The sequence below is a fragment of the Barbus barbus genome (genome assembly GCF_936440315.1).
Source record: "Barbus barbus genome assembly, chromosome: 4".
Classification (NCBI taxonomy): domain Eukaryota; kingdom Metazoa; phylum Chordata; class Actinopteri; order Cypriniformes; family Cyprinidae; genus Barbus; species Barbus barbus.
In genome coordinates this window covers 1,805,490-1,949,668 of record NC_136732.1, presented here as the reverse complement: position 1 = coordinate 1,949,668, position 144,179 = coordinate 1,805,490, and the positions used below count along the sequence as shown (strand labels likewise).

Sequence of the window (144,179 nt, the reverse complement as noted above, 5' to 3'; positions counted from 1 at the left end):
GCCGTGGATGGAGTTTTGGAGGATACGGGGGCATTTGGAGTTGGGCAGGCGGTAGGAGCTCTTGGTGGGGTATGTGGAGGTTCTCGGCATGAGGTGAGACATTAAACTGCCACAGAGCTTAATTCCAAAGCTACATTAAGTACTTTAATATTGGTCAGTTCAGACAAAACAGAACAAAAGTTTAATTAAAATGACTGTTTCTTACCTTCTTGTCCATTTGCTCAATCGTTAAAAACACTGTGGAAACGAGATTTAAGTATCAGAGCCAGGTTTTGTTGAATCACATTCAGATTTGTGATTTAATTTACCTTGATTTGGTCACAAACAGATCATCATCTGAATGAGAGTTCAGTTCAATTTTATTTATATAGCACATTTAAAAACAACCATGGTTGACCAAAGTGCTTAACAATGTCAGGAAAAACTCACACACAAACAAGACTAATACAGTAAAAATGTCTCCGCTCAGCTCAAAATAAAAGCCAAGGAATACAGGTGTGTCTTAAGTAATGACTTAAAGGGGACAAACAAAACCATTGTTAGGTACGGTAGATAAAGATGACAGGAGAGGCAAGGATCCAAATGCAAATTTTACAAACTAAATAAACAAAGGATTGGGAACACCGAACACCAAGAGAACATTCAGCAACTGGCTAAATCAACAACTGACAAAGAACTGAAGAAGTAGTGATGTTACGCTCAAATCTGAAGCTCAGAAGATTGAATTAAAAAACAACACATTTCACATTGAAGCACTATATCGTAGGATTCATTTTGCCAAAAGCACATGACTTATGACGTCTGAGCCTTCATTCGCCTGAAAACCACGTGACTACTTCCTCGAATAGGTTGCTCGACTACTTCCTTGAGTAGGTTGACTCTGGCTAAAAAAAAAATTAATGAATGAATGATGCATTTATATAAAATAAAATCATATATAATTATTGTTACTGTATTGCTCCCAGGAATGCGAACGAGACAGGCAGGTATAGAAAACAATGATCTTTACTTGTTGAAACGTAAGGTGTAACATCAAACAATAGCAGACAAAATGGCAAGGGTGAACACAGGCTTAAATGCAAAACATAATCAAACGACAACAGGAACAGGTGAGGGGCTAATTAACTCATCAGGGAAACTGGGTCAACTGAAGACATAACTAAAACGTGACAATTATATTATATAAAATAAAAGAGATAATAAATGAAATACATACATTGAAGTTAAAAAGAATAAAAAATTATGTAAAAATAAATACTGAAAATACTAACACGTACAGTTTCCTTTTTTAAAGGGGTAGACCAGCCACTGTTTCTTGTGTATTTAAGTTTTATGTTGCATTTTTTTTTTTCTTGAATTGTATTAAATTTTGTTTGTGTTATTTTGATTTTCTGTGTGGTTTCCCTGCTCAATTTACTTGTTAAAGACTGTTTTGTACAGGGCCGGTCCTGCATCGACGCTTCTCTACATCTTCTCTTCTGGTGTAGGTGATCTTGGTGGTGTGGCACAGGCTGTGTGGTGTGTATCAGACGGTTGGCACTGTAGTGGTGAATACTAGATTTTTTGGGGGTTCCAGTGCATGCTGTGTGTTTTCTTTCTTTCCTCTCCCTTACAGGTGTTGTATGCAAGCAGGTCTGACCCTTTTTGAAGTCTTGAGGAGAGTTCTTTTATGGATTTTACCATCGACACAGATGTTTTAATTAGTGTTTTAATTTTGATGGTCCATGCTAGGACAATAAAGTTGTTATATTTTGCTAAATTTGAGTTTTATCTTTTTGTAACAAAGTATTGTGATTTGGGGAGGCTCCTCCTGCCTTTATTAGGAGGTGGCGTAGTCAACTTATACCGCCGTTACTATACATGTTACTACACACACACACACACATATATATATAAATATATATTTATACAGTGCCCTCCAAAAGTATTGGAACAGTGAAGACTGAAAATTGCTCTGTTGGCTGTGGAGTCAAGACATTTACAAATATGATTAAAAGATGAATATGAAACAAAACTACAGAATGTAACATTTTATTATTAGCCGTTTCAACACACAGATGTTTTACCAGCTAAGAAGTTCAGCACTTTTAGAGTTCATCCCTCTATCTGATGTGAGCAGAAGTATTGGAGCAGTTGCCTCACAGGTCTTTCTAAGTGATCAGCTGTGTCCTGTTGCATTAATTCTTCAGATATTAAAAGCAGGGAATGTGTCGTATCAGTTATATCCATTACTTCTGTATTCTGAATCTTGCATTCGATGATGACACACAAACCAGGATGAAGACGGGGAGCTGACTTTGAGAGAAACGCAAGCAATTTGGATGCTAAAAGAAAAGAGGAAGTCAGTTAGAGCTCTAGCAAAAACAAAGGGCATGGAGAAATCAAGAGTTTGGAAACCACCAGCAACCAACAACGACCTGATCGGCTGAGAAAACAACAGTAGTTGATGACAGACAAATCATAAAAGCTGTGAAAATGAACCCTAAAAGACGTGTCTGTAAAATCAGCAACAACTTCCAGAAAGCTGGGGTGATGCTCTGACAATCTACTGTCCTCAGGAGACTTTGACACAGAATTGCAGATGCTACACAGCAAGATGCAAACCTCTGACCAGCACCAAACATAGAAAGGCAAGATTAGAGTTTGCAAAAAAGCACAAAGGTGAGCCAGAAGAGTTTTGGAACTGTGTTTATGGACCGATGAGACAAAGATGAGCCTTTATCTAAGTGATGGGAAAGCAAAAATGTGGAGAAAAAAAGGGAACTGCAATGATCCCAAGCATACAGCCTCATCTGTAAAGCATGGTGGAGGTGGTGTCATGGCATGGGCATGCATGGCTGTCTCTGGAACAAACCCTCTCAACTTTACTGATGACTTAATGTATGATGACAAGAGCAGAATGAATTTGGAAGGGGACAAAACCATCTTGCCTACCAATATTCAAGAAAATGCCACCAGATTCATTGGGAAGTGCTTCATATTGCATCAGGACAATGACCCAAAACACCCTGCAGTTCAGTCAAGGAATTTATAAGAGCAAAGAAATGGAAAGTCTTAGATTGCCCAAGTCAATCTCCAGATTTAAATCTGATTGAACATGAATTTCAGCAGCTGAAGAGGAGAGTAAAGGCAGAAACTCCCCAAAACAAGCAACAATTGGGATTGTCTGCATTAAAGGCTGGGAAAAGTATTTGAAAGGATGAGAGCAAGAGTCTGGTGATGTCTATGGGTCACAGACTCACTGCTGTGATTGTGTGCAAGGGATCTGCAACTAAATAATAGCTTTTCATCTTTTATATCTGCCTTATGTTCAACTGTCCCAATACTAATGCTCACATCAATGAGTGGGATGAACTCTAAAAGTGCTGTTCTTTTTATTTGGTAAAACATCTATGTGTTGAAACAGCGAATAATAAAATGTGACATTCTGTAGTTTTGTCTCATATTCATCTTTTAATCATATTTGTAAATGTCTTGACTCCACAGCCAACAGAGCAATTTTGTCTTTACTGTTCCAATACTTATGGAGGGCACTGTATATTGTTGACTTTGTATATTATGTATGTTGTGTAATGTCTGTGTCAAGCAGACAGTGGTGGGCGGAGCTAAACAGTTTCCAAGTAGGGATAACTGAAGGCTGAAGCAATGGGCGTGCCAAAAGGTTTCTAATTGGTGAAAGCAGCTTCAGCATTGGCCAATCAGCAGTAACCGTAAGGAAAGAAAGAACATGGCAGCGGTAAGGCGTAGATATATAACAATAGGTGGTTTTATATATATATATATATATAACTTGTAAAGATGTAGTCATAATATATTATTTCCTATGCTGTGCATTTTTCATGAGACGAAACGATGATTGCATTTGCATCTAAGTTTGTATTGATGTCCGTTTTGTGCTACCAATGTTTTTAGACCACATGAAAGACACAAGATACTTGATCATTTGCAAAGCCACAGACTTCGCGCAGCTCTTCATGATGTAAGTATAAGTTCATTCGTGTTATCCACGTTAAGATAATTTAAGGTGATAAATAATAACGTAAACAGCGATGTTACATTTAAAATGTTAACATATGTATGTCAAACAGGTTGCTTTGTTTATATCACTATTTGAAATTGTGTCTGTTCTGCTGTTTTATAGATTCGTTTTTTTTTTGTTTTTGAAAATGTAACAATAATTGAAATATAGAAGACATGACAGAAAATAGAGAAAAACAAACAAACAAACAAACAACAACTACAACAAAAAGAAATATACTAAAACTAAAGAGAACTATATGAATACATATAGAATGTGTAATGCAAACATATTCCACGGCCTTTCAATATATATCAAAAATTACTCAGTTTACTCACCCTTACACAAGATTTTTAAGAAAAATTGTCAATGAAATTTACCCTATAATTTACTCACTCTCTTCTTTAGTCACAAGCTTAGTAATGTCATTGAATAGCACCCCAATTTTTGAAACTCCAAAAAGAGCGTCGATCATAAAAGAATCCATACAACTCCAGGGGTTAATACTTGTCTTAACATATTTACCTAGATGGGTTCCTATAATTAGACTGTGCATAGATTAGAGAGTAGCATCCGATGGGGCGGCACATCAGCTCCACATCAGTAATTATGAGTGAACACTGAATGAACAGCGGGAACATTATCAGAGAGGAGGGCTGTGTGCAGTATTTGGGGCCATTTCATTTAGAGATGTTTCCATTAGTCTGGTCCAAACCTCATTGTCATTTCATTTCATACGTAAATATGAATCAAAGGCACAGAATCTTTAAGTTTGAAACATTAATCTTAAAAACTGATGTAAAACTAAACCAAATACCTCCTGTGAACTGGCAGAATCATTATATGCCATTGATCTCTTCTACATTTTGCACAAGTCAATGTGTTTCATGTTAAGACACATTTAATCTGCCTTTGACAAAATCATTTATTGACCTGAACTTGCCTTTTGTTGTTGAGTAAGTCTCTAAGAGTCTGTTTGTCCAGCACACTACCTTTCCATCCCATTTCCATCCAATTTGCTTTCATTTGAATCGGCACCAGTGGTGGACAAAGTACACAAATCTAGTACTTGAGGAAAAGGGGAAAGGAAAGGGCAGTGGATTTGGGCTTCCAGGAACTGAGTTTGACGATCTAGAAGAAATGATTTGAACTAAAATCCACCGTCAGTGTAATCCTGTACAGTCACGGTCCTTTAATGACATTCACTTTAAACAAATAAAGCTGAAATTTGATTTCTGTTCTGGGGAGAAACTGACGTGGAATAAGATGAAAACATTGTCATAAGGATTCAGTTTCAGTTAATAAATTAAATGGTCAAATCTCTCTGAAACCACAAATTTTGTTTTGATCTACAAAATCTGCATAAGTTCTTTCCAGTGCTGTAATTTGGAGATCAGATAAGCTTTGGAATCCGTGTATCATTCGTCCTTTCCATTTTCAATTGATAAATGAAAATCAAAAAATTAAAATCTGATTGTTTTTTTTTGTTATTTGATTTTGAATCAGAAACGAAAAATGAAAATTGTCTTGTATTTCATATTTTAAAATCTCGTTTTGGATCAAAAATACAAAATTGAAAAGGGTCCACACAACAGGATCTGTTTTTAATATTTAATTGCTGGGTTGTGCGTCACCCGGAAATTTTTCTGCGAGCAAATAGGCGGGCTTGTGTACCCCCTGGCAGTTTTTCTGTTATTGTATTACGCTATAATTGTTAATAACTGAAATTTCCTGCACACTGAAGCAGATGAATATCGTAGACTGCTCGGAAAGAAGCGTCAGAAGATTTTGTGCTGGACACGACCTAAAGAGAAAACTATGGAAAGCCAAAGTATTCATAAACGCCTGCTCGGGCATCTGATTGCACAATGACACGTCAAAAGCGTGCGCTTTGACAGCAAACGCGTGTCGTAGACGCGTGAAAGTATTTAACGTGTTGTTGACGCGTTAAAATTCACGTGTTTTTGGCCCCAACGGCCTTCCATACGTGTTTTGATACACAAAACCGCATGTTTCCGACGCGTTTTGGGATTATGGCGAACGCGCGTCGGAAACGCGCGGTTTTGTGTATCAAAACGCGTATGGAAGGCCGTTGGGGCCAAAAACACGTGAATTTTAACGCGTCAACAACACGTTAAATACTTTCACGCGTAAACAACACGTATTTAACACGTGAAATGCGTATTGTTTACGCGTGAAAAATCAATGTGTGAAATACGCGTGAAATATGTGTTGTTTACGCGTGAAATACACGTATTTAACGTGTTGTTGACGCGTGAAAAATCAGTTTGAACGCGTCGGTGTCATTGGCTGCTGAAGACTTGGGTCAGTCTATTCATGTGAGCTTAAGGGGGTGTACCATTCATAAACTAGGCTACCACCATTTAACATGTCATATGTCTCTTTGTTCTTTTCTTTTTTGTATAGCCTATAGAAGTAATATTTAAATCGCAGTTTCATGAAAAATTTGATAAAAGATCAAATTGCTTCATTTTTCTTCACTCATGCCTTTTTGTAAATAAACACATTAGTGGACATTCATTTGTCGTGACGTATTGTCAAGTATGGTGACCCATACTCCAAATTGGTGCTCTGCGTTTAACCCATCCAAGTGCACACACACAGCAGTGAGTAGTGAACAAATGCACACACACACACACACACACCGTGAACACACACCTGGAGCAGTGGGCAGCCAGTGCTGCGGCGCCCGGGGAGCAGTTGGGGGTTCGGTGCCTTGCTCAAGGGCACCTCAGTCGTGGTATTGAGGGTGGAGAGAGCGCTGGACATTCGCTCCCCCCACCTACAATCCCTGCCGGCTGGGGACTCGAACCCGCAACCTTTTGATTACGAGTCCAATTCTCTAACCATTAGGCCACGACTTCCCCGTGGATTCTAGCTTTAACCGTGATCAAACTTAAGTTAGCATCAAATCATTAACATTTGTGTGAGGAAATCAGTTACAGTGGAGGTAAGCAATCAATGCACATTTAAGAAACAGACCATTGGAATCAATATCTGTCTTCGGAAGACAATATCTTTTGTAATCGACAGCTTTTACTGTGCTTACATTTACAGCTATCGCCAGCAGGTGGCGCTTATTGAAACCTATTTTTTGTTAAGAGATTATGCACTCGTCAGACAAACAGTAATTAGGTATGCAGGTCATTGGCGTTTCTCAATTCCAAGAACCCAGAGAAGAGACTTGTGTGGAGACCAGTCTTGCAAGGCTTTCTTGAAAGAGCGAACTCGGAAGGATGCAAGAACTCAGTACATCTCAGTTCTCACAAGGATGCTGCTCTGAGTTCATGCTTAACTGACTGCATAAGCTCAGCATAAGAAGCGGCCAATGAACAATGAATATAACATAAAAGACATAGGCTAACTTAAAATATTTCATACTATTATAGATTATTTTCGTATAATTGTATATCGTTTTATTTTACAGCATTATATATTTAACCCTCTACTGCATGCATTTTGATGGCACATGATAAATTATTCCACATCATTTTTTGGTTTATTTGGGAACATTTTATTGATACATTTTTTTTTACCACCCCTCACCCCCCCATCCCAAAATATTTATTCATTTGCCTCAGGGCAACATAGCGCAAAAATGGTACAGAATTACAGAGGAAATTCTCCATTCACATATAAGACAAAGTTCAGAGAGCAATTCAAAATCACAAATCTGTCAAAAAATGTTAAGAAACCATTAAATGAAAAGGGAAAAACACTTGAAAAACATTGACATATTGCATTTGATTCAGACGTAGGTTTGTGTCATGGTGCGAGGCTGGTAAACTCCAGTCCTGGAGGGCCACTGTCCTGCAGAGTTTAGCTCCAACCCTAATCAAACACACATGCCTGTAGCTTTCTAGTGATCTTAAAATACATTCATTAGCTTGCTCTGATGTGTTTGATTAGGGTTGGAGCTAAATCTGCAGGACTGTGGCCCTCCAGGACTGAAATTTCCCAGCCCTGATGTAGTGTGTCGTGTCATATCATGTACTTCATCGAATGAGATTTTACTCCGTGTTAAACTTCAAGAAGCACTTCTCTGCTGTGAAAGAGTTGCACATTACACATTTTGCACATCACTTTGAGTGTTCCTTTGCATCCAGGAACCTTGCATCTTCCCTTTTTGTCACACATAATGGGAAATCCTGCTTATGGATGGGAGCTGTGGACACCTGAATTTCTGAACATGCAAAATAAAAAATAAACAAAATCATAAAACCTGACAAAAGTCTTCTCTAGACCTTCATACACATTTATGTATAGTTCGTCATTTTAAATAAGATTACAAAAGCAAATAATCTTTCAAGATTCGGGAGACCATGGCGGATCTGGAGACTCGGGAGTCCATGGTGGATCCGGAGCCTTGGGAGGCCATGGCAGGACTGGAGATTCGGGAGTCCATGGTGGATCAGGAGATTCGGGAGGCCATGGCGGAACTGGAGACTCGGGAGACCATGGTGGATCTGGAGATTCGGGAGACCATGGTGGATCTGGAGATTCGGGAGACCATGGTGGATCGGGGTCTTTGGACTACCATGGCGGATCAGGGAGCTTCGTGGCCTTGGCCTTCGGCCCAGCCACACCGACCAGGGATATATAGCTCCCCCCAAAAAAAATATTTGGGAATGTTCCCCACTAGGGGCCAAACTGGAGCAGCAGGCTCGGTGGGGCGCTATGGAGGAGCGGACACCTGAGGGCGGGCGCTCTTGCAGCGTGGACACCTGAGTATCGGGAACGGCACTCCTGGCCGTCGTCAGAGAACTGGATTCTCGGGATTTGGGATCGGCACTTCTGGCCGTGGCTTGAGAACTGGATTCTCGGGGTTCGGGATCGGCTCTCCTGGCCGAGACTTGAGAACTGGATTCTCGGGCTTCGGGATCGGCACTCCTGGCCGTGGTTTGAGAACTGGATTCTCAGGGATCGGGATCGGCTCTCCTGGCCGTGGCTTGAGAACTAGATACTCGGGGGCGATCTTGCAGCACAGATTCTTGAGGGCGCTCTTTCAGCGCGGTGCTGGGCGGAACCAGCGGAGACGAAGGAGAGCTGGACGGGACCAGCGGAGATGAAGGTGGGCTGGACGGGACCAGCGGGAACTCAGGTGGGCACTTGCGAGGTGCAGGCACTAGAGGGCACTGGCGAGGAGCAGGCACTGGAGGGCACTGGCGAGGAGCAGGCACTGGAGTCCAAGACATCCCCTCATAAACTACCAGAATTCCCACTGGCACCTGAGCTTTCGGAAGGAGCCGAAGTAGGCGGCAGAACCATCTTCGCCGTGGACGGCGTAACGTTCATCGCCTCCTGCGGCGGTATCCTCTTCGCCGCGGGCGGAACATTCATCGCCGTGTACGGTGGGTCCCATCTCGCCGTGGGCGGAACATTCAACACCTGGCACGGCGGTATCCTCTTCGCCGCGGGCGGAACGTTCTTCGCCTTCTTCGGCGAGCTCCTCTTCGCCGCGGACGGAAACCAATTTGCCGCGGGCGGCGGCACTCTAGGGCTGGGCAGGCGGGAGGAGCCGTTGGCGAGGTATGTGGAGGATCCCGGCGGGGAATGAGCTGGGGAGACGCTGTGCGTTCCTGCTGGAGCGGAATGACAAGTTTGGGGAATCTCCTCAACTTCTTCGTCGAGTCCATTGAGGAAGAAGACTAGGTTAATAAGTTCGACCAAGGAAAAATCACCTGTGGGAAGCTCGCAGCGTATGACCTCGTCATTCAACCCCAGCAGGAAACGCGCACCCAGAGCTGCGTCGTGCCAGCTCACCCGGTTGGCAAGCTCGAGAAATTCCTCCACATATCGCGCCGCAACCTGCATAGCGCGACTTCGGCCGGAGTCATGGTGTCCGTGATCCCCGGCGTTAGTTTGGTTTTCTGTCTTGGTCGGATCTTCTGTCATGGTTGGTGGTTGTAGAAACGGCGCTCACAACAGAGAATAACAAAAAGGTACATTTATTAAGCATCAACCACTATAAACCAATATTAACTTAAGATCCGACAAATATACAGGCTGAACTGAGGACTTATAAAGGGTGAGGAACAAATGAGGAAACAAGATGATTAATCAGACACAGGTGATGATGATAACTAATTAACAGAACTAGAACAGAACTAAAACAGGAAGAACCAAATATGGAAGAGACAAAACAAAACCAAAACTGACATATTACAGTTACTGTACATTCTACAGGAAATTTTTAACAGTGTAGGTTTATTTGAACAGTGAGAGACAGAATACAACAACAACAACAAAAAAATCCAGAAAAACACATTTCAAAAAAGTTATAAATTGACTTAAAATCAACTTAATTTAAAATCAAAATAATTATTCTGGCACACTGTCAATATTAATTATACAATTTACTTTTAACTGATTATTTTATTTTACTTGTTAATGTGTTACACAAACTTTAGCATAGCTATGGAGTTCAAGCGAACCCTTAGACTTTGTCATTCCAAGCCCATAAGAAATTTGTTCATCATCAAAACACAAATGAAGATATTTTGAGTGAAAACTTAGAGATTTCTGTCCCTCTGCTGAAAATCTGTCCATCCTAAACTTTCAAACTTCAAAATTATTCAACATTGAAGTAGGACTCATAATATTGAATTCCAATATTGTGAAGTGATGTGAATGCTTTGTATGTGCTAAAAAGGTCTGACAAAATATTTTACTTCATTTAGATTTGCGTTTATTACAGGTTCATGACAAGAGAATTCACAATATTCCATAAACTTGGGATTAAACCTCTGGAGTCATGTGGATAGCTTTTTCTTTATGAATGTTTTGAAACTTGAAAGTTTAGAATGAACAGTTTTTCAATAGAAAGACTGAACGCTGTCAGGTTTCATTTAAATATCTTAATTTTTATTCTGATGATAAAGAAATTTCTAAATGGTTTTAAAATGTGTTGAGAGTGAGTAAATGACCATGTTCATTTGTAGGTGAACTAATCCTGTAAAGCTCTTTCTGTCGTCAATCATTGTAGACCCATGGAAATGGCTTTAATACAGTATGTTAAGATTCTTCATGTTTTATACTGCTGTTGACTTTTGCATAGTGATGCCTTGAGTTAGAGCATGTTTCTTTTTGTATGGAACTGCCCGTTGTGTATTTAAATATTTATTTTTGTGTATTACCAAATACATGTTCATTGAGCACATATCATGTTGTTCGTTTTTGTGTGTGTGTGTGTGTGTGTGTGTAAAATACTACTGTCAGAATCCACCAGAAACAAAAATGTTGAATGAATGAAAACATCCAAATGTTGACCCAAAGTCCTTACCTTTACAGTGCTTTTTGCAAAGTAGATCTCCCCAAATCAGCTATATTGGGGGAAAAACTAGAGGGTATTCCACAGGGTCTTAATTCTTTGTTCATCAGATGAATAGTGAGTTTTAATTTTGAAGGAGCTCATTATCTCTGTAAATCCATCTATTCTGTTTTCTTTATATTATATAATAAAAAAAACCCTTGCTACCTGTACTGCGTTAAGCTAACTGAGACTTGTTGTAGCACTTGCATATCATTGCTCTTTTGTTGATTTTGATTGCTTCCATTGTCCTCATTTGTAAGTCGCTTTGGATAAAAGTGTCTGCTAAATGACAATGTAAATGCACCTGGTGCTCATTCGTGACTGGGAACCAGAGCACCTTCACAAAAGCCTGTATTATCATTTCTGTTTAAATAAATCGCCCTCCAGGGATTTTTCTTTTAAACTCCATCTACTGTGTCCGTGTTCTCATTCACCCCACTACAATAAATATATTTCTGTCATGACAGCTCTCGGAGGGATTGGCATGGTAATGTACATGACAATGTTAATATATTTGGTCTTGGTGGAATAGATCTGCTACACTGCTGCGGCAGAGCAAGTAACACGATGTGAGCATGTAGGTAATACTGCTGCTGCACATATAGCATACATGAATCATCTCGTAGCAGATCTATACAGGTGGAGCTGGGGAAGGTGGAGGGTTTCTGAAGCACGCTGCGAAACTGCTACAACAAGCACAAGCAGTGGTGGACTGTAATGAAGTCATTTTGCTTTGTTACTGTACCTAAGTACATTTTTCAAGTATCTGTACTTTACTGAGTAGTTTTATTTTGAGTAACTTTTACTTCACTACATTCCAAAGCATACGATCTTACTTTTTACTTCACTTCATAAAACATATCGTTACTCCTTATAATATATCACGTGCTCCGAGACGCCGAAGCGGTGTCTGATTCGTGAACAAACTGATTCTTTTCAATGAACCTGTTAAATCAGTTCACAAATCAAAACAAACGATTCATTCGCGAAATGGAATGATCCGATTGCAGCGGTTCTTGAGTCGACAACTCAGATTCAAATGATCCGTTTAGAGCGAGTCTCCAGTGAACTGAACTCACAAGTAAGAACCGGGAGATCCTGTGAGCATGTGCTTGTCTGATGCTGCGAAATCTAAGTTAATCCAGTTCTCTATTATAGATCAGTGGTGTGAACTTTTAATGGATAACTATGATCACATAGACTTTATGGACACACGCACACATTGACCATAAAGTCCTCAAGACTTTCTTTAAAATAGCACTTTACCTCAAACGTCTCGTTTTCATAATCCTTGGAAGTCAAACTCAATGGAAAATAAAATTAGATTAAGCAGACCTAAAGTACAAGAGATCTCGCTTCTGGATTGCAAAATAACAAAAACACATCAGTGACGAATGTCTCTATCACAAGTACAAACATTTGGCAAGATACAGTTAGCTTGATAATATTTATGTACCAATAATAAATTGTAAGTGTATTTTTTTAATTTACCCAGTACCAAAAGTAGAACAGTTAACGTTGGAGCTTATCGATACTGTCTTTCATAATTTAGCCCCAGGGCTCGTTTAATACCGGGCTCAGGTAATATGACGGTATATCTTGCATCTGTTTCCAAAACACAGCTTAAAGGCACAATATATAAGATTTTTTGATTAAAATATTCAAAAATAACTAAAACTGTGATATTTTGCTGACTTGTGTACAAACCCGATTCCAAAAAAGTTGGGACACTGTACAAATTGTGAATAAAAACAGAATGCAATGATGTGGAAGTTTCAAATTTCAATATTTTATTCAGAATACAACATAGATGACATATCAAATGTTTAAACTGAGAAAATGTATCATTTTAAGGGAAAAATAAGTTTATTTGAAATTTCATGGCATCAACACATCTCAAAAAAGTTGGGACAAGGCCATGTTTACCACTGTGTGGCATCCCCTCTTCTTTTTATAACAGTCTGCAAACGTCTGGGGACTGAGGAGACAAGTTGCTCAAGTTTAGGAATAGGAATGTTGTCCCATTCTTGTCTAATACAGGCTTCTAGTTGCTCAACTGTCTTAGGTCTTCTTTGTTGCATCTTCCGCCAAATGTTTTCTATGGGTGAAAGATCTGGACTGCAGGCTGGCCATTTCAGTACCCAGATCCTCCTTCTACGCAGCCATGATGTTGTAATTGATGCAGTATGTGGTCTGGCATTGTCATGTTGGAAAATGCAAGGTCTTCCCTGAAAGAGACAACGTCTGGATGGGAGCATATGTTGTTCTAGAACTTGGATATACCTTTCAGCACTGATGGTGCCTTTCCAGATGTGTAAGCTGCCCATGCCACACGCACTCATGCAACCCCATACCATCAGAGATGCAGGCTTCTGAACTGAGCGCTGATAACAACTCGGGTTGTCCTTGTCCTCTTTAGTCCGGATGACATGGCGTCCCAGTTTTCCAAAAAGAACTTCAAATTTTGATTCGTCTGACCACAGAACAGTTTTCCACTTTGCCACAGTCCATTTTAAATAAGCCTTGGCCCAGAGAAAACGCCTGCGCTTCTGGATCATGTTTAGATATGGCTTCTTTTTTGACCTATAGAGTTTTAGCCGTCAACGGCGAATGGCACGGTGGATTGTGTTCACCGACAATGTTTTCTGGAAGTATTCCTGAGCCCATGTTGTGATTTCCATTACAGTAGCATTCCTGTATGTGATGCAGTGCCGTCTAATCTTTGGATGATATTATGCACTGTAGATGATGATAACTTCAAACTCTTTGCAATTTTTCTCTGAGAAACTCCTTTCTGATATTGCTCCACTATTTTTCGCCGCAGCATTGGGGGAATTGGTGATCCTCTTGCCATCTTGACTTCTGAGAGACACTGCCACACTGAGAGGCTCTTTTTATACCCAGTCATGTTGCCAATTGACCTAATAAGTTGCAAATTGGTCCTCCAGCTGTTCCTTACATGTACTTTCAACTTTTCCGGCCTCTTATTGCTACCTGTCCCAACTTTTTTGGAATGTGTAGCTCTCATGAAATCCAAAATGAGCCAATATTTGGCATGACATTTCAAAATGTCTCACTTTCAACATTTGATATGTTATCTATGTTCTATTGTGAATAAAATAAAAATATAAGTTTATGAGATTTGTAAATTATTGCATTCCTTTTTTATTCGTAATTTGTACAGTGTCCCAACTTGTTTGGAATCGGGTTTTGTACTTACATTATCCCAAATGTTTCGAAGAATTTTTAAATCCAGAGAAATAAGCAATTTTAACTAGTGAAACGGACCGTGTCCATAGTGTCCTTGCGTCGCCTGCCAATAACGTCATAGACCCTCGATTTTCCAGTTTTATTTTGTAGAAAACATGGAAACTCAATAAACACTTTAATATGTTATGCATTTTATTAGACAGGTGATGAACGCACAGAGCAGAAAACACAATAATGTCATTTATATTATTTTTCCAAAGCAAACTGATATACAAGTATAAAACTGTTTAACATTTTTCTTTGGGGAGGAACTCCATCTTTGAGTTGATCTGAATCTCACAGTTCAATCTGCTGATTTTGAAGACGAAGATGAACTTTAGTCGCTGTGAAAACTTTAGATAATGTTTCTTTGTCATGTCACTCTTAATGACTGGTTAGAACAGATTATACTCTATTGCTTAAAGCATTATTGTTCCACATTTGGTGAGAAGCAGCATCAGACCAGAAAATGCTGGATCTGAAGATGATCTGCTTAGGGCTCATCCACACGTAGCCAACACTTCCCCTATCTCATTGTTTTTTTTGTTCCTCGTTCTTCCGTAAACACGGCTTCATCTCAAGGAATATCTGCATATGCACGAAACCACTGAAACTGATTAAAAAGTATGTAGTATATATGCCAGACCAGTATGTGGCTCTGTAATTCTGCCAAAGAGATGCACTAAAAACAGAGAAGACGACTTGGAGCATGTTCATAAGCCTGTATACAAACCCAACACAACAAGAAAAGCTAGTAAAGTTGGTAAAGCTAATAGGCTTCTGCAGCATGTAGTTCGCCTTTGTTATTGTTGATGCTGTTACATGACGTAGCGGTGTCTGGCTGGGGTAATGACATCATTGTTTCACAAAATATATGGATTGGTTGTACACACAAAACGCAAATGTGACAATTTCAGATTTATGCACTCTGAGACCCAGTTTAAAAAAAATAGCGGTTTCAGGCTCCTACGAAAATATTTACGTATACAGCTAGATGTGTGTCTGTGTGTACGGGGCTTTACAGTGATTATTTTTAGCATGTCTGTGTAGACCAGATGAATGACTGAAACGATTCCCACATGCAGTGCAGTGATACGGTTTCTCTCCAGTGTGGATCATCTCATGTGTTTTCAGATTTGATGAATCACTGAATCTCTTGTCACAGTGTGAACACTTATACGGTTTCTCTTTAGTGTGGATCCTCTCATGTGTTTTCAGATTTGATGACTTGTTGAATCTCTTGTCACAGTGTGAACACTTATATGGTTTCACTCCAATGTGGATCCCCTCATGGTTTCTCAGGTTTCCTGACCTATAGAATCTCTTGTTGCAGTGTGAACACTTGTAAGGTTTCTCTCCAGTGTGGATACTCATGTGTTCTTTAACATGTACTGATTTTGTGAAGCTCTTCCCGCACTGATCACATGTGTATGGTTTCTCTCCAGTATGGAGTCTCATGTGACCATCAAGACTATATTTGTATTTCAAACTCTTTCCACATAGATTACAGGTGTACAGTTTCTCTCCTGTATGAACTCTCATATGCTCTGTAAGGTGTCCTTTTCGTGCAAAATTCTTCCCACACTGATCACATGTGTGAGGTTTCTCTCCAGTGTGGATCCTCTCGTGTGTTTTCAGGTATCCTGACTGACTGAATCTCTTGTCACAGTGTGAACACTTATAAGGTTTCTCTCCAGTGTGGATGTTCATGTGTACCTTAAGGTTTCCTAAATGTGCAAAACTTCTTCCACATTCATTACATATGAACAGTTTCTCTCCTGTATGAACTCTCATGTGTGTCAAAAGATTTTCTTTTTGTGTGAAACTCTTCCCGCAAGAGAACGGTTTCTCTCTAATATGAACTCTCAAGTGAACATCAAGATGATGTTTGCATGTAAAACTCTTTTCACACTGAGTGCAGGTGAAATACTTCTTGGCTCTTCTTTTCTTTAAATATTTCTGTTTGGTTTGTTTTTCTCCAGTTTTGACATGCTTTTTCTCCTCAACTTGATTTAATTCTTCGTTCTCCTCGCTTTCTTCAATAAACTCTAAAATAAAAGCAAGAACAGTTCATTTGTCAGTGACTTTAAAATGTGAACGCGTATAAAAGTGAGATCTGGTGTAACAGTGTAAAGACAATTTCTATACAAAATTTTGTCCTTTTGATCCAATTTGATAAATTACACTACCATGAAACTTTTCATGAATGAGATACACTGATCTTCAAAATATCATTTTTTAAACATTATAGACAAATCCCATGTTTCCATAAGGACAACTATTAAATATGTTTAATTAACTACAAAATTATCTAACATACATTGTGCTGAAAAAAATATGTCCCTTATTGAAATCTGCTTGCTTTGTCATGGTTTTAAATTAGGGCTGGACAGTAATCCAACATCAATATATATTGCAGTATTTATTTTTCAACAACCGTGATATGATTTTTAAACATTTCTGATATTTTGAAATACATGACCAGTGTTTCCCATACATTGATTTATTTGTGGCGACCTGCCACTTAAAAGGCTTTGACCGTTTGACTTCGCTGAATAAACATGGGCACTGCATTTTTCAAAATCAAAACGCAGCACAGGTGTTTTATATGAATATTTCTTATTGGAGGGAACCGACTGCCTTCAGAAAAGTTTTCATTTTATCTGATAAAGTAGCGTTCAGAAAGGGGGATAACATCTTGTATAAACAGGCCAAATACACTGGAAAAGGAGATCAGAGTGGCAAAGAGGAATTAATCCGATAAGCTAAGGATCCAGTTCTCTTCCAGTGACTCAGCATCAGTGTGGAAAGGTCTGAAAGAGATAACCAACTACAAGACACCACCCCCTAGGGCTGCACGATTCTTGCTAAAATGTGAATCACGATTTTTCTCCATGAGACTTAAGATCACGATTCTCTTACACGATTCTCATTTTTTCAACCAAAATGTATTGCACTCAAGTACAAAAACAAAACAGGACATTCAGTATAATACAGTGCTGGAGTAACAAAAAATGGTCTCTTTTCTTTATTTTAGACCCCTTAAAGTTAATAATTTTAAAGCTTTAAGTTGTTGAACATAAGAGAATAAATAATAACAATAATAAATAAAAATATTCACATTCACACGGGGCGTCGGCATCAACGCCTCTCGTTTACTTTGAATGGAGTGACGTCAAGTGTTGCCGAACTGAATTGTGGGTCCCTCGCGTCGCACGCGGCTGAAGTTGAAAACTTTTCAACTTTAAGCGCAACGCAGGCGTCAGCCAATCAGATCGCCTTATGCAAATACCCTAGCGCAGACGCTAGCCCATCCCGTTCATGCAGCACCAGAAAAGTATGTGATTGGCTGTTATCACTATGATGTCGCGTCAGCACCAGAGCCGTTGAGAAACAGAGTTGTGACACTCCCATAGGCTTCCATAGGAACTGAGGAATGCGGAAGTAAAGCGTGTCATGGAGCAGCCAATAGTTCCAAACAACCCATAGTTTCAGCATTGAAGCCCATTCATTTCAGTGCTTCTCAAGCACAGTCGCCAGAAAGTTGAGGAAATTACAGAATTTTTGCCATTTTAACCCATTAGTTTACCTCTCGGAAATCTGACCAGTAGTTATATTTTATGAAACGCGTTATAATGTTTATTTTTAGATAATAGGCAGTATATGCTATATTTGCAGTTAGATAACGTGGATATATTATATAATAGAATATTTTGATGAATACAGTTGGTTGCCTTTTTTATTTTGAAGTATTTGCAAAACTTTTTTTTCTCCATGAGAATTAAGATCACGATTCTCATTTTTTCAACCAAAATGTATTGCACTCAAGTACAAAAACAAAACAGGACATTCAGTATAATACAGTGCTGGAGTAACAAAAAATGGTCTCTTTTCTTTATTTTACACCCCTTAAAGTTAATAATTTTAAAGCTTTAAGTTGTTGAACATAAGAGAATAAGTAATAACAATAATAAATAAAAATATTCACATTCACACGGGGCGTCGGCGTCAACGCCTCTCGTTTACCTTGAATGGAGTGACGTCAAGTGTTGCCGAACTGAATTGTGGGTCCCTCGCGTCGCACGCGGCTGAAGCGCAACGCAGGCGTCAGCCAATCAGATCGCCTTAAAATATTTAAATTTTTTTTTAATATTTTGATGAATACAGTTGGTTGCCTTTTTTATTTTGAAGTATTTGCAAAACTTATATTTACATTTTTTTCATTCACATTTAGTCATTTAGCAGATGCTTTTATCCAAAGCGACTTACAATGTAGAAGCAAACAGACCAACGAAAGAGCAACAAAATACAAGTCTCAGTTAGTCTAGCACAGTTCACATAGCTATGAGTTTTTTCTATAAATATAAATATAAATAAATAGAATAGGTAAGTGCTAGTATTAATTAGTCAGATGGTGGCGAAAAAGATGTCTTTAGATGTTTTTTTTTTTTAAATGGCTAAAACTAGGGATGAGCGAGTACAGCATTATCTGTATCTGTTAACCATATGAAGTATCTGTACTCGGACTGGGCGGGGCCTAACCCGGAAGTGGGCGGGATTTAACCTGGAAGTGGGTCGGGTTGTCTTGGAATGGGCGGGGCTTGTATGTTATTTTAAGCATGCAATTGATATGGGTTGCTTAATTTGTAATATTATTTATACCACAACTACCTTTATTTTTTTTATAAAATACAGCAAGAAAGTGTCACTCAGTGCGTGAAGTCAAAAAACTGGTTAGAGCCAGCAGACGGTAAAAAAAAAAAAAAAAAAACTCTGATGACCGGCAGAGAGAGAGAGAGAGAGAGTGTGTGTGTGTATGTGTGTGTGTGTGTAGCTAATTAATTTGTAATATAGTTTTATACCACTACTTCGAACCAGCAGACGGTTTAAAAAAAAAAAAAAAAAAACTCTGATGACCGGCAGAGAGAGGGAGAGAGAGAGAGAGTGTGTGTGTGTGTGTGTGGCTAATTAATTTGTAATATAGTTTTATACCACTACTTCGAACCAGCAGACGGTTTAAAAAAAAAAAAAAAAAAAACTCTGATGACCGGCAGAGAGAGGGAGAGAGAGAGAGAGTGTGTGTGTGTGTGTGTAGCTAATTAATTTGTAATATAGTTTTATACCACTACTTCGAACCAGCAGACGGTTTAAAAAAAAAAAAAAAAAAAACTCTGATGACCGGCAGAGAGAGGGAGAGAGAGAGAGAGTGTGTGTGTGTGTGTGTGGCTAATTAATTTGTAATATAGTTTTATACCACTACTTCGAACCAGCAGACGGTTAAAAAAAAAAAAAAAAAAAAACTCTGATGGCTCGTACTCGGCGAAAGTGCTTTATCCGTACCGGATACTCGTTTCAGCCGAGTATCCGGCTCAACTCTAGCTAAAACCATTTGTAGCATTTTTCTAGCATTCATTGATATTCACTTGTGTATGCATATTGTATCTTATATTTGAACACAATATTGTATTAAAATGTGAATAATAGATGACCATAGATGAAGATAAATATATCACTGTTTCTTGAGATAAGGGACAAAAGTACTTTTGAAAAGTGACAAACAAAAATCCATACTACATTAATTTGAATTGGATATTTTCATAAACACGAGTCTTATCTATCATACCATGAAAATGAACAGGTTTTTTATTTAACCACTTTTTTAAAAAAATTACATTTACTCACTTAGTAACTTGACATTTGTCAACTCCGTCTGACACATAAAAATGTTTTTTTTGTTTGTTTGATCAATTCAACAACACTGTAAAGTCTTTAAGTGTGTAGAAATGGTGTGCCTTAGCAAGGTTAAGTGATAAATTGCATTGTATACACTTTTAATATTATTTAATATTGTTTTGGAATTAGCCATTTTAAATTACCGTCATTTAGTTTACAAATTTTTTCATTTTTGATATATACAATCAATGGTTTTGTGCACACAAGACACTGATAAATGTAGATAAGTTGGTGTTTAAATGCATGAACACACTCAATTGAACAAATGAAACATACATTTTTTTTATAAAAATGAAAAACCTCCATCTTACGGTGTTGACGCATAACTAACGGTGTTGACACACAATTGACGGTGTTGACAAACTAATCGAGAATTAAACTGAATAAAGATATTTACCTAGTTTTAACATGGAAAAGGGAGAGAGTGTCAAGGGAAAGGGTATCAAACTTCAAACAAAGAGTACCTGGTGACAGGATCTTTAAGGCACACATGAAAATCACATTGGGCGGTCTATGTCCAGCATTGTAGTATTGGAACGTCATCTGTGGCTCACGCTGACAGAGATGAAGGAGGCGGATAAGGTCCCCTTCCTCGATGCTCCAGTTTCAGCCAACAGCCTGTTCGGGACGGATAGACTCGGTGCAGATGACAGCAACTGTCTCAGCGGAACGAGCCATGACTATTCAGCGCCATGCGGTCTCCTTCAAGGAAGGGACCGTCCACTCGCTCAAGGCTTTCCAGAGAATGCTGGGCCTTATGGCAGCGGCTTCACCAGTGCTTCGTTTGGGTCTGCTTCACATTCGTCCCATACAATTCTGGCTGAAGCAGAGGGTTCCATTTTCAGCTTGGCGTCACGGTCGCCATCGCATAACGGTGACTCGGGCCTGTGTATCAGCCCTGAGCTGTTGGAGGGACCCTTTCTGGCTGAAGCGAGGTGTGATCTTAGACACGGCGCACAGAAGGAAAGTTGTCACGACAGACGCTTCCAACAAGGGTTGGGGAGCGCTATGCGAGGGCAAACCGACCTTCGGTCTTTGGTCCGAGGAGGAAGCGGGTCTGCACATCAAATACCTAGAAACACACCTAGCAGTGTGCCGTGCCTGTCAATTCTTCCTGCGGGACATAAGTACGTTCTAGTACGATCAGTTATCTCTTAGCCTCTGAAGACAACTCTCACTGCCCAATCTATTTTATGAGGAGCACGGATGCCCAGTTTTCCACTCTACGCGTTCCCTCCAATCGCTCTGCTACCTCAGGTACTCAGACAAGTCAGGGAACAACGGCACAGGCTTCTCCTAATAGCCCCCTTCTGGAGGAACTAGCCGTGGGTGTCAGAACTTTTCCAGCTGCTGGAAGCAGCCCCGTGGCCCATTCCCTTGAGACGGGACCTCCTCTCTCAAGCGAACAGCATGCTGTGGCATCCATGGCCCGAGTTATGGGCCCTGCATGTGTGGCCGCTCAACGGGAGACTTTTGTCCTCCCAGAGCGTGTCTTAAGCACTATGGCAGAAGCTAGAGCCCCGTCTACTAGACGCCTCTATGCTCTGAAATGGTCTATTTTCTCGGCTTGGTGACAAGACCGTGATTTGGATCCGGTCACCTCTGAGGTTCCAGTGGTTCTCTCGTTTCTGCAGGGGCTGCTGGACAAACAGCGTTCCCCATCCACCGTCAAAGTTTACGCTTCAGCCATAGCGGCTTTTCATGCCCTATTGCTGGTCGTTCGGTGGGCAGAAATAGTGCGGTGGTCCAATTTATACGAGGCGCCAGGAGGTTGAACCCTCCTCGCCCTTGTACAGTTCCACTTTGGGACTTACCAACCGTGCTGAGGGCCTTGAGAGCCCCCCCGTTTGAGCCACTGCAATCTGCAGGCCTGAGATCGCTCTCGTTTAAAACCGCCCTGCTGTTGGCACTGGCATCGGTTAAGTGGGTAGGAGACTTACAGGCCCTTTCTGTCAACCCTGCTTGCCTGGAATTCGGGCCTAACAACTCCAAGGTCGTCCTGAAACCAAGGCTGGGTTATGTACCAAAGGTGCTCTCCACTTTGTTCAGAGCCCAGGTCGTAGCGCTTTCCGCGCTTCCCCCCCTCGATGGACGACCAGGAATTGTTCCTGCTCTGCCCCGTCAGGGCCCTAAGGGTATACATCGAGCGTTCTGCCTCGTTCAGGAGATCAGAACAGCTTTGGTAACCGCGAAGAACCATATTATGTGTGGATCCATATTTAATGCTGTCATAAATCCTGCTTTAGATAAATCTCAATCTGATACAACAGCCAATCCATCCTCTAAATTACTGAATAAATTTATCACTGAGCTTAACGTAATCGATCTTTGGAGAATTCAGAATACTAAATCTAAGGACTTCACTTTTTTCTCTAATAGACACAAGACTTTCTCTAGGATAGACTACATATTTCTCAGCCCATCTTTAATTTCGTCTGATTCTTCCATCTCTATATTACCAATTTTATTATCTGATCATTCTGCTGTGCTGTGCAGTGTTCCTCTTTCCGATGTTAAAGCCAAGTCCCCTAGATGGCGCTTTAACGTATCATTATTAAGTAATCAGACTTTCATTACTTCTTTAAAAGAATATATTAAGGAGTTTCTTGAAATTAATATGCCCTCTGGTGTGGATCCTCAAAAATTGTGGGAGACGACTAAGTGCGCTATACGAGGTTTCTGTATATCTTTCTCTTCTACTCTTGCCAAAGCGAAAACCCGCCAGTTTACACAATTAGAAAATAAAATCCAATCATTACAAAACCTACGAAAACAACATTTTACGGAGCAGCAGGCTACACAGTTGTCCTCTTTAAAAGAAGAATACGATTTGCTTTCACAATCAAAGGCGGAATTTATTTTACATAGGACTAGGCAAAAATATTATTTTGAATCGGAGAGACCTAGTCATTTATTGACTCTTAGGTTGAGAGAATGCGAGTCTAAGGCATATATTAGCGCAATAAAATCATCGGATGATCAGGTCACCACAAACCCTGTGGCAATTAATGAAATATTTAAAGGTTTCTACACAAATCTATATAAAGCCGAAACAGATTTTGATGAATCAATCTGTAAGCAGTATTTAGATAAATTGGAACTGCCTCGGATCTCACAGATGGATAAAGAATCTTTGGAGGCCCCATTAAGTTTGGAGGAACTCCATGTCTCTTTAAAAAGCCTTCAGAAGGGCAAATCGCCAGGCCTAGATGGTCTCCCCCCGGAATTATACTTAGAAATTTGGGATTTGGTAGGGACACTTATGCTTAATTCATTTAATTTTGCAATTGAACATGGGGTATTTCATAGAGATCAAAAAACATCACTGATTTCATTACTTCTTAAAAAAGGGAAAGATCCATTAGATTGTTCCAACTACAGACCAATTTCGCTTATCTCATGTGATCTAAAAATGTATGCTAAAGTTTTTGCTTCTCGTATGGAGAAGGTAATTCATAGTCTGATCAAGGAGGACCAAACTGGTTTCATCAAGGGGCGTAATGCATCTGATAATATGCGTCGACTCCTTCATATTCTTGACTTTGCAGACTCCCACCCAACCCCTTGTGCAGTCTTTTCACTTGATGCAGAAAAAGCCTTTGACAGGCTAGAGTGGAATTATATGTGGGCAGTTTTGCAATGTTTCGGCTTCGGTGAACACTTCATTTCTATGATTAAGACATTATACCACTCACCTGCAGCATCAGTCATAACTGGTAATGTTATTTCCCCCCCATTCCCTTTACAGCGGGGAACGAGGCAGGGTTGTCCGCTTTCCCCCTTATTGTTTTGTCTATCTCTTGAACCCTTAGCACAAGCCATCAGGAAGTCTGAAGTATCGATTAAGATTCATGATCATAATCATAGTATTTCGTTATACGCTGATGATATTCTTCTATATTTAGACCACTTTGATGTTTCAGTCCCTAATATAATTAAGGAATTTGATCATTTTAGTAGCTTATCAGGATATAAAATAAATTGGAGCAAATCTGCTTTAATGCCAATTAACAATATTAAAGTTAATTCTTCTATTCCCTCATTCATCCCTATTAAGGACTCTTTCACCTATCTGGGCGTTACCATATATAAAAACATTCATAAGATTGCCAGGGACAATTTTAATAATATTTTAGTTAAGGTCAAGAATGACATTCAAAGATGGAAGAATCTTAACGTTTCCCTCCAAGGAAGAATCTCCACTGTTAAGATGAATTTGCTACCTCGATTTAATTTTCTTTTCTCTATGCTACCGCTTTCTCCCCCTCCAGGTTACTTTAAGGAGATTAACTCCATAATTACGAAATTTATCTGGAATGATAAATGCCCCAGAATTAAACTTACCACATTACAACATCCTAATAGCGCAGGAGGACTGGCTGTACCAAACTTTGAACTGTATTATTGGTCGTTCCAGCTTAAGGCTCTTCATACTTGGGTTGATCCTCAATCTACAGTTTCTTGGAGAGTGATTGAAGCTGACAAGGTTAAACCAAATAGACTCCAAGATATTTTATTTACTGGCACAGGGAAAAAAGGGGATAATTATAAATTTGGTCCGGTTGTGGCCAATTCTATTAAAATCTGGAAAACGGTTGAACGTCGGATTGGAGGACCCTTCAAATTTTGTAATAGTACACCTTTATGGCACAATTTTAATTTTGTATGCGGAAATCGCCCATTTGTCCAACCCTCTTGGTCTTCTTTAGGTGTAAACACGTGCGGTGATATATATGATAACCAGGGCCTATGTTCATTTCAGACGTTAAGAACTAAATTTTGTCTACCAGCATCTGCATATTTTGTCTTTCTTCAATTACGTTCCGCTCTCAAAGCGTATGGCGTTCCTTGGTCTTCTCCCATTTCCTCTCATCCTATGCGGGACTGGATTGCACCATCTGCTGGTCGGCCATCTGCTTCCTTAATATATAATAAGATTCTTGATTGCATTATAAAACCTCTTTCTATTAAAACTATTTGGAATAGGGAATTATCTGACCTTAATTTATCTGTCGACTGGGAGAGGGTGTGGTCTAATCTCAGTTTAACATCTAAAAATCTGGCGCATCGTCTTATTCACTTCAAAGTCATTCATAGAGCATACATAACTCCTTACAAAAGATTCAAAATGAAACTACAATCAAATTTCAACTGCCATATATGTAACACTGCATCATCAGGTACGTTTCTGCATATGTTTTGGGAATGTCCTATCACTAGCAGTCTATGGACACATGTAAACCTGGTTTTATCATCCTTACTGAAAATTGATTGGTCCGTTAACCCAAGTTTGTGTCTTCTTAATGATGATTCTGGTCTCTGTATAAGTTCGATGCAAAAGAGAATGTTGTTTGATGGTTTTACAGCTGCGAAGAAGACAATAATACAGAACTGGTTTACACCGCATATGTGTGGGAAAACATATTGGATCCGTAGCCTCTTGCAAATAGTGTCTTGTGAATGTACAACAGCACGAATCAATGGAGCCAAGCCTTCTACCATTGATGCTTGGCAGTGCTTTCTCTTTGAAATACGTGACTGTATGGAGGAGTGACTTCTGTGGGTTTCTTTTTTCTGTCCTTCCTTTTCTCCCTCCTTTTGACTGGACTTTGAGATGTTGAGTATGTGTCTGTTGTTTTATATTATTTTCTTAATATATTGTTTTTTTGTTTTTTTTTTATGTTGTGTTATGTATGAAAAATAAAAAAAATGTTGATAACAAAAAAATTACTATGAAATAATATAAATATATACAAAACTAAGGGTTTAAACATACACAAGTCTTTCATATCCAACTTTTAAAGCCTTTTTAAATGAAACAATTTATTGTTTTTTAAGGCAAATTGTAACATTTTGATGGGGGACATGTTTTGTCCATTATTTCAAGAATCAGTGATATATTAATACAATAACACATTTTGCATACTGATTAGATTTCTTATACTCTTTAAATAATCATAATTTATTTCATCATTGGTCTGCACATCCACAGGAATAAGTGTAACACAAAAACACACAAAGTCATGCCTCAAGTCTCCAATCTTTATTAACCTCTTAGAATTCCTGTAATATTGGCCTAAAACGCCTAAAAAAGGCATACCCAAAGTAAATTGCATTCTGTTCTTGAACCATTTGGATTATGTGCATGGTGTTGGTCTCTTTTGAAAGGTTTGTCCCTCAACAGTCAGAATCACTGTAACGCCGGCTTCACGCCGGTTTCACACTGCAAGCGTAAGCAGGGCGTATTTTTTTCGGCGCCCATGTTAACGGATGAGAGCGTTCACACAGCACGCAGGAGCGGCGCGGCAGCACGTAGCAGGAGCAGAGCAGGAGCGGCAGGGCCGCGATCGTTTCGGCGCCGAGTCTATTTTTGCTGCGCTGCTTACGCTCAATTAAAGTGACAAAGCATTGATTATGGACAAAATACACACGAAAAAGTGAAATTGTTCCCCAGAATGTAAATTAATGACATCTACTATGTTGTAAATAGAGTATAAACTTCAGTAAAAAAAAATTAATAATACTATATATTACAAAAAACTAGATAAAGTTTTTGCTCTAATCACTAAAATTAGTTTAAATAATTTATACTGTTATTTCAGCTTAAGTCACTGGTTAATTGTATTAATTATATATGTGTTATAACTATATAGTAAGTTGCCGTAAGAACAGGTGTCATGTTGACATCATGATGACGGTACTAGCGCTAATGCAAAGAAGACAATCATGGACGACACTCGTCTAATCATGGAGGTTGAGAAGCATACAGTTATTTATGATCCTCATAATTTACTAAAGACTTGCAGGCGAAGGAAAAAGCATGGGAGGATGTTGCATCAGCACTCGGTGCAGAAAGTAATAACCTTTCTTACTTTTTTGTTTTCAATTTTTAGCATGCTCACGTACGAACAAATGAATAGCTAATTAACTAAATACAATAGACAGAATAAGGTCACACATGCTACATACATCTACGCTGTAGACTACTGTATGTCTATTTTAGACTTAATTCTCCATAAATTGATCATTAAAAAACGTGTCTATTAAGAAGTTTAAGGTTACTTATTACAGACATTTTTTGGATTTTCTATGTTTTTGATGGGTAATGTATGTACATTTTCTGTTTAAGATAAAAACTACAAATGATTTTCTTAGTAATGTTTTTTTTGTAATGAAATAGGTAATTTATATCATAATTCATATATCAAAATATTAGCATTTAAATTATTCTACACACATATAAAATATGTAAAAGCAATTACTGTGCACGGTTAATGACCTCAAGAGCACTGTCAATACTAATGTAATGTTCAGGATAAAGCATTGTGTTGGCCTCAGCCATGCAAATCCAATCAGTTTCTGAAGTATTACAATCAGTAAAGAAACAACACTGATGAAATAAAAACATTTATTTCAAAATGCATACTTTCCACACATATATAAGAAATATGAGATACATACGTATACAATTAAATGTTTCAAGTTGAGGAGGAAGGTAGGCTATTCTTCCTTCATCTTACATTGTGTGTAAACTGCATAGAGTACCCAAAGTCTGCGTCTCATCCAAATGGATACGCGCTGCTTCTGCTCTGCTTACGCTTGCAGTGTGAAACCGGCGTAAGTCTTACTGATATTGAGTAATAGAACTTTGAAAACACTGAAAAAGAGAGAAAAAAAAAACCCGCCTACACTTTTTTGTAAATAGAAGCCTGCAGATGACTATAGCTGGGAGGTATGAGCTGGAAAATACAATGGGATCACAGAATGAAGCCTTACCAAGCTAAATTTCAAACTTGATAACAATACCTTAGAAAATGAGTGTTTTACACGTGTTTATCTAAGTTTATGTCTAGGCGCTTCCCAAAAAAGGACACCTGGAGACTCCAAATGGCCCTCTGTAACCATTGACACATAAAATGCTGTAATTCTTGAATGCTGTAACGTACAGTTATAATTTTGGTGTCAAATGAAAGGTTACACTTAGAGCTATTCTATTCCTTATCTAGATTCACTGCCAATAATTGTTGACACATAACTGAAACATAAACACATTATAGTGTTTTTCAATTCTTGAAACTAAATGTGAAAATAAACAAAACAAGTACTATGGTATAATTGTTTTTTTATTAAAACACACTATATATATATATATATATCTCACACTGTCTAACTATTTACTAATTTTACTAATTTTTTTTAGCGGTTATTGGCAACATGCCACTCATTATAACAATCCCGACTTGGCAAAAAGCACAAAGGCACATCACAGGAAGAGCACTTCACTGGTGTCTTTCCATGGCAGCGTCTGCACCTCAGACGACCTGAGGTGCTGTCTCCACTGATGTGCACAGGCTTGTGATGTGCTCTGTGTGGAGTGGGCGATGGTCTATCAGCTCCCGCTGCCGCTGCCAGCTCATCAACAAGTGTCTCCCTGAATGCCTTCTGGTGCATGGGTACCTCTCCTTTACCTTTTGTGATATCCTTGTACAGCAGGAAGGCATTCACAACAGCAATGTCCACGAAGTGATAAAAAAATGTCTTGTACCACTTCTGGGTCTTGTGGATGACTTTATAGTAGCTGATCAGGGCATCAGAGAGGTCCACTCCACCCATGCACCTGTATGGATAGGAAAAAACAACATTGAGCCACATATTTTATTTAATTTCAAATAGCATAAAAGATTGTTGATTACAGAACACATACCGGTTGTACTCCTTCACTGCTGGTGGAACAGAGATGTCCTTCACCATCCAGTGCCCATCTGCATCTCTCACTCTCCTCTGAACAGTATCCCCTGCATGGGCTGTGTGGAGCGTTGAGCACATGGACACATCCCTTGTGTCTCGCCACTGGACAAAGAGGAGGGAGTTCTTTCTAATCCACCGGATGCTGCCACGGGGAGATTTAGAGTTCAGACAGTTTATTTTTGTTTTTGGAAACCCAATTACGTGTGTGCGTATGGTTCCGCACGCCCAGATCCTCTTCTGAAGAAGGTCGCAGAAAAGGGAGGGACTTGTGTAGAAATTGTCTACAAACAACTTGTAGCCTGTGCCAAGCAACCGTGTGTCAATCAGCTCCATCACAGACTCATAACTGAGTCCCTTGCCACTGTTTCCCTGCAGCTTTCCTTCATACACAAAAAAGTCCCACGTGTACCCATTGCTCGAGTCTGCCAGAACAAAAAGTTTATATCCCCAGCGAACAGGCTTATTTTTCATATATTGTTTGAGACTGATACGTGCTTTAGAGGCAACCATCCGCTCATCTATTGAAATTTCCTGGCCAGGGTGATAGTTTGTTTTGCAGGCATCTCTCATCTCAATGTACAGTGGCTTTATTTTGCAGAGACGATCAAATCCAGCTGTACCTCTTCTCTGCTCGTTAGCAGCATCATCCACCAAGCTACTGAGGTGAAGGGACCGGCAGATCCTAAGAAACTTCTTTCCGGTGATAAGCTTTTTAGGGAACGGCAATTTGTACAGATTACCTCCTCGCCAGTAATCGGTAAATGCTGGGAGCTTTACAAGACCCATATAAATGACCATGGCCATGAAAGCAAACATGTCTTGTAAAGTCACGTCAATCCACGGGTTGGAGGGGTTTGCATGGCGAGTTGAGCCATAGTCGTTGGTGTTTTGAATTATTGTCTGTAACGAGGAGTTAGTAAAAAAAAGCTGGTAAAGCTGCAAAACTGTGTAGGTGGCTGTTTGTATGAGCTTAGGTCCTGGTGAATTGGTGGGTCTGAAGGTGGGCTGTGGTGGTGCCACATCTGGAACATCAACACCATTCCATCTCTCTTCAGATGTGCTTGTTGTCACCTCTGCTTGACTGCTGCTGCTGGCAGTTCTCCCTCCCCCTCTGACTCTTGCCCTCCCCCGTCGTCTGACTCTCCCCCTTCCCCGTCCTTTGCTGGCAGAACCTCTCTGGGAAGGTGTGAAATGGGGCTCCTCTTCTGAAGAGGTGCTGTCCTCATGTCCCTCAGTATGTGGCTTTTTGCTGACTGGCTCCCAGTCTTCATCTGATTCAATGTCAGATGATTGTCTGTGATACAAACCACAACAAAATAAATATTTTATAAAACATTTACATCTTTTCTGTATTCAACTATTTTTTTTTACATGCTCAAATGTATATAAACAGAAACACATGCACAAACAACCAGACAGATACACTGGTGCATGAGTACACACAAACACTATATATTTATATTTTGTATGTGTAATATGTACATATGTATGTGTGTGTGTGTGTGTGTACATACATATGTACGTATACACACACAAATATAAATATACACATACATACATGCAAACTCGCGCATCCGCGCACCAAACACACCCGACAAAAGTTAGCAGGAACACCTCAAAACACATACCTCAGTACGTGAGGTACTGCATACGAGTAAAAGTACAGTAAAAATGTTATAAAATACAATAAAACACTTACTTGTCGAGAGTGACGTCTCCCCCATCCGAAAACATCTCCTCCGCTGATGAAACATCGCTCTCTTCTTCAGCAATATCATCCTCCGACTCATCACGGTCACGCCGAGTGCACTGCTCCACAACCTCTTCAAGTGAAAAGTTTGTTTTCATCAATCTCTTCGCCATTTTTCACCAGTCAAACACTTTCAAAGCTTCAACACTCTCCAAACTTTTCGCACACGAACGAACGCGTCACTATCAATTTTACGCACATGCGTACAAGATTTTGCGCACGGTTTTTTGACCATAACAGAATGAACCGACCCCCTAAAACATCATATCAGTCTGTTCAGAAGCTCATTGGCTATCAGGAACAAGTCATTTGCAGACTATAATGCAACTGGATCGATCTACTGTCCATCAAAGAGAGGGTGGACCATCTCCCATGCTGGACGCTCTTTGGTTGTAGAGGCTTGTTGACTGCTCTAAGATGAACCTATTGGTTCAAATGAGATGTCAATCAAAAGGTCAGCCCTCAGCGGCCATTTTGACATCAAAAAATCCGCTGTCTGTGCATAAGAGTAGACGCTGCATTGCAGAAAACACAGAAGATTACATTGCTCCGTCGGCTAATGGGAAATGCTAGTACTACATTCCGTGGATGTTTATCAAGATATACATGTTTTATGGACTAAATATTGCACTGAATTGGATAGTCTGGACTCTTTACGGTGTAACAGCACCGTTTTTGTTGGAATATCATGGATCAGTGAACTTTCAGGAGGCTTCATAGGTGAGTTCCTTCAGTTTTGTTGTTGTTTATTTGGTTGTTGGTGGTCTGACAAAGACACTGATTGTACCTGCTGTGTTGATTGTATCTTAAAATGCTTTACATCGTTCGAATCTCAGCTTTCCATAGATATATGACATGTTCAGCTTTTGTTTTTTTGAGTTTTTGTGTCTGAGAAAGTTTACTCCCGGGGGGTGGGCTGTGTTCCGCCGGCGGGACGCTGGACCGCTAACAGGTTTTAAGCGGTTTACACTATTTATACTTTGCATACAAAGAAATGTAACCGCCTTATCCTGTGTGTTGCATTGTACTATGTTTTTACTCCATAGTTAAACAAGAAAAACCCATTAATATTATTTCCATTAAACTCCACAGACAAAATGCTACTATCAGTGTACTAAACAAATTAATCAATGGACATTTTGTGTTAATATTTGCCGGAAAATGCCGCAAATATACCCGCTGTTGTTGTCTGACCCGATTAATCCCATTCAAACCTATGGACAGCGCGGAGTTGTTTGGAACTATTGAGAGCTCCATGAACCACGTGACCGCGCGGCGGCGAGATCAAAGCGTGTCGCAACTCTGTTTCTCAACGGCTCTGGTCAGCTTCAGACACGCCCTCCGTCAAGCATTGATGCTGACGCCCCGTTGAAACAGTGCTCATTCTGCGAACGCGCCTATTGACTCCGTTTAGGTCTAGCGCCTTGTTACACGTCACGTGAGTGACAGCGGAACGTGGCCAATGAGGGAGAGGAGAAAAGTGATCGAGATTTATGATTGATTGGTGAATTAATAGTGTTTTGTTATTGTGTGAGTGTGACCAAAACGCGTGAATGCAGCATGATCTGAATGCAGGGAAATACACGGAAGTGAATCGCCGTCATTTAGAAATGAGATCGCATTTATGTATGAATCGAGATTGTGATTTTTTTTCGATTAATCGTGCAGCCCTACCATCCCCCAGCACTGTGGAGAATCAACAACTGGCAGACGATTTGAATGAGTTCTATTGCAGGTTTGAAGAAACACCCCACACCCGCCCTGAAAACCTCTCCACACAACCATTAACACCCTCCAGCAACCCCCCTCTCCCCCACACCTGCAATTCAGATCAGCGAAGACTAGGTGTGCCAGGTCTTCTGGAAGCAGAAAAGCAAAAAAGCACCAGGCCCAGACTGTGTTACACCAGTAGGTCTAAAATCCTGTGCTGACCAGCTGGTCCCATCTTCACAAGATCTTCAACAGGTCACTGGAACTGTGCGATGTCCCCTCATGCTTCAAATGCTCCACCATCATCCCCATCCCAAAGAAATCCAAAATTACAGGACTAAAAGACTACAGGCCTGTGTCTCTAACGTCTGTGGTCATGAAGTCATTTGAAAAACTGGTGCTGGCGCACCTGAAGGATATCACTGGACCCTCTTCAGTTTGCCTACAGAACAAACAAGTCTATGGACGATGCAGTCAACATGGGACTGCATTATGTTCTACAACATCTGGACAGACCAGGGACTTATGTGAGGATCCTGTTTGTGGACTTCAGCTCGGCCTTTAACACTATCGTCCCAAACCTCCTCCTGCCCAAACTAACTCAGCTCTCTGTCCCCACCTCCATCTGCTAGTGAGGCTGGGAAAATACATATCCAGCACCCGTACAATCAGCACTGGAGCTCCTCAGGGCTGTGTTCTCTCTCCACTACTCTTCTCCCTCTACACGAACGACTGCACATCTAAAGACCCCTCTGTCAAGCTCCTGAAGTTTGCAGACGACACCACACTGATCGGCGTCATCCAGGATGGTGACGAGTCTGCTTACAGACAGGAGGTTAAGGAGCTGGCTGTCTGGTGCAGTCTTAACAACCTGAAGCTTAACATGCTGAAAACAGTGGAGATGATCGTGGACTTCAGGAGAAAGCCCCCTGCTCTCCCCCCACTTACCATTATGAACAGCACTGTGACTTGCAGTGGAGTTATTCAGGTTCCTGGGCACCACCATCTCAGAGGACCTGAAGTGGGACAATCACATTGACTCCATTGTGAAAAAGGCCCAGCAGAGGCTGTAGTTCCTTCGCAAGCTGAGGAAGTTCAACCTGCCACAGGAGCTGCTGAAAAAGTTCTACTCTGCCATCATTGAAGCCGTCCTCTGCACTTCTATAACTGTCTGTTTCAGCTCAGCTACCAAATCTGACCACAGGAGACTACAGAGGGCAGTCCGGACTGCTGAGCGAATCATTGGTACAACCCTCCCCACTCTCCAAGAACTGTACTCATCCAGAGTGAGCAAAAGGGCTGGCAAAATCACTCTTGACCCCTCACACCCAGCACACTCCGTCTTTGAACAGTTACCGTCTGGTCGACACTACAGAGCTCTGAGCACCAGAACGGCCAAACCAAGGAAACAGTTTCTTCCCTCAGGCAATCCACCTCTTGAACACTTGACAATAAAACGCGGAACACACAACTCTATTTATTCACCACACTTGCTTACTTTTTTATCAAATTTTTTTTTTCCATTTCAAATTTGCACATATCAGACCTGTACACACATAGTTGTCTATATTATATATTGTGTTTTTGCTGTTTTGTACATTGCCTATTTGGATATTTGTATTATTCTTTATTATCTGTGTCCTGTCCTGTTGCTGTCTCTCTGTTGCACTGTGGAGCTTCTGTCACTAAAACAAATTCCTTCTATGTGTAAACATACTTGGCCAATAAAGCTCATTCTGATTCTTCTGATTCTGATGTTTTGAAAGGCAACCTCAGTCAGCCTAATTCAGGTTAGCACAGTTGGTTTTAAATGAATCTAGTTTATTTCAGTTCAGGACTCCAGTCCAAGGGTCCGTTCTTCATACTAGGGATGGGCATTTCAAGCAAAAGTAATATTTGAAAATCGCTGGGAATTATTCGATTATTATTCAAAAATAGCACCCCTTCCCTGTATGCATGCACGCACGTCATATTATTAGGCTAGTGATAAACACTCATAAACAGAGCGAGAGAGAGAGCAGTCATGCTTTTAATCTGTATTATAACAAACTGTTTAATTTATTTAAAGATAGGCCATAGGATCTTAACTCAAACCATATAATGATTGTAACATGCTGAAACATATTAATATAATAAACGTAACAATGACAGCACTTATTAACATAGCAGTCCATTCATTAGCATATAAATCAACTGCTCAAAAATATATTCCAATACTTTCTCTCGCAATTATATCGTTGGGTAATTATGTTGTATATTAACTGCGGGCATCAGTGAGCTGTTATTAATATGAGGGGCACTGAAAACGCTTTTGAATGCACGCGCGGACCGATTTACTTTCACTTTGGAGATTTGCGATCACGTTTATACTATGGAGCGGCGCACTTACCACACATTTTACAAGATTAGATGTTTGTCAGTATTGCTCAGGATCTGCAAATCATTCGCCATCATCCTACTCTGTTGCTGGTAAGTTAAACTGCATGTACTGTAATGTAACTGGCTATTGCTAGCATGCAGCTAACCATATGTCCTTGTAATGGCTCTGTAGAACGCGTTGTTTCAATTTTCAATTGAATATTTGTTATTTGCAAGTTTCTTATGAAATATTAAGGGACAGCCTGATACAATATCAGAAAGCGGTGAAAACAGCAAAGTTTAAGTACTTTTCAGATTTTATTGAAAATAACTCACAATTCAAGAGCACTTTTTTTCCACTATTAATGCGGCCATTAACCCTTCAGTTGATCTCTTCCCTACAGAGTCCCTGGTGATGTGTGACAAATTTCTAAATTTTTTTGCGGACAAGATAAGGGATATTATGCTAGATATTCCCTCTCCTTGTCAAGATCCCTCTGTCCCGCCACTCTTTACTTGCATTCTGAGTCAGTTTGAGCCTGTAAATCTGCCTGTTCTATAGGATATTGTAAGCCAGCTTAAACCCTCTGGATCTTCCTGACACTCTTCTTCCTCGATTTTTTTAACAAATTTGAGGTGATTGGGCCTACCGTTCTTAAGATTATGAACAGATGTCTTGAGATGACATGAAGCTTGCCATTGTACATCCACTTCTTAAAATGCCTACTTTAGATCCGACAGATTTGACCAATTTTAGGCCAGTCTCAAATCTCCCTTTTATATCTAAAATTTTAGAGAAAATAGTGTTTCACCAACTACAGAGCTTTCTATTTAATAACAATATTTTTGAAGTGTTCCAATCAGGTTTTAGGAAAAACCATTCCACAGAAACAGCACTGGTTAAAGTTCTGAATGATATTTTACTGACTCTTGATGCTGCCAAATCTGCTGTGTTAGTGCTGTTAGATCTGAAGGCGGCATTTGATACAATTGACCACTCTGTTTTGATTTCTCGTCTTGAGCACTGGGTGGGCATTCAGGGTAATGCTCTCAAATGGTTTCAATCCTATTTTAACAATAGAAGGTTCTCTTAGTTTTGGTGAATTTACTTCAGATGCAGCTCCCCTTATGTGTGGTGTCCCTCAAGGCTCTATTCTCGCTCCAATTTTGTTTTCTTTGTACATGCTCCCCCTGGGGTCGATATTTAGGAAACATGGTGTCTCCTTCCATTGTTTACGCAGATGATACCCAAATCTCTCTGCCCCTGGAATGCAATAACAAAAGTTTGGATCCTCTGCTGGCGTGTTTAGCTGATTTTAAGGCCTGGATGTCCCAAAACTTTCTTCACCTTAATGAAGGCAAAACTGAGATTACAATTTTTGAATCATCAGATGTTGCTGGTTCCCCTGGCTTAAATCTTGGCCATTTGTCTTCCTGTGTGAAACCAGTAGTTAAGAATCTGGGGGTCTATTTTGATAGTGCTCTCAAATTTGACAAACATTTTCCATCTAAGAGTCTTAGCTAAAGTGAAACCATTTCTTTCTTTGAAAGACTTTGAAAGGGTTATTCATACCTTTATCTCATCGAGTCTCAATTACGGTAATTCCCTTTATATGGGTATTAACCAAGCATTGCTTAATCGAATCCAAATGGTACAAAAGGCTCCTTACTGGTGTGCGTAAACGAGAGCACATTACCCAAGTTTTAATATCTTTGCATTGGCTCACGATTATAGAGCACATTTAAATTCCGCTTACACTGACCAAAGTGCTGTACAAAACAATCATAAAATACAGTAAAGTATCAAATAAAATACAAATTAAAATCCAAGATAACAATTTATATTTATATATACAAATATTTTTTTTTTTTTTTTTTTTTTTTTTTTTTTATTCTTATTTTTCTTTACACTATGGACACTCTCCTCTATGTGCACTATGGACACTTTACACTATGGACACTCACACTTTACACTATGTGCACTATGGACACTTACACTTTACACTATGTGCACTATGGACACTCACACTTTACACTATGTGCACTATGGACACTCACACTCTACACTAGGTGCACTATGGACACTTACACACACTGCTGCGTGTGCACAATCTCACAAAAAACTCAGCAATATATGTATGTTATGTTTACATGCTCTTGCACTACAAATCATCCTGCACTGTTCCCCAACCAGCTGCTGACTCAAATGTCTCTCTTTGCACATGTACAGTTTGTATTTTTCGTCTTCTATTTTTTAGTTTGTATAGGATAATATTTATGTGAAGCATTCGTATAGTTGTATTTTTTATCCTTTATTCTTTTAGTTTGTATAGGGTAAATACTTATATATATAGTATACTTATAGTTAAATCTGTTAGTAGTGTATAGGTTTATAGTGTTTTTTCTTACTTCATTGTTGTATGTCTGTATTTATGTAGCACCGTGGTCCTGCGAGACACGACATTTCGTTCCACTGCATGTCCCCACATGTAGCGGAATGACAATAAAGCTCAACTTGAACTTGAACTTGAATACTAATCCATAATCCATAAATTAAAATTCAAGAAAGGCCATAGCATAAAGATGCGTTTTAAGTCTCGATTTAAAAACCGAAATAGAGCACTCTTAATGTCAGGTGGCAACTGATTCTATAGCTGTGGTGCAGCTACTGCAAAGGCTCTGTCACCTTTAAACTTAAGTCGTGACCATGGGACATATAAAAGAGCTTTATTAGCAGATCTGAGGGAGCAGAATGAAACGAGATAAGATCAGAAATGTATGATGGGGCTTGTCCATTAAGTGCCTTAAAAACAATCAAAACAATTTTTAATTGAATTCTAAAAGAGACAGTAAAGCCAGTGGAGCGACGCTAAAATCGGAGTGATATGATCACATTTTTTTGCACCAGTTTACAATCTGGCCGCTGCATTCTGGACCATCTGCAAACGAGCCAGTGAAGATTGGGGAAGACCTAGGTATAAGGAATTACAATAGTGTAATCGTGATGTGATAAATGCATGAATAACTTTTTCCAAGTCTTGAAAGGAAAGTGTTGATTTAAGTCTAGAAATGATTCTCAATTGATAATACCCGTTTTTAACAACTGAGCTAATCTGCTTTTCAAGGCAAAGCTCAGAGTAAAAAATAACACCTAAATTTTTTGCATTGACGTAACATATGGAGTGAGACTGTCTAAGTTACTAACTATAGAGTTTCTGGTTTTAGAGGGACCAAAAATAATCACCTCAGTTTTTTCATTATTTAGCTGGAGGAAATTATTCGCCATCCAAATTTTAATGTCCTTCAGAGAGTCCATAAGAGGCTGCAGAGAATGTCTAGATTTTAATGGAACGTATAACTGAGAATCATCAGCGTAGAAATGAAGAGAGATTTTATATTTCCTAATTATATTACCAAGTGGAAGCATGTACAGATTGAAAAGTAAGGGCCCAAGAATGGACCCTTGAGGAACCCCACAAGGGAGAGAAACTGGCCGATAGCCACTGAAAGTGTCCTGGATTTAAGATATGATTTAAACCACGATAATGCTGTATCCTTAATACCTACCCAATGTTCAAGGTGTGACAAAAGGATGTCGTGATCAACTGTGTCAAAAGTGGCACTTAAATCCAATAAAATCAAAACTGCATTTTCAACCGCAGTCAACAGTCAACCGCAAGTAGTAAATCATTCATCATTTTTAGCAAAGCCGTTTCAGTGCTATGATAGATTGCAAAACCTGATTGAAATTGTTCAAATACTAGAGTCGAATTTTAAAACGGAAGTAACTGTGATTGGACAACTTTTTCCATAACGTTTGAAAGAAAAGGTAATTTTAAGATAGGACGATAATTATTCAAACATTTTACATCAGCATTGGGCTTTTTAAGCAGTGGGTGGACAACTGCATGCTTTAAAAATGTAGGAACATGTAGGAACGTGTAGGCTGCAGGCTGTGCACACATCAATGCCGTTTACGTTCGGTTCCAGTCGGGTTCGAAAATAAATGCGGTCGGGTCGGACTCGGGTCTAATTTCATCAGGTCTGTCTCGAGTGGAGTTTATCTTTTTTTTTTATTTTTTTATGCACGTCGGGTTCGGGCAAGAAATGATTCAGGTCGGGCACGGATTTTAGGACCCGAGAATTTAAATTAGTATCAAATGAGTGAGCTTTGAGAATTAAAACCAACCTGTTTGTGTCTCAGTATCTCCATGTTTGACTCTGAATGTTCCTTCAGTCTTCATGTCTTCACTCTCCTCTTTAACAAACTCCATCTTTGTTTGTGTCTCAGTATCATGTTTGACTCTGAATGCTTCTTCAGTCTTCATGTCCTCACTCTCCTCTTTAATAAACTCCATCTTTGTTTGTGTCTCAGTATCTCCATGTTTGACTCTGAATGCTTCTTCAGTCTTCATGTCTTCACTCTCCTCTTTAATAAACTCCATCTTTGTTTGTGTCTCAGCATCTCCATGTTTGACTCTGAATGCCTCTTCAGTCTTCATGTCTTCACTCTCCTCTTTAATAAACTCCATCTTTGTTTGTGTCTCAGTATCATGTTTGACTCTGAATGTTCCTTCAGTCTTCATGTCTTTACTCTCATCTTTAATAAACTTCATCTTTGTTTGTGTCTCAGTATCATGTTTGACTCTGAATGTTCCTTCAGTCTTCATGTCTTTACTCTCATCTTTAATAAACTCCATCTTTGTTTGTGTCTCAGTATCTTCAGGTTTGACTCTGAAAGCTTCTTCAGTCTTCATGTCTTCACTCTCCTCTTTAATAAACTCCATCTTTGTTTGTGTCTCAGTATCTTCAGGTTTGACTCTGAAAGCTTCTTCAATCTTCATGTCTTCACTCTCATCTTTAATAAACTCCATCTTTACAACAGTGTCACAGCTGCTTCAGGAGTTTCTCAGTGTGTTTGGACACTTTGTCCTGTTTAAGATGAGAATAATTAACAGAAATACATAAATCCGTGTGCGTCTCAATCAGCTCCCTAGTTCAGTAGTCAGCACACTTGTGAGGAAGTCAGTCAGAGTGAGAGTTAATGTACTTAAATTACCTGATAAGAAAAAAACAACCTATTTGTAATACGATTATATTTGGTATTTGAGTCATTCCACGAAACTGGTACGATTTGGATATTTTTAGATTTTTTACCAAAATGTATGACTTTTCTGAACACCCCACAGCATTAATGAGATATTTAACTTCCTGAAAAACATATTTTCCCACCTCAGGCATCAAACCCCTATTATTATTGGTCATTATTTCAAGATATGGGCACTATTAATCTTCAACCCCGTTATGGACACGATGGGAGCTCTCTGAATATGATCATAAAATGTATTTGTAATGAAATCCTATTAATCAGATGTCCCTCACACTAATTCAGTATTTGCAAATATAAAATTTACATAAAACGTCACACTTTTGCTATACTAAATCCTGCAATGGAACTTTGTGTGACAGCAATCTCATCATTTTTGATCAAAGAAGTGGGTTAACTTCAGAATTTGAATTAAAATCAATATTCTTATGATTGCTCTGAACATTTCCGACTGAGCTCAAAAAAAATTAATTACTTCTTCATAAACCTAAAAAAATAATTAACAAAAATGTAGGTGTGATGGGGTTGAGACTAGGGTAACAGGGTTGAAGAGACAAATACAGCTTAACATATAAAGAGTTGTTTTTTACTCAAATTCACTGTAAGATTGTCTATAAACACTGTATTTCGTTGTGTGACCAAGAGAGACAACAGATATAAATTGCAATTGAACTGAGTTTTATTAACCCGACTGAAGGAAAAACAACAATAACATAGTATACTACATTAGAACGTTGTAAACTGACCGAATAGGTAATTAAAATAAAACATAACTTGTGTGGCTGCTTCATGGCATTCAATATCTGGCCCGCACCTCTTTTAAGATCTCCACTATTTTCCACAAAATTCTAAAAACAATACCCCATTATGACAATCTGAAAGATGTTTGTTTGAATTTATAAAAAAAAAACTCTCATGCACATAAGTATTCACAGCCTTTGGCATGACACTCAAAATTGAGCTCAGGTGCCTCCTGTTCCCCTTCAATTCGGTCACTCAACATTGCTTTGGGAAATACATTTTCCTCGAATATTACTGAAGCCTTATTGAATCACGCCAGTGAAACTGGCCAATGGCGTTCAAGCGCGCAAAATATGAGGGGGCTCGTCACTATATAAAGCAGCGCTTGTACGTCATCCATTCAGAATTTTTTCCTTCAGCAAAGTCAACTACTTAAGACCTCCATGACGCTGAATGAAAGCTGGACGATGGCGCTTCCTCGCGATCTTCCACCGAAGAGAAACTATCAAAGAATCTACCACTCACCGTGATCTACACGCTGCAGCGGACACGCCTTCTTCCCCTGCTGTGTTCCGGTAAGTGAGCTTTGGACGAACAAAGATGACCTCTCGCGATTGCCTCTCCTGTGTAGAGCCAATCGAACCCTCTGATGGCCACGAATCGTGCGTCTTCTGCCTGGGTCGCGCCCACGCAGAGGCGGCGCTTGGGGGGTCGGACTGCCCCCACTGCGGAGATATGAGTCTCCGGACTCTCAGGCTCCGTGTGGCCATCGTCCAAGGCGATGAACTCGCCCAACTAGCTCTGCCGCGCCCTTCCTCTGAGCCAAAGAGTAAAGTGCCGCGAGTTTCTGATGCGGATCTGTCCGGGTCGGGTGACAAGACCGCGCCGGCTCAGTGCCCACACGCTTCTCACCCCCCTGCTGCAGGTCCCCTTCCAGTGCGCTTCATGGCCGCTGATCTCCGCCCCTCCCCCAGCGCACAAGATGTGGTGTCTTTCGGAGCCGTGGAGGAGGATGAGGATGATGCCATCTCGGTGGCAGCGTCTGCGAGAGAGGAGTGGTCCAACAGCCCACTGGATTACACTGCGCCCCCCAGCAGTGACGCTGGGGACCTCCATCACAGTGATGTTGAGCTCCTACGCGTCCTGACCAAGGCGGTTGATGAGCTCGGTCTAGAGTGGGCGCCTCCTACCAAGCCGGCCAGAAGCCGTCTGGACGAGTGGTTCCTCCAGTCGGACCGCGGCCGAAAGGACACCCCGCGGAGACCCGGCCCCTTTTTCCCGGAGGTGCACGACGAGATAGCGAAGTCGTGGAACGCACCGCTCACCAGTCAGGTGCACAATCCGAGATCCTCCCTTCTGTCGTCAGTGGACGGCGCTGACCGAGCGGGGTATGTTAAACTTCCCCCCGTGGAGGAAGCCGTCGCTGCCCACCTCTGTCCGGCAGCCGCGGCAAACTGGAGGGTGAGAAACAACGCGTCTCTCCCCTCTAAACCTTGCCGCGCCACCGCAAACTTCGCTGGCAAGGCTTTCTCGGCAGCGGGCCAGGCAGCTTCAACACTGCATGTGATGGCAATACTTCAGGTGTATCAGGCCAAGCTTCTTCAGTCCCTGGATGAAGGTGGCCCGGACCCTGAAGTCTTCAAAGAGCTCCGACGCGCCACAGATCTGGCCCAAAGCAATTGCTTTGGCTTACAGCTCTAAAGGTGTGGAATGTCCGATAGGGGTTCGTGCCCACTCAACCCGCGGCCTCGCATCATCCTGGGCCTGGTCAAATGGCATATCTATTCAGGAAATTTGTACGGCGACAGGCTGGTCATCACCCAGCACTTTCGCGAGGTTTTATAACCTAGATGTGTCGTCGCTTGCCTCGCATGTGCTGTCAGTGCGAGCAGCGCACGCGCTTACTCAGCCATGATCTGAGATGTGTATCAATGGTTTCGACTAGGTCGTATACACCCTGTATAGACGCACCACCAATTCAATGGCTGTCCCTATCAGTTTATCACAGTATTATGATATAGTTTACCACGTCTTTTAGGACTTGGCCACCATCATACCGGTACGGCTGTGCATTATAACATGATTTCATTGAAATTAAACAATTTCAACTAATCTATTTGTGAAAGCGCCGAAGCCGCCGCCATTTCACATTCTTTGTTTCACCGGAGTTAACTCCGCCCCTGATGTGACATCATCTAGCTGCTGCGCCCCTGACTTTACATGGTTTCGACTAGGTCCTGTAGACCTGAGCTGTGTTTACTAAGAGCGCCAATATCATTGCCGTTCTCATTACGGCTCCAAATGTGAAACTTGACATACTTAGTCGAGCTTGGCTCCATCGCTGTGACACGGCGGGATTTTATACGTTCCTAAAGCAATGTTGAGTGACCGAATTGAAGGGGAATGCTCTCGGTTACTCACGTAACCTCGGTTCCCCGAAATGAGGGAACGAGACATTGCCCTTATTGCCGTGTCACCGAGCTCAGGATCTTACAATGCCTAGTTGCTTCAGTCAAAGATTCTGAATGGATGACGTACAAGCGCTGCTTTATATAGTGACGAGCCCCCTCATATTTCACGCGCTTGAACGCCATTGGCCAGTTTCACTGGCGTGATTCAATAAGGCTTCAGTAATATTCGAGAAAAATGTATTTCCCAAAGCAATGTCTCGTTCCCTCATTTCGGGGAACCGAGGTTACGTGAGTAACCGAGAGCGTTTCCACTGATCATCCTTTGAGATGTTTCTACAACTTGATTGGAGTCCAACTGTGGTAAATTGAGTTGATTGGACATGGCACACACCTGTCTATATAAGGTCCCACAGTTAACTGCATGTCAGAGCACAAATCAAGCCATGAAGTCCAAGGAATTGTCTGTAGACCTCAGAGACAGGATTGTATCGAGGCACAGATCTGGGGAAGGGTACAGAACAATGTCTGCAGCATTGAAGCTTCACAGAAGCAGTCTCTGCTTCAACAAAGTACTGAGCAAAGCTGTGAATACTTATGTACATGTGATTTTTTTTATATATATAAAGCTCAAAACGTCCCTGCTCTAAATGTAGTGAATAACAGCAGAGCACATGGTATTAAATCATGTATATTGTTAAAATAACAAAGATCGTTTTCACAAGTATATTTGGGGGGGGGGGGTTACTGAGGTATGGAAATAAATGATTTTAACGAATAATCATAAATTTACTTAGAAAAAACATTACCAGCAAAAAAGCACAGAAATATATTTATGAGAATAGCAAAATGCATTAACTTTTTTTTTTTATTATACAAGTACACTTTCATAGAAGGCCATCATGACATAATAGGTGGTGTCAACTGAAAAAACGAGATTTCAATGAATAAAACTAGGTTTTGGTGACCCAACAGATAAAACACACTTAAAAGGTCGCAGCGGATTCGTGGAATGACTCGTTTGTTTTGAGCAGCGTGCGCTGATTCGAATCATTTTGCGAATCAAATGATTCAATTGACTCGGAGGTTCAAAAAGCTCCGTTTCTCCATCAATGCTTCATTATAGACTGAGCCTGTAATGTGCATACTATCCATCCTAAATTCTGTGTGATATTAGTCATTTTCAATACTATATAGGGTGGATAGAATGCACATTGGGACGATACAGGGAGCGACCGTTTCTGTTACTCGTGCGCTTTACAAGCACAACATACCCTTAATTAATGACACTAAATAAAGCATTATAGCGTTACATCCCGTAATAATTCATTACAAAGTTAATTACTTCTGAACACTTTAAATGATTAAAAGCACACACCTTTGTTCAGTCGAACCACAAACGCGGGAGCGCGACGCAGCCTTATGACGTCACATCGCCAGAGCAAAATAAAAGTCTTGTTCTCGAAATGAACTGCAGAGCTGGCAAGAGCCCAAAGAATCAGTGTATCATTCGTCCTTTCCATTTTCAATTGATAAATGAAAATCAAAAAATGAAAATCTGATTGTTTTTTTTTGTTATTTGATTTTGAATCAGAAACGAAAAATGAAAATTGTCTTGTATTTCATATTTTAAAATTTCGTTTTGGATCAAAAATACAAAATTGAAAAGGGTCCACAGAATCAGAATCTGTTTTTAATATTTATTGCTGGGTTGTGCGTCACCCGGAAATTTTTCTGCAAGCAAATAGGCGGGCTTGTGTACCCCCTGGCAGTTTTTCTGTTATTGTATTACGCTATAATTGTTAATAAAGCTTAAAAAAAAAGAAAAAAGTTAGCGACACTATGGCAGCGCTGGAGCCACACTCCACATTAATCATGGAGTTGTTCAAAACCGGTATGACACACGCTGAAATTTCCTGCTCACTGAAGCAGATGAATATCGTAGACTGCTCGGAAAGAAGCGTCAGAAGATTTTGTGCTGGACACGACCTAAAGAGAAAACTATGGAAAGCCAAAGTATTCATAAACGCCTGCTCGGGCGTCTGATTGCACACTGACACGTCAAAAGCGCGCGTTTTGACAGCAAATTTTTTTTTGCCATGAAAACGCGCGGGTTTTGTGTATCAAAATTTTTCATTTTTTTCTAATGCTCTAAACAATGTAATGACATGAAAAAAAGCTTTTTTGGGGGGGTCTCAGGAGGATATAGCGGACACATGACAGAATCGGGCAATGAAGTCAGCACACGCTTTTGACGCGTGCCATTTTGAGAACACTACAGAAAGAGCACGTTGTTTTCGCCTGTGTGGATACTTCAAAAGACGTTTGCTCTGCCTGTTTGGTTTACCTGTAACACGTTCAGAACGTGCGTTTTGTCCGACTCCAAACGCACGTATTTTCGACGCCCATTTCTTGTTATGATAAACGCACGTCAAAAACGCGCGTTTTTGGTGACTCCAAAGCACGCGTCAAGAACGCGCGTTTCATAGGAAATCACACGTTGAAGACGCGTGTTTATGGAAGGCCGTTGGGGCCAAAAACACGTGAATTTTAACGCGTCAACAACACGTTAAATACGCGTATTTCACGTGTAAACAACACGTATTTCACGCGTAAACAACACGTATTTCACGCGTAAACAACACGTATTTCACACGTGAAATACGTGTTGTTTATGGGTGAAATACACGTATTTAACCTGTTGTTGACGCGTGAAAAATCAGTTTGAACGCGTCGGTGTCATTGGCTGCTGAAGACTTGGGTCAGTCTATTCATGTGAGCTTAAGGGGGTGTACCATTCATAAACTAGGCTACCACCATTTAACATGTGTCATATGTCTTTTTTTTCTTTTCTTTTTTGTATAGCCTATAGAAGTAATATTTAAATCGCAGTTTCATGAAAAATTTGATAAAAGATCAAATTGCTTCATTTTTCTTCACTCATGCCTTTTTGTAAATAAACACATTAGTGGACATTCTAGCTTTAACCGTGATCAAACTTAAGTTAGCATCAAATCATTAACATTTGTGTGAGGAAATCAGTTACAGTGGAGGTAAGCAATCAATGCACATTTAAGAAACAGACCATTGGAATCAATATCCGTCTTCGGAAGACAATATCTTTTGTAATCGACAGCTTTTACTGTGCTTACATTTACAGCTATCGCCAGCAGGTGGCGCTTATTGAAACCTATTTTTTGTTAAGAGATTATGCACTCGTCAGACAAACAGTAATTAGGTATGCAGGTCATTGGCGTTTCTCAATTCCAAGAACCCAGAGAAGAGACTTGTGTGGAGACCAGTCTTGCAAGGCTTTCTTGAAAGAGCGAACTCGGAAGGATGCAAGAACTCAGTACATCTCAGTTCTCACAAGGATGCTGCTCTGAGTTCATGCTTAACTGACTGCATAAGCTCAGCATAAGAAGCGGCCAATGAACAATGAATATAACATAAAAGACATAGGCTAACTTAAAATATTTCATACTATTATAGATTATTTTCGTATAATTGTATATCGTTTTATTTTACAGCATTATATATTTAACCCTCTACTGCATGCATTTTGATGGCACATGATAAATTATTCCACATCATTTTTTGGTTTATTTGGGAACATTTTATTGATAAATTTTTTTTTACCACCCCTCACCCCCCCATCCCAAAATATTTATTCATTTGCCTCAGGGCAACATAGCGCAAAAATGGTACAGAATTACAGAGGAAATTCTCCATTCACATATAAGACAAAGTTCAGAGAGCAATTCAAAATCACAAATCTGTCAAAAAATGTTCAGAAACCATTAAATGAAAAGGGAAAAACACTTGAAAAACGTTGACATATTGCATTTGATTCAGACGTAGGTTTGTGTCATGGTGCGAGGCTGGTAAACTCCAGTCCTGGAGGGCCACAGTCCTGCAGAGTTTAGCTCCAACCCTAATCAAACACACATGCCTGTAGCTTTCTAGTGATCTTAAAATACATTCATTAGCTTGCTCTGATGTGTTTGATTAGGGTTGGAGCTAAATCTGCAGGACTGTGGCCCTCCAGGACTGAAATTTCCCAGCCCTGATGTAGTGTGTCATGTCATATCATGTACTTCATCGAATGAGATTTTACTCCGTGTTAAACTTCAAGAAGCACTTCTCTGCTGTGAAAGAGTTGCACATTACACATTTTGCACATCACTTTGAGTGTTCCTTTGCATCCAGGAACCTTGCATCTTCCCTTTTTGTCACACATAATGGGAAATCCTGCTTATGGATGGGAGCTGTGGACACCTGAATTTCTGAACATGCAAAAAATAAAAAAATCATAAAACCTGACAAAAGTCTTCTCTAGACCTTCATACACATTTATGTATAGTTCGTCATTTTAAATAAGATTACAAAAGCAAATAATCTTGCCTTCTCATACCATGTGCTCCTGTGACCATGTGTCAGAACAGGATGTCCCACCTTCAAATGGTGCTTGATATTGACTTCCACACCTTATTGGACTGTTCCTAGGGGAAGTCGTGGCCTAATGGTTAGAGAGTCGGACTTGTAATCCAAAGGTTGCGGGTTCGAGTCCCCGGCCGGCAGGTATTGTAGGTGGAGGGAGTGAATGTCCAGCGCTCTCTCCACCCTCAATACCACGACTGAGGTGCCCTTGAGCAAGACACCGAACCCCCAACTGCTCCCCGGGCGCTGCAGCATAAATGCTGCCCACTGCTCCGGGTGTGTGTTCACGGTGTGTGTGTGTGTGTGTGTGCACGTTGGATGGGTTAAATGCAGAGCACGAATTCCGAGTATGCGTCACCATACTTGGCTGTATGTCACGTCACTTTCACTTTGATACTTTTCAAACATTTTAATTGGTTGCAATCATTTAAAAAAAAACATGCACTTAACGTGGGGCATAAGAAAAACACTATGCAGTAGAGGGTTAACTATGACTGTTAAGATTCATTTTAATATGCCAAAAACAATTACTGCAGACTTTCTCCAGGTCTTACCACTTTATTAAAATCAAGCAAAACAAAACGATAAATGTTTGCTTTCAAGAGCAGTGAAGTATTTGCGATTATGGATTAAACAGTATCTAAGCCAGTCCAAAAGTGGGAGCTTGAATGATACCCTCACACATGTACTTGCAGAACATCTCGTACGTGTCATGGATGGGAAGTTTTAGTTTGACAACACAAGTATTGGCCTCAGGGTACTTCCGTCCCATCTCGTGAGTAAAATTCAGAGTTGGCTGCGGAGAAAAACCCAGCGCTGGAATTCTATCAGCTCCAGAGCAGAACACCAGCAGTTGATCTAGTGTGATCTCAAACACACCATCTATAAAATAGTAACATAATAACATTTGTGATACGCACAGTCTTGCGTATCACAAATGAAATCAAAATACTGTTATTCAGCAAATCATTAATTTACCTTCAATATCTAAAAGGAAGTCTCTCCAGAATCCTTACACTTTTGTTTCCAGTTGCCACCGATTGCTTCCAGTAGGGGATCAAGGAGATCAAGTCTGTAGCTTTTAGAGGCCTCTCTGATGAACAGAATGCAGTCTTGAAGATGCTGTGATAAATTTTCATCATGTCTAGAAGGCCAAGTGTGCTTAGCCCTTCAGCAAATCTGTAAAACAAAAAAATAATAAAAATAAACTATACAAAGAACCATGTGTACATTTAGAAAATCATGTTACCCCATCACACCCAAGTGATGCGAACCAAACAACTTCCATAGGTTAGGTGAATGAGAATACCATTCTCAATTGGCCAGCATTATACAGAGAAGCAATACTGCCCCAACAAGCGTCAATTAACCCTCGGACCCACATTTTTTCAAACAGGAGCAAGTGCACCATTTTACATAACAGCGTGTAGCACTAGGTAGATTTGCTCTGCAGCAAGAAAAGCAAAAAAAAAAAAAAAAAACAGCTCACCAAACTATTTTCTTTACAAAAAAAAAAGGGGGGGGGGGGGGGTTAATCTGCCCCAACCACTTTGCTACAGTCATGAACAAAAGGAAGGCTTTGAAAACAAGGTAAAATTCAGATTACAATTTGTATTAACCACTACAGATGAACGGTGGAAATACACCAATTAAAATAAGAAATACAAATATAGCTGCAAGCAGCGATTACCAGGGTTCAAGCGCTTAAGGCATTTACGTGTAAGGGAAACTCTGCACTGGACATTACAATCTATTAAACACTATTAATAGCACAGTTACAAGATCGGCAGTTTAAGACATTAACTTGTAAGCACAAAATGCAAGATACTTCTCTTCTCAATATAAATGAGACTTTATTGGATAAATCCAAGACATGTAAACTAATCTGACAATCACACATTCTTACACGTTGCAGGAAAGGATGAGTTTAAGAGAATGAAAATGTTAAATCCCAAGCTTATAGCTATATGTGCCATTGCATATACCTGAACAACCAATCACTTATTTAACCATCGCATTGACTTTTTTCAGTTAGGCTAAAAGTTATATTAAATGCACCAGCTTAGCAAGAATCTGGAGGTTACTTGGATTGCCTTTGTGTTAAGGGATTCCCTTTTGTTGTAGTTTTTGCAGAAAGGGGGTTTCCCAAGGTTGCTGATTGGCTGATGACATCTGGTTTGAGGTTTTCCTTTGCGTCTTCTATTGAATATACTTGTGAAGGGTATTTGTAAGGAATGGGGCTGTCCCTTGTTTTTTATTGAAACCTTTTCTCCTGTTTTGGTGGATGGACAAGGAGAAAGGGTTGTGGATTGTTTTTCTTTTGGGGCTTAGTTAGTTTCTTTAGTTTCTTATTAAATTAGTTAACACGTTGTTTGTGATTTTTGGCCTCCGATTTTCGGAGGTAACTTCAACAACACTTTCACTTCTTACAATTTGTTTCTTTTTGTTTGTTAAATAAAAGATCGCTTTATGGCTATCATTTTTGAACAACAAAATGGTGTTGTGTATTGATTCTGGGTCTGGAGACAGATACATTGTCTCCCCTCCTTCCCTTTCATTGTTCGTTTTTATATTTATCCCCTAGACTAACTTAGAAACGTAATGCAAGGCAGTACCCACCTAAATCAATGATTAAAAAAAGCATGTTTGGTAAATCCAGGTTTTTAACTGTTATAGTGCCAGTTGTGATCCGATCCCCTTAAAACCTTGCATGATTTTTTTAGATTCACTTGTCGCATGTGCTCAGTGTGTTTTGCAAAGTTTTTAGTTTTCCTTTAGGTTTTATAAGATTTTGGGTAAATTTGGACAGGCCCCTTTTCTAAACAACCTATTATAGCTTCACAGAGTAAATTGCAACGTTTTTTTGAGAATTATTGGCCTAGACAGTCCAGAGAATTGTACCGCAGTGTTTTTTGTAAGATTGAGTGAAAAACCTAGGACTAGTCCGCAAAAGTAGGTTTTTTACATCGTCCAAATCATTTAACAAACGATTTGATTGACAGCAGTGGTTCTAGAGGCAAAGTTGTCTGGAATGAGGAGTTCAATTACAATATGGTATCGGCGCTTGAACCCCTAAAAACATAACTACATAAAACATACACACTTACTGTTTTAAGGCTTCTTTAGTCCTTCCTTCCACATAGAAAGTAGTGGCTGCCTGAACTAACTGGTCCCGTTCCTCCATGGTGGTGATATGCCCCAGGGACCCCAACAAGGACAGGCTTTCTGCAGCTTCCATTATGGCATCTCTAGCTGCTGTAATATCTCCTGCCTCACTGATCTTTGTCATGTAAAGTTTGTTGTTAGAAGCAGGCCTTTGTGATACCTTTACCATTGGCTTGAATAATCAAGAATCTACAACACGTATTTCACGCGTAAACAATACGCATTTCACGTGTTAAATACGTGTTGTTTACGCGTGAAAGTATTTAACGTGTTGTTGATGCGTTAAAATTCACGTGTTTTTGGCCCCAACGGCCTTCCATACGCGTTTTGAGACACAAAACCGCGCGTTTCCGACGCGCGTTCGCCATAATCCCAAAGCTTTTGACGTGTCAGTCATACCTGTCAAGTTTTGGATTTGAAAATAAGGGAAATTTTCCGGTGCCCGCCGCGAGCAGTCCCACCACCCCAACCAAGCTCCAGTATCCCTTACATTTTAAGACAGGTGACAAGAAAGCTAAAATCACCACTTGTCAACCACTTATAAACTACAATTGGCTTTATGCCCAGCTCCACTACTTCCTGAACTTAAGCCAGCTCCTTTATTTCCTGTCAATTTCTGCACTACAATGGTACTGTTACCACACTGCACATAGCTGTACATATCTGTTTATATGGTTCATACTAAATATCCATATTTATTCAGTTTTTCTGTAATATATTCTGTTAATACACTGCATATATATATATTGTTCTTACTACTACTATAATGATACTGCCACTACATTGCACATATCTGTACATACATTGTTCATATTACATAGCCATATTTATTCTGCTCTTATAAGGTTACTGCTAATACACACTACACATACTTATATTTAATTTTTCCAGGTGTGTCTGACCATTGCTAGGGTGGTTGCTAGGGTAAGTAGTGGAGCTGAGCTACACACTTGTTGAAGTCATCATGGAAGGAGAAAGGAATGTTGTTTTTGGCACACAGCATTGCCATTTTTACCTCTGCACTTGTGACCTGGTCTGCCTCAGTGGCATTTCTCGTCACGAATGCTGACATCGCCTGGGCATGTTTTTGTGGCTCTAGCCCGCGCTTGTGCTTGGTGGATTTCTCATCCTGGCATACATTATTCCTTCCCCCGTGTGCGATGCTAAAGTCACAGTTACAAATCTTACAAAACGCGTGACTGTCCCCCACACTGCTCTTCTTCAGAAAAATAAATCCGTTGTCCCATTGATCGCGGTATTTACACGAGGGTTTTGTTTTTTTGGCAGGAGTGCCTTCCTTCTCTGTCCTGGCGTCCATCATCTGTCTGTTTTTTCTTCTTTTTTTCCCACGTCGTCACTCATCAACTCGTCATCTGACCTCACACACTAACCTGTAGTAGCTACTGCAGGTGGCAGTTATCGCGAGGCTAGTGACAGAGCTCAGATTTTTTTGGGGGGGACGTTTTTTTTTTTTTTTTTAATAACGCAGGTTAAAATACGGGAGATTTACGGGAAAATACTAATACGGGAGGACGGCGGGAAAGAAGGGTAAATTACGGGAATTTCCCGGCCAAAACGGGATACTTGACAGGTATGGTGTCAGTGTGCAATCAGACGCCCGAGCAGGCGTTTATGAATACTTTGGCTTTCCATAGTTTTCTCTTTAGGTCGTGTCCAGCACAAAATCTTCTGACGCTTCTTTCCGAGCAGTCTACGATATTCATCTGCTTCAGTGAGCAGGAAATTTCAGCGTGTGTCATACCGGTTTTGAACAACTCCATGATTAATGTGGAGTGTGGCTCCAGCGCTGCCATAGTGTCGCTAACTTTTTTCTTTTTTTTTAAGCTTTATTAACAATTATAGCGTAATACAATAACAGAAAAACTGCCAGGGGGTACACAAGCCCGCCTATTTGCTTGCAGAAAAATTTCCGGGTGACGCACAACCCAGCAATTAAATATTAAAAACAGATTCTGATTCTGTGGACCCTTTTCAATTTTGTATTTTTGATCCAAAACGAAATTTTAAAATATGAAATACAAGACAATTTTCATTTTTCGTTTCTGATTCAAAATCAAATAACAAAAAAAAACAATCAGATTTTCATTTTTTGATTTTCATTTATCAATTGAAAATGGAAAGGACGAATGATACACTGATTCTTTGGGCTCTTGCCAGCTCTGCAGTTCATTTCGAGAACAAGACTTTTATTTTGCTCTGGCGATGTGACGTCATAAGGCTGCGTCGCGCTCCCGCGTTTGTGGTTCGACTGAACAAAGGTGTGTGCTTTTAATCATTTAAAGTGTTCAGAAGTAATTAACTTTGTAATGAATTATTACGGGATGTAACGCTATAATGCTTTATTTAGTGTCATTAATTAAGGGTATGTTGTGCTTGTAAAGCGCACGAGTAACAGAAACGGTCGCTCCCTGTATCGTCCCAATGTGCATTCTATCCACCCTATATAGTATTGAAAATGACTAATATCACACAGAATTTAGGATGGATAGTATGCACATTACAGGCTCAGTCTATAATGAAGCATTGATGGAGAAACGGAGCTTTTTGAACCTCCGAGTCAATTGAATCATTTGATTCGCAAAATGATTCGAATCAGCGCACGCTGCTCAAAACAAACGAGTCATTCCACGAATCCGCTGCGACCTTTTAAGTGTGTTTTATCTGTTGGGTCACCAAAACCTAGTTTTATTCATTGAAATCTCGTTTTTTCAGTTGACACCACCTATTATGTCATGATGGCCTTCTATGAAAGTGTACTTGTATAATAAAAAAAAAAAGTTCATGCATTTTGCTATTCTCATAAATATACTTCTGTGCTGTTTTGCTGGTAATGTTTTTTCTAAGTAAATTTATGATTATTCGTTAAAATCATTTATTTCCATACCTCAGTAACCCCCCCCCCCCAATATACTTGTGAAAACGATCTTTGTTATTTTAACAATATACATGATTTAATACCATGTGCTCTGCTGTTATTCACTACATTTAGAGCAGGGACGTTTTGAGCTTTATATATATAAAAAAAATCACATGTACATAAGTATTCACAGCTTTGCTCAGTACTTTGTTGAAGCAGAGACTGCTTCTGTGAAGCTTCAATGCTGCAGACATTGTTCTGTACCCTTCCCCAGATCTGTGCCTCGATACAATCCTGTCTCTGAGGTCTACAGACAATTCCTTGGACTTCATGGCTTGATTTGTGCTCTGACATGCAGTTAACTGTGGGACCTTATATAGACAGGTGTGTGCCATGTCCAATCAACTCAATTTACCACAGTTGGACTCCAATCAAGTTGTAGAAACATCTCAAAGGATGATCAGTGGAAACGCTCTCGGTTACTCACGTAACCTCGGTTCCCCGAAATGAGGGAACGAGACATTGCTTTGGGAAATACATTTTTCTCGAATATTACTGAAGCCTTATTGAATCACGCCAGTGAAACTGGCCAATGGCGTTCAAGCGCGTGAAATATGAGGGGGCTCGTCACTATATAAAGCAGCGCTTGTACGTCATCCATTCAGAATCTTTGACTGAAGCAACTAGGCATTGTAAGATCCTGAGCTCGGTGACACGGCAATAAGGGCAATGTCTCGTTCCCTCATTTCGGGGAACCGAGGTTACGTGAGTAACCGAGAGCATTCCCCTTCAATTCGGTCACTCAACATTGCTTTAGGAACGTATAAAATCCCGCCGTGTCACAGCGATGGAGCCAGGCTCGACTAAGTATGTCAAGTTTCACATTTGGAGCCGTAATGAGAACGGCAATGATATCGGCGCTCTTAGTAAACACAGCTCAGGTCTACAGGACCTAGTCGAAACCATGTAAAGTCAGGGGCGCGGCAGCTAGATGATGTCACATCAGGGGCGGAGTTAACTCCGGTGAAACAAAGAATGTGAAATGGCGGCGGCTTCGGCGCTTTCACAAATAGATTAGTTGAAATTGTTTAATTTCAATGAAATCATGTTATAATGCACAGCCGTACCGGTATGATGGTGGCCAAGTCCTAAAAGACGTGGCGAACTATATCATAATACTGTGATAAACTGATAGGGACAGCTAGGGGTGGGCGATATGGGAAAAATATCATATCACGATTTTTTTTAGAAATATCACGATTCACGATTTTAATCACGATTCTTTGTCATGTTAGTTTTACCATTTTGGTTTTACAAGTTGTCTGAGCATTACAGTGAAACTAGAAAGACAAAGATGCATGGCAGATATTTAGGCCAAAGTGGGCGAAGATAAAAAAAAAATCTGTGTCATTATTTTATCTTTCTTATTAAACAAAGATACACATTACAAATACATATAATATACAAATAAAACAAGTGCTTTATTTTCAGGTACAATAGGTGTATTTAGCAGGAGCATTCAATGAAATTGAATGAACAAATATAAAAATAAAACACTACACAGACTGATTCCTAAAGCAACTGTATTAAAGTTTTTCAGTCAAGAATAGTGAATGATTTTTCTCTTTGCGTTTTGTTGTTTTGTTAACGTTAAATGAATAGTTCCCCCCAAAATAAATATTCTGTCATTTTATACCATCATTTACTCAAAAGTTGCTTTAAACCTGAATGAGTTTCTTTCTTCTGCTGAACATAAATGCTATTTTGAAGAAGGTGGAAAACCAAACAGTTGCTGGTCCTCAGTGACGTCCATAGGATTTTCTTTCCTGCTATCAGTCAATGTAGACCAGCAACTGTTTGGTTACCCTCATTCTACAAAATATCTTCTTTTGGGTTCAGCACAAGAAATTAATAGAGGTTTGGGACAACATGTGAGTGAGTAAATAATGACAGAAATTAAATTTTAGGGTGAACTATCCCTTTAATGACAGTCGACAGCATGTTTAGTGTCCTGTCCCTTTAAGAGCTGCACGCATCTAATATACAGGCACGCATCCGTTTCTCTCTTAACTATTTACTTTCATTTTAGAGATAACCAACTGAGTCTGTGTGTAAACCTTGTGTGTTTTGACAGTATTAGCGCAAAAGATAAGATAGTTGAGTAATCAGGCGCTGTTAGACAGGCTTTTTAGTGCGCGTGCTTCAGGTGAATGCGCTCAGAACAAGCGCACGTCAGACCAGCGCGTGAATGAAACATTTAACCAGCAAGGCTTGTATGCAAATAATGTACTTTTGCGATCGCGAATAAGTGCAGTGTCCTGTCAGCGTAACTCTACTGCTGTATGTGGTGTTGTACAGTATATAGAGACGGAGACCAGAACTGTATTTGATATAATGTGTGCTGTAGCACGATACTACGATATTTCTTCAAAAGCAGATCGTGGAGACATTTTTATCGTCCACGATCAAAAATCGTCATATCGCACACCCCTAGGGACAGCCATTGAATTGGTGGTGCGTCTATACAGGGTGTATACGACCTAGTCGAAACCATTGATACACATCTCAGATCATGGCTGAGTAAGCGCGTGCGCTGCTCGCACTGACAGCACATGCGAGGCAAGCGACGACACATCTAGGTTATAAAACCTCGCGAAAGTGCTGGGTGATGACCAGCCTGTCGCCGTACAAATTTCCTGAATAGATATGCCATTTGACCAGGCCCAGGATGATGCGAGGCCGCGGGTTGAGTGGGCACGAACCCCTATCGGACATTCCACACCTTTAGAGCTGTAAGCCAAAGCAATTGCTTTGGGCCAGATCTGTGGCGCGTCGGAGCTCTTTGAAGACTTCAGGGTCCGGGCCACCTTCATCCAGGGACTGAAGAAGCTTGGCCTGATACACCTGAAGTATTGCCATCACATGCAGTGTTGAAGCTGCCTGGCCCGCCGCCGAGAAAGCCTTGCCAGCGAAGTTTGCGGTGGCGCGGCAAGGTTTAGAGGGGAGAGACGCGTTGTTTCTCGCCCTCCAGTTTGCCGCGGCTGCCGGACAGAGGTGGGCAGCGACGGCTTCCTCCACGGGGGGAAGTTTAACATACCCCGCTCGGTCAGCGCCGTCCACTGACGACAGAAGGGAGGATCTCGGATTGTGCACCTGACTGGTGAGCGGTGCGTTCCACGACTTCGCTATCTCGTCGTGCACCTCCGGGAAAAAGGGGCCGGGTCTCCGCGGGGTGTCCTTTCGGCCGCGGTCCGACTGGAGGAACCACTCGTCCAGACGGCTTCTGGCCGGCTTGGTAGGAGGCGCCCATTCTAGACCGAGCTCATCAACCGCCTTGGTCAGGACGCGTAGGAGCTCAACATCACTGTGATGGAGGTCCCCAGCGTCACTGCTGGGCGCAGTGTAATCCAGTGGGCTGTTGGACCACTCCTCTCTCGCAGACGCTGCCACCGAGATGGCATCATCCTCATCCTCCTCCACGGCTCCGAAAGACACCATATCTTGCGCGCTGGGGGAGGGGCGGAGATCAGCGGCCATGAAGCGCACTGGAAGGGGACCTGCAGCAGGGGGGTGAGAAGCGTGTGGGCACTGAGCCGGCGCGGTCTTGTCACCCGACCCGGACAGATCCGCATCAGAAACTCGTGGCACTTTACTCTTTGGCTCAGAGGAAGGGCGCGGCAGAGCTAGTTGGGCGAGTTCATCGCCTTGGACGATGGCCACACGGAGCCTGAGAGTCCGGAGACTCATATCTCCGCAGTGGGGGCAGTCCGACCCCCCAAGCGCCGCCTCTGCGTGGGCGCGACCCAGGCAGAAGACGCACGATTCGTGGCCATCAGAGGGTTCGATTGGCTCTACACAGGAGAGGCAATCGCGAGAGGTCATCTTTGTTCGTCCAAAGCTCACTTACCGGAACACAGCAGGGGAAGAAGGCGTGTCCGCTGCAGCGTGTAGATCACGGTGAGTGGTAGATTCTTTGATAGTTTCTCTTCGGTGGAAGATCGCGAGGAAGCGCCATCGTCCAGCTTTCATTCAGCGTCATGGAGGACTTAAGTAGTTGACTTTGCTGAAGGAAAAAATTCTGAATGGATGACGTACAAGCGCTGCTTTATATAGTGACGAGCCCCCTCATATTTTGCGCGCTTGAACGCCATTGGCCAGTTTCACTGGCGTGATTCAATAAGGCTTCAGTAATATTCGAGGAAAATGTATTTCCCAAAGCAATGTTGAGTGACCGAATTGAAGGGGAACAGGAGGCACCTGAGCTCAATTTTGAGTGTCATGCCAAAGGCTGTGAATACTTATGTGCATGAGAGTTTTTTTTTTATAAATTCAAACAAACATCTTTCAGATTGTCATAATGGGGTATTGTTTTTAGAATTTTGTGGAAAATAGTGGAGATCTTAAAAGAGGTGCGGGCCAGATATTGAATGCCATGAAGCAGCCACACAAGTTATGTTTTATTTTAATTACCTATTCGGTCAGTTTACAACGTTCTAATGTAGTATACTATGTTATTGTTGTTTTTCCTTCAGTCGGGTTAATAAAACTCAGTTCAATTGCAATTTATATCTGTTGTCTCTCTTGGTCACACAACGAAATACAGTGTTTATAGACAATCTTACAGTGAATTTGAGTAAAAAACAACTCTTTATATGTTAAGCTGTATTTGTCTCTTCAACCCTGTTACCCTAGTCTCAACCCCATCACACCTACATTTTTGTTAATTATTTTTTTAGGTTTATGAAGAAGTAATTAATTTTTTTTGAGCTCAGTCGGAAATGTTCAGAGCAATCATAAGAATACTGATTTTAATTCAAATTCTGAAGTTAACCCACTTCTTTGATCAAAAATGATGAGATTGCTGTCACACAAAGTTCCATTGCAGGATTTAGTATAGCAAAAGTGTGACGTTTTATGTAAATTTTATATTTGCAAATACTGAATTAGTGTGAGGGACATCTGATTAATAGGATTTCATTACAAATACATTTTATGATCATATTCAGAGAGCTCCCATCGTGTCCATAACGGGGTTGAAGATTAATAGTGCCCATATCTTGAAATAATGACCAATAATAATAGGGGTTTGATGCCTGAGGTGGGAAAATATGTTTTTCAGGAAGTTAAATATCTCATTAATGCTGTGGGGTGTTCAGAAAAGTCATACATTTTGGTAAAAAATCTAAAAATATCCAAATCGTACCAGTTTCGTGGAATGACTCAAATACCAAATATAATCGTATTACAAATAGGTTGTTTTTTTCTTATCAGGTAATTTAAGTACATTAACTCTCACTCTGACTGACTTCCTCACAAGTGTGCTGACTACTGAACTAGGGAGCTGATTGAGACGCACACGGATTTATGTATTTCTGTTAATTATTCTCATCTTAAACAGGACAAAGTGTCCAAACACACTGAGAAACTCCTGAAGCAGCTGTGACACTGTTGTAAAGATGGAGTTTATTAAAGATGAGAGTGAAGACATGAAGACTGAAGAAGCTTTCAGAGTCAAACCTGAAGATACTGAGACACAAACAAAGATGGAGTTTATTAAAGATGAGAGTAAAGACATGAAGACTGAAGGAACATTCAGAGTCAAACATGATACTGAGACACAAACAAAGATGAAGTTTATTAAAGATGAGAGTAAAGACATGAAGACTGAAGGAACATTCAGAGTCAAACATGATACTGAGACACAAACAAAGATGGAGTTTATTAAAGAGGAGAGTGAAGACATGAAGACTGAAGAGGCATTCAGAGTCAAACATGGAGATGCTGAGACACAAACAAAGATGGAGTTTATTAAAGAGGAGAGTGAAGACATGAAGACTGAAGAAGCATTCAGAGTCAAACATGGAGATACTGAGACACAAACAAAGATGGAGTTTATTAAAGAGGAGAGTGAGGACATGAAGACTGAAGAAGCATTCAGAGTCAAACATGATACTGAGACACAAACAAAGATGGAGTTTGTTAAAGAGGAGAGTGAAGACATGAAGACTGAAGGAACATTCAGAGTCAAACATGGAGATACTGAGACACAAACAGGTTGGTTTTAATTCTCAAAGCTCACTCATTTGATACTAATTTAAATTCTCGGGTCCTAAAATCCGTGCCCGACCTGAATCATTTCTTGCCCGAACCCGACGTGCATAAAAAAATAAAAAAAAAAGATAAACTCCACTCGAGACAGACCTGATGAAATTAGACCCGAGTCCGACCCGACCGCATTTATTTTCGAACCCGACTGGAACCGAACGTAAACGGCATTGATGTGTGCACAGCCTGCAGCCTACACGTTCCTACATGTTCCTACATTTTTAAAGCATGCAGTTGTCCACCCACTGCTTAAAAAGCCCAATGCTGATGTAAAATGTTTGAATAATTATCGTCCTATCTTAAAATTACCTTTTCTTTCAAACGTTATGGAAAAAGTTGTCCAATCACAGTTACTTCCGTTTTAAAATTCGACTCTAGTATTTGAACAATTTCAATCAGGTTTTGCAATCTATCATAGCACTGAAACGGCTTTGCTAAAAATGATGAATGATTTACTACTTGCGGTTGACTGTTGACTGCGGTTGAAAATGCAGTTTTGATTTTATTGGATTTAAGTGCCACTTTTGACACAGTTGATCACGACATCCTTTTGTCACACCTTGAACATTGGGTAGGTATTAAGGATACAGCATTATCGTGGTTTAAATCATATCTTAAATCCAGGACACTTTCAGTGGCTATCGGCCAGTTTCTCTCCCTTGTGGGGTTCCTCAAGGGTCCATTCTTGGGCCCTTACTTTTCAATCTGTACATGCTTCCACTTGGTAATATAATTAGGAAATATAAAATCTCTCTTCATTTCTACGCTGATGATTCTCAGTTATACGTTCCATTAAAATCTAGACATTCTCTGCAGCCTCTTATGGACTCTCTGAAGGACATTAAAATTTGGATGGCGAATAATTTCCTCCAGCTAAATAATGAAAAAACTGAGGTGATTATTTTTGGTCCCTCTAAAACCAGAAACTCTATAGTTAGTAACTTAGACAGTCTCACTCCATATGTTACGTCAATGCAAAAAATTTAGGTGTTATTTTTTACTCTGAGCTTTGCCTTGAAAAGCAGATTAGCTCAGTTGTTAAAAACGGGTATTATCAATTGAGAATCATTTCTAGACTTAAATCAACACTTTCCTTTCAAGACTTGGAAAAAGTTATTCATGCATTTATCACATCACGATTACACTATTGTAATTCCTTATACCTAGGTCTTCCCCAATCTTCACTGGCTCGTTTGCAGATGGTCCAGAATGCAGCGGCCAGATTGTAAACTGGTGCAAAAAAATGTGATCATATCACTCCGATTTTAGCGTCGCTCCACTGGCTTTACTGTCTCTTTTAGAATTCAATTAAAAATTGTTTTGATTGTTTTTAAGGCACTTAATGGACAAGCCCCATCATACATTTCTGATCTTATCTCGTTTCATTCTGCTCCCTCAGATCTGCTAATAAAGCTCTTTTATATGTCCCATGGTCACGACTTAAGTTTAAAGGTGACAGAGCCTTTGCAGTAGCTGCACCACAGCTATAGAATCAGTTGCCACCTGACATTAAGAGTGCTCTATTTCGGTTTTTAAATCGAGACTTAAAACGCATCTTTATCCTATGGCCTTTCTTGAATTTTAATTTATGGATTATGGATTAGTATTGTTATCTTGGATTTTAATTTGTATTTTATTTGATACTTTACTGTATTTTATGATTGTTTTGTACAGCACTTTGGTCAGTGTAAGCGGAATTTAAATGTGCTCTATAATTGTGAGCCAATGCAAAGATATTAAAACTTGGGTAATGTGCTCTCGTTTACGCACACCAGTAAGGAGCCTTTTGTACCATTTGGATTCGATTAAGCAATGCTTGGTTAATACCCATATAAAGGGAATTACCGTAATTGAGACTCGATGAGATAAAGGTATGAATAACCCTTTCAAAGTCTTTCAAAGAAAGAAATGGTTTCACTTTAGCTAAGACTCTTAGATGGAAAATGTTTGTCAAATTTGAGAGCACTATCAAAATAGACCCCCAGATTCTTAACTACTGGTTTCACACAGGAAGACAAATGGCCAAGATTTAAGCCAGGGGAACCAGCAACATCTGATGATTCAAAAATTGTAATCTCAGTTTTGCCTTCATTAAGGTGAAGAAAGTTTTGGGACATCCAGGCCTTAAAATCAGCTAAACACGCCAGCAGAGGATCCAAACCTTTGTTATTGCATTCCAGGGGCAGAGAGATTTGGGTATCATCTGCGTAAACAATGGAAGGAGACACCATGTTTCCTAAATATCGACCCCAGGGGGAGCATGTACAAAGAAAACAAAATTGGAGCGAGAATAGAGCCTTGAGGGACACCACACATAAGGGGAGCTGCATCTGAAGTAAATTCACCAAAACTAAGAGAGAACCTTCTATTGTTAAAATAGGATTGAAACCATTTGAGAGCATTACCCTGAATGCCCACCCAGTGCTCAAGACGAGAAATCAAAACAGAGTGGTCAATTGTATCAAATGCCGCCTTCAGATCTAACAGCACTAACACAGCAGATTTGGCAGCATCAAGAGTCAGTAAAATATCATTCAGAACTTTAACCAGTGCTGTTTCTGTGGAATGGTTTTTCCTAAAACCTGATTGGAACACTTCAAAAATATTGTTATTAAATAGAAAGCTCTGTAGTTGGTGAAACACTATTTTCTCTAAAATTTTAGATATAAAAGGGAGATTTGAGACTGGCCTAAAATTGGTCAAATCTGTCGGATCTAAAGTAGGCATTTTAAGAAGTGGATGTACAATGGCAAGCTTCATGTCATCTCAAGACATCTGTTCATAATCTTAAGAACGGTAGGCCCAATCACCTCAAATTTGTTAAAAAAATCGAGGAAGAAGAGTGTCAGGAAGATCCAGAGGGTTTAAGCTGGCTTACAATATCCTATAGAACAGGCAGATTTACAGGCTCAAACTGACTCAGAATGCAAGTAAAGAGTGGCGGGACAGAGGGATCTTGACAAGGAGAGGGAATATCTAGCATAATATCCCTTATCTTGTCCGCAAAAAAATTTAGAAATTTGTCACACATCACCAGGGACTCTGTAGGGAAGAGATCAACTGAAGGGTTAATGGCCGCATTAATAGTGGAAAAAAAGTGCTCTTGAATTGTGAGTTATTTTCAATAAAATCTGAAAAGTACTTAAACTTTGCTGTTTTCACCGCTTTCTGATATTGTATCAGGCTGTCCCTTAATATTTCATAAGAAACTTGCAAATAACAAATATTCAATTGAAAATTGAAACAAATAACGCGTTCTACAGAGCCATTACAAGGACATATGGTTAGCTGCATGCTAGCAATAGCCAGTTACATTACAGTAAATGTACAGGTTTCAGTGCAATATTTAGTCCATAAAACATGTATATCTTGATAAACATCCACGGAATGTAGTACTAGCATTTCCCATTAGCCGACGGAGCAATGTAATCTTCTGTGTTTTCTGCAATGCAGCGTCTACTCTTATGCACAGACAGCGGATTTTTTGATGTCAAAATGGCCGCTGAGGGCTGACCTTTTGATTGACATCTCATTTGAACCAATAGGTTCATCTTAGAGCAGTCAACAAGCCTCTACAACCAAAGAGCGTCCAGCATGGGAGATGGTCCACCCTCTCTTTGATGGACAGTAGATCGATCCAGTTGCATTATAGTCTGCAAATGACTTGTTTCTGATAGCCAATGAGCTTCTGAACAGACTGATATGATGTTTTAGGGGGTCGGTTCATTCTGTTATGGTCAAAAAAACCGTGCGCTAAATCTTGTACGCATGTGCGTAAAATTGATAGTGACGCGTTCGTTCGTGTGCGAAAAGTTTGGAGAGTGTTGAAGCTTTGAAAGTGTTTGACTGGTGAAAAATGGCGAAGAGATTGATGAAAACAAACTTTTCACTTGAAGAGGTTGTGGAGCAGTGCACTCGGCGTGACCGTGATGAGTCGGAGGATGATATTGCTGAAGAAGAGAGCGATGTTTCATCAGCGGAGGAGATGTTTTCGGATGGGGGAGACGTCACTCTCGACAAGTAAGTGTTTTATTGTATTTTATAACATTTTTACTGTACTTTTACTCGTATGCAGTACCTCACGTACTGAGGTATGTGTTTTGAGGTGTTCCTGCTAACTTTTGTCGGGTGTGTTTGGTGCGCGGATGCGCGAGTTTGCATGTATGTATGTGTATATTTATATTTGTGTGTGTATACGTACATATGTATGTATATACACACACACACACACATACATATGTACATATTACACATACAAAATATAAATATATAGTGTTTGTGTGTACTCATGCACCAGTGTATCTGTCTGGTTGTTTGTGCATGTGTTTCTGTTTATATACATTTGAGCATGTAAAAAAAAATAGTTGAATACAGAAAAGATGTAAATGTTTTATAAAATATTTATTTTGTTGTGGTTTGTATCACAGACAATCATCTGACATTGAATCAGATGAAGACTGGGAGCCAGTCAGCAAAAAGCCACATACTGAGGGACATGAGGACAGCACCTCTTCAGAAGAGGAGCCCCATTTCACACCTTCCCAGAGAGGTTCTGCCAGCAAAGGACGGGGAAGGGGGAGAGTCAGACGACGGGGGAGGGCAAGAGTCAGAGGGGGAGGGAGAACTGCCAGCAGCAGCAGTCAAGCAGAGGTGACAACAAGCACATCTGAAGAGAGATGGAATGGTGTTGATGTTCCAGATGTGGCACCACCACAGCCCACCTTCAGACCCACCAATTCACCAGGACCTAAGCTCATACAAACAGCCACCTACACAGTTTTGCAGCTTTACCAGCTTTTTTTTACTAACTCCTCGTTACAGACAATAATTCAAAACACCAACGACTATGGCTCAACTCGCCATGCAAACCCCTCCAACCCGTGGATTGACGTGACTTTACAAGACATGTTTGCTTTCATGGCCATGGTCATTTATATGGGTCTTGTAAAGCTCCCAGCATTTACCGATTACTGGCGAGGAGGTAATCTGTACAAATTGCCGTTCCCTAAAAAGCTTATCACCGGAAAGAAGTTTCTTAGGATCTGCCGGTCCCTTCACCTCAGTAGCTTGGTGGATGATGCTGCTAACGAGCAGAGAAGAGGTACAGCTGGATTTGATCGTCTCTGCAAAATAAAGCCACTGTACATTGAGATGAGAGATGCCTGCAAAACAAACTATCACCCTGGCCAGGAAATTTCAATAGATGAGCGGATGGTTGCCTCTAAAGCACGTATCAGTCTCAAACAATATATGAAAAATAAGCCTGTTCGCTGGGGATATAAACTTTTTGTTCTGGCAGACTCGAGCAATGGGTACACGTGGGACTTTTTTGTGTATGAAGGAAAGCTGCAGGGAAACAGTGGCAAGGGACTCAGTTATGAGTCTGTGATGGAGCTGATTGACACACGGTTGCTTGGCACAGGCTACAAGTTGTTTGTAGACAATTTCTACACAAGTCCCTCCCTTTTCTGCGACCTTCTTCAGAAGAGGATCTGGGCGTGCGGAACCATACGCACACACGTAATTGGGTTTCCAAAAACAAAAATAAACTGTCTGAACTCTAAATCTCCCCGTGGCAGCATCCGGTGGATTAGAAAGAACTCCCTCCTCTTTGTCCAGTGGCGAGACACAAGGGATGTGTCCATGTGCTCAACGCTCCACACAGCCCATGCAGGGGATACTGTTCAGAGGAGAGTGAGAGATGCAGATGGGCACTGGATGGTGAAGGACATCTCTGTTCCACCAGCAGTGAAGGAGTACAACCGGTATGTGTTCTGTAATCAACAATCTTTTATGCTATTTGAAATTAAATAAAATATGTGGCTCAATGTTGTTTTTTCCTATCCATACAGGTGCATGGGTGGAGTGGACCTCTCTGATGCCCTGATCAGCTACTATAAAGTCATCCACAAGACCCAGAAGTGGTACAAGACATTTTTTTATCACTTCGTGGACATTGCTGTTGTGAATGCCTTCCTGCTGTACAAGGATATCACAAAAGGTAAAGGAGAGGTACCCATGCACCAGAAGGCATTCAGGGAGACACTTGTTGATGAGCTGGCAGCGGCAGCGGGAGCTGATAGACCATCGCCCACTCCACACAGAGCACATCACAAGCCTGTGCACATCAGTGGAGACAGCACCTCAGGTCGTCTGAGGTGCAGACGCTGCCATGGAAAGACACCAGTGAAGTGCTCTTCCTGTGATGTGCCTTTGTGCTTTTTGCCAAGTCGGGATTGTTATAATGAGTGGCATGTTGCCAATAACCGCTAAAAAAAATTAGTAAAATTAGTAAATAGTTAGACAGTGTGACTGTGTTTTAATTAAAAAAAAATGATGCCATAGTACTTGTTTTGTTTCTTTATTTTCACATTTAGTTTCAAGAATTGATAAACACTATAATGTGTTTATGTTTCAGTTATGTGTCAACAATTATTGGCAGTGAATCTAGATAAGGAATAGAATAGCTCTAAGTGTAACCTTTCATTTGACACCAAAATTATAACTGTACGTTACAGCATTCAAGAATTACAGCATTTTATGTGTCAATGGTTACAGAGGGCCATTTGGAGTCTCCAAGTGTCCTTTTTTGGGAAGCGCCTAGACATAAACTTAGATAAACATGTTTAAAACACTCATTTTCTAAGGTATTGTTATCAAGTTTGAAATTTAGCTTGGTAAGGCTTCATTCTGTGATCCCATTGTATTTTCCAGCTCATACCTCCCAGCTATAGTCATCTGCAGGCTTCTATTTACAAAAAAGTGTAGGCGGTTTTTTTCTCTCTCTCTTTTTCAGTGTTTTCAAAGTTTTATTACTCAATATCAGTAAGACTTGCGCCGGTTTCACACTGCAAGCGTAAGCAGGACGGAAGCAGAGCAGAAGCAGCGCGTATCCATTTTGCATTCACACCGGCAGCGTTTGCAGCGCGCACCTGAACCGCGGATTTGGCACAGATTTCTCAATAATGGCTAAGTTAGCCTTGTTTTATTTCTATTTAAAATACATTACAGAGGGGAAATGTGTCAAGAAGCTTATTATTTTTAATAGATTACGAAATATAAGTTTGTTTTCAACTTTCTTTTATGCTTTGTTTGCGTGTAGTGAGAGTTGTAGGCAATCGCGCTATATATGTTGTTAAGAAGACTACGACAAAGGATGAGACGCAGACTCTGGGTACTCTATGCAGTTTACACACAATGTAAGATGAAGGAAGAATAGCCTACCTTCCTCCTCAACTCATGTAGTGATAGCTGCAGCCCGGAGACCTGCAAGTGGGAGGAGCTTACGCCAAGAACAGCAAGTAGGAGGGGCTTGAGATAAGCAAGTGGGAGGAGCTTATGCTGCAAGTAGACAGGATTTCATGGTAGTTTATAATGACATAAATATAACACATTTTCATAGTAGTTTAAACTGAAATTCATAGTTTTGTCATTGTGTTTGTCCAATTTCCCTGTTAACAATGAAATTATGTCTTATTATTATTTGTATTCAATACCATTCACTGTCAAAATTGAAATCATGTCTTTACACCTTTTACCATGCTTCGTGATGGTGTCATTTTAAGTCCTTTAACTGTAGTAATTTAAGCATATTTCTGGTTATTACATTTTACTTCTACAATTCTTCTACAGTAGCCTTTTAAGGAACATTAAAGTGAGATGCAATTGCACTTTGGAGGTAATTGTGTGACACATGAAGAAAATGTTGAGTACTGTTAAGAAAATGTAGTTACCATTTGCCTGTACTGCACATTTTTATTTTTCTATCAAATTACAACACATGACAGACTAATGTTCTTCAGAACATGTTACACAAATCAATGTATTAATCTGAACTCTCAGGGTGGGTAAATGATTTTATTTCTGATGACTCAAATGATGTACAATTATTAATTCAGCACAATAGACTTGCATGCAGTGGACACTGCACAATCCCAGCATGCATTGCTTCTGAGTAAATTCCACGGAGCTCGCCTCGCTTGTCCTTCCCAACATAACCTGGTGGGTACACAAGAAGCACAATGAGCATTAGGATTTAAAACATTCTCCCCGTGCCATCCAGGATATGCATGACTTTATTCTCTTGTTGAACGTACAAACATCTCAAGAATAATTTCTCAGCTCTGTAGGTCTATGCTATGCAAGTTAATGGTGTCCAGAAATTTTAAGTGACGACATTAGGCCAAGTAAATTAGACTTTATTACTGTTTTTATATGAAGTATTCCTTTTAAAAACCACTAGATAAAATGATAGTTTATTCACCATTAATGTACACAAAACTGATTATTGATTATTATTAGTATTAAATAAAAAAAGGTTATTTAAACTATGTTTTAAATATATTACATTGTGGATTAGGAGGTTAGGAGGGTTCTAATACTTTTGAAAATGTACCTTATTATTTAGAAAATGACACTGTAAAAAGTGAACACTTGGATCAACTTAAAAAAATACTTCAATTATTAACATCTAATAAAAAAAAATTCAACTTAATTTATTACCTTTATTTGCAATAAGTTAAATTGAAAAAAAAAAACAAGCATTTTTTTAGGTGTTACCAATTGAAGTATTATTTAAATAAAAAAGCTTTTAAAGTTGATCCAACTGTTCTCTTTTTACAGTGTATCTATCAAAGACTATAAAAACAGCTATCTATTAACAAACGTTTAAGACATCTACACTTTATAAATCAGTGCAGTCCAAAATGTCAAAAAAAAATTATTTCGGTAACACTTTCTATGAAGCCCATATTTATAATACATTATAAGGGTATTCTTAAGGCATTATAATGAATGCATAATGCACTATAAACAACCTTATAATATGTTATATTGTCAGTTTTAATACATTATAATGCTTACACATTTGTACATATAACTTTTAAGATTATGATTATTTATAACACAATGAACACCACATTAAATCTACTTTTACACTGATAATGGACTATATATCTTGACATTATTTAAGATCTGCACAGTATCTTACTACAGTACATCTTGTAAGTGGTCAGGTGTGAAGTGTTATTTGTTCCCTGTGAGGCTAATATTAATTTTTATGTGAGCTAGTTAATAATTTCAACAGAAAAAAAAAAGAAAAAAAAGCAATGTGTATATGTTAGGTTACATTTTATTTTGATGTCCCCTTTGTCTATTGACTCTATGCAACTTTGCAACTCTCATGTCAACTAGTATTAGTAGGTTTAGGTTAAAGTTAGGGTTGGTAGATGTTGACGTACTCATAAAGTTGCTTATATATTGTATATATTATTGACAGTGCTCTTGAGGTCATTAACCTTGCACAGTAATTGCTTTTACATATTTTATATATGTGTAGAATAATTTAAATGCTAATATTTTGATATATGAATTATGGTATAAATGACCTATTTCATTACAAAAAAAACATTACTAAGAAAATCATTTGTAGTTTTTATCTTATAAACAGAAAATGTACATACATTACCCATCAAAAACATAGAAAATCCAAAAAATGTCTGTAATAAGTAACCTTAAACTTCTTAATAGACACGTTTTTTAATGATCAATTTATGGAGAATTAAGTCTGAAATAGACATACAGTAGTCTACAGCGTAGATGTATGTAGCATGTGTGACCTTATTCTGTCTATTGTATTTAGTTAATTAGCTATTCATTTGTTCGTACGTGGGCATGCTAAAAATTGAAAACAAAAAAGTAAGAAAGGTTATTACTTTCTGCACCGAGTGCTGATGCAACTTCCTCCCATGCTTTTTCCTTCGCCTGCAAGTCTTTAGTAAATTATGAGGATCATAAATAACTGTATGCTTCCCAACCTCCACGATTAGACGAGTGTCGTCCATGATTGTCTTCTTTGCATTAGCACTAGTACCGTCATCATGATGTCAACATGACACCTGTTCTTACGGCAACTTACTATATAGTTATAACACATATAGACTAACATAATTAATACAATTAACCAGTGACTTAAGCTGAAATAACAGTATAAATTATTTAAACTAATTTTAGTGATTAGAGCAAAAACTTTATTTAGTTTTTTGTAATATATAGTATTATTAATTTTTTTTTACTGAAGTTTATACTCTATTTACAACATAGTAGATGTCATTAATTTACATTCTGGGGAACAATTTAACTTTTTCGTGTGTATTTTGTCCATAATCAATGCTTTGTCACTTTAATTGAGCGTAAGCAGCGCAGCAAAAATAGACTCGGCGCCGAAACGATCGCGGCCCTGCCGCTCCTGCTCTGCTCTGCTCCTGCTACGTGCTGCCGCGCCGCTCCTGCGTGCTGTGTGAACGCTCTCATCCGTTAACATGGGCGCCGAAAAAAATACGCCCTGCTTACGCTTGCAGTGTGAAACCGGCGTGAAGCCGGCGTTACAGTGATTCTGACTGTTGAGGGACAAACCTTTCAAAAGAGACCAACACCATGCACATAATCCAAATGGTTCAAGAACAGAATGCAATTTACTTTGGGTATGCCTTTTTTAGGCGTTTTAGGCCAATATTACAGGAATTCTAAGAGGTTAATAAAGATTGGAGACTTGAGGCATGACTTTGTGTGTTTTTGTGTTACACTTATTCCTGTGGATGTGCAGACCAATGATGAAATAAATTATGATTATTTAAAGAGTATAAGAAATCTAATCAGTATGCAAAATGTGTTATTGTATTAATATATCACTGATTCTTGAAATAATGGACAAAACATGTCCCCCATCAAAATGTTACAATTTGCCTTAAAAAACAATAAATTGTTTCATTTAAAAAGGCTTTAAAAGTTGGATATGAAAGACTTGTGTATGTTTAAACCCTTAGTTTTATATATATTTATATTATTTCATAGTAATTTTATAAAATACCGGCACTGTACTATGAAAGCCCATGCAAATGAACTCGTCCTCTGTAGAGGTCACAGTATCAAACTGCAAAAAAAAGGGTTTTAAAATGCCCAAAATGCACAAATATGAATATGAGGTTAATTGGATGGCTTAATAAAATATCACAAAATACTTAAAGTGAACATTGCATTATTTTATACATTAACAACAGCCTTTCAAAATCTGTCATCAATTCATGTCAACTCCGTCAGATATTTTTCAAATTTGAAATAAATCAGGCATATTTTGGTCAGCTTTAACCCTGAGGACCCCCTTTGACTTCTTTCTGTCGATGGATGCAGCAGTCCAACACATGGTCTCGTATGTTTTACATTTTTTTAAATATTCAGCAAACAAGTTGAAATCCCTGTGGTCAGCTTTTATGTGTCAACACTGTCTTCAAAGTAGGGATGATTTTAATCAAGAATTTTGAAATAAAAGTTGGTATTTTGGTTTAGTTTAGTGGAAATCTGAGGAAAATCAAAATGGCTACCAACCTATTAGACATGATTAAGTTGAAAAAACATGTTGTTTTGTCAACTCCGTCAGACGTCAACTCCGTGAGATATTTTGTCTGACGGTGTTGACATGTAAGCTGACGGAGTGGAAAAGTGCTCCAAAATACTCATTAAGTAATGTATAACAACTACATAACATGATAATATGATCTAAGTATACATGTTGATTGACTTAAAATATCTTAATATATTTAAAATATATTAAGATATTTAAAATATCTTAATATATTTTATCTGTACTGTAGGCAGTCATGGCTAGACCAAAACTGTCAGTGGAGGAGCAAAGAAAAAGAAACAGAGTGCCAGAGAAAAATGAGAGAAAGAATTAACAGTGACCCAGAAAGCAGAAGAGACCAGTTAGAAAAGGAGAGACAGAGATGGAAGGACAGGGTCCAAAACAAAACAGTAAAACAAATAGGAGAATTAGGACCAAGAGCAAAGAGGCACCGCAGAAAGTATTGGAGGAAAGCAAAGAAAAGGTCCAGAGCTATGCAGAATAGACGGCTAAATTAAATAGACACCCCACCAGAAAGTCCTCTGGACCAGTCACATAAAAACTCCTTTTTTCCTCTTCACTGAAGCCTTTTCAATCACGCAGTGAAACTACACGTCCATTGGTTCGTGCAGTGCGATAAAGACGAACCAGTGGCACGGTGGCGGCGATGAGCAAGCCTATGGCTATGCAGCCCGCCAAAATGGGGTGGCTTCTGGCTATATAAGCAGCCGCTTCACCACCGCAACTCAGATTTCTTCGAAAGAAGCGACTGAGGCGTGCAGCTCATAGCACGGCCAGGAACGCAGTACTTGTTCCCATATCTCAGGGAACTGAGGTTACATTAGTAAACGAGTATGTTCCCTGTCGATATTTCACTCGTACTGCGTCGTAAGACGCTGTATGGGAACCAATACAATCCCGCCGTGCTATGATGGGGAACGACTCAAACATGACTCCCAGGGGAGTTAAAATTACACCAAGCACAGGCTGAGCCACCGGGTCAACCATGGCCTGGGTGTCGTCCCGAAGTAGACACTTAGTGCCCATAATATGGATCTTCGCGGTTACCAAAGCTGACAAAAAGCTGTTCTGATCTCCTGAACGAGGCAGAACGCTCGATGTATACCCTTAGGGCCCTGACGGGGCAGAGCAGGAACAATTCCTGGTCGTCCATCGAGGGGGGGAAGCGCGGAAAGCGCTACGACCTGGGCTCTGAACGAAGTGGAGAGCACCTTTGGTACATAACCCAGCCTTGGTTTCAGGACGACCTTGGAGTTGTTAGGCCCGAATTCCAGGCAAGCAGGGTTGACAGAAAGGGCCTGTAAGTCTCCTACCCACTTAACCGATGCCAGTGCCAACAGCAGGGCGGTTTTAAACGAGAGCGATCTCAGGCCTGCAGATTGCAGTGGCTCAAACGGGGGGCCTCTCAAGGCCCTCAGCACGGTTGGTAAGTCCCAAAGTGGAACTGTACAAGGGCGAGGAGGGTTCAACCTCCTGGCGCCTCGTATAAATTGGACCACCGCACTATTTCTGCCCACCGAACGACCAGCAATAGGGCATGAAAAGCCGCTATGGCTGAAGCGTAAACTTTGACGGTGGATGGGGAACGCTGTTTGTCCAGCAGCCCCTGCAGAAACGAGAGAACCACTGGAACCTCAGAGGTGACCGGATCCAAATCACGGTCTTGTCACCAAGCCGAGAAAATAGACCATTTCAGAGCATAGAGGCGTCTAGTAGACGGGGCTCTAGCTTCTGCCATAGTGCTTAAGACACGCTCTGGGAGGACAAAAGTCTCCCGTTGAGCGGCCACACATGCAGGGCCCATAACTCGGGCCATGGATGCCACAGCATGCTGTTCGCTTGAGAGAGGAGGTCCCGTCTCAAGGGAATGGGCCACGGGGCTGCTTCCAGCAGCTGGAAAAGTTCTGACACCCACGGCTAGTTCCTCCAGAAGGGGGCTATTAGGAGAAGCCTGTGCCGTTGTTCCCTGACTTGTCTGAGTACCTGAGGTAGCAGAGCAATTGGAGGGGACGCGTAGAGTGGAAAACTGGGCATCCGTGCTCCTCATAAAATAGATTGGGCAGTGAGAGTTGTCTTCAGAGGCAAAGAGATAACTGATCGTACTAGAACGTACTTATGTCCCGCAGGAAGAATTGACAGGCACGGCACACTGCTAGGTGTGTTTCTAGGTAGTTGATGTGCAGACCCGCTTCCTCCTCGGACCAAAGACCGAAGGTCGGTTTGCCCTCGCACAGCGCTCCCCAACCCTTGTTGGAAGCGTCTGTCGTGACAACTTTCCTTCTGTGCGCCGTGTCTAAGATCACACCTCGCTTCAGCCAGAAAGGGTCCCTCCAACAGCTCAGGGCTGATACACAGGCCCGAGTCACCGTTATGCGATGGCGACCGTGACGCCAAGCTGAAAATGGAACCCTCTGCTTCAGCCAGAATTGTATGGGACACATGTGAAGCAGACCCAAACGAAGCACTGGTGAAGCCGCTGCCATAAGGCCCAGCATTCTCTGGAAAGCCTTGAGCGAGTGGACGGTCCCTTCCTTGAAGGAGACCGCATGGCGCTGAATAGTCATGGCTCGTTCCGCTGAGACAGTTGCTGTCATCTGCACCGAGTCTATCCGTCCCGAACAGGCTGTTGGCTGAAACTGGAGCATCGAGGAAGGGGACCTTATCCGCCTCCTTCATCTCTGTCAGCGTGAGCCACAGATGACGTTCCAATACTACAATGCTGGACATAGACCGCCCAATGTGATTTTCATGTGTGCCTTAAAGATCCTGTCACCAGGTACTCTTTGTTTGAAGTTTGATACCCTTTCCCTTGATACTCTCTCTCTTTTCCATGTTAAAACTAGGTAAATGTCTTTATTCAGTTTAATTCTCGATTAGTTTGTCAACACCGTCAATTGTGTGTCAACACCGTTAGTTATGCGTCAACACCGTAAGATGGAGGTTTTTCATTTTTATAAAAAAATGTATGTTTCATTTGTTCAATTGAGTGTGTTCATGCATTTAAACACCAACTTATCTACATTTATCAGTGTCTTGTGTGCACAAAACCATTGATTGTATATATCAAAAATGAAAAAATTTGTAAACTAAATGACGGTAATTTAAAATGGCTAATTCCAAAACAATATTAAATAATATTAAAAATGTATACAATGCAATTTATCACTTAACCTTGCTAAGGCACACCATTTCTACACACTTAAAGACTTTACAGTGTTGTTGAATTGATCAAACACACAAAAAAAACATTTTCATGTGTCAGACGGAGTTGACAAATGTCAAGTTACTAAGTGAGTAAATGTAATTTTTTTAAAAAAGTGGTTAAATAAAGAACCTGTTCCTTTTCATGGTATGATAGATAAGACTCGTGTTTATGAAGATATCCAATTCAAATTAATGTAGTATGGATTTTTGTTTGTCACTTTTCAAAAGTACTTTTGTCCCTTATCTCAAGAAACAGTGATATATTTATCTTCATCTATGGTCATCTATTATTCACATTTTAATACAATATTGTGTTAAAATATAAGATACAATATGCATACACAAGTGAATATCAATGAATGCTAGAAAAATGCTACAAATGGTTTTAGCTAGAGTTGAGCCGGATACTCGGCTGAAACGAGTATCCGGTACGGATAAAGCACTTTCGCCGAGTACGAGTACGAGTCATCAGAGTTTTTTTTTTTTTTTTTTAACCGTCTGCTGGTTCGAAGTAGTGGTATAAAACTATATTACAAATTAATTAGCTACACACACACACTCTCTCTCTCTCTCTCCCTCTCTCTGCCGGTCATCAGAGTTTTTTTTTTTTTTTTTTTTACCGTCTGCTGGCTCTAACCAGTTTTTTGACTTCACGCACTGAGTGACACTTTCTTGCTGTATTTTATAAAAAAAATAAAGGTAGTTGTGGTATAAATAATATTACAAATTAAGCAACCCATATCAATTGCATGCTTAAAATAACATACAAGCCCCGCCCATTCCAAGACAACCCGACCCACTTCCAGGTTAAATCCCGCCCACTTCCGGGTTAGGCCCCGCCCAGTCCGAGTACAGATAACTTCATATGGTTAACAGATACAGATACAGATAATGCTGTACTCGCTCATCCCTAGTTTTAGCCATTTAAAAAAAAAAACATCTAAAGACATCTTTTTCGTCACCATCTGACTAATTAATACTAGCACTTACCTATTCTATTTATTTATATTTATATTTATAGAAAAAACTCATAGCTATGTGAACTGTGCTAGACTAACTGAGACTTGTATTTTGTTGCTCTTTCGTTGGTCCGTTTGCTTCTACATTGTAAGTCGCTTTGGATAAAAGCATCTGCTAAATGACTAAATGTGAATGAAAAAAATGTAAATTTAAGTTTTGCAAATACTTCAAAATAAAAAAGGCAACCAACTGTATTCATCAAAATATTTAAAAAAAATATTTAAATATTTTAAGGCGATCTGATTGGCTGACGCCTGCGTTGGCGCTTAAAGTTGAAAAGTTTTCAACTTGTGCCGCGTGCGACGCGAGGGACCCACAATTCAGTTCGGCAACACTTGACGTCACTCCATTCAAAGTAAACGAGAGGCGTTGATGCCGACGCGCCGTGTGAATGTGAATATTTTTATTTATTATTGTTATTACTTATTCTCTTATGTTCAACAACTTAAAGCTTTAAAATTATTAACTTTAAGGGGTCTAAAATAAAGAAAAGAGACCATTTTTTGTTACTCCAGCACTGTATTATACTGAATATCCTGTTTTGTTTTTGTACTTGAGTGCAATACATTTTGGTTGAAAAAATGAGAATCGTGATCTTAATTCTCATGGAGAAAAATCGTGATTCACATTTTAGCAAGAATCGTGCAGCCCTAGGGGGTGGTGTCTTGTAGTTGGTTATCTCTTTCAGACCTTTCCACACTGATGCTGAGTCACTGGAAGAGAACTGGATCCTTAGCTTATCGGATTAATTCCTCTTTGCCACTCTGATCTCCTTTTCCAGTGTATTTGGCCTGTTTATACAAGATGTTATCCCCCTTTCTGAACGCTACTTTATCAGATAAAATGAAAACTTTTCTGAAGGCAGTCGGTTCCCTCCAATAAGAAATATTCATATAAAACACCTGTGCTGCGTTTTGATTTTGAAAAATGCAGTGCCCATGTTTATTCAGCGAAGTCAAACGGTCAAAGCCTTTTAAGTGGCAGGTCGCCACAAATAAATCAATGTATGGGAAACACTGGTCATGTATTTCAAAATATCAGAAATGTTTAAAAATCATATCACGGTTGTTGAAAAATAAATACTGCAATATATATTGATGTTGGATTACTGTCCAGCCCTAATTTAAAACCATGACAAAGCAAGCAGATTTCAATAAGGGACATATTTTTTTCAGCACAATGTATGTTAGATAATTTTGTAGTTAATTAAACATATTTAATAGTTGTCCTTATGGAAACATGGGATTTGTCTATAATGTTTAAAAAATGATATTTTGAAGATCAGTGTATCTCATTCATGAAAAGTTTCATGGTAGTGTAATTTATCAAATTGGATCAAAAGGACAAAATTTTGTATAGAAATTGTCTTTACACTGTTACACCAGGTCTCACTTTTATACACGTTCACATTTTAAAGTCACTGACAAATGAACTGTTCTTGCTTTTATTTTAGAGTTTATTGAAGAAAGCGAGGAGAACGAAGAATTAAATCAAGTTGAGGAGAAAAAGCATGTCAAAACTGGAGAAAAACAAACCAAACAGAAATATTTAAAGAAAAGAAGAGCCAAGAAGTATTTCACCTGCACTCAGTGTGAAAAGAGTTTTACATGCAAACATCATCTTGATGTTCACTTGAGAGTTCATATTAGAGAGAAACCGTTCTCTTGCGGGAAGAGTTTCACACAAAAAGGACATACGAGAGTTCATACTGGAGAGAAACTGTTCATATGTAATGAATGTGGAAGAAGTTTTGCACATTTAGGAAACCTTAAGCTACACATGAACATCCACACTGGAGAGAAACCTTATAAGTGTTCACACTGTGACAAGAGATTCAGTCAGTCAGGATACCTGAAAACACACGAGAGGATCCACACTGGAGAGAAACCTTATAAGTGTTCACTGTGTGACAAGAGATTCGCTCGGTCAGGAGGCCTGAAGAAACACAAGGTAGTCCACACTGGAGAGAAACTGCACACATGTGATCAGTGCGGGAAGAGTTTCACACTAAAAGAAAACCTTCTGACACATATGAGAGTTCATACAGGAGAGAAACTGTTCATATGTAATGAATGTGGAAGAAGTTTTGCACATTTAGGAAACCTTAAGGTACACATGAACATCCACACTGGAGAGAAACCTTATAAGTGTTCACACTGTGACAAGAGATTCAGTCAGTCAGGATACCTGAAAACACACGAGAGGATCCACACTGGAGAGAAACCTCACACATGTGATCAGTGTGGGAAGAATTTTGCACGAAAAGGACACCTTACAGAGCATATGAGAGTTCATACAGGAGAGAAACTGTACACCTGTAATCTATGTGGAAAGAGTTTGAAATACAAATATAGTCTTGATGGTCACATGAGACTCCATACTGGAGAGAAACCATACACATGTGATCAGTGCGGGAAGAGCTTCACAAAATCAGTACATGTTAAAGAACACATGAGTATCCACACTGGAGAGAAACCTTACAAGTGTTCACACTGCAACAAGAGATTCTATAGGTCAGGAAACCTGAGAAACCATGAGGGGATCCACATTGGAGTGAAACCATATAAGTGTTCACACTGTGACAAGAGATTCAACAAGTCATCAAATCTGAAAACACATGAGAGGATCCACACTAAAGAGAAACCGTATAAGTGTTCACACTGTGACAAGAGATTCAGTGATTCATCAAATCTGAAAACACATGAGATGATCCACACTGGAGAGAAACCGTATCACTGCACTGCATGTGGGAAGCGTTTCAGTCATTCATCTGGTCTACACAGACATGCTAAAAATAATCACTGTAAAGCCCCGTACACACAGACACACATCTAGCTGTATACGTAAATATTTTCGTAGGAGCCTGAAACCGCTATTTTTTTTAAACTGGGTCTCAGAGTGCATAAATCTGAAATTGTCACATTTGCGTTTTGTGTGTACAACCAATCCATATATTTTGTGAAACAATGATGTCATTACCCCAGCCAGACACCGCTACGTCATGTAACAGCATCAACAATAACAAAGGCGAACTACATGCTGCAGAAGCCTATTAGCTTTACCAACTTTACTAGCTTTTCTTGTTGTGTTGGGTTTGTATACAGGCTTATGAACATGCTCCAAGTCGTCTTCTCTGTTTTTAGTGCATCTCTGTGGCAGAATTACAGAGCCACATACTGGTCTGGCATGTATACTACATACTTTTTAATCAGTTTCAGTGGTTTCGTGCGTATGCAGATATTTCTTGAGATGACGCCGTGTTTACGGAAGAACGAGGAACAAAAAAACAATTAGATAGGGGAAGTGTTGGCTACGTGTGGATGAGCCCTAAGCAGATCATCTTCAGATCCAGCATTTTCTGGTCTGATGCTGCTTCTCACCAAATGTGGAACAATAATGCTTTAAGCAATAGAGTATAATCTGTTCTAACCAGTCATTAAGAGTGACATGACAAAGAAACATTATCTAAAGTTTTCACAGCGACTAAAGTTCATCTTCGTCTTCAAAATCAGCAGATTGAACTGTGAGATTCAGATCAACTCAAAGATGGAGTTCCTTCCCAAAGAAAAATGTTAAACAGTTTTATACTTGTATATCAGTTTGCTTTGGAAAAACAATATAAATGACATTATTGTGTTTTCTGCTCTGTGCGTTCGTCACCTGTCTAATAAAATGCATAACATATTAAAGTGTTTGAGTTTCCATGTTTTCTACAAAATAAAACTGGAAAATCGAGGGTCTATGACGTTATTGGCAGGCGACGCAAGGACACTATGGACACGGTCCGTTTTACTAGTTAAAATTGCTTATTTCTCTGGATTTAAAAATTCTTCGAAATATTTGGGATAATGTAAGTACAAACCCGATTCCAAAAAAGTTGGGACACTGTACAAATTACGAATAAAAAAGGAATGCAATAATTTACAAATCTCATAAACTTTTATTTTATTCACAATAGAATATAGATAACATATCAAATGTTGAAAGTGAGACATTTTGAAATGTCATGCCAAATATTGGCTCATTTTGGATTTCATGAGAGCTACACATTCCAAAAAAGTTGGGACAGGTAGCAATAAGAGGCCGGAAAAGTTAAATGTACATATAAGGAACAGCTGGAGGACCAATTTGCAACTTATTAGGTAAATTGGCAACATGATTGGGTATAAAAAGAGCCTCTCAGAGTGGCAGTGTCTCTCAGAAGTCAAGATGGCAAGAGGATCACCAATTCCCCCAATGCTGCGGTGAAAAATAGTGGAGCAATATCAGAAAGGAGTTTCTCAGAGAAAAATTGCAAAGAGTTTGAAGTTATCATCATCTACAGTGCATAATATCATCCAAAGATTCAGAGAATCTGGAACAATCTCTGTGCGTAAGGGTCAAGGCTGGAAAACCATACTGGATGCCCGTGATCTTCGGGCCCTTAGACGGCACTGCATCACATACAGGAATGCTACTGTAATGGAAATCACAACATGGGCTCAGGAATACTTCCAGAAAACATTGTCGGTGAACACAATCCACCGTGCCATTCACCGTTGCCGGCTAAAACTCTATAGGTCAAAAAAGAAGCCATATCTAAACATGATCCAGAAGCGCAGGCCTTTTCTCTGGGCCAAGGCTTATTTAAAATGGACTGTGGCAAAGTGGAAAACTGTTCTGTGGTCAGACGAATCAAAATTTGAAGTTCTTTTTGGAAAACTGGGACACCATGTCATCCGGACTAAAGAGGACAAGGACAACCCAAGTTGTTATCAGCGCTCAGTTCAGAAGCCTGCATCTCTGATGGTATGGGGTTGCATGAGTGCGTGTGGCATGGGCAGCTTACACATCTGGAAAGGCACCATCAATGCTGAAAGGTATATCCAAGTTCTGGAACAACATATGCTCCCATCCAGACGTTGTCTCTTTCAGGGAAGACCTTGCATTTTCCAACATTCAAGATTCAAGATTCAAGAGTATAACCAGCAGTGAAATGTAGGTCAGGTCCGCTCCAAGGACAGTGCAATTATATAGAATACAAATATTAAGAAGGAGAAGTACAAAAAATAAAATAAAAGAATAAAATAAAATAGGATAAAAAAAATATAATATAAATGTGCAGGTCAGTATGTTGTTGACTTAAATAGTAATAAGAGGAATGTGCAAAAATAATGTGCAAAAAGTTGTACAGGGTATTTGAATAGCAGCAATATGAGGTAGAGAAAAATTATGAATAGCTTATTGATATGGTGATATTTACATGGAGTCAAGTGATGTTATGACACAGAGTTAGAGTTTGGGAGCCTGATGGCCTGGGGGAAGAAGCTCCTCCTAAGTCTCTCAGTTTTTGCCATCAGGCTACGGAAGCGTTTACCAGATGGAAGCAAAGTGAATAGACGGTTACCAGGGTGATTAGAGTCCTTGATGATTTTAACAGCTCTACTTTTGCAGCGTTTGAGGTAGATGTCCTGCAGAGAGGGGAGAGCAGACCCTGAGATGCGCTCAGCTAAGCGCACAACTCTCTGTAGTGCTTTGCAGTCCTGATTGGAGCTGTTTCCATACCACACTGAGATGCACTGAGTCAATACACTTTCTATGGTCCCTGAATAGAAAGTTTTCAGGATTGCTGGTGAGACCCTGAATTTCCTCAGCTGTCGCAGATGGTACAGTCTTTGCCTGGCTTTCTTAACCTGTGATTGGATGTGTGTAGTCCAAGTCAGGTTCTCGGAGATGTTTACGCCGAGGTACTTGAAGCTACTCACCCTCTCCACAGGGGTCCCACTGATCCTGAGAGGAGAGTAGGGCTGCTGCTGTCTCTTCCTAAAGTCCATGATCAGCTCTTTAGTTTTGCTCACATTCAGAGAGAGACAGTTGTCCTGGCACCATGATGTGAGTCTCTCTACCTCATCCAAGTATGCGGTCTCATCGTTGTTGGAGATGAGGCCCAGAATCACAGTGTCATCAGCGAATTTGACAATAGATGTGGAGCTGTGAGAGGACACGCAGTCGTGCGTGTAGAGAGAGTAGAGCAGGGGACTCAGGACACAGCCCTGTGGGGCTCCTATGTTCAGAGTGATGAACTGGCCAACTTTCACCACTTGAGGTCTGCTGGTGAGGAAGTCTTGAATCCAGTCACAGAGTGAGGAGTTTAGGCCGAGGTCAGTGAGTTTAGATGCCAGCTTGATAGGGACTATAGTGTTGAAAGCTGAGCTATAGTCAATGAATAGCAGCCTTACATAATTCCCATTGTTGCTGTCCAAGTGTGTGAGGGAAGAGTGGAGAACGTGAGAAATGGCATCGTCCGTGGATCTATTTGGGCGATAGGCAAACTGAAGAGGGTCCAAAGTATCAGGGATGGAGGAGCAGATGTGGCTCTTTACAAGTCTCTCAAAAACCTTCATGACTATAGATGTGAGGGCAACTGGGCGATAGTCATTCAGGCAAGAGGGTTTATTGTTCTTCGGCACAGGGATAATAATGGATTTTTTGAATGAAGTGGGAACCACGGAGGTAGCAAGGGACTCATTAAAAATGGAAGTGAACAAACCAGCGAGCTGATCGGCGCAGGACCTCAGAACACGGCCGGTTATCCCATCAGGTCCGGCTGCTTTCCTGACGTTCACTTTCTTTAGCGCCCTCCGAACCTCATCCTCCGACACGGTAATTGCAGGATCGTCGCTGCTCTGCCTGTTGCCTCCTGATGCGCTGGTCGGCAGAAACGCGCCGCCGCCGTTGCCATCGAAGCGGCCATAGAAGATGTTTAACTCGTCGGCCAGCAACGGATCTGCTCTCACCTCCGCGGAGGATTTGTTTCCGAAGTCACAGATGGTCCTCAGTCCCTGCCACATCCGTCGACAGTCGTTGAGCTGGAAATGAGACTCAATTCTCTCTCTGTATCTGTGTTTGGCGGCTCTTACTGCGCGTCGGAGAGCATAGCACGATGCTTTGTACTCGCTCGTATTCCCAGACAGAAGAGCCTCATTGTAAAGTAAAAAAGTCGTGACGTATTGTCAAGTATGGTGACCCATACTCGAAATTGGTGCTCTGCGTTTAACCCATCCAAGTGCACACACACAGCAGTGAGTAGTGAACAAATCCACACACACACACACACACACACACCGTGAACACACACCCGGAGCAGTGGGCAGCCATGCTGCAGCGCCCGGGGAGCAATTGGGGGTTCGGTGCCTTGCTCAAGGGCACCTCAGTCGTGGTATTGAGGGTGGAGAGAGCGCTGGACACTCACTCCCCCCACCTACAATTCCTGCTGGCCGGGGGCTCGAACTCGCAACCTTTCGATTACTAGTCCGACTCTCTAACCATTAGGCCACGACTTCCCCCAGTTAAGCGGCAGTGCGTGTGTTAACCGCGGCACGGATTGTTCTGTCCACCCACGGTTTCTGATTGGAGAATGTCCTTATCGTTATTGTTTCTGTAGCTTGCTCGGTTAGCGTGTTTACAAAACTTAATGCTACATCCGTGAACTCGCTGACGTCAGAAGAACTCGCCCGGAACATGTCCCAGTCGACGTCATCAAGCGCCGCCTGCAGCATAGTCTCTGAGTGGGAGGACCAGCGCGTCACTACTCTCTGCACCGGAGGTTCCTGAACGAGCCTTTGTTTGTACAGGGGTGGTGATGGCGCAGTGGATAAGACACATGCCTTTGGTGTGAGAGACCCGGGTTCGAATCCACTGTTCGAACACCAATGTGTCCCTGAGCAAGACACTTAACCCCTAGTTGCTCCAGAGGCGTGCGTCCTCTGACATATATAGCAATTGTAAGTCGCTTTGGATAAAAGCGTCAGCTAAATGAATAAATGTAAATGTAAATCCCGGTGTTAGAAAAATGGCGGCATGGTCCGATTTGCCAAAAGCCGGTAGTGAGCGGGCTTTGTAGGCATCCTTGAACTGAGTGTAGCAATGATCCAGTGTGTTCGGTCCTCTAGTTGGACAGGATACATGTTGATGGAAGTTCGGCATGACCTGTCTGAGGTTGGATTTGTTAAAGTCCCCCGCGATGATAAAGGCAGCGTCAGGATGTTTGTTAATGTAGCCGCTGAGCACATCGTGAAGCTTAGACAAAGCCAAGCCGGTGTCCGCCTGTGGTGGAATGTACAAAGCAGTAACAATGATCGATGAGAACTCCCGGGGCAGATAAAATGGGCGGCAAATAATGGAAAGATGTTCCAGATGAGGTGAGCAGGAACGCAACAGAATGGAGATATTCCTGGGGTCACACCATTTCTTGTTAATCATGAAGCATACTCCTCCACCCCTGGATTTACCGGCCTCTGCTGTTCTGTCTGTCCGAAAAACAGAGAAGTTATCACTCGGCATTACAGCAGTGTCCGGGACCGAGGACGAAAGCCACGTTTCTGACAAACAAAGGATGTTACAGTCCCTAATGTCCCGTTGGAAACTAATCCTGGCTCTAAGATCGTCCATCTTATTCTCCAAGGATTGGACATTAGCGAGGAGAATGCTTGGAAGCGGAGGACTGTGAGCCCTTTTCCTGAGTCTGACTCGAATTCCAGCGCGCTTCCCGCGGTGTTTCTTGATCCGTCGCCTCGGGGGGTTATTGTTCGTCTCCGCGTTCCGAAGAATCTCCAGAGGCCACGCAGGATTCGTGGATAAGGTGTCCTGAAGCAGGTTGGTGTAGCGGTTTCCAATGTCCAAAAGTGTTTCTATGTTGTAGGTGATCAGTGCCGACGTGAAATGTGTAAAAAGAGAAAGTAAAAGTGAGTAAAAAAGTAAGTTAAAGCAGAATCTCAGTGGAGCGACCCGAACGGCGTCCGAACACAGCGGCGCCATCTTGGACAACATGACAATGCCAGACCACATACTGTATCAATTACAACATCATGGCTGCGTAGAAGGAGGATCCGGGTACTGAAATGGCCAGCCTGCAGTCCAGATCTTTCACCCATAGAAAACATTTGGCGCATCATAAAGAGGAAGATGCGACAAAGACCTAAGACAGTTGAGCAACTAGAAGCCTGTATTAGACAAGAATGGGACAACATTCCTATTCCTAAACATGAGCAACTTGTCTCCTCAGTTCCCAGACGTTTGCAGACTTATAAAAAGAAGAGGGGATGCCACACAGTGGTAAACATGGCCTTGTCCCAACTTTTTTGAGATGTGTTGATGCCATGAAATTTAAAATAAACTTATTTGTCCCTTAAAATGATACATTTTCTCAGTTTAAACATTTGATATGTCATCTATGTTGTATTCTGAATAAAATATTGAAATTTGAAACTTCCACATCATTGCATTCTGTTTTTATTCACAATTTGTACAGTGTCCCAACTTTTTTAGAATCGGGTTTGTACACAAGTCAGCAAAATATCACAGTTTTAGTGAATTTTTAATATTTTAATCAAAAAATCTTACATATTGTGCCTTTTAAGCTGTGTTTTGGAAACAGATGCAAGATATACCGTCATATTACCTGAGCCCGGTATTAAACGAGCCCTGGGGCTAAATTATGAAAGACAGTATCGATAAGCTCCAACGTTAACTGTTCTACTTTTGGTACTGGGTAAATTAAAAAAATACACTTACAATTTATTATTGGTACATAAATATTATCAAGCTAACTGTATCTTGCCAAATGTTTGTACTTGTGATAGAGACATTCGTCACTGATGTGTTTTTGTTATTTTGCAATCCAGAAGCGAGAGATCTCCTGTACTTTAGGTCTGCTTAATCTAATTTTATTTTCCATTGAGTTTGACTTCCAAGGATTATGAAAACGAGACGTTTGAGGTAAAGTGCTATTTTAAAGAAAGTCTTGAGGACTTTATGGTCAATGTGTGCGTGTGTCCATAAAGTCTATGTGATCATAGTTATCCATTAAAAGTTCACACCACTGATCTATAATAGAGAACTGGATTAACTTAGATTTTGCAGCATCAGACAAGCACATGCTCACAGGATCTCCCGGTTCTTACTTGTGAGTTCAGTTCACTGGAGACTCGCTCTAAACGGATCATTTGAATCTGAGTTGTCGACTCAAGAACCGCTGCAATCGGATCTTTCCATTTCGTGAATGAATCGTTTGTTTTGATTTGTGAACTGATTTAACAGGTTCATTGAGAAGAATCAGTTTGTTCACGAATCAGACACCGCTTCGGCGTCTCGGAGCACGTGATATATTATAAGGAGTAATGATATGTTTTATGAAGTGAAGTAAAAAGTAAGATCGTATGCTTTGGAATGTAGTGAAGTAAAAGTTACTCAGTCTAAGGGTTCGCTTGAACTCCATAGCTATGCTAAAGTTTGTGTAAAGGCTATACTAGTGATGGGCGGATCGATCCTAGAGTATGGATACTTTCGATACTGATGTTGTATCGAAAGGATCGATCCTCACATAAAAATATCGATTCTAAAGTGCATTATTTTAAACCACTAATTTTATTAAGACATTCTGTGCATAAATAAGCTTTTAAGTGTTAGTCTAATTGTGTTAGAGTGATTTCTCCTGCTCGATCGGAACGCAAATGCTGAAAGACAAAACCAATCAATCACAGACAGCGTGACTCATGGCTCAGTCACAGTGTTTGTTCAAATAGAGCTACGTTTCCCAAAAGCATCAGAAGCATAAGTAGATCTTTATAAAACATTGCCACATCATTACATTACATATCATTGTTACTATGTATACAATTAATTCTGAAAAATGCATCACGGTTTCCACACAAATAATCAGAAATGTTTCTTGAGCAGCAAATGATGATTATTTCTGAAGGATCATGTGACACTGAACACTGGAGTAATGATGCAGAAAATTCAGCTTTGATCACAAAGGCATTTTAAATTACATTTTAAAATATATTAAAATAGAAAATAGTCATTTTAATGGTTATGGTTATATTTCACAATATTGCTCTTTTTACTGTATTTTTGTTCAAATAAGTGCAACCTTGGTGAGCATGATGTTAAATATTACAAAATCTTACTAACCCCAAACTTGGTTTATGTGATATGTATTTTAAATATGCTAGTTTGTGCAAGTAAATTTATGTAAACTGGTTGTTAAAAGTTCAAATGGATTGTGTTAGGTTCTGTAATTGCTGTTAATAAAAAAATATGCTAAAGTTTCACCTTTAGATGTACAGCAGCCTTTTACAAACATTAACAATGGTTTTATTACAGTAACCACAGTATTTGTAGTAAAACTGCAGTAACCACAAATTTATCATAAAAATAATAATTTTAGTACTTATGGAAAACTGAGGTACCCTCAAAGGTGCACATTTGTTATTTACCCTTAAAGCATGCATGCTTGTATGGTACTAATATGCTCCCTTTTAGGGTAGGTGCACCTTTGAGGTTACTGCCCCAGTAAAGGGCTGAAATACCATTTATTTTATTTCTGAGTGTAAACAAAAAACAAAAACAAAAAAAGCCTATGAAATGTTAAAAAAAAAAACAATATTAAGTGAGTATAATTACTGATTATATATTTTTAATAATTTAAAAGATCAGTTTAGTCAAGGTATTGGTATCGGTATCGACGATACTGGGCTTAAAAATATCGGTATCGGATCGAAAATAATATAAGTGGTATCACCCATCACTATTGTTCATGTTACTTCACAGTGCATTAGGCGAACTAACTGGGTGCAGCACAGAATCGTGTAAATTCTCAATTGATGTTGGTTAAATATGCGCGAGCAAGAGAGAGAAAGACCGTTTGAAGACGATGAGAGAGAGAGTGCACGCGGGCCGGGGCTCTCTCTGCTCGTTCTTTCAGTAACATGCGCGCTTTTTCAGGGTGCTTATTTTTGGTCGTAACTTATGCACCTCAACTAAAAAACTTTAAAAAACAATTGATAATTCTACAAAATCTAAAATCTCTACAGGTCAATTGACCTAAATGTTAGCTTCTGCTAGCTAGTTACTGATACCACAATGTGAATGTGTTTTGCTGTCAATTTCAAACTTACCTTCATAGTTGTCAATAAAACTTGAAAGGTACATCTTGTACCCCTTTTCCCCCGGGGGGGTAGAGCATTCATTTCGGACGAGTCTGTGGACGTCTGGTATGGTTAGCTTGGGCAAGTCTTGGAGACATCTGGTGTAAAACATCGCCATCTTGCTGGAAGTATTGACCCACACACTCGAGGGAGCGGAAGTAAAACGGAAGTACAGTCTTGCACCGAGCGAATAGCTGCATATGAGTCCCTCAGTTGTCCTCAGTGCGAAAAGATGGATCTCAAAATCATACAGTCATTGTTGGAAAGGGTTCAAATACACAAAAATGCTGGAAAACCAAAGAATTTGTGTGACCTGACTTTCTGATTTCGATTTTTTATTGTCACTATAAAGGTTTGCATGTGTATATTAATTTCAACATATTTATGAATTTGACTTGACATTCAATGCAATATTTTATTAAAAGATAACGCAGATGGCTGTTATTCTGTATATGTATAAATCTCTTATGTATACATGTATATTTTTCCTGTGGACCAAACTCTGAGAGTAGTCTTCATCTAAGAACTGTACAAAAACAATGAAAAAGGTATGCAACGACGCCAGCTAGTGGGGGCAAAAAATCTAAATCAACATTAAAAACTTTCACAATAGTTTAGAAAAGAGGATTTCAGTTTTATGCATTTATTATAGCCGTATGTCTCTTTTCTTTCACTGTTACATATTTCTGTTGTAAATTGTGCAAACATATTTCCTGTATAAAAGATTATGGGTGGGTTGCACCAATAAGGATTAAGTTTAAATCTAGATTAAATCAAGGTTTTTCCGAAAATTCTGTTGCACCAGTCTTTTAAACCTTGTTTAAAAATAAGCAGGTTTACATTTAAACTATCATTTTGATCCTGGATTTAATTTATATTTAAAATAGATTAATTTTAATCCTGTTGCTCCATAACTTTAAATTCAGATTTAAATCTCAATTAGGGATTCATTTAAAATTTAGAGGTGAGGGGGTTTAAAAGAAATAAAGTGCACATACAATTACAATATATGGCTGATTAAACAAAGACAGAAACAGTGGTTGTGTCGTCAGGTCTCAGAGAAGTGTTTCTTACAAATAAAAATGAAGATTAAAGCAGTGTGTGAGGGTTTAAGTTTACGCCCGCTATGGAGTCTGGAATGTGGATCTGTCACTCATCTCAATGTCGGACAAAGAAAAGATAGGAGGAATATCTGTAGCATTCAACGGCAGCGCTGATGATAAGGTGAGTGCCAGTGATTGCTCTTGTTTCTCACGGCCGCTCCATGCCTGACTGTTGGGCGGCGATCAAATGGACAGCCTTTTAAGCAGAAATATGCTTTGAAATAAAATATGTAAAATAAATATGCCATAAACACACAGACGCCTTCGCATATGGAATCTTTTTAAAACAAAATAAATATTTCTAGTTTTAAAACATACAGAAAGACAGAGAAAGAATGTTTCATCGCATGGTTTGGAGCCCAAATGAGGTAGCAAGGGGTAAAAGGCTCACCAGCATGTGGCAAAAGACCACAGTATTGACACAAATACTTCAGATTAAATATATTAATAATGTGTTAAGTTAATACTTGTTCAAAACAATCACTTTAGCAAAGTTTGTACTATTTTCTGCTTATTGAACAAAAATTATTTTATTTATCAAAATAAGTCATTAAAATGTTAATATAAAACATATCAAGTCTGTTTCAAGTCAAGTCTTCATCTGTTTGGATTATGTTTGTATTTTGGATCACTTTGTAAATAAACTGCACTTGGGTTCTCACTATGCTCACCTTCAGTGGACTGAATTGTTACAGCTACATATCTGTGTTGCAAACATTAAATAATAACTAAAGTATTAGGATAAAAGTTTATAGTGCGGATATAGCCGCAATCAAAATTAGGAACTGACCTTTGTAACTAATGTTACGCTTCAAATAAAGACTGTATATGTTACATTATGCCAGTAGGTGGTGACCAGTGATTGTTCAAATGTATTTGATTCATTCAAGAGATTCGTTCAAAAACTCTGGAGGAAGTCTTCATTCATTTATTTCAAATGATTTTTTACATAATGAATTCATTTTAATTAATACAGATGTTTAATTTTAATTAAATTTCCCAATAAAGCAACAGTGGTACTGGTATCTCATAACAACATGTACAGCTAGTACATATTAGACATTCAAATGCATAAGAGCAAAGACAGAAATAAAAGAAAATTATAAACCAAAATGATAAAGACATAGTCACTGAGTATCTCAAGAAAGTTCCCGAGAGGGGACCAAATGAGCCAGAACACCTCCGATCTTTGATTTAAATCATAAGTAAATTTTTCCAGTGGTAAGAGTTGTCACAGTTGACCCTAATAATAGTATACATTTTTTGGCCAGATATATACAAAAATTGAGTACAGATTCTTTGTCACAGTCCAGACACAGATCCACTGAACAGTTCAGAAGGTATACCTTTGGGGACAATACAAAAGTCTTTACAATAATCTTGTGAATCTCTTTCCAGTACATTTTGATTTTGTCACAATCCCAAAATACATGCATCACTGCGCCAATGTCTACCTTACATTTAAAGCATAACTGAGAACAATTAGGAAGTATTCTGAGGAGGCGAACTGGGGTTAGATAAGTCCTGTGGAAAAACGTATAATTTTGTTCGTGAACCGAAATTGAAGCACTTTTGGGGAAGATATTTGATCAGACAGATAGCCACTCCTCATTTCTAAAACTAGACCCAATGTCCTTTTCCCATATCACCCTGAAAGAGTCAAAGGATGAAGGACCAACATTAAACAGCATTGTATATAATTCAGAGATCTTTTTAAGAGTAAATGAAGAAAAAAGATGCTTTCCTATTTCAATAAGATCAAGTTATATATTACCTTCTTTTAACTGTAACTCTAAAAAGTGTCGGGTTTAAAGGAATTCATAAAGATCTTTACTGGGCAGATTAAGTCTTAACTCCTCCAGATTAAATGCCTGTGTTTAACTCCTGAAATGATCTCATTTGAACTCCGACACTCCTCTTGACCTCCCAGTCAAAAGGCCGATATTCTGTATGGGAGTGGGAAGATCAGGACTTCAGAGACAACTTATTTGGAATGGATAAATATTTCTTAACATCCTTCCACACCAAAAGAGTATTTGTTACAGTGAAAATATTATAAATAAATGGAAGGGAGCATAACAGTCTAGGAAAACATCTAGTGGATTCAATCCCAACCCAGCGTGAATCAAATCTGTAAATAAACCAACTTAATTTGTGCAGACCAAAAATATAATTGAAAATTGGGTAGGGAAGCCCCACTTCTTCCCAAGAAGAAAAAAAGCCACGTGAATATAAATTAGGCTATATTTATGTGCATTGAATAAACTCTTTAGAAATTTGTCAATTTGCACACAAAAAGCAGTTCTATAAATTTTTCTAAACAAGAAAAAGCATACAATGCTTTGTGTCTAAATGCATATATTGGTTTAATGGGAAGTTCATAAGCTGCGCTACAGAAAGCCGAGTGAACACTAAAGTAAAGAGTCATTGGATCCCGTCACAGTAAATGGATGCCGCATTACTCAACGCGCTTGCACTACAAACAAGTTGACAAATAGATACAGAAAGTGCGCTTTGATGCATCCAGTGTAGAGATGGCGTTAGAATGTGGCAGACCATTTTCTTTTGCAAGTTTCAGCTCATACATCATACATCTACAGCCCCCAAGAACAGCTTAGCGCCCCCCGATGCTCTCCGAATGCCCCCGTTAAGAAACACTACTCTAGACTGTAGTACATTAATAAGGATTTGGTGCAATTATAATGCATTATAATGCCGTTTCTCATCTAGTGTGCAAAGTGCTGCAAGCCAAAACCCTCTTGCACCAATCGCAAAAAATGGTTGTCCACTGTCCAGTGTTACTAATCTCACAATTCTGAGAAATAAAGTCATAATTCTGAGTAATAAAGTCAGAATTGCGAGATATTAACTTGCAATTGTAAGAAACTAGTCTCTTTTCTTCCCCTCAGAATGGACTTTATGTCAGAATTGCAAGATAAAAAGTCACAATTACCTTGTTTTCTATTTTATTCAGTGGTGGAAACGGGCTTTCATAAATTATGAAGAAATTGAATGTGAATTTTGAGAGTCAAAGACTGTTGATTTCCAGGGCATTATTGCATACTTTTATCACAGCGACCTGTAAATGAAACACATTTGCTATTACATATCATACGTTTATAATCATTGCTATTTGTGCAGCATGTGTCATACGTTATTGTACAGCTGTGAGAACACACTCACGTTTGTCAGCGTTCACTTTCTGCATCACTTCCTGTTTAGGGGTTTGAGACCACCTCAGTGTCACGTCTGTGAACCCTCTATCAGCCAGAGCAGATCCCAACTGGAAATAACATTCATACTAAACTGATTAGATCAGAATATGACAAGACATTCAAATCTTCCTCTCTTTTCTCGTGTCATGTCCCAAACAGTACTTTTGTAAAATCATGTCTCTTTAAAATGTGAGAATATTGTAAATTTGTTCATGCTGTAAATAGTTTGACTGAATAACCAATAGGTGATCTGTATATATATATATAGATCTGTATCATAATATATACCGGTTCTCTCTTTGCAAATGCAACTGCACTGCAGGAGAACAACAGCTGATTTAGTTTTTAACAAATTCAGGTCATAATATTTAACAATGCAATAAGTGTTTGTTTTCTCGTCACTTGTTACTTTTTTTCTCACCTGTTTCAGAATGTTTTCTCTCATTGTAGAGTCGGTCAAATCATTGCTGGAGTGAAACAGCAGTTTTACAAATGATCTTTTTAAACAGGGACCTAGAAAAATATATTCATATATATGTAAATTCATAAAAAATCCTAAGAAATATGGTTTGCACCCAACAAATGATCTTGCATTTATTAAAACCTTTCCAAGCTCCTCACTGCGTCATATTGACAAAACTTTATAATGTGAAGAAATTATTATATATTATAAACCAATATTGCTGATGTATACCTTCTCCATAGACCTTCACCTCACACAGAGTGAGTATCTTCTTGTCTCCAGGAATGATCAGATTCACGTAACGTCCCTCCATCCCATCGCATGAGTAGCTGTAGGACTCACCTGCTGGAATAGCAGGAATAACAGCACATCTACAGACAGAGAAACAGATGAGAGATATAAAAATACTCTCATATCTGCATTAATCCTTCACATTTGTGCTCAAAGTCTCAAGCTCTTTCAGCCTCAAGTTTCTCACAAGGGATTGTTGGTGCCGTTGTTCTCCAAAGAGTTTCCGATGCGAATCTCCGCTCCGTTTATTTGTTCAGCACAGCAGTCTTTTCTATTAGTGACGATCACTCTACTAACTCGGTAGACATGACGCAGATCCAGCCTCCACCACGGGTTAGTCTCATTAAGGGTTGAGGAGCATCCCGTATACAACTGCTGGAGTCCTCGATCAATGGCCTTTTCAGCAAACCAGTCCGCAGATGTTGACGACTGTATAGCAGCTCCAGCTACTGCCAGATTTTCTAAAAAAATGGATGAAAAAAAAAAGTCACGACTCGTCTTGATGCAGCAAGTTTGCAGCACAAGGGAAGATTACTGAGGAACAACGACTGGAGGTGAAGTGAGTTATTACTGCATCGACTACCCTCACCAAACCGAATTGTGAAAATTATGATTTTGTGTTCCTTTACAGTATGTGTCAAGTATGGCATGATATTACATTAATTATTTATTAATGTAGAATATTGAATATAATGCACTACAACCTGCCAAGTACCCGTAGACTTCAACCTCACAAAGCGCAAGAATCTTCCAGTCTCCGGGAATATGAATAATCACGTAACGTCCAACCAATCCATCACATGAGTAGTTGTAGGACTCACCTGCTGGAATAGCTGGAATAACAGCACATCTACAGACAGAGAAACACATGAAGGATATAAAAATACTGTCATATCTGTATTAATCCTTCACATTTGTCCTTGACGTCTCATGCTCTTTCAACCTCAAGTTTCTTACAAGGGATTGTTGATGCCGTTGTTCTCCAAAGAGTTTCCGATGCGAATCTCCGCTCCATTTATTTGTTCAGCACAGCAGTCTTTTCTATTACTGATGACCACTTTATTAACTCGGTAGACATCATGCAGATCCAGCCTCCACCACGGGTTAGTCTCATGAAGGGTTGAGGAGCATCCCGTATATAACTGCTGGAGACCTCGATTACCATCTATGGCCCTTTCAGCAAACCAGTCCGCAGATGTTGACGACTGTGTAGTGGCTCCTCCTAATGCCCGATTTCCTAGAAAGATAGGTTTATATTTTTTCTACAAATCTTTGAGTTAACATGTACTAAACATGAGTGGAATTTGCATTGCAGCGCCCCCACACCTTGATGCTCATGACAAGAATAGATTAGATTAGATTAGATTCAACTTTATTGTCATTGCACATGTAAGGTACAGGGCAACGAAATGCAGTTAGCATCTAACCAGAAGTGCAATAAGCAGAGGTACAGGATATACAGTGTCTACAATAGTTACATATGTACAGAATATACAGATAAGGCAGTAGTACTATGGACATAATTTACAAATTTTTAAATACTATCAGTATGATATACAGATGGGTGATATGAACATACTATACAGATGGATTGTACAGTAAATGTATGTACACTATGAGCAAAAACTATGAATATAATTACAAATGGATATGAATAAGCTATACATTAAGATATATAAATACTAGTGCAATGAACATTGAAAGTGCATAGAAATAAAAATTTCCAGTGCATAGTACTCAGTGTGTGGATGTTTTTTTTGTTTTTGTTTTTTAACCGATTTTAATGATGGGGAGGGGTGAAGAGTTTGTGGTGGTGTGTGAGGGGGGTATCATTGGGCAGAGTTTAGTAGGGAAACAGCTGTAGGGAAAAAGCTGTTCCTGAGTCTGCTTGTCCTTGATCGGAGGCTCCTGAAGCGCCTCCCAGAGGGCAGTAATTTAAACAGTCTATGGTCAGGGTGAGAGGAGTCCTTAAGAATGCCGCGAGCTCGACGTAAACAGCGTTTTCTCTGGACGTCCTCAATGGCAGGAAGTGGTGTCCCTGTGATGCGTTGGGCGGTTTTCACCACCCTCTGCAGTGCCTTGCGGTCAGCAACTGTGCAGTTCCCATACCAGACTGTGATGCAGTTGGTCAGGATGCTTTCAATTGCACACCGGTAGAAGTTCCGCTGGATGATTGGAGACAGGTGGTTCTTCTTCAGTGTCCTAAGGAAGAAGAGGCGTTGGTGAGCCTTCTTGACTAGGCTGGATGTGTTGGTGGTCCAGGTCAGGTCCTCCGAGATGTGGGTTCCCAGGAACTTGAAGCTGGAGACACGTTCAACAACCATCCCGTTAATGTGGATGGGGTCATGCGTTCCACTTTTCTTCTTCCTGAAGTCCACAATAAGTTCCTTTGTCTTGCTGGTGTTGAGGAGCAGGTTATTGTCAGCGCACCATACAGCCAGGTGCTGTACCTCCTCCCTGTAGGCAGTCTCATCGTTGTCTCTGATGAGGCCAATCACTGTGGTGTCGTCAGCAAACTTGATGATGGAGTTGGATCCATGCACAGGCCTGCAGTCATGGGTGTAGAGGGACTAGAGGAATGGGCTCAGCACACAGCCCTGTGGTACGCCGGTGTTGAGTGTGATGGTGGTGGAGCAGGTGTGGCCTGACCTAACATGCTGAGGTCTGTTGGTCAGAAAGTCCATAATCCAGCTACAGAGGGAGGTGTTAACACCCAAGTCTCCAAGTTTAGTGATCAGCTTGGAGGGAATGACGGTGTTGAATGCTGAGCTGAAATCAACAAACAAAATCCGTGCATAAGTGTTGTTATTATCCAGGTGTGTGAGTACCGAGTGCAGTACTGTGCATACTGCATCCTCAGTGCTCCTATTGCTACGGTAGGCAAATTGGTGTGGGTCCAGTGTGGGTGGGAGGCAGTTCTTGAGGTGTGCCAGGACCAGTCGCTCAAAGCACTTCATTACAATGGGTGTGAGTGCTACGGGGCGGTAGTCATTCAGGCACGTCGGGGAGGAGTGTTTCGGCACTGGCACAATGGATGTGGCCTTAAGGCATGTTGGCACAATTGCTTGGGTGAGGGACAGGTTGAAAATGTCTGTGAAGACCTCTGCGAGCTGCTCTGCACATATCCTGAGCACACGTCCAGGAATGCCGTCAGGGCCAGCGGCCTTGCATGCATTGATCCGGCTCAATGCTGTGCAGACATCTGTGGAGGTGAGTTTGAGGGTCTGATGGTCTCCTGAGAGTGTGATCTTGGTGGCTGTCTCCTTGTTGTTATTCTCAAAGCGAGCATAAAAGTCATTTAGCTCATCAAGGAAGGAGACGTCTGTGACCGTTGGAGTGGAGTTGCATGGCTTGTAGTCACTGATGACCTGGATGCCCTGCCACATGCGCCGGGGGTCAGAGTTGGAAAAATGCTCCTCTACCTTTAGCTTGTAGCAGTGCTTGGCCTTCTTGATGCCCCTCTTCAGGTTAGCCCTGGATATGCTGTAGGCCTGAGCGTCATCTGATCTGAAAGCAGTGTTGCGGGCTTTCAGCAGGAGCCGCACTTCCTTGTTCATCCATGGCTTCTGATTAGGGTACGTTGTGATCTGTTTCTCTGTTGTAACACTGTCAATGGAGGTATTGATGTAATCCAGTACAGAGGTGGTATAGATGTCAATGTCCGTGTGAGAGCCACTGGCAGCCTGGGAAGCAAACATACTCCAGTCCGTTTGTTGAAATTTGTCCTGAAGTACAGACTCTGCTCCCATTGGCCACACTTTGATGGTCTTCACTGATGGCTTCACACGGTTGATGAGGGGTGAATACTTGGGGGTGAGAAACAAAGAAAGGTGATCAGACTGTCCCAGGTGGGGGAGGGGTGTCGCGATGTAAGCTCCTGCGATGTTTGTGTAAACATGATCCAAAGTTTTTTCTCCTCTAGTGTGGCAGGAGACATGCTGATGGAATTTGGGGAGCACTGTCTTTAAGTTGGAGTGATTAAAATCACCCGCAACAATAAATGCAGCTTCCGGGTGTACAGTCTGTTGTTTACTAATGGCCGCATGCAGTTCGTTCATAGCAAGCTTGGCATTAGCATCCGGGGGAATATAGGCTGCAGTTATGATGGTGGAAGTGAACTCCCGCGGCAGATAGAAAGGTCTACACTTGACCATGAGAAACTCTAGGTTAGGTGAGCAGTGTTTTCCAACAATGTCAGAGTTCGTACACCAAGCTTTGTTCACATAAATGCACAATCCTCCACCTCTGGTCTTGCCGGAGTCATCTGCCGTTCTATCTGCTCGGAGCGTGTAGCGTCCGGTTAGATCAATAGCATTATTGGGTATGTCGCTATGTAGCCATGTTTCAGTGAAAACCATGACATTGCAGTCCAAAAGTTTCTTACTATGGGTGATGCGAAGTCGTATTTCATCCATTTTGTTCACCAATGACCGCACATTAGCGAGGAAAATGCTGGGTAAAGAGAGCCGGTGCGGTGTTAGCTTTAGCTTAGCTCTTAGTCCTCCGCGCTTCCCCCGCCTTTGTTTACGATCTCGGCGCCGCCTGTGAGCACTTCCGCCCGGCCGAGCAGAGTGCGTTGCCTCGGGTGTTCTGGAGATCTCCGGGATGAGTCGATGATTGGTTATAAAACTGTTGGAAAAGTGCAGACCGATATCCAAAAGCTCCTGTCGGGTGTATGATGTTAAGGCAAAGCTGTTCAGTGAGAACAGACCCGAGATGAGCAGGAAAAATACTGCAAAATTGCAAAAACTGGAGAGACGCTGAGCCTCGCGATGTGTTCGCGTCGCCATCTTAATTATACATCCGCCGCGAATGTATAATTATCTTTATTGAAGTGAATTAGGTTTAAATCCCCGTCATGCATTAATGAATGATATTTTTCTAATTTTACACATAATAATCCACGATGATCACATTACACAAAACTGAAATTGCATGTCAAAATAACACATTGTCAATATTTTTTGAGACTCCCCCCAAAATTTCACTAATCATGTTTTCAGGGGAGCCCATGTCTTATTAAGGGGAGCCTAGCTCCTCTGTAGTTCGCACCCTGTCTGTACTCATTTTTGTTTTCACAAGTTTATTTAGTTCTACACGTTCACAGATCTTCCCATTATAACAAAAGAAAAAGAAAGCATACACGATGTCGATTAGAGATTCATTGTGTAGTTTTCACGTGCGTCATCTCAGTCAGTTTCGCTATAAGGGAAGCTCCCTTTGCTCAGTTTCTCTCTAAAATTCGTTCACAGTTTGAAAAAAAGTTTTATTTTTCTAAGAGGACCAAACGCCCACGTATACTGTTTCAGGATTAACAAATTTGCAAGTATATGTCAATTTATTCTACTAACTCTAAACCTACCCTAACAGTCTACTCTGAGAGTTAGTAGACATGTAGTTGCAAATTAATGAGAATTAGTTGACATGTGGTTACAAAGTTACTTATATGTAGTAGAATGTCTAAAGTGGACTATCAAAATAAAGTGTGACCGAATATTTGAATGATTTCTGAAGGATCGTGTGACTAAAGTAATGATGCTGAACATTCAGCTTTGAAATCACAAGAATAAATTACGTATTAAAGTATATTCAAATAGAAAACAGTTATTTTAAATAGTAAAATATTTCACAATATTACTGCTTTTGCTGTATTTTGGATCAAATAAATGCAGGCTTGGTGAGCAGAAGAGACTTCTTTAAAAAAAAACATTAAAAATCTTACTGTTCAAAAACCTTTGACTGGTAGTGTATATCATATATACAGTATCTCACAAAAGTGAGTACACCCCTCACATTTCGGCAATCATTTTAGTATATCTTTTCAAGGGACAATACTATAGAAATGAAACTTGTGTATTTTAGAGTAGTTAATGTGCAACTTGTATAGCAGTAAAGATTTACTGTCCTCTGAAAATAACTCCACATACAGCCATTATTGTCAAAAAAGCTGTCAATAAAACTGAGTACACCCTAGTCATAAGTGATAACAGCTAAACGTCGTTTAACCATGCAAAGCCACATGTCCTATTCATGATGTTCATGTTTTTGTCTGCTTGACAGGACCATACAAATGTGTGTCTTGTTTTAGAGCAGTTAAAATGTGGTGCTTTGAGTACAATTCTCTCATACTGACCCCTGGATGTTCAACATGGCACCTCATGGCAAAGAACTCTCCGAGGATTTGAGAATTAGAATTGTTGCTCTCCACAAAGATGGCCTAGGCTATAAGAAGTTCGGTAACAGCCTGGAACTGAGTTACAGTACAGTGGCCGGGGTCATACAGAGGTTTTCCAAGACGGGTTTCACTCAGAACAGGCCTCGCATCATAAAACGAAACACATTACACTTTTCACACAGGGCCATGTGGGTTTGGATTTTGTTTTTCCTTCATAAAAAAAAACCTTCATTTAAAAACTGCATGTTGTGTTTACTTGTGTTATCTTTGATTAATATTTAAATTTGTTTGATGATCTGAAACACTAAAGTGTGACAAACATGCAATAAAATAAATGTATATATAATAAATATATATATATAGAAGTGGTGGTGTTAGTGGCGGGCCGCCTGGACCAAAAAATGCCAGGGCCGATTTTTTTGTACCAGTCCAGCCCTGAATGGAAGAAATGAACATCTGACAAGCCAATGTCAAAACAGAGCTGTGCATTAAGTGATGCTGAATGTATTCAGAGTAACAAAACTACATCAGCAACAAGTCTATGTTACCTGAATAGCAGCTTTTACAGTTAAAGATAAAACTTAAATCAACTTAAAAATGAGTCCCTTTTAAGGCAATGTTTGAAAAATGAAGTTTTTACATTGTCTAAATATTTAATGCATTATTAATTAATGTGTATAGCATTAAAAAGTAACTCAATTTGTAGTTAAGTATTTAGATAATTAATCCTTCTAGGCTCTTGGTGTCTGGGCTTATTTGTTTTTGTGACTTCCTGCACTTGCTATACTTCATAGTCATCTTAGGGAGGCCTTATATGGCCAATTTCTGACTAGGAAACTCGCATTTACGATAATTCCGATAGCACGTGAATGCAGCATTTTACAGCACAACTGTAGAGTTAAAAAAAATAAAGGTTTTAAAATATTTTTGTTTGGGGGGTTACGTGTCTTTGTCACCTTTTTCACCCATGATGAGTTTACATCCCTGTTATATGCTCAAGCCCCACGTTTATCAGATTCATCTGTACATAAGACACCAGTTAAACATGAATAGTGTCATACTGGTTTGGAAAGACATGAGTGTGATTTCTGGTGAACTCTGGTGGAGTTTAAAGTAAGTTTCTAAAAAAGTATTTATTACATTCAATAAAGTGCTCTACAAAAACGAATTACCTGCCAAATACCCGTAGACTCCAGCTTCAACAATACTAAGAATCTTCTGATTTCCAGGAATATGAACAACCACATAACGTCCCACCATACCACCGCATGAGAAAGTGGCCGTGGCACCGGCTTCAAGAGTAGAAATCACACCACATCTACAAACAGAAAGATCATCTGTTATCTGTTTCTGTTCATTCTTCACTTCAGCCACAGAAATCAAATGAAAAGAAAAAAAGTTTTAATCCTCACATGGTGTTGCTGTAAATGTCAAGAAAGTTCCCGATATGAATCACCGCTCCATTAATCCTAAAAGAACTGGTCGGTCTATTGGTGATGGTCACTCTGTTCACTTTGTACACTTTCAGTAGATCCACTCTCCACCATGGGTTGGTCTCTTCGTTAGTGTGTGTAAAGCTGGTCAACAATCCATCAACAGCCTTTTCAGGACCAGCTCCTGCGTAAGTTGATGACTGACTAGTTCTGCCCCATAGTGCTGCATTCTCTAGAAGAAATTCATGGATAAAGGCCAATAAGAAGTCCTCTACTACTGCAGAAGACCTTTACCAAACTAATCTTTCTTACATCATCAGCAACATGTCCACCACAGGGTCGGAAATTAAGGGTTAAGGGTGCAAAACAGTGACAGATATTTAAAACACAAGGGTAAAAGAATGATAGTGAGCATATTTTTCTATTTTATTATTTTGATATCCAACATTTGTTACTTAGTATAATTCTAATCTTGGCCTATATATCATGATGGGCTTGGTATGTTATATTAAACAAAGAGCAGTATAATCTAACATTAAAAATGTGTAAAAGCTGTTCCTTAAAGATCAATTTTGGAGGGAAATATTGCCTGTTAATAAGAAGATTATTTTGGTCTATCTGGTATCAGGAACTATAAACTGGGCATCGAACTGCTTCAGAGCTTTATTACAGGGCTAAATGTCTAAGTACTTCTATATCTGCCCATTTAACAGACAAAACAGAACAAGAGTGTTAAGACACTGAAGGAGTCTTACCGTTTTGTCCACGTGCCATTTCCTCAACCAATAAAAACCCTGTGGAAACAAGTGAAACACACTTAATTCATTGCTGCTAATAATTAAAAGCATAGTCTGAATTATAATGGAAACATTAAACATTGTTCTTTGTTATGACCATGTTGGATGAAAACATTGACACATTAATAATACAGATAAAGACTGAAATCTAAAGCGGGATGAGGACATGTTCCTGTGAATCACTACCAGACTTTCTGGATGTAAAGGGACTAGGTGATTGACAGCAGTGTTTGCACTATGCTTTAACAGGCGGTTATTTTAAAATTGTTTGGGTGTGCATAACTTTAAAGCGTTTTTGTTCATTACAGCGTGTCTTTTTGCTCTGGCGCTGGTGCCCATTTGGTGCTGATTTAGTGGATTTAGTGGTCTTTCAGGTATGTGTATTTAAAGGTCCCCTCTTCAAGTGCTTTGAAACACGCAGCGTTATTCGATGTAATGACGTAATTTCAACTGAAATAATTAAATGGTGAAAATCACTTACGTTGACCTGAGAAATAATTACCGTCCGAATAGGGCTAAAGACTGTCAAACCATTTGCATACACAAACGAGTAAATATGTAACAAGATTTGTTTGGTAACGTAGACAAAAAAAAAAAAAAAACTGAGAAAAACAATCCTAGAGATCAAGTGACAAACAAAACCATAATCTACAATCTACACTACCCATCAACAGTTTAGAGGCAGTACTTTAAGAACTTGATACTTTTATTCATCAAGGATGCATTAAATTATTATATAAAGACAATTATTAGGTTACAAACCATTTCTTTTTTAAATAAATGCTGTTCTTTTGAACGTTCTATTCATCTGTCAATGCTGAAAAATACAATGAATCACAGTTTCCACAAAAATATTTAGCAGCACAACTGTTTTAAACAGATAATAATCAGAAATGTTTCTAGAGCAGCAAATCAGCATACTAGAATGATTTCTGAAGGATCATGCAACACTGAAGGCTGGAGTAATGATGCTGAATTCAGCTTTGATCACAGAAATAAATGACATTTTAACAGATAATCACTGCTGTGTGACGAGCCTACTGCATTTTACATTATGGGTGGCACTTCCGGTTTGGGGAACTTCCATTCAAAAAGACTGAAACAAATAAAAAACTGAACCTGTATACTCCCTAGTTGCTTACATTTACATTTATGCATTTAGCAGACGCTTTTATCCAAAGCAACTTACATTGCATTCAAGTTGTAGGAAATTAATCCTTTCACAAATATTTATTATTATTATTTAGCTTTTAGGGAATCACTCTTAAGAGTTGATCTTCATATGATTAATTGATATTAATCAGAACGTCCAACTTATACCTTATCGACGACTTGTCCAGCAAGCATTGATATCAGCAAGTTCTCTATTAACACTTTGTTTATTTAATTCGTGGCCAACAATTAAAATAATCAAATAGTTAACCTAGTTCTCAGACTCATGAGCGTAGGTAAAACGCGATCTTTTTGGCAAATAATTACGACATGTAAAATCCATAGCACAGACAAGAGATTCCTTAATAAAGTCAAAGTTTTATTCACTAACTCTAATACACTACTGACTAGACAACACAAAACAGACATAAACACAGATGGGAGCGAGTTGTTTTATATCTGAAGAGAGAGACTTAGGTTTTAATGCTCGTTTTAACCTGAGGAAACTCATAGACAGAGAGTTATTCTATATTTAAACAACAACAGAGAGGTATCCCGGTTTCAGTCAGTAAAGAGATTTTGCCTTACTTTGTCTTTTGCTTTCGGTTCAAAGAGTTCAGGCTTTCTTCGGTTCAAAGAGTCTTTTCTTCAGGTGAATTCCGTCCTCTGCTTTGGTCGAGACGGAACGCGTATGGATTGGCTGCTCGGTAGGTCGTGTGACGCGGTTACTCTTCAGTGATTGGAGGATCTCGTTCTGACGTGATGACGCTTTCAGGAAGTCTATTCAGGTCTTAGAAGTTTAACTTTGATCGCTGTGCAATGCCTTCGCCGTGATGTTAGAGGCCAGAAGCGCTTTGCAGCGTGAGCAGAACGAGAGACTCGCGAGGCGTGTGTGGCCTCCTGTAGTTTTCAACTCCAACCGAACTTTCATGGTTGTGCATCCGTTTTAACGGGCCGATTTGGGATCCGCCTTTTGGGCGCGTGGTCCAATCGCAAGTGTTTCTGTGGGGCGTTTGATCCAATCGCAAGTGTTTCTGTGGGCGGAGCCCCGCCCTGCGTAGCTGTGTGTCCTGCATACATTATCTTTTGCAGTTATTCATCCAAGTGGATGCTGCACACTGGTGGTGGTTGAGGAGAGACCCCCCCACATGATTGTAAAGCGCTTTGGGTGTACAGCAATACACAATAAAGCGCTATATAAATGCATCATTCATTCATTCATTCATTCATTCATTCATTCACATAACAAAAAATTATTGCAAGCAAGTTTCTATCCGTTATTGTAATCATGGGTTGATAAAACGGATCATTTTCATTCAACCATAATATTCTTCATAAGGTTAGCTTTCTAAAGAAACCAAACACTTATATTTTGATATGCACAAAAATACACGTGACCACAGAGGATATTGCTGTTTAATCAATTACATTGATTAAACCATCCCAAATTCTAAACGACACAAATAGCAGGTGAACTGAACATCTAGTGATCAGGTAAACTTATACATTCTGGAAACAGATTTACCATAGATTTAAAATAATGCAACAGCTTATAAATGTCACAAACACACACGTCTTAATACATGTATAGATATATTGTATATAGTGTTTCTTTTCTCGAGTATATTTTGCTTCAAATAGCAGAAACAGTATAACTTTTGTTCCCCTTTTAAACATTCGTTTCTATTTCAAAGGTGTGGCTCTCTCTTTCTCTTTGTTAGCTACAGACGCACAGAAAAGGCACGTTTTCAGGAATGTGCGTGATAGCCGGGTCATAAAGTCAGTTCTTGGGGAACTCTGGAATTTGTCCGTTGTCAGAGTTACTCGTAAAAAACGTCATCCTCTGCTATCGTCCTTGAATTTACTGCGACTTAATGGAGAGCAGTTAGGGAGGGTTTTTCTGTGGAGTTCCTCCAAATGACAAGGGCTCTCAAAAACCCAAAATATATGTTTTTCTGGTCTCAGGAGATTTAAGGGAGGGCCGTCCAGGAGGCGTCAAGCGGTCTGGAAATTGTGTGTGTGTGTTGAAAGAATTGTTCCTACAAAGTTACAGTTTTTACATTTTATCAGCTCTTGCTCTTCCTGGGAATTGAACCCATGACATTGGCGTTGCTAGCGCTATGCTCTACTATTTGAGCTACAGGAAAGCTTAAAGTCCGCATGAACCAGAAGTTGTTGCCGACTTTATTTCAGTATGGTTACGTATTTCCAACTGAAATGGAATATTGAATAGAGGGCGGGGTTTTATTTTTGGACTCCTCCTCATCTCTCACTCACAGCGAACTAACCAGGGCCTAAAATTAACACTCGCCAAGCGCCAGATGAGAGTAAAAATCTGCATTGGTGAGTAGATGGCTAGCTTGTACCTAGACACGGTTCTAATAACTTTTACCTGAGAAGGTATTGCTGCTTTGTTTCAGAAGATTAACTGTTCCCTTCTTTATTCTTCATAAACTGACATCGTGTCTACACCGGATGAGAGCGGCGCGACAAAAGCCCATTATAATCAGTGATGCTGTCTAAGCTCTACGCGACACGACAAGTCCCTGACAGTAAACTGATGCCTCGTTCTGTTTATGACGTACTGACACAAAGTTAAAATGATTTTTAACAGTCGGTTTGTCGCGTCCAATGTAGACAGACTTTAGCTGTTGCGGTGCGTCACGACAACTGGCGCGTCCGGTGTAGACACGGTGCAAGAATGTGGCGACACGTACCTGGTAGCAGGCTATCAAAACCTTCAGTGAAAACACATTGTTCATTTAAAAATCGATTACACATATTAAGGTCAATCACTTACATGGCGTCTCGAGGAAAAATCGGGGTTTAACTGTCAACTCTGCCCCCTAGTGATCGGGAGCATTTCCGTTGTGTTGTGAGTTTATGTTTGCTTTTTTAATTGCGTTGTGTTGGGAGTTTGTTTGCTTTCTTAGTTGCGTTGTGTTGTGAGTTTATGTTTGCTTTTTTAATTGCGTTGTGTTGTGAGTTTGTTTGCTTTTTTAATTGCGTTGTGCTTGAGTTTATGTTTGCTTTCTTAATTGCGTTGTGTTGTGAGTTTGTTTGCTTTTTTAATTGTGTTGTGAGTTTATGTTTGCTTCCTTAATTGCGTTGTGTTGTGAGTTTGTTTGCTTTTTTAATTGCGTTGTGCTGTGAGTTTATGTTTGCTTTTTTAATTGTGTTGTGTTGTGAGTTTGTTTGCTTTCTTAATTGCGTTGTTGTGAGTTTATGTTTGCTTTTTTAATTGCGTTGTGTTGTGAGTTTGTTTGCTTTTTTAATTGCGTTGTGTTGTGAGTTTATGTTTGCTTTTTTAGTTGTGTTGTGAGTTTGTTTGCTTTTTTAATTGCGTTGTGCTTGAGTTTATGTTTGCTTTCTTAATTGTGTTGTGTTGTGAGTTTGTTTGCTTTTTTAATTGTGTTGTGTTGTGAGTTTATGTTTGCTTTCTTAATTGCGTTGTGTTGTGAGTTTGTTTGCTTTTTTAATTGCGTTGTGCTGTGAGTTTGTTTGCTTTTTTACTTGCGTTGTGTTGTGAGTTTGTTTGCTTTCTTAATTGCGTTGTGTTGTGTTGTTACAGACCATTGGCAGGTGTGGCAAAAAGTTAGTTCCCTGTCGATACTACACTCGTACTGCGTCGCTAGACGCTACGGGGAAAAACTCCTTTTTCTCCGAGGACTGAAGACTTTTTCAATCACGCAGTGTGACTGCACGGCCATTGGTTCGTGCAGTAATAAAAAAACGAACCAATGGCTCGTCAGTGGTACTGCACGAGCCTATGGCGGCAAAGCCCGCCAGAAGGGGCGGGGTCATCTGGCTATATAAGCAGGCGCTTCGCCATAGGAAAACAGATCAATTCTCCTTCAGCGACGACGATCATCCCTTCGCTGACACTCGAGACTGGAAGACGCTCGCCGTAGAAACGCCTCGCTGCGGATAGAAGCTGCCATTTCCTCTGCACCCTCTCGCTGCTCTGCCTGCTCTTCGAGCCTCTCCAGCGACCTGTGCGTCTAAAATCAAATTTCTATGAAAGCGCAAATTTCAAGCGACGTTGTTGCAAATGTCGCACTGCGAGTGTGGCTCACGCAGGAAATTCTGCACGATGCAGAAGGGCAATGAGCGCTTCGCCTCTGTGGGCAACGCCCACACAGACTGCGCGTTCATTGAGACAGAATGCTCACTCGAGTATGAGTCTCGCTCTTCTCCACTCGCTGGCCTTCTAGCAAGGCAGCTCCGCTCTTCCGTTTCTCCTCTCTCAGCAAGCTCGGAGAATGAAACGATAGGGCCACGGGGCTAAGTAACCGGTTTTGAGTGATCCCACGCCGGCTCAAGAGCCCGCGTGCTCACTCTTACCACAGCGCTCTGATCCGCCAGTGTTTGTACACGTGAGAATCACCGCCCCTCGTTACATGAGCGGCTATATCCTCCTAGGCGGACCGGAGTAGAAAGCTATCTTTGACAGCTTTGCGTGTGCGTGTGAGTCGCTAAAGCTGCTCCCTCACAAACAGACTGCTTTCGTCGAAAGCCGCCCCTGATTCGCTCACTATAAGGCGCCACTGCCTTCCCCGCTTTCATGTTCCTCTTCTCCCAGACACCTCGGAGGAAGGAACACTTAACTCGCGGAGCGGAGCGATCAGGCTTGAGTGATTGCACGTCAGTTTATCTCGTGTGCTCACTTTAATCTGCCGGAGTGTGTTAAACACGCGAGGATCAGCGCTCCTCATCGCACTGAGTGGCACAATCCATTTATACAGATCTTACAATACTGCGCTGGTTGGCCCCGCCTTCCCCGCTCTCTCTGGAAACTCTCTGGCTGAGCAGGCAGGCTCGAGTGATTTTTTTCGCGCTGGCATAGCCCCGCGTGTTTCACTCTGCACACAGCGCTTTGATCTGCCGGTGTGTTTGCACTAAGGATTAGCGCCTCTCGCAGCTCTTTGATCTGCTCGCGCTATTTTCACTATTAAGCTGTCCTTGCTGCGCTCGCGGTTGTACTACTTCAACGAAGTTGGCCCCGCCTCCCCTGCTCTCGTATTTCTCCCCTCCCAGTTACCTCGGAGAAGAAATATCAAATCGCGGGTTTGAGCGTTCAAGCTTGAGTGAATTTACGCTGGCCAAAGCCCCGTGTTTCACTCTCCATACAGCTTTGATCTGACAGCTGACAGTCTGTGTCTTGCCCTGCCTCCCCTCTCCTCTTGGAGAACTTGGGACTCAGGATCAATTTAGCCAAGAGCTCCCTGTCCCCCAGCCAATGAACTTCGTTCCTGGGGACAGTTTTCGACTCCGCCCGCATGAAGGCGAAAGTCGCGCCAGATCGCGTTCTGGCCATACGGCAGCTCGTGGCTTCCTTCAAGATTGGAGCCTCCTACCCACTCAAATCGTTTCAAAGAATGCTGGGCCTCATGGCCTCCGCATCGCCAGTTCTTCGGTTGGGCCTTCTCAAGATGAGACCCCCTTCAGTACTGGCTGAAACCTCTAATTCCAAGGCGTGACAATGGGTTTGGTTTACAGAAGGAAGGTTGTTACAACAGATGCTTCCTACACAGGTTGTGGAGCTCTGTGCAATGGCAAACTGACCTTCGGCTCCTGGACGAACGCAGAAGGACAAATGCACATCAACTGCCTCGAAATGGAAGCAGTATGTCGAGCTCTTCAGTTCTTCCTGCCAGTCCTGAAAGGTCACCACGTGCTAGTCCGCTCGGACAGCATGACGGTGGTGTCGTACATAAATCGCCAGGGTGGGCTCACCTCGAAACGCCTTTTCGAGATGGCAGAGTGCCTCTTACTATGGGCACATCTCAACTTGCGTTCACTGAGAGCAGCTCATGTGCCCGTCATTCTGAACCAAGGAGCAGACATGCTCTCTCGGAACAATGTCCCCTCAGAGGAGTGGATGCTCCACCCACAGACGGTTCAAGAAATTTGGTGAATCTTTGGCAGGGCAGAGGTCGACCTCTTCGCCTCCAAAGACAACTCTCAATGCCAGATTTATTTTTCGAAGAGCGAGGACGCGTTGGCCCACGAATGGCCCAACCTCCTTCTTTACGCTTTTCCCCCGATCGCTCTGATTCCTCAGGTAATCATGCGGATCAGGGAATGCAAGCACAAGGTGCTTCTATTGGCCCCACTCTGGAAGAACCGGCTTTGGATCCTGGAGTTATCGCAGCTGCTAATAGCGGCTCCGTGGCCTATTCCCCTGAGGCGAGACCTCCTCTCCCAGGCGAACAGAACGATCTGGCACCCCCAGATCAAGCTGTGGGACCTGCATCTATGGGCACTCGATGGGACTCTGTAGATCTCCCCGAGAATGTCCTGAACACCATTGAACAGGCTAGAGCCCCGTCTACGAGACGCCTCTACGCCTCTAAATGGTCGGTTTTCTCCGCCTGGTGTCAAGCCGCGGTAAAGACCCGACAACATGTGACATAACAGTGATATTGTCATATCTACAGGAGCTGTTGGATAAGGGCCGCGCCCCTTCCACGCTCAAAGTCTACGTGGCAGCTATAGCAGCTTCTCATGCTCCTATAGCCGGACAGTCGGTGGGCCGGAACAACTTGGTTGTCCGTTTTCTGAGGGGATCTCGGAAGCTCAATCCGCCCCGACCCCTCACAGTCCCTGCATGGGACCTGCCCACGGTCCTGAGAGCCCTTAAGGGCCCTCCTTTTGAGCCACTACAATCTGCAAGCTTAAAAACACTGTTGTTCAAAACCGCTCTGCTACTAGCGCTAGCATCGGTAAAGCGAGTAGGTGACTTGCAGGCTCTCTCTGTAAACCCTGCCTGTCTTGAGTTTGGGCCTAACGACTAAGGTCGTCCTAAAACCAAAACAAGGCTATGTCCCTAAGGCGCTCTACACTCCGTTTAGAGCCCAGGTTATTACGCTCTCTGCGCTCCCCTCTTCTGAGGAGGACCAAGAGCTCAACCTTCTCTGCCCAGTCAGGGCATTGAGAATGTACATCGAGCGTTCCACGCCATTTAGGCAGGCGGAACAACTCTTTGTCTGCTTTGGCGGCCGCACCAAGGGGTCTCCGGTCACAAAGCACAGAATATCTCGATGGTTAGTTGACGCTATCGCACTAGCATACTCCTCCCTGGGCCTCCAGAGCCCCATTGGAGTGAGCGCTCATTCCACGAGAGGCGTGGACTCTTCTTGGGCGTGGTCTAGTGGTGTGTCTATGGCAGACATTTGTGCGGCGGCCGGCTGGGCCTCGCCGTCCACATTTGCCAGGTTCTATAGATTGGATGTCCCGGCCTTACAGGCTAGGTTTCTCTCTGCTTAGATAGCACACACCTGTCTTAAAGCGGTCCCCTCAGGCATTGCCTGATTCTCCAAGAACGCTCTTGGCCCCATTCCTGGTGCTGAGGCTGTACTTATGACCGTTGAAACGATTTCTAGGCTGGACTGACCGCTGAAGAGTTCGGTCCTCATGCCTCCTGCAGGATGCTTCCTGCTCATAATTGGTCCCTCTGAGCCTTACTGCTCAAGGCCAGTTTTATGGTTGTCGTTTCTCTTCATGCCATGCAGCTGCACAACTCAGGTCGTCGCTTCAGTCGAATTGGCCTGTTTTCCTATGGCGAAGCGCCTGCTTATATAGCCAGATGACCCCGCCCCTTCTGGCGGGCTTTGCCGCCATAGGCTCGTGCAGTACCACTGACGAGCCATTGGTTCGTTTTTTATTACTGCACGAACCAATGGCCGTGCAGTCACACTGCGTGATTGAAAAAGTCTTCAGTCCTCGGAGAAAAAGGAGTTTTTCCCCATAGCGTCTAGCGACGCAGTACTCGTTCCCGTATCTAAGGGAACCGAGGTTACGTTAGTAACCGAGTACGTTTTAGGCCCTGGAACTGATGGTCGGAAGGGCATGGTTAAGCATATTCTGCACAAGCCGTCAAACTGACGTCATCAGAGAAGGAATGCCCTTCCAGAGCGGAAGCAAATGTTCAAATTTTGATTAAAGATTACCAAGACAAAAACATTTTTTTCAGTGGATTAACTTGCACTGATTAATTTTTCACCTTAAGACTAGCAATGTGCGCTAACAAAATACATATTGTAAATGTTGATTTCATGCGGACTTCATGCAGTGTTTTCAAACATAATTAAATACATAATTTCTAAGTACTATTTTGCATTTGGTTATATTTGACAAACCTAATTGTATAATTCAAATTCACTAAATTAGTTAATTTAGTTCATTTTATTTCAGATGTTGAAGGCTACTACTTTCTCACAGATCTCATTTTTATGGACAGCTACACAACATTTTCCCAGGCAATACTGGGGTCCCTCAACAGAAACAATCTGGACCTCAATGTTATGTGTGCACTAGTCACAGATAATGCATCATATTGCCTTAATGGGTTACTCCACCCCAAAATTAATATTATGTCATTAATTACTCGCGCTCATGTTGTTCCAAACCCGTAAGACCTCCATTCATCTTTGGAACACAAATTAAGATGTTTTTGATGCATTCTAAGAGCTCTCTGACCCTCCATAATGAGCAATGTAATTAATGAATGCTGCATTTATGTAGCGTTTTATTGTGTATTGCTGTACACCCAAAGCGCTTTACAATCATGTAGGGGTCTCTACTCAACCACCACCAGTGTGCAGCATCCACCTGGATGATGCGACGGCAGCCACAGCACAACGGTCCCAGTGCAATCACCACACACCAGCTACAGGTGGAGAGAAGAGAGTCATAGAGCCAGTCAAGTGGATTATTAGGAGGCCATGATTGATCAGGGCCAGTGGAGGGAATTTGGCTAGGACACCGGGGTTACACCCCTACTCTTTACGAGAAGTGCCATGGGATTTTTAGTGACCACAGAGAGTCAGGACCTCGGTTTAACGTCTCATCCGAAAGATGGTGCTTTTTGACAGTATAGTGTGTCCCCATCACTATACCGGGGCATTAGGCCCCATACAGACCACAGGGTGAGCACCACCTGCTGGCCTCACGAACACCTCTAATTAACACGATCAACGTCCAGAAACATAGCAAGGAGATCGGTAAAATAATCCACGTGACATCAGGGGTTCAGCCGTAATTTTACGAAGCTACGAGAATACGTTTTATATGCAAAAACAAAAATAACGACTTTATTCAACAATTCGTCTCCTCCTCATCACCGTAGCGCCATTTTGGAGAGTATCCACTGAACGCAAACAGCATATGCGTTTTCTACATTTATTCACGCTTTGATAAGAATGAAAACAACGTATCCATGTGGTGCGGCTGACACAGAGAAGCGTACACTGTTTGCGTTCAGTGGATACTCTCCAAAATGGCACTACGGTGACGCGGAGGAACTTTGCAGGACAGTCGATTGCCAGGAGCAGGATTTAGCACCCCTGCAATGGACCATTCATAAAGAGAACCATTTACTTCACTCCTGAATGAATCAGCCATTTGAACGAATCAAATGAATGACTGACATAAGACATTAGGCTTGTTTGAGATTTGCCTCGCCTCGCCTGAAATGTGGGCAATAGTAGGCGGCTGAGGGGAGGAGTGAAATAAGTGCAGTCAAGACGGACAGTTCTGACCTCTCGAAGTAGAACTGATACTACGAGATCAAAGGAGGATATCGCGTTATTCTCACTTATGTGCTGTGCTGCTGATAAATGTGATATAATTTCAGTTCTGTTGCTTTTATATGAATAAATATGATGAACAAGACACTCAAAGTGCTTGCTATTTAATCCCATATAAAGGCGTATTTATCATCCATATCTACTTTAATATAAACGTATTTTAGATTTTCATAGAAATATGACAACAGTCACATATCTCACACAGAGATTGCTCTGTCATAATGTTTGATAATATTCAAACAATTTAAATACATAATCGCATGAAATCAGATTTAAAAAAAAACATTTTAGAAGCGAACGCTGCATCACGGTTGTTTGAACCAATGAGCATTAAACTGTGTCGTCAGTCAGTCGTTTCCCATCATGCTTTTGGGCAATCCGACACAGCCGCCTCGCCGTTGCGGGAGTTTTTTGGCACACGTCAGCATGACATCAGAGCAAGGCGGACGTAACTCAGACACTTTTCTAACCGGCATGCATCTCGCGGTGATCACCGCTGATCGGTTCTGCGCAGATTTTGCTCATTTCAAACAAGCCTATTTACCACCACCTACTGGCAGTATTAGTTTCTTTTATAGAGTATCATTTCATTAAAGGTGCTGTATGAAGGATTGACGGATGAACTAGGTATTGCAGTCCAAATTCAAAATATTGGAGAGGGTTTTTTTTCACCCGGCCCCTCTTCCTCAGACTTGACGCACACGCAGGTTGCCAGATTAATGGCACCAACAGGAACGAGTGCACATGACGATGAATGAAATGAAATACGCTGTGTTTTCCACCAACTGGCAACCCGGGGAGCCGAATTACAATTGAGTAAACTGGCAGTGGGCGGGTTTCACAAACCAAAACACAGACATTCCGGGCCAGAATGCACATTTTCAAAGGAGAATAACTGACTGTAGCATTGTTTTTCAGATAAACAACTATGTTAACATGTTTCTTAAATATCTGCAAACATATTGTGGTATTTTTATGCTTTAGTAGAGTCAAAATCCTACATACAGCACCTTTAAAGAAATAATTTCATATTTCCAGAGTAATAATTAGAATAAAAATTATTATTAATTATTAGATCAGGGATGGGCAATTGGCAATGTGGATCATATTAGACATGGATGATACATTTTAAAACATTTGAAAAGTCATGTAAAGATTGCTTTCAGTTTATGATGTTAATACTGTCTCCAACCAGGAGAGGTCGCTATTTTTCAACCGCTCACCATATTAATTACATTTGATTGGACAGAAAGTTTGATGAGAAGGTGAAATACGAGGTGAGGTCGGAAAAATCGTTGATCCATTTTGGCGTAAGTGACGAACTGCAAGCTGTCAATGCTTATATCTTCTAAATACTAATTTTGCCACTGTTTTGAAGCACACTGGCTTATAGATAACCGTAAGACTAACATATTGAAACTAACATCCAAAAAACTTCAATTTTGGGACCTTTAAATGGTACAAAAAGTCTTAATTATAACCCAGATAGCACACATACGTCTGCGAGATGTCTGTTTTACATACATTCTTAATCATAAACATCTTAAAGACATCTATTTGACATCTAAAAGGAAACGTCCTATAGACGTATAGCAGATGAGCAAACACTAAAAACTACGTCTTGCAGATGTAAATGCAGATGTCAAATAGACGTCTCCGAGTTGTGCTATCAGGGAAGAGGTCTTAAATCTGGGGACAGAATGACAAGAATTGCAATATAGATTTACATGACGATTAAACTTAAAAAAGCTACGATTTTGCCTAATAAACGAATTTGCATTTTCAATAAGCCCATCTGCTATTTTTCTACATATTTTTTAAATGTGAACCAGTGGATCGACAAAAAGCTGATGCAATATAAAAACCTATACAATTAAGACACTAAGATATATTTATATGTTGTTTAATAAAATAATTGTTTAAATTAATATAATAATTAATACTTTTGACTCATGTTTAAAGGCTGAAATGTGAAATGCAGGTCTTTAATTTGATTTTAAAAATCCTGCAGATACCCAGTTACACTGTGGTACCATTTGTAATAACTGTTTTATTTTTATGCTTAATAAGTTGTTGTGAGAATGTTCTGTAGGCCACTAATAAACAAAATAGGACCTTGTTTGTTTCAAATTTACAGACAATGCAAATTGTGCAAATGTACATTGGCTTGTTGAGGTAATATTGCTGTCAACTGACAAGAAAGTGTCCCTTCTGATTTAGCATAACTGCTAAAATAACTGCTAAAATCTTTAAAAACAATACTTTAATTTCCTTCAATAAAAAGGAGATCGAGCAAGACGATGTAAAATGTGTGTGGATGTGGATTAGTAATCTGGCCCCTTGGTATAAAGGAGAAAAAATGCTGGCCCTCATCACTATCAAAGTTGCACATCCCTGAATTAGATTAATTAATCGCTACATCATGTAATTAATAAAATTAAACATTTTAATCCCTTATCAGCCCTAATATTGTTACTTGTATGTGTCTGTTTAGTTTCCTGTTTGCCCTTTTTTGGTTCTGTTCCTGTTCTCATTAGTTCATTTGTCTTATTATCATTCAGTTCACCTGTGTTCAGTAATTATCTCGTTTACTCCTTTGTTTCCTGTTGTTTATAAGCATTCAGTTTTGTTGTAGTCTTTGTCCTGTCTTAATTGTAATATGGGTTGGAAACATTGTCTTGCTCCTTGCTCTTTGTGATTAAATCATTTCCTTATATCCTGGCTGCTTGTGTTTGTAGCCCTAAATAGCTTAAAGACTAATAAACCCCCCCCCCCCCCCCCCCCCCCTTTAAAGTTTGAAATGTATCTAATCCTGAAATGTCAGTTCCGGTGACAGTTTATTTGTATTATTGTGCTGAGAGTAAAATTATTGGCTATTAAACTAAGGTTTGTCAGCAGAGGACACCCACGTGTTGCGCTAGTCAACAAAGAAATAGCATTCAGTACATGATAAGCTTTGTGATAGACGCAACAGATGCGCTCCCTTTCTAACCTCTGTCTTTCTTTTATCTTTTCGAACAGGTAAGCTTATAATTATTACTCTAACAATATCAAACAGTATACTGTGTTTACATGGAGTTGACTTTCCGAACTGAGATGGTAAAAATGTTGAGTTTGGCCGTGATTAGGAGCGTCGAACCTAAAATGGCGGATGAGTGTTAAAAATAGTAGCTTTCAACGTGAGAAGTGAATGTCTAAGTATACAGATAGCTGAGAAAAGCAAGCAAAATGAGGCACGACGATAAACTGTTTAGATTTTTACAAACATGGATCGGTTATAGTGAATTATATAATATAGTGATATTATATATCGTCCCTTTCTAACCTCTGTCTTTCTTTTATCTTTTCGAACAGAAAATAAATGTTGCTCTAAGAACGGACGTCACATCTTTCTTTAAAGTGTAACATGTTTCCTGAAGAGACGTTTCATTACGTGTGTGTGTGTGTGTGTGCGTGCGTGCGAGCGAGCGAGCGACCGACCCGACCGACCGACCGTGAAACCAGTCTTAAGTCGCTGGGGTATATTTGTAGCAATAGCCAAAAATACACTTTATGGGTCAAACTTATACATTTTTCTCTTATGCTACAAATCATTAGGATATTAAGTAAACATCATATTCCATGAAGATATTTTGTAAATTTCCTACCATAAATATATCAAAACTTAATTTTTTATTAGTAATATGCATTGCTAAGATCTTCATTTGAACAACTTTAAAGGAGAGTTTCTCAATATTTAGATTTTTTTTGCTCCCTCAGATTCCTTTTTACAATTTCAAATAGTTGTATCTCAGCCAAATATTGTCAGATCATAACAAACCATACATCAATGGAAAGATTTCAGATGATGTAAAGCTACAACCATTAAAATGGAATTTAGAAAATTTAAATGGCCCTAATGAATGTATGAAACACCATCTGATTTAGATTATTTAGGTTTGTTTGGCCAGAATATTTAACACTTTATAATATGCTGTAAATCCTCATTAGAGGATGAGATGAGTGTTGGCATCTCTGAACACAGAAAAACACTACAGAAAACTCAGCGTTAATCTAGTAAAATAGCAGATACGTGAATGTTGTACGTTACCCAGTAAGAACCACAGGAACTTGTAGAGCTTCTTCATGGCTGATTAAAGGAGTCTGTCTTTCTTTAGGATGAAGAGTGTGAGTGATGCACATTTAAACAGATCATCCTCACAAAAAACATCACATGACCAACCTGGTCTCTCCTCCCTTCAGTCACACTCTCCTTTCTCTCAGGTTTCAGTCTTATTCACCACTAAATGGCGGGCCAGAACATAGTCAAAGGATAATTTAAGAAATGAATTAATGAAAAATGCAACTAGAATGGCCTGTGGCAGACTGTTATAGTGTCTTTTGTAACTGTGAGATGTTACTCTGTGTTAAATCCTGTAGGACAAAAAGCCACATTTGTGTGGTTGAGTATATGAGCGACATGCAACAATTTCCCCTCCGCGCTCACCATTTCCCGCTTCACTCCTCGCTCACTGATATCAGAAACACCGCTCCGTGGCTAAAGTATTCCAGTATGTTTCAATTATCACAGTTCTGGTCATAACGTATATTAAAAAATCAAATAAAATAACAGTAAAGTTTCGAAGTGGCTTATTGGAACACTAATGTGGAAACTTTTCCCCACCACATGACAAGCTAATAACATGGCTGTTAAAAGGTATAATTGCTGCTTTTTTGTTTGTGATGAAAATAACGGTATGTTTTCATCAGTTATTTTACCTACAGATCACTGCATTTCTTACAGATTTCTGCTCATTCCAAATCGGATACAGATGACGAAAGATTACATTTGTTTAAATGCATTATTGAGAGAGCGACTGCGTGTGAATAAGTGTTGTAGTACTTGTTTAAATCATGCTTTCAGATGAAAATATTCAGTATCTATAAGGAACAAACTAATTCCTTGAGAACTATAACTTCCCACTCATGTCCCGCTCATGAATTCTTGCTAAATATGCAGTTATATTACGGGCTGTTGGCATGAATTGTATTCAGGATGAAGCGGTGGTGGAGCATGCATACTGTGCAAGAACCTGCAAGAATTGCAGAACCGAGCAAAACAGCACATTATGTCCAGCACAGATTTTCAGGGCGTTTGTGCTGAAACTCCAGTCTGTTTACACAGGCCTGCCAAATCAGGTGCAAACACAGACAAACAAAAACACAGACAGATAATCAAATAAGCCTCAAATAAGCAGCTGTATACTCTACCATCGACACGTGAGACACTTTAAGGTGATCATGCTTTTTCCATTGCTGAACAACTTATCTTTGGACATCAGAGCTACTCTATCTCTTATGATTTTTAAAGGTTTTATTTGTGTTTTCTAACCTTAGTGTAGTTGAAAAGTGTTAGCAGGCATGAATTAATTAACAAATAAATGCTATGAAACACATTAGTGAAAGAAAACATCCTAATTAGTCCATTTATACACCAGAGGAGCCAGAGCCATCCATACTGCATTTACATCCATTTTTAACTCCAACATTCCGTCAACTCCAACATTGGCATAAAGGCTTAATTCACTGTAGGCTGAGGTTTTTTGGAGTTTTGAGTCGACAGATTTTCAGTGCAAAACAAATGCTATTCGTAAAGAGCTTCTTTTTTTATTACTGTTCTTATTTTTCAGTTAAAAAAAAAAAAATAAATCTAGATATCTAGAAAATATTAAGACTTTTTTCAGAGACTATATCTTTAATCGAATTGTATTTTTCTCCATTTGCAGATTTTTTTCCCCCACTTTTTTTAAGTATAAGCACATTAAATACATGAAAAAAAAATAGCTGTAGTTGTCAACAGCAATAATTTAAAGATGCAGTCCGTCACTTTTTTGGTTAAAAATGATCCGAAATCAATATTTCAGCAAGTATATAACCAGCCAGTGTTCGCCTTACTTTATCCCGATTCACAACGGTTTGCTTATAATAATGTTTTCTAATTTGAGTGGTATGGGTAGGTTTTCGCAGGATATTCGCGCATGCTGCTACATCATTACGTCACGTCTGTAAAGAAAAAATGAATCAAGTAAGTGCATCTTTATATAAACTGTCTTTATTCTTAATTTAGTCTTACCATTCCTGCGACTTTCACACCCGGCAGTGTATTTTCAGTTCTGAAAATACAATAACTTATTTTAACTAAACGATTTAAAATTCAATTTAACGCTACTGAACAAAATTCAAAGATCCGATCTTGTAATATTTAATGTATATAATCAATATTATAATCAACAGTAATATTCAAAATATCAGCTACCTCTAGAAATAATGTTGTTGTTGTTGTGTTTGTTTGTTTTTTTGCATTTGAAGAGGGAGATGTTTCATTACTGGTTGTGTTTGTAATATGTAATATTTTTGTACTTATCTGGAGTTATTTATTTTGCAGGATCAGTACAGATTTGTTGCTGGAGATAGAGTGTGGAAATACAGACCAGTACCGAAGAGGTGATGTTAGAAGTAAGTCAGCTCACCCTGATCACACATGACAAGCTAAGAGTGCTATATTAAGTCACTATCCCTATGGATTTTAAATGCTTTGAATCTTTTCCATTTGCAAGTAATATTCCCACCTATGCATTTACAGATCCCCCTCTAATCATCATATATTTCACAGGTAACAAACCAAAGGAAGCGGCCTGCAGCTTTGCTGTGTCAGTCGTGGTAAATAGTGAGTGAAGTGACATTAGTGAAGTGACATTCAGCCAAGTATGGTGACCCATACTCGGAATTCGTGCTCTGCATTTAACCCATCCAACGTGCACACACACAGCAGTGAACACACACACACACACACACCGTGAACACACACCCGGAGCAGTGGGCAGCCATTTATGCTGCGGCGCCCGGGGAGCAGTTGGGGGTTCGGTGCCTTGCTCAAGGGCACCTCAGTCGTGGTATTGAGGGTGGAGAGAGCGCTGGACATTCACTCCCCCCACCTACAATTCCTGCCGGCCCGAGACTCGAACCCGCAACCTTCGGATTACAAGTCCGACTCTTAGGCCACGACTTCCACAGGAACAGGAACAGGAATACAGGAACATTATTCATGAAGATGTGCGAGAGAAGCTTGCAAGGCAAGATGAGGGGGAAAAAATTAAGGTACCTTTCTTCATTTTGCAGATACTGCAAGGTGTATATAAACTTGGACTGCAACTGTGTATTGCTTTCACTCAACTGAACCATATATAATAATTGGATATGTTTTATAACAATTGTTCTTCTTTCTTTCCTCAAGGAGTTTTTTTCTGACTTTCCTGCCTCTTTGGAACATTTCCGTTCACAGAGACTGTGAAGAGATTGTGTGCCGCTTCATGACAAGTTTACTGCCGATTGAAGAGCCTCTGGGACACTGACAAACACCACTTCCCAGCTGTTGTGAAGGACCACAACTGGGTTGGATCCATTTGCAGCTTTTATTAAGAATGGTCAAACAGGCGGAGTCAAATACCAGCAAACAGAGCAATAGAGGCAAGGCAGAGACAGAGTCGAGAGTCAGGCAGAGAGTCGAGGCAGGCAGCAAGAATCAGAGTCCAATAAACAATCCAGGTCGGGGGAGGTAGCGAACAATCAGCAAGGTAAACAGTCCAAGGTCGAGAGGTACAAAACAAAACACGGGTAATTACGCTCAGTAGTGACAGCCGGGGCAAATCAAGACTTCGCAGTGAGGTGCTGTGTGTGAATGGCTTATATGCGTGTGTGTTAATGAGGTGCAGGTGTGGAGTGCAATCAGTCCCAGGTATGAGGCATGATGGGAATTGTAGTCTGAGGTGGCGTGCAACAGTTAGTGTAGTGCAAGAGTTCATGTGGTGAGCGAGTGACCTCTGGTGGTGAGTTAATGGAAGTTCATGGCCAGGATTCGTGACATAGCCCCCCCCCCAAGGAGCGGCTTCCAGACGCTCCTATACAATCAAGGAGGGCGGTGGAGCGGAGGCGGAACAGGGGGAGGGATGGAGGGCAAGGTGAGTGGCCGGGGATCGAGGGAGAGCCGGCAGGGCAGGAAACCAGGGCGGAGCAGATGGAACAGGAGCCCACCAGGGCGGAGCAGACGGCACAGGAGCCCACCAGGGCGGAGCAGAAGGCACAGAAGCCCACCAGGGCGGCGTAGACGGGACTGGAGCCCACCAGTGCAGAGGAGACAGGGCGGAAGATCTCCACGGCGGAGCTGAAGACCACCTGACCCGAACAGATGGAGGAGAAGACCACCAGAGCCAGACAGCCATCCTCCACAGCGGAGCAGATGACCACCACGCCTGAGCAGAAGACCTCCACGGCAGAGCTGAAGACCACCAGAGCCAGACAGCCGTCCTCCACGGCGGAGCGGATAGAGCAGGAGCCCACTAATGCGAAGCAGACAGGACAAGAGAGCACCACGACGGATCAAGGGAGCACCACAGCAGAGCTTGGAGCCTAGGGGAAACTGAGACACAAGAGACAGACAAAGTATCTACGGTCTCAGAGACCGAGGCAGGGAATACAAAAAGTTAATCAATATTTTGCCTAGTGATAACGGAGCGAGTAGACAGTCCATGAGCAAACTCCCTGATAAAAACTGGACGTGATGACATTTCATAAATAGTCTCTATGGCAGTGACAGAGTTAATATGACAGACATGGGATGCATTCATAGTCTCTGGACTCATGACAGGTGGGTTTAAGGGTTCAATGGAGGGTTCGGGGTTGAGACAGACAGGGCAATCAACTCAGTATTGGCCTCCTTGAGAGTGGTTGGATAGACAGAAAGTTCAATATTATCCTCATGGACTGGAACAGGACATACAGATAATTCTGAATTAAACATACTTGGGGGTAGTAGTTCGGTAGACGGATCAAAACTGGGGGCATTGCCTGAAACTGGACTGATAGACCTTTCAGTAAGTGACATTAAACAGATAGACAATTCACACTCAGACTCATAAGTTGAAACAGAACAGACAGATAATTCAAAACCAGGAGCAGTAGTGACAACTGAACAGGTAAACTTGGCAGGTAGTGCACAAACAGATTCATGGGTTGATATGGGGTAGATTGTCAGTTCATGAACAGACAGATTGACAAAAACGGGCAAGACAGAGTTCAAAATCAGCATTCAAGGCTGATTCAGAACAGGATGAGAGTTCGGAGATGGGACCATCGACCAGCCCAGGGCAGGACACAAGTCCATAAGTGGCCTCTGTGGCCAGTCCGGGACAAAGCAAGAGTTCCCGAGCGGCCTCCATAGCCGTGACAGGGCAGGGCGAGAGCTCACAAACGGCCTCCTTAGCCGTGACAGGACAGGGCGAGAGTTCATAGATGGCCTTCATGGCCATGACCGGGCAGGACGAGGATTCATAGACAGCCTCCATAGCCGTGATAGGGCTGGACAGGAGTTCAGTGACAGCCTTTTTGGCAGGACAAGTACAGTGCGCATTTACGGTTCTTTTGCCCATGACATGACGGGTTGGAGGTGTATTGTTGGGCGCCACCACCACACTAGGAGATGAAGCGAGTACCACTGCTTCAAAAGGTTCTGCAGCATGCGCCGCCACCTCTGGAGAAACTGCAGCAGGCACCATCGCTTCGGGGAACACAGCAACGAGCGCCACTACCTCCGGAGATTCTGCAGCAACAGCCGCTACCTCTGGAGACATCATAGTAGTCACCGCTGTCTCTGGGAGTTCTGTGGTGGTGTACGTGGCCCAAACACACCAAAGAGCGATCCCCATCATGGGAAGCACTTCAGACAAGAGAGTTAGTTCAGGAACAGGAGGGATAGAATGAGTGGATTTGGAGATACCAGCTGCGCGTACAGACACCAGCGGTGCATCCCTCACGCTGGATACCAGACAGGGAACTCGAAGGACTGACCTTAAATATCTGGGTGTGACAGACCTTGAATATCTGGGTGTGAATATCTGCTCAGCTGTGACGTGATGTGGTTTAGGATGGTTAGCGGTGATGTGTTGAGACTCTGGCAGATCAGCGGCGACGTGGTGAGACTCTGGCAGATCAGCGGCGACGTGGTGAGACTCGTGATGATTAACGGTAACTTGTCTCGTGAAGATTAACTGTGACTTGGTTTGGCTCTTTAACGTCAGCTGTGACTTGACTTGGCTCTTTGACGTCAGCTGTGAATTGTCTTGGCTCTTTGACGTCAGCTGTGACTTGTCTTGGCTCTTTGACATCAGCTGTGACTTGTCTTGGCTCTTTGACATCAGCTGTGACTTGTCTTGGCTCTTTGACATCAGCTGTGACTTGTCTTGGCTCTTTGACATCAGCTGTGACTTGACTTGTCTCTTTGACATCAGCTGTGACTTGACTGAACTCATGACTGGCAGCAATGACAAGACGGGGTGTTGTTGTGGCCGCCATTTTGTGAGTGTGCTCCAGCACGGCTGTTATCACACTAGTAAGTGCGGTATCGCGTTCCTCCACGACACCCACAGTGAATGCTGAACCAACAGTCCACAGAACATAATCCAGAAAATGACTCAGCGACAAACAAGGGCCCTTACGAATCATCTTAGATTTCAACGGCTGGTTAAGACCATCACAAAAAAAGTCTATTAACACACAGTCTGGTAATTCTGAGCCATTAGCTAGAGCCACATATTCCGCAATGTAACGCTTGAGTGATCTTGTACCCTGCTTGAGGGCTAGTAACAGGATCGCTGCATCCATACCTGACCCATGTCCGTTGAAAAAAGCCGCTGGATCCTTGTTTGGCGAAGTCTTCTGTTGTGAAGGACCAGACTGGGTTGGATCCATTTGCAGCTTTTATTAAGAATGGTCAAACAGGCGGAGTCAAATACCAGCAAACAGAGCAATAGAGACAAGGCAGAGACAGAGTCGAGAGTCAGGCAGAGAGTCGAGGCAGGCAGCAAGAATCAGAGTCCAATAAACAATCCGGGTCGGGGCAGGTAGCGAACAATCAGCAAGGTAAACAGTCCAAGGTCGAGAGGTACAAAACAAAACACGGGTAATAACGCTCAGTAGTGACAGCCGAGGCAAATCAAGACTTCGCAGTGAGGTGCTGTGTGTGAATGGCTTATATGCGTGTGTGTTAATGAGGTACAAGTGTGGAGTGCAATCAGTCCCAGGTATGAGGCATGATGGGAATTGTAGTCTGAGGTGGCGTGCAACAGTTAGTGTAGTGCAAGAGTTCATGTGGTGAGCGAGTGACCTCTGGTGGTGAGTTAATGGAAGTTCATGGCCAGGATTCGTGACACCAGCCAGTTCATTTGGAGTTTATTTTTTTATTAATTACTTTATTTATTTAGTCAAACTTGCATTCACTAATGCTGGAGTAAGATTTTAGAAGAAACCTTTCGGTCTTGTTTAATGTTGGTGCTAGTAAAGGTTTGAAAATGTATTGCCTGGTTTCACGGACTATGGGCTCTCTCGATCTCGAAATGTGGGTCAGCTGTAAGGTCCAGCCATTTCGGCAGCATCTTCTTGAGAAATTGTGCAACGGACTCAGAGCCTTCAGCTTTCTCAGGGTGTCCGACGATTCTCAGGTTTTTGCGCCTTCCTCAGTTCCCCAGGTCATCTACTTTAGCTCTAAGTAACGCCACTTCTTTGTCCAAAGACATGATTCTGTTGTCATGGGAGAGCGTACAATCTTCAACAGTGGAGATTCTGCATTCAGCCTCAGATATACGCGTCTCATTTGACGCCACTCTGGCAGACAACTTGGAGAGGGTTTCCTGTATCGAGGTAACTGAAGTAGAAATGCTGTCCAAACGGTTGTCAATCGCACTTAACCTGCCGTCGATAATGCCCAAGCTGGTTTCCTGAGAACGGATTTCGGTCAGCGTGACTTTGGCCTGGTCTGGTGAGGACTTCTCCGTCTCAGCATGCTTTTTCTTTACACTTCTGGTTGGCAGAGAGGCCGTGAATAGAGGAAATTCTCGTGTTTCTTTAGTCTCGGACATCACGTGACACCCCCCAGAACACATTATTAAGGCTGCAATTTTTTTTGTTTTATGGGCACAAAGCCGTCTAAGAGGACTTTTTACAGGATGCCAGATGGAAGGGTAGTACGAGATATATCCTGTAGCCTCCACCACAGCTGTAAAATAAACACAAATTTACATTTATTAAAGGAAAAGAAAGTCAAACATATTAAACAAATAAACACGAGACAAGGAGAGGTGCCGCTGCAGAGATGGAAGGGAACTGTTTTCATAATTGCCGGCATCAGCCCCGACGCAGGTGAAGCTCCTCAATGATGTGGTGACATCACTCACAAAACCTCTAACCTATAACACAAAAGAAAAATCAAACCATAAATGTAACCCACTCTGGGTTCATAAAGTCAAATGTTAAGATATCTCGTCAATTAAGAGACAACGCTTCCCCGCCATTGACAAGTTTTTACGGCAATCTGTGTTCTAGGTATATTACAGTACGGAAAGCCCTAGCCCATGTCCTGAATGAGTTACAGGACTTCCGGGTCTTACGGGTCCGAATACAAGACGGTCGGCATAAATGGAAGCATCAGAGAAAACATATATGTACATCATGTTTATGTGATATATAGATCACCGTGATGATCTATATATATACACTCACCTAAAGGATTATTAGGAACACCATACTAATACTGTGTTTGACCCCCTTTCGCCTTAAGAACTGCCTTAATTCTACGTGGCATTGATTCAACAAGGTGCTGAAAGCATTCTTTAGAAATGTTGGCCCATATTGATAGGATAGCATCTTGCAGTTGATGGAGATTTGTGGGATGCACATCCAGGGCACGAAGCTCCCGTTCCACCACATCCCAAAGATGCTCTATTGGGTTGAGATCTGGTGACTGTGGGGGCCATTTTAGTACAGTGAACTCATTGTCATGTTCAAGAAACCAATTTGAAATGATTCGAGCTTTGTGACATGGTGCATTATCCTGCTGGAAGTAGCCACCAGAGGATGGGTACATGGTGGTCATAAAGGGATGGACATGGTCAGAAACAACGCTCAGGTAGGCCGTGGCATTTAAATGATGCCCAATTGGCACTAAGGGGCCTAAAGTGTGCCAAGAAAACATCCCCCACACCATTACACCACCACCACCAGCCTGCACAGTGGTAACAAGGCATGATGGATCCATGTTCTCATTCTGTTTACGCCAAATTCTGACTCTACCATCTGAATGTCTCAACAGAAATCGAGACTCATCAGACCAGGCAACATTTTTCCGGTCTTCAACCGTCCAATTTTGGTGAGCTCGTGCAAATTGTAGCCTCTTTTTCCTATTTGTAGTGGAGATGAGTGGTACCCGGTTGGGTCTTCTGCTGTTGTAGCCCATCCGCCTCAAGGTTGTGCGTGTTGTGGCTTCACAAATGCTTTGCTGCATACCTCGGTTGTAACAAGTGGTTATTTCAGTCAAAGTTGCTCTTCTACCAGCTTGAATCAGTCGGCCCATTCTCCTCTGACCTCTAGCATCAACAAGGCATTTTCACCCACAGGACTGCCGCATACTGGATGATAAACCCTAGAAATGGTTGTGCGTGAAAATCCCAGTAACTGAGCAGATTGTGAAATGCTCAGACCGGCCCGTCTGGCACCAACAACCATGCCACGCTCAAAATTGCTTAAATCACCTTTCTTTCCCATTCTGACATTCAGTTTGGAGTTCAGGAGATTGTCTTGACCAGGACCACACCCCTAAATGCATTGAAGCAACTGCCATGTGATTGGTTCATTAGATAATTGCATTAATGAGAAATTGAACAGGTGTTCCTAATAATCCTTTAGGTGAGTGTATATATAGTGTGTGTGTATGTGTGTGTTTTTGTTTTTGTATATACCAGTGGGGAATTAAACCTGAATACACACAGACTTATGGCGACTTGTGTCACGGTGGGGACCTAAATTGAGGTCCCCACGGGTAAACAAGCTTATAAATCACTCAGAATTAAGTTTTTTGAAAATCTAAAAATGCAAACAGTCTCCTGTGAGGGGTAAGTTTAGGTGTGTACGGTATGTACAGTAGATAAACCATTACGCCTATGAGAGTCCCCACAAGAATAGCGAAACAAGTGTATGTGCGTGTATGTACAGTATGTATATGTATGTAGCCTATATGTGTGTGTTTGTGTGTATAAACGTGTGTGTGTGTGTGTCTGTTCTGTTTATTGAATGCAATTTCAGTTATTCATATAATTATTTGATTATATTAGATTACAGGTGAAAGAATATGACATTTGAATGTATTTTGCTTGAAAATGCACTACTTTGATAAAAATGCATTTTTCTTAGTTTTTTTTGTCCAATATGTTGTATTTCTGATGAAACCTATGTGCATTCAAGTGGTGATAAAACGTGAACACATGAAGATAGAATAAAATAGTTTAATAACATTTTTTTAATTAAAAGCAGAGGCTTGGTACTTTATTTTTATATATAATATGTTCATATATTCATAGCAGAAAATATTCTGAGGGCCATCAAATTTAGGTGAAACAACGTGTTGTTTAGGTGAAAAAGCTGCTTCACATTGAAATAGACACTGAATGATATTTATTTAATATGCCAAATGTTTGTAAAGCATGTAGCCTTTTTAAACCCATGAACCGTTTATGCTTGAAGCTTTACCTGATTGAATTATGTTTTTATATTTCATGTTCAGCTGCTGCCAGCTTTTTTTTTTTTGCCGTAGGAGACCATGAAAATTAATTTTTTAGTCCTTGAGTCAACCTACTCAAGGAAGTAGTCGAGCAACCTACTCAAGGAAGTAGTCGAGCAACCTACTCAAGGAAGTAGTCGAGCAACCTACTCAAGGAAGTAGTCGAGCAACCTACTCAAGGAAGTAGTCGAGCAACCTACTCGAGGAAGTAGTCGAGCAACCTACTCAAGGAAGTAGTCGAGCAACCTACTCAAGGAAGTAGTCACGTGGTTTTCAGGCGAATGAAGGCTCAGACGTCACAAGTCATGTGCTTTTGGCAAAATGAATCCTACGATATAGTGCTTCAATGTGAAATGTGTTGTTTTTTAATTCAAGCTTCTGAGCTTCAGATTTGAGCGTAACATCACTACTATTTCAGTTCTTTGTCAGTTGTTGATTTAGCCAGTTGCTGAATGTTCTCTTGGTGTTCGGTGTTCCCAATCCTTTGTTTATTTTGTTTGTTCATTAAATGGATTTGCATTTGGATCCTTGACTCTGGTGTCATCTTTATCTAGCAATGGTTTTGTTTGTCACTTAATCTCTAGGATTGTTTTTCAGCTTATGTTTTAAAGCTCTACTTTACCAAACAAATCTTATGTTAAGTATTTGCTCGCTGGTGTATGTAAATGGTTTGATGGTCTTGATGACTGTGTTTGTCCAGAAAGTCTGGTAGTGATTCACAGGAACGTGTCCTTGTCCCACTTTAGATTTCAGTCTTCTGCTTGATGAATCTGTATTATTAATGTGCCTCTGGCTTCATCTAACATGGTCATTATACAGATCCATGTTTTATGTTTCTGAACATCTGTGTGGCGCGCTCATCCCCATCTGCGGCACGCGTGGTGTCCGGTTAAGTTTCAAGGCGCCCTCTCTCTCTCTGTCTCTATGGGATCCGTGAGAAAAAACAATAATGAACAAGCAATGTTAAAAAGTAAAGGACATTAAGAGATCAGTTTTAGGACACACACCCAGCGTTCACACACATTCTGTTGGTTATATAAAAATAATTTAAATAAAATAGGCTATCAATGAGAAGGGATACAATTTTTTTTAGCTTAACGAATAAAATGGTTCAAAAATATAAATCCTCTTACATTCTTCAGGGAAAAACAGAAAATACACTTCTTCACAGTGGGTCTCAAATGATGTGTTACAATGTTACTACATGTTACAACCCATCACATAAAACTTTACATCTAAGGAAATAAATATTTCATGTGCTTTATAAGTAATTTACTCGTGGGCTCAATAAGAAGTTCCCCCCCTCTCTCTCTGTCTCTCTGAGAGGATGCTTGTCCCACACCGGAGATTAAACAAGTAAACAGACACACATTCAACTGTCAGAGTCTTACTCTCATCTTTTAAATGAATTGAATATAAATTAATTACGCAATCACACAAACGATATGAAACAAAGCAAAACATTGACACTAGTTTTAGGTAACAAATAATTGTAATGAGGGTCGAGACAAGTAAAGGGGAAAAAAATACAGATTGAACAGGCAAATGGTAAGGGATGTAGTGGACTCAACATGTCAGGGCATGCCATTGTTATGTTTGGAAGCCATAAACATTTTATTTTTTATTTCCATGGACATATTTAAATTCAATTCACATTTATTTGTATAACTTTTTTCACAAAACAAATTGTTGCAAAGCAGTTTCACAGAAAAGTAAAGGTTCTACATCATATTTACAAACTTTTATATTCATATTTACATATTTATATCTTCCCCCTAAACCTACCCATCGCAGTAAACTTTCTGCATTTTATATTTTCATACACATCATTTAATATACTGTAAAAAGCTGTTGTGATCGTGGGGACATTATTTGGAGTATTACTACACGTCGGGTTTGTGTCCCCTTTTTGCTACTTTGTACAATGTCTATTTTGTATATATGTGTATTATTCTTTTATTATCTGTGTCTTGTTGCTGTCATTCTGTTGCACTGTGGAGCTTCTGACACTAAAACAAATTCCTCGTATGTGTAAACATACCTTTTTTTCATGAACATTTAGTATAATTCAAAAAGCTGTTATGCTCAGGTCAAACATTGGTTTGTGGGGACACTCCATGGACATAATGATTTTTATTTTTACTGTACAAACTGTACGCCTACCATTACACAAGAATGTCTACCTATACATCCATTTTTTATAAAATATTGATTGTAAGCCATCTTAATTATGAAAACTCAAGAAATGTAATCATAAATCACAAAACACAAGCATGTATATCCATTATGCTAACATATTATTGTAACTCCGTTTGTACCGAATACACTATAATCAGACTTGAAAATATAATTTTAAGATACTGAAAAACACAAATGTCAAAACTTCTTCAGTGCTTCAGCGATTATATGTAATATACTGTATACAAATAAACATTTCAAGCTAAAAACAGACTCAAGTAACAAACGTGTTTTATTTTTATTAAGGAACAAACATGTTACTAAAGCAAAGCAAAACATTGATCATTCATTTTAAACAAGTATTCAACATTTATTTAACGCATCATTCTCTTCATTTAAAGAATATCGTAATAAACTAAATATATATTTATATATGTCAAACATGTTACTAAAGCAAATAATATATCATACATTTTTAAAACGTATTCAACATTTACGTTTACTGAACTTATAAAACACATAATTCTCTTCTTTTAAAGAAGGTGGTTAAAAATGATGTTATACAATGATGTTCATACCTCAAATGAAAATGTAAGGAAATTAGTTCCTGCTTTGAGCTCTTCTAACTCACAAGAGTGAAATGTCCGTCTGAGTTGGGCGAGCTGACACACACACACATGCGCACACACACACACACACACACACACACACACATGCGCACACACACACACACACACACACACACACACATGCGCACACACACACACACACACACACATTCAGGAAGGTCAGCAGTTCAGATAGCTAGTTTTCAAACTTTTTCCCAAATCAAGTATGATTTAAAGGCATAAAATTGCTTTAAAGCCTGAATAAAAGGTTACCAGATGTAGTTTCATATCAGTTGTGTTCTAACAAAGTTATTAATCGATGCTCATTGTTTTATAAGATTTACTTTTAGTACTTCTACGAAGGGTCATGATACATGAGACAAACCTACATTTAAAATAGTTTTCTTTTATTTTCTAAGTTCCAATAGATGAACCTTCTTATCCCAACAAAGAAAGCATTTTACATTCATTCAACATATTTTATTCAATATTTTTGCACAAGTATCGTGGTTTCATGTTCTTTTTTAAGGGCTTGATGTCATTACAGTGACTGTAGGTGAGGCTTTCTCTCTCTAAGAGCAGTCAGCATTCAGTGTTTATAGAAATATATGAAATTAAGAAAATTGCGACTTGAGAGCGTTTGACTAAGTCGTATTACTTTTTAGGACAATTATCCAACTCCATATCCGTAGGATGACAAGTCTTGCTGATTTACACATACAACCGAAACATATCTCACCATCAAGCTCAAAGCCACACATTCAGTAAAGTCAAAGGTTTTACACGCTCTTGAAAAGGTTAGACATAAAATATAAAGGAATTTTGTGAGAACATAAACCCTATGTATCTCAAGAGACCAAACCACTAAGAAAATTGCCATATGAATACAGATAATTGCGCTCGTGGGCATTTGACAGTGCGCTGTGTGAACATGCCGTTACTGTAGTTCTAGACTACATGTGAATACATAAAACACGTGCATATACACCTATAAATTACTCGCATATACATGTATACTATTGGATGTTCAAAATATATATATGAAATACACATGCACACTGATATGAAATCCATACCAATACATATTATGTTAGTAATGAACAGTGTTGGCAGTAATGCGTTACAAAAGTAATGTATTACAGTAACGTATTACTTTTTCCTGTAACGCAGTAGTGTAAGGCATTACTAATGCTTTTTCAGTAATATTTTACTCGGTACATGTTCAGTAACGCTTGCGTTACAACAAACTTTTCGCCCGCAAGACATTAACAAATAAAAAACACCGCAAGTTCGTTCTATTTCCTGTTCGTGGTTAGTGAATATACGCGTGAACTTTTTACTTTATAACGCTTCGCGGAATGATTTCTGAACTCGAGGTCTGAGGCTATTGGCCCCGCCCGGTTCGTAGTAAGCCCTAACGCGCAGTGGAAAAGCAGTTAATGGATGAAAATGGCAGAAGACAGTACATTCGCGAGATGGACGTACGCGCATTACTTCGATTTTGTCCGAGATAAGGACAAGAAGAACGTTATTGTCAAATGCAACCTTTGTATAAACCCGAGAGAATTATCGACATCGAGAAATAGCACTAGCAATTTAAAAAAACATCTCGAGCGTTGCCATGCGACCACTCCACTTACAGAGAAGAGAAAGAAAACAGAGGACGGGAGTGATAAGCCAAAGCAGCAGAAATTAAGTTTCTCTCGGTCTGCCATCATGCCACTTGAACCTCGAGAACTCAGAAGACTTGTGGCAGAGTATGTCGTCGAGGACATGTTACCATTGTCAACGGTGCAATCTCCTGCTTTCAGGAAGCTAATTAGCAAGATCCCTGTGACCAGCAGCAGTGACAAGGTAAGCTAACGTTTACATGATGACTAGCTAGAATTCTATTTAATCTAGTTCAGGGATGGGATGGGATTATTTTGTATTTAAATACCTTTGAAAAAAATTAAATGTGATTAATCTTAGTATTTTCATATTTTTTAAACTAAAATCCTTTTTTTTTTTTTACCAATTAACCTTATTAGACTGCATTAATGGGCAATATATATCTTTTGAGTACATCCGTTTAAAATACAAAACACTATTATTTTGTAATAGTATGTTGTATTTAAATGCATTTAATCTTGTATTTATTTTTGTATAACCTAATCAATACAAGAAAACACCAGTCTAATAAAGAGGTTGATTGGGAAAAAGTATTTTGTATTTTGAAAATACAAAAATAAAAGATTAAATGTATTTGAAATCATGACATCCCTGATGTTCTTCATATAGATCTGTATGGATCATATAGTTCCTGGAGATACCTTTCTGCAGAGTTCAGTTCCAACCCTGATCAAACACACCTGTTAATTATCAAGTGCTCCTTCAGATCCTAATTAGTTGGTTCCTTTGTGTTTGCTCAGGGTTGGTGCTGAACTTTGCAGGAAGGTAAATCTCCAAAAACAGAGTTGGGGACTGGGTCAAATGTTATAGCCATCTACAGACCTATATACAGCAGCATAACGTGAATGTATGCTCTTGCATCCGACTGGAACAGACAATAAATATGCATATGTGTGATTTAGCATTGCATGATCATGAACTGGAGTTTTAATATCTATGTATTTGACTTATTTTTCAGCATGTACTGCCATGCAGAACAACTTTCGCCAAAGAACTGGATAGGAACTATACTGCCATGGAAATAGAGCTAAAGAAAACAATTGATGAACAGCAGTTCGTGTCAACAACTGCAGACATTTGGACTGCCTACAACAAGAGCTTTTTGGGGGTGACGGTCCATTGGATTGATTCGGAGACACTACAACGGAAGAAGGCTGCTATTGCTTGTCGTAGGTTCTGAGGTAGGCACACATATGATGCAATTGCATCTGAACTCGAGGATATTTTTTCCCAGTATGGATTAACTGCTGAAAAAGTGACGGCATGTGTGACAGACAATGGCAGCCGATCTCCACAGCATTCTCACTGGAGAAAATGATGAGGATGCCCAGCAAGGGCTGTGTGTGCTGCCTGCACATTACAGATGTGCAGCTCACACGCTTAACCTCATTGCCAACAATGAGATTGGCAAATGGTTGGCATCAAACCCAGAATCCAGGGCTGTTTACCGCAGTTCCACAGCAAAGTGTTCAGCACTATGGACCAAAGCACAGTTGCATCTGAGTGCCTAGAAAAAATCAGTGAAAGGAAGCTGATTGTGCCCTCAGTAACTCGATGGAACTCATTTTATGATGCATATGTTCGGATTGTAGAAATGCCACTAACTGACATTAACAATCTATGCACACAGCTTCAAATTAAATGTATGAATGACAGGGAATACCACTTTCTGATGGAATACTGTGCCATTATGAAGCCTTTCAGTGCTGCACTGGACATCCTACAGGGTGAGGAAACTTGTTTTTATGGGACACTTCAACCAACACTTGAAGTTCTAATGGCCAAAACTTTAGCAATGCAAAATAGCCTTTCACAAATGACCACTGGGTTGCCTGAAATAATTGTGGGAGCAATTAAAACTCGCTTTGCCACAACAATTGACTCCAAGGAAGCTCTACTGGCCGCCGTCTCGCTGCCCAAGTTTAAACTCCGCTGGGTAAAAGAGGAAACCAGAAGAGATCACATCAAGTATCTCCTCACCACTGAGTGCCGCTCCCTAACAGTAGAAGAGCGTGCAACCCCAATGATTGATGCTCCTCAACCTGCTGCAGTCACCTCCCGTGAAGATGAATTCTTTTCATTTGATGAACAGCCCAATGCCATGGCTGATGCACCTATGTCAGTGGAAACAGAGGTGACATCTTATTCCAATTCTGATCCGGTAATGGAAAGCCTGCATCAGTTTCCAAGAATTAAAAAAATTGCACTATGCTATAATGCACCAACACCATCCAGTGCACCGGTCGAAAGACTTTTCAGCCTTGGGAGTCTGGTACTCACCCCAAAACGCAACCGTCTTGGTGATGGACACTTTCAGCACCTTATTCTGATGCGCTTCAACAGATATTTCAGCCAAGGGGGTATAATGGAATAGGCTAGCTCCCTCCATAGCAGTAAGGACAGCCTCGATTTCCCTTCTACTTTCAGCCTTGTTGAACTGCACACTACCTCTGTTTTATATTTGGCAGGAAACTTTTTAAATCCAAGTTTTTTGAGTTCGATTATTGAGCCATATTTGCTGTCAGGCCATGTGGGCCCAAACACCTTAATTTCAGTTTTGTATTTCTAAAATGTTTTATATCCATGTTTTGTTGTATGACTTCCCTTTTTACGGAACTTTTTTTTTTTTTTTTTTTTAATTTTACTTAAATGACTGAGCCATACTTCCTGTTAGGCCTTGTAGGCCCAAGCACTTAAATTTCATTTTTGTATTGAAAAGTGTGTCTAGTTCTATAGTTTCATAGAGCCAATAGCTAGCTGTCTTGTTGTTGTAGCCTAAGTGGATTAATTTAGGCTATGTTTAGCCTGTTAATTTCTATGGCCTAAAATGACTGAGGTTGAGGGGTTGGTCCTCTAATTGCACTTTATACTGAGAAAGCTATGTTCATCATGCTCACTTTGTGCATGACAGTTTTGTGTTGTGAACCGCTTGAATTTAAAGTGAATAAAATAATGGCAACAATAAGAAAAGAAAAAATCTGCATCTTGTCATGGCATTGGAGTTTACATATAGTCCTGTTGTGTCTAATATGAATATACCCAAGATATTCACAGATATTGCCAGATAATCACTTTACCTCTACCCTACTTTTAAGAGACTTAGATCATTTGTGATTCTGGCTGTCATCCTTTCTTGCATTGTCTTGAGCCTTCACGTTGCCAATTATAAACTATATTGTTAGTAGCCTGGATAGGCCACAGTCATTATGCTACATCATATTGTTACCCCCCGGGGCATCCAAGATGTAGGTGTATGGAATCAATTTAATGCCAAAAGAAGTTGTTAATATGAGCATCTGCTGTTTATTTCTCTCAGCGTGCACACAAGAGATTTTAAACAAGCTCTGTTAATACACATTTAGTTAACCAAATCAAACAATACACATTTTAATGCTATAAAAGTGTGCACGCTGAGAGAAATAAACAGCAGATGTTCATATTAACAACTTCTTTTGGCATTAAATTGATTCCATACACCTACATCTTGGATGCCCCGGGGGTAAGCAGATACACATTAAATTTTCATTTTTGGGTGAACTATCCCTTTAAAGTTCATCTTAAGCATATCTTAAAGAGCTACTTAAAAGATACTTAAAGTTGCTCCAAAATAGCACATTTATTATGCACTTAGATATAGTAAAAATAAAAATATAATAAATACATACAGTAGATACTAAAATAGGATGGGTGCATTAAAGTTGTGAATAAGTGAAGATTACCTGTACAGACCGTCTCAAGAAAAGGCAAAGTTGCCCATTCCTGGCATCGGTAAAAATGTCCACACGCCCCACACCTTTTACAGCGTGTGGTCACAAGGAAGGAAAATAATTCTGTATTAGCCATGGGATCACTGTAGGCTGTAATTTAACTACATGTAGGGCCTGTGCTTATGAAATAAACCTGAGAAACAATAATGTATTCCTAAATCATACACATCTTCCAATATGCCAGGGAACATGACAATCTTTGCTTCTGTGTAATTAAGATCGGTTCCAAAAGAGGAATCTTTCCTGGGCATACAGCGCAAAAGGTTTCCTGTGGAATGAGGTGCTTGGGCAGTGTCTCCATGTTCTGTGTTGAACAAGCATCCTTTGGCAGGACAGCTGGCAATTTCTTGTTGTTCTGCAAGTAAAGGATAATTGCAGTCAAAGCATTTCTGTCAGGTGGATATAGAAGACTTTCCTCGGTACTGTGCACATCTTGAGAACCAGATTCTGCAAAGGTGTCAAACACATCAATGTCTGTACATCTGACTTTTAGGAAAAGTTCAGGACAAATCTGATTCAAGTGCCATTTTGCAATGGACTTACGAGGACATGAGTTCCTTGACTGAGAGCAGGTTTCCTCAAATCCAGTCCTGGAGGGCCACTGCCCTGCAGAGTTCACCTCAAACGCTGATCAAGTTCACCTACCTGTGATTTCATGCCCTGCGTCCCAATGTTCATACTACAATGTTCAATGTTAATGCACAACAAATGGCTTCATATCACCACATCGCGTCTGCACTATAAACGAGCTGCACACTGCACGATTGACATGCATCATCACTAAAGTTTATAATTGCATTTCTTTAAGTTTGCCAGTATTTAAACTATTCAGCACTCGTGCGCTCTCCAGTGTGCACTCTCAACAATTGCCCCATTGTAAAAAAAATACATAGCATGATCAAACATTTAATTACATATTTTTTGGGGAAAAAAGTCTAAAAATTCCCCCCTCCACCACTCAAAAAAAAAAATTAAATAAAAAATCCTCCCTCCCACAAGAATCATCTAAGAGGGGAATTCACCCCTTTTTCAAAAATGAAACTCAGGACCTGAATGAATGTCTGTAAAAATCCTGATTGGAGAATCAATATAAATAAGTGTACGTATTAAAAATAAGCCTTTTTTATCATGTAGATAAAATTTTAATAAAATTGAATAAAAATAGCTAGAGACGCCAGAATTCTCCATTACATTCTGTTGTGCTCCTATGCACACGATGTTCAAATATGTTGTGCTATGGTATGCTGAGGAAATCTATCTCTCTCGCTCGCTCGCTTTGAAGGGCCTTTTTATATAAAAAAAAGAGCTTTATGTGCCTTTTTCTGTTTGCTTGGAGGCATTTGTAAACTGCAGTAATAAAATAACTTGAAATTTTCAACATCTTTTTACATCAGTTATTTTTGCACAAAATTATAGAGAGTAGTATGGATAACTGTATTGATAAATATCGTGTCAGTATCGATAAAATGTAAACGATACTCATCCCTACCCCAGAATCGATCGCAAAATCCACCGAGGGGTGCCCCTCCGGGAACACTTGCTGAGGGCCCCCAAAACACTAAACACGCCCCCTTTTGAGAAAACAGCCTCTCCATTCTCTCCCTGCACATTTAAAAAAAAAAAAAAAAGATATCAAAAACTTTTCGGTACCTTAAAAGTTTTCGATATCTTTTTTTTTAAATGTCACTTTTCCAAAAAATGTTTTAATTATTTTAGTGATGCAAGTTAAAAATGAGATAAGTTGTATACATTTGTCACGAATTCAGCCTCTGTTGCTCCCTCCGCCCACCACCAGAGGGCGCTGTCGCCTGAGTATTAACCATCATTGGACTCCATTTCCCACATACCCCGTACCTGTGGCTGATTTCACTCACAGGTGTTTCCCATTGACTCGGACCTATTTAAACTGTTCTCTCAGTTTCCTCATTGCGAAGTCTTGTTTTGCCATGCAAACATGTCCGAGCGTTTCTTCCGTGTATGACCTGGACTGTTTACTGGACTCTGATTCTCTGCCGCCTGCCTATTCTGATTCAACCCGCCTTATTTGATTATCCTGTGTGTTTGCCGCCTGCCCTGATCTTCAGCCTGAACTCTGACTTTGATTCTGCCTTACCTTCGTTGTGTTTGAAGCCTGTGATTGAACACTCCCTGTTTGATTTGCATTCTGTTTTAATAAAGCTGCACATGGATCCTAACGTCACTGACTCCTCGTTACAACATTATTCATTTTTGTAATGTCATTTATATGTAAATGAGTTTAAGTACTTTCTGTACATTTTGTATTTTTTGTTATGCATGTTCACGTGTCAAATAAAAAAGTAATTATGTACATTGATCATTTTTTTAAATGCAGCTTATAATTTTTACACAAAACATTTAGGTCACACTTTATATTAGGTGGCCTTAACTACTATGTACTTAAATAAAAAAATAAGTACAATGTATTTATTGTGCTCATATTGTATTGCAACACACTTTTGCTGCTATTGAGGTGGGATACGGGTAAGGTTAGGGGCAGGTTTGGTGGTATGGGTAGGTTTTGTCACGAGGCCGGGCTGCAGGTCTGCCCTTTCCCCACCAGAGGTCGCCAGCTCCCTTCCTCCCGGACTCTACACTCACATTGCACTCACCTGGATGATTACACGCGTCTCACACAATCAGTTCACTCACAGCTGATCCGGATCACCATGAACTATAAAGTGTCTCTGCACCCGTCTCTCTGTCTGGTTGCATTGTCTTATGTTTCATGTCTTGCCTGATCCTGCCTGTTAACCTGCCTTGTTTATGTTTTATATGTGTTTGTTGTGCCGTGTTGGCCTTTTGTTATATTAAAATATCACCTCACCTGCATTTGGACCCAGACCTCGTTTCTCCCGTGATAGAATGCAACCAGCAAACATGGGTCCAGCAGGGAGGCTGCTTAACATCCGCCAGGGAGACCGGAGCATGGAGGATTACGCCAGGGATTTTATTGGAGTGGCTCGGCAGGCGTTTATAGAGAAGACCTGTCTCATGGTTTTTTTCAGGGGGGGTTTAGCCGAGCCCTTCAAGTCCCTGGCGCCACTCTGGGACCCCGAGGAGTCGCTGGAGAACTACATCAACCTGCTCCTGTGGATGAGCGGCTCAGACTTCAGGGTGGAGTTAGCAGCGGAGACCGCTCCCGAGCCCGCCGAAGCGGCGGAGCCCGCCCCCGAGCCCGCCGAAGCGGCGGAGACCGCCCCCGAGCCCACTGAAGCGGCGGAGACCGCTCCCGAGCCCGCCCCCGAGCCCGCCGAAGCGGAAACTGGAGAAATCTCTGTGCGTAAGGGAAAAGACCGAAGATGCCCGTTGGATGCCCGTGGTCTTCGAGCCCTCAGACGACACTGCATCAGTCATCGGCATGATTCTGTCATTGACATTACTAAATGGGCCCAGGAATACTTCCAGAAATCACTGTCTGTAAACACAATCCGCCGTGCCATCTGCAGATGCCAACTAAAGCTCTATCATGGAAAAAGGAAGCCATATGTGAACATGGTCCAGAAGCGCCGTCGTGTCCTGTGGGCCAAGGCTCATTTAAAATGGACTGTTTCAAAGTGGAAAATTGTTCTATGGTCAGATGAGTCCAAATTTGACATTCTTGTTGGAAAACACGGACGCCGTGTCCTCCGGGCTAAAGAAGAGGGAGACCTTCCAGCATGTCATCAGCATTCAGTTCAAAGGCCAGCATCTCTGATGGTATGGGGGTGCATAAGTGCATACAGTATGGGCAGCCTGCATGTTTTGTAAGGCACTATGAATAGTGAAAGGTATATAAAAGTTTTAGAGCAACATATGCTCCTCTCCAGATGACGTGTATTTCAGGGAAGGCCTTGTGTATTTCAGCAGGACAATGCAAAACCACATACTGCAACTATTTCAACAGCATGACTTTGTAGAAGAGTCCAGGTGCTAAGCTGGCCTGCCTGCAGTCCAGATCTTTCACCTATAGAGAACATTTGGTGCATCATTAAACGAAAAATACGTCAAAGATGACCACAAACTCTTTAGCAGCTGGAAACCTACATCAGGTAAGAATGGACCAAATTCCAACTCCAAAACTCTAGAAACTCATAACCTCGATGCCCAGACATTTTCAAACTGTTTTGAAAAGAAGAGGACATGCTACACCATGGTAAACATGCCCCCGTCCCAACTATTTTGAGACCTGTACCAAAATCAAATCACTGTCAGTGCTTCTGTGAATTTAGAGAGGGTACTTTGCCTTCATGCACATCCCAAATAGCACACATACGTCTGCAAGATGTCTGTTAAAGATCTCTTGATCTGGAAAGCATCAGCTGTCTATAAATGTCTGGCAGACGTTTTTCAGATGTCAGTTTTACATACATTCTAAATCATAAACATCTTAAAGACATCTAATAGACGTCTATTTAACATCTAAAAGGAAACGTCCTATAGACGTATAGCAGATGAGCAAACACTCTAAAAAAAATATGTTTTCCAGATGTAAATGCAGATGTCAAATAGACATCTCCGAGATGTACGTGTGCTATCAGGGATCTATTCTGACATGACATATATTTTGTCCAGCCCATATTTCTGATTATCACAATGTCATTGCAATTTTGAAAGAATATGCGGATGTCACTTCCGAAAGTTTGTTGCAAGTATGCCACATTGGTCCTCTTAGCAGCATGAAAAACAAAACTTAAATTCAAATTCTGAATGGAGAATAGGCTATATACAGCAAAGAAATCTGATTGCAGTTCATTTCAGTTTATCGCGATCTCTAATTCCACTATAATCAATAAATCTGTCAACACAGCACAATTCATCTCTTATTTACATCACTACACTTTGTTCATTATAGTCAGAGGATCTTTCCTTAAATCATCCGGGCGACCTATTTTTTAAGTCTCGCCAACCACCCGAGAGTCGCGATCCAGGGTTTGAAAGCCACTGCTCTACAGCCTTGTAATTCAATGTATTTTTGCTCCCATATCTCCAACAACTGACGTTGTTAATAAATTAATATTGATAATAAATTGTTAATAAATTTTTTGAGCAAGGTGCCGCTGTCGGGGGAGTCAAAAGATAACTACGTCATCATTAGGTTTGCCAATTAACTTCAGAAATGGAAAATAAGGTACAATTGCGATTGAAAACCCAGCATTAGAATAGAACCGATAGTTAAAATAAACTGCAATCTTTCAGAATTTTAATTTTGGCAACTAACCATCAAAAGAAAAATGCCACAGCTTGACCCATCGGTTTGTACTGCAACATCAATGGAACTCAGAGTCCAACCATCTAGGGTTTCAATCCCCAAAGAGGCTCGTGCCTTCATGAAATTGCTGTTGGAAAGAAAAGAGTCATCTTACACCAGGTGAAATAAAGTAACTAAAAACTAAAGGCACTACAGTAAAAGACCAACAACAAAGATTCACACAACATGACTGATTAAGACTGAATTATTCAATGGTTAAATAAATTATTACACTTATTAATAAAGCACAAACTGGTAAAAGTGAACCAAAAATAAGTATCAGTACCAAAAATATCAGCAGCACTGATGAAACCAACAAGAATCAAGAAACTCCACTGCATAATCTATTCATGCCATACTGCTTGCTGGGTACCTTCTTAGTACATATGCACTGTAGAATTAAAGTATGATATTCCAAGAGTACAGTTAGATAAAAGAGAAGTGCTACTGTGGAATTACTGTGAAAGACATTCAATTATTAATCTGGAATATACTGTAATTTCACACTCAATTTTTTAAAAGTGTACGAATTAAAGATAAGTAGGGTACTGAAGACAGGTGAAGCGTTCAAGTCTTAGCATCTGACAACAAATGAAGCAAAGAAATGAGCTTGTCCTGCGAACTGTCTTAAGTCTGACTGTAAACATGTGAAAGAGGGGTAATAAACCTGGTCCATGAGGTGTTTGGGGAAATCTGTGGACTAAACCTCCATACATTACAAAATGTTGAGTATAGCATATAGTACATACCACCAATGTGCCAGGAATTCACGGTGCTTAGATGTGCTTTTGAGTGAATCAAGTACAAAGACTTTGCGCTCTGGTATGTTACATGCAATTAAGAACCAGTGACTGAACCTGCACACTAGCAGTAAAGCCCAATGAAAATCCTGAAATTTCACCTAACAAAAAAACAGAAAGGTGTGTCGTTATTAAAAAAGACTAATATATATATATTATCTGCCTTGTCATATATCCAGCTTGTATAGTCTTCCTTCATCTACAATTGCTCAAGGAAGCACTGAAAGACAACAACGTTTGTCTCCGACTTTGAGGCCAGGAGGTTAAGATAAGCATGAACAACCTAAGATGACGAAAAGACAATGGTTAATGAAAAACAATCTGTGCATTGATTGCTCCATAAGTACAATAAACCAAAAGAAACAAGGTATCCTTTACTGTTGAAAAACTGAAGTAAATGTAAAACTTTACATTGTCATTGAGCCATTGACCAGGATTCAAAGTAGCTAAGTCTTCTGTTAACAGTGCTATCCCTTCTACTGACAGGGTTTCAGTTGCAGAGACAGGTGGTTGTTTTTTCACTGGGGTGAAAGTGTTTTCATCTGGCAAACTCAGACTGCATTCAGCTGTCTTTTGGATATTACGCATTTTCTTGTCTGATATCAAAAAATAAATAAAAAATAAAGACTGAATATTCACAAACAGTTTAGGTAACATTTAATAAACTATATATGCTTGAAAGTTTTAAAAAGCTTTTAAAAAGAAAGCTTGTCATGACAACTAAAAATCAAAACAAAGGCATGACTCACCTGTTCTGTTGAATGAAAAATAAATTTTTCGTTTAGACTTTTTATTGTCTCTCAGTAACTGCGTTTCTTCTGCTTCATTATTTGCTTGATGTTCATCCATTTGGCCATCATCATGTTTTTTTTCTGGTTTTGAGGTAGTGTGCTTTTTCTTAACTGATGCCATAAAAAATATAGGTCACACTTTAGATTAGGGTCCAATTCTCACTGTTAACGTTCAACTACGACTTTTGCCTCAATAAACTCCTAATTACTTCTTATTAAAGACATAGTTCACCCAAAAATGAAAATTGTGTCATCATATACTCACCCTCAAGTAGTTCCAAACCTGTATGAATGTCTTTGTTCTGCCAAAAACTAAGAACGATATTTTGAAGAAAGTTTGTAATCAGGCTGTTTTGGGACACCATTGACTTCCATAGTAAGAAAAAAAAAATACTATGGAAGTCAATGGTGCCCCAGAACTGCTCTCTTTCCCACATTCTTCAGAATATCTTACTTTGTGTTCAGCAGAACAAAGACATTCATACAGGTTTGGAACTACTTGAGGGTGAGTAAATGATGACACAATTTTCATTTTTGGGTGAACTATCCCTTTAACTGTTTGTAAGGTAGTTGTTAAGTTTAGGTATTGGGTAGGGTTAGGGATGTAAAATATGATCATAAGGCATTAATATGTGCTTTATGAGTATTAATAACAAGCCAATATCCTAGTAATATGCATGATAATAAGCAACTAGTTAATAGTGAGAAGTGGACCCTAAACTAAAGTGTTACCAAAATTGATAAATGTTTAAACAATAATCATGATTTAGGAAAAAAATTTGAATTAAGGACTCACAATTGCTGTTGAAAGTAAAATTATTTTGTTTCTTAGGCCTTCCTCTGCGACTCTTTACTGGGGTGATTTTCAAAAAGGATCTCATATAATCTGCTTTAATACTTGAGAGTTCACTAAGGACTCCACTTTCAGGTCTCTTCTCTTGTGTAGCATCCTTTTTGGGGGGTTCCTCTCTGCCTTTTGTTTCAACTGATGCATCAGCAATTCCTGGCTTTTTAGGAATCAGTACGTCAAGATTTGTTTCATGTTCTGTCACAATTAATAGAACCCCTTGGTTCTGCTTCCAACTTTTTAGTAAGTCTTTCAATAGACCTCTTTTGTACTCAAATTCTCTGCCACCACATGAAGATACATGCGTTGCTAGCTCTGTAGCTAGTGGGTACACACATGAATATTTCCCATTTGCACTTAACGAAAGTGTTTTATTTGTGCACATGTTGGTTTTCTGCGAACTTTCAAGGACATCAATATTTGGGACATCTTTGTGCTTCAACCATCTCGAATGGATCAGTGAAATGTCAAAGAGTGATGCTTTTTGATGCATTCTGCAAAAGAGAATGTGTGCACAGGGCAATCCGAAATTCACAGAATAGTTGCAAGTACATCCAGTCATATCTTTGTTCACTGTATGCTCAACAAATGTACTCTTATCCACCCAGGAAACAGTGAAATCATCACCTTTGATGGTACACTCATATTTACTCTTTCCAGAGATGTGGAGCTGTCCCAATACCATTCGGAAAGCTTGATCAGACAGTACCTTGGAAAAATCATCTGTAATACTGGAAAGTACACGTGTGTCACAAAGTAATGTACACTGACTTTCACATTCCTGGAACTTTTTATCACATTCTCGTCTCTTGATGAATTCCACTAACTGTGTTACAGCTTCTGATATTGAGAGGTTTTGATGGACAACTTTCTTCAGTTTCTGAAAATGAGATTCAAGTCTGTTGTTCGTATTGTTTCCCATTATAGGAAGTCTTCTTCTGTAACAGTGAGCCCACATGTCTTGACAGGGGTCCCAGTGTGTCAAGAAGTACTGGACAAAATCTTCATTCTGGCAAATGTTTTTCAGTTTTTGAACATTGTCATTATATGCTGCCTCAGATGAACTGTACAGAATTGATCGTAGAACTGACAGTATCTCCTTTTTCGTCTCTACAAGCTCAGCTATCTTTTTTTTCCAGGCTTTGATGACATGGAAAGTGCATAAAAGCAGCTTTGCATTGGAGTTTTTGCGAAGGGCCTTTATCTAAGAGGAATCTTTGTCCAGTATAAAGTGCTTGATCTCAGTCCATTTTGGGTTGTACTTCTTAAAGATGCTGCACATTTTGGACAGCATATCTTCATTTTCCTCTCTTAGGAAGCAGTACGCAATGTGTTCAGCTTTCCCTGAGCTGTTCTCAACCGTGAGACACTGCAGTGCAAATCCCTCTCTGTTAGTCTTATATGTCGCATCTATAAAAGCAGTGTCTGGATACAAATCAAACGTTTGCTTCATTTCTGAGGTCTGCATGTACATTAACTGTAGCCGTCCTGTCTCATCTGTGACAACTTCGAAAATATAGCCCTCCTTTTCCAGCTGTGTAATGGTGTCATACATTTACATTTACATTTAGTCATTTGGCAGACGCTTTTATCCAAAGCAACTTACAATTGGGGAATACAAAAAGCGATTCATCTTGAAGAGGCAGTCAGACAGAGGAAGTGCTCGTAACACCAAGTCTCAGTCATTGTTCAAATAAGTACAAACTAGTAGGTGGAGAGAAAGATAGAGGGAAAGTTTTTTTTTTTTTTTTTTTTTTAAGTTTAGGATGAAGTCAAGTACTGCCGAAAGAGATGAGTTTTCAGTTGTTGCTTGAAGGTTGCCAGAGATCCGGCGTTCCGGATAGGGGTGGGAAGATTATTCCACCAGCCAGGAATGATGAACGAGAATGTTCTTGTCATGAATCCTGGCCATGCACTTCCACTCATTCACCACCAGAGGTCACCCGTTCACCACATGGACTTTTCACACTACACAGCACATTGGACTCCATTTCCCATTATCCATAGCACTGACGACACGCACAGCTGTTCACAATTATCACGCCCACACCTGA

General features: G+C 40.4%; 4 protein-coding genes across 4 annotated transcripts; 2 read left to right on the top strand and 2 right to left on the bottom strand.

Annotated features, from left to right (window-relative positions):
* Positions 1 to 28,529: 28,529 nt before the first annotated feature.
* On the bottom strand, positions 28,530 to 44,587 carry LOC306861612 (piggyBac transposable element-derived protein 4-like; the record flags this gene model as incomplete). The annotated part of the gene is made up of 5 exons (XM_079403991.1): positions 44,534 to 44,587; positions 39,089 to 39,831; positions 30,781 to 30,904; positions 29,038 to 30,375; positions 28,530 to 28,950 (listed from the first exon to the last, which is right to left on the bottom strand). Exons 2-5 carry the CDS (start codon positions 39,771 to 39,773, stop codon positions 28,530 to 28,532), a joined length of 2,568 nt encoding a protein of 855 aa, XP_079260117.1. The 5' UTR covers positions 39,774 to 39,831; positions 44,534 to 44,587.
* Positions 44,588 to 52,974: 8,387 nt separating this feature from the next.
* LOC306866651 (piggyBac transposable element-derived protein 4-like) lies at positions 52,975 to 66,086 on the top strand. Its single transcript, XM_079411923.1, has 5 exons — positions 52,975 to 53,039; positions 59,037 to 59,692; positions 63,640 to 63,763; positions 64,171 to 65,508; positions 65,596 to 66,086. The coding sequence occupies exons 2-5, from the start codon at positions 59,095 to 59,097 to the stop codon at positions 66,014 to 66,016; spliced, it is 2,481 nt and encodes an 826-aa protein (XP_079268049.1). The 5' UTR covers positions 52,975 to 53,039; positions 59,037 to 59,094; the 3' UTR covers positions 66,017 to 66,086.
* Positions 66,087 to 76,845: 10,759 nt separating this feature from the next.
* Positions 76,846 to 79,078, top strand: LOC306866928 (uncharacterized protein). Its single transcript, XM_079412377.1, has 2 exons — positions 76,846 to 78,223; positions 78,435 to 79,078. Exon 1 carries the CDS (start codon positions 77,166 to 77,168, stop codon positions 78,219 to 78,221), a length of 1,056 nt encoding a protein of 351 aa, XP_079268503.1. The 5' UTR covers positions 76,846 to 77,165; the 3' UTR covers positions 78,222 to 78,223; positions 78,435 to 79,078.
* A 10,293-nt stretch (positions 79,079 to 89,371) lies between these two features.
* On the bottom strand, positions 89,372 to 115,743 carry LOC306866774 (uncharacterized protein). Its single transcript, XM_079412118.1, has 11 exons — positions 115,665 to 115,743; positions 100,791 to 100,829; positions 100,015 to 100,267; positions 99,775 to 99,920; positions 93,385 to 93,664; positions 93,132 to 93,277; positions 92,615 to 92,888; positions 92,368 to 92,507; positions 92,095 to 92,186; positions 91,642 to 91,741; positions 89,372 to 91,537 (listed from the first exon to the last, which is right to left on the bottom strand). Exons 1-11 carry the CDS (start codon positions 115,699 to 115,701, stop codon positions 91,512 to 91,514), a joined length of 1,533 nt encoding a protein of 510 aa, XP_079268244.1. The 5' UTR covers positions 115,702 to 115,743; the 3' UTR covers positions 89,372 to 91,511.
* Positions 115,744 to 144,179: the final 28,436 nt, after the last annotated feature.

Excerpts from the sequence above, each read along its gene's own strand:
- LOC306866651 (XM_079411923.1), top strand. The coding sequence starts at position 59,095 with ATGGAGTTTATTAAAGATGAGAGTGAAGACATGAAGACTGAAGAAGCT. Across the intron at positions 59,693-63,639 it reads AGATACTGAGACACAAACAG|AGGTTGTGGAGCAGTGCACT; the intron begins GTTGGTTTTAAT and ends TTTCACTTGAAG. Across the intron at positions 63,764-64,170 it reads GGAGACGTCACTCTCGACAA|ACAATCATCTGACATTGAAT; the intron begins GTAAGTGTTTTA and ends TTTGTATCACAG.
- LOC306866928 (XM_079412377.1), top strand. The coding sequence starts at position 77,166 with ATGAACATCCACACTGGAGAGAAACCTTATAAGTGTTCACACTGTGAC.
- LOC306866774 (XM_079412118.1), bottom strand. The coding sequence starts at position 115,701 with ATGAAGAAGCTCTACAAGTTCCTGTGGTTCTTACTGG. Across the intron at positions 92,889-93,131 it reads AGTCTACGGGTACTTGGCAG|AAAATCTGGCAGTAGCTGGA; the intron begins GTTGTAGTGCAT and ends CCATTTTTTTAG. Across the intron at positions 92,508-92,614 it reads AACGGCACCAACAATCCCTT|ATGTGCTGTTATTCCTGCTA; the intron begins GTGAGAAACTTG and ends CTCTGTCTGTAG.